Genomic DNA, 144,179 nt, shown 5'->3' with positions numbered 1-144,179 from the left:
CCGCATCATTTGATGCATCACCGAGCGGGTCTCGCCCTTGCTCTCCGACCGGAAAAACCAGTTTATGGTGTTAAACCAAAGAAATAAAGACCTTGTACTTTAGTATTGCCTCATGCCTTTTTTGACGAAACAAAAGCCTTTACAGTCAATGAGTTATATCTGAAGTAACTGTTGCTCTATCTGGAAATTTGACAGATTATTTGCAAACAACAAGGTCCCATAAACAACAAATGAGATGAAAGACCACATAATCTTTTTTTGATGGTGTTATCTAAGGGTAGAAGAGTAGCCAGAATAGCAAGAGAGCCCTTGTTCTTCCTCAAGCACTATGGTAAGATCTTTTACATCCGCCTAGGCAGGCAGACATGGCTGCTGTTTAACATCTCATCTGAAAAACAGTGTTTCTGACAATGCAGCACTCCCTCAGTCATGGAATGCTGTGAAACATTAGATTATGTGCTTGAATCTTACTTATCAGGAAGGTTGATTCCTGTATCGTGTAACCTGGCCTCAGTTATGGTAATGGGACTAAAACTATTTTCAGGGACAAGCAAGAGAAGGAGTTAAAGAAAACTCTCCTAGTATGGAGTAATTTATTTGGGAAAGAAATGAAAGATAAAGAAAGAATGAGGTAAAGACTGCAAGGATAGTCTCAGGCTCAACTGTACTGCTTCCTATGGTGATAAAATCTAATACTCTTACTTTCCAATTGCATATATAACAATAGTGATTACACTTGAAAAGGTGTTTTACTGGATGTAAAAAAGTCCTGAGGTTGTGAAATTATGTTATATAAATGCAATTACCATTTGAACGACTTAATCCCTAAACCTCTATGACTTTAATATGTTCAAAATTTGAGGGGAGAAAATGGGGAAATAGAGCCATAAAGTTTCATCATTGATAAACATAGGTACATCTTCTGATGGCTTTGCCTGTATAGATTTTCAGACCATCGTTCCAGCAATTTCTTTTATAAGGAGTTCCATTATTTTGCATTAATTAAGGAAAAGGTCATGGATTAGGATGGAAGGTCAGAAAGACCATGACCAGTCAATAGAATAACCATTTTTTTAAAGCCACCTGCTAATTTCTCTCCTAATGTTTGAAACTTATTGAAGGGGATCCTACTCTTATTTTCTTCCCAGGCCATGTGGGACCATGAATTTATTTTTGTAACAATCTCAATCCGTATTTACTTCAACAATGAAAGATCCCACTGTTCTCAAACAGCAGCTTTGCATTTCTTTTGTTCATTGCCAACAATACCACTCTGCTATTTCTGTTTTGCAATGGGGGCAATAATTTGTGTGAGGATCATGAATTTAAAGTATTATTGGCATGTTCTTAGCCACAATTATGGAATGATATGGTGATCCTATAATGAAACAGCTTGTGATTGATCAAAGCGAATGCTTTTAATATAAATGTACTAATTTTGTGCCAGATTTAGGTAAAATATGCCCCATGTATAAATGTTTACTCTAGGTATTTAAATAAACCAGAATACTAATGATTTTACATATACTTATTTTCTTCTTTTTTTAATTGCTCTCTGCCACTAGTGCATCATTACAGCTTAACTCTGGTCTATTCCTAGATAATAAATTATCTTTATTTCAAGACCAGAAAAACACAACTTAGACAGACAGAACATGAGTGACAAGCCTATTTATTGAAAGGATTAAGAGTTTAAATTTCAGCTCAAATTAGCAGTTTAATTATCAACTCTAATTTTGTGTCTGTTTGTAAGCACAGTCCAAGATAAAAAAATGTTTGCCAGCTCTCCTCAGTTTAGAAAGCAGGATATCTTCCAATATATTTGGGTTTCTGCAGTTATATGAAAGAATCTGGAACTAGTATTCCAGTCACTTTACTCCAAAGCTATCACTCAATGTAAGAATAGTCGAACTGCATTAGATAACGCACATTGTTTGGATGGCTTCAGTAAGCCAACAGCTGGGTCCTGTTATACAGAGTCAATAGAAGTCCAAACTAATCTATTTCTGGCTGCTCTCTTGACCTGAATAGGCTATAAATGTTGTGGTCTGTTGCTTTGTTCTTTACAATGACTGTTTCAGTAAGCATTACAAAGGCTTAGTTGAGATCTATCAGAAGTTCATGATTCAAGTTTAAGACAAAAAGGTGAATGTTTTCCAGTACCTGTGCAAATCAAGTTTAGAGTTTGCAGCTTCCATTAAACTAAGCTCATAAAAAGGAAACTTTATTAACTCTTTCACTTCAGTACTGAATCCTTGTTCAATGCCAATGTGTTTATAAGAAACGAAGCCAAGCAGAAATACATGTAGTGAGATCTAATACTTCCTTGAGTTAATAAGTTTAGACAATAAATGACTACATTCAAAGTCTGTTCACCAAAGATTGCAGATTTTTTTTTTATTCATTCATGGGATGTGGGCTTCGCTGGCTGGGCCAGCAATTATTGCCCATCCCTAATTGCCCTTGAGAAGGTGGTGGTGAGCTGCCTTCTTGAACCGCTGCAGTCCATGTGGTGTAGGTACACCTACAATGCTGTTAGGAAGAGAGTTCCAGGATTTTGACCCAGTGACAATGAAGGAACGGTGATATATTTCCAAGTCAGGACGGTGAGTGACTTCAAGGGGAACTTCCAGGTGGTGGTGTTCCCATCTATCTGCTGCCCTTGTCCTTCTAGATGGTAGTGGACGTGGGTTTGGAAGGTGCTGTCTTAGGAGCCTTGGTGAATTCCTGCAGTGCATCTTGAAGATGGCACACACTGCTGCTACTGTGCGTCGGTGGTGGAGGGAGTGAATGTTTGTGGATGTGGTGCCAATCAAGCGGACTGCTTTGCCCTAGCTGGTGTCAAGCTTCTTCAGTGTTGGAGGAGCTGCACCTTTCCAGGCAAATGAGGAGTATTCCATCACATTTCTGACTTGTGCCTTGTAAATGATGGACAGGCTTTGGGGAGTCAGGAGGCAAATTACACATCACACGATTCCTAGCGTCTGACCTGCTATTGTAGCCACAGTATTTATATGGCTAGTCCAGTTCAGTTTCTGGTCAATGGTAACCCCCAGGATGTTGATGGCGGGGGATTCAGTGATGGTAATGCCATTGAACATCGAGGGGTGATGGTTGGATTCTCTCTTGTTGGAGATGGTCATTGCCTGACACTTGTGTAGCACGAATGTTACTTGCCACTTGTCAGCCCAAGCCTGGATATTGTCCAGGTCTTGCTGTATTTGGACATGGACTGCTTCAGTATCTGAGGAGTCACGAATGGTGCTGAACATTGTGCAATCATCAGCGAGCATCCCCACTTCTGACCTTATGGTGGAAGGAAGGTCATTGATGAAGCAGCTGAAAATGGCCTAGGACACTACCCTGATGTTCTCCTGCAGTGATGTCCTGGAGCTGAGATGACTGACATCCAACAACCACAACCACCTTCCCTTGTGCTAGGTATGGCTACATCCTGATTCACATTGACTCCAGTTTTGCTAGGGCTCCTTGATGCCACACTCGGTCAAATGCTGCCTTGATGTGAAGGGCAGGCACTCTCACCTCATCTCGGGGGTTCAGATCTTTTGTCCATGTTTGAACCAAGGCTGTAACAAGGTCAGGAGCTGAGTGGCCCTGGCGGAACCCAAACTGGGCATCAGTGAGCAGGTTATTTCTAAGCAAGTGCCACTTGATAGCACTGTTGATGACCCTTTCCATTACTTTACTGATGATCGAGAGTAGACTGATGAGGCAGTAACTGGCCAGGTTGGATTTGTCACCCTTTTTTGTGGGCAATTTTTCACATAGGCGGGTAGATGCCAGCGTGGTAGCTGTACTGGAACTGCTTAACTGGGGGCGCGGCAAGTTCTGGAGCACAAGTCTTCAGTACTATTATTGCAGGAATGTTGTCAGGGCCCATAGCCTTTGCAGTATCCAGTGCCTCAGCTGTTTCTTGATATCACATGGAATGAATCAAACTGGCTGAAGACTGGCATCTATGATGCTGGGGACCTTCGGAGGAGGCCAAGATGGATCATCCACTTGGCACTTCTGGCTGAAAATTGTTGAGAATACTTCAGTCAGACTTATCTTTTGCACTGCTGTGCTGGGTTCCTTCATCATTGAGGATGGAGATATTTGTGGAGCCTCCTCCGCCAGTGAGTTGTTTAATTGTCCACCACCATTCACGACTGGATGTGGCAGGACTGCAGAGCTTAGATCTGATCCGTTGGCTATGAAATCGCTTAGCTCTGTCTATCACTTGCTGCTTATGCTGTTCGGCACGCAAGTAGTCCTGTTTTACAGCTTCACCAGGTTGACACCTCATTTTTAGGTATGCCTGGTGCTGCTCCTGGCATGCCCTCCCGCACTCTTCATTGAACCAGGGCTGATCCCCTGGCTTGATGGTAAAGGTAGAGTGGGGGATATTCCCAGCCTTGAGGTTTACAGGTTGTGTTCGAGTACAATTCTGCTGCTGCTGATGACCCACAGCGCGTCATGGATGCCCAGTCTTGAGTTGCTATATTTGTTTGAAATCTATCCCATTTAGCACTATGGTAGTGCCACACAACATGATGGAGGATATCCTCATTAGTGAAGGTGGGACTTCGTCTCCACAATGACTGTGCGGTGATGAGGTCAAGTATGTTTTTCTTTCTTGTTGGTTCCCTCACCACCTGCTGCAGACCCAGTCTAGCAACTATGTCATTTAGGACTCAGCCAGGTCGGTCAGTCACTCTTAGTGATAGACATGGAAGTCCCCCACCCAGCGAACATTCTGCACCCTTGCCATCCTCAGTGCTTCCTCCAAGTGATGGTCAACATGGAGGAGCACTGATTCATCAGCTGAGGGCGGGCGATACGTGGTAATCAGCAGGAGGTTTCCTTGCCCATGTTTGACCTGATGCCATGAGACTGCAAGGAGTCCAGAGTTGATGTTGAGGACTCCCAGGGCAATTCCTTCCTGACTGTATACCACTGTGCCACCACCTCTGCCAGGCCTGTCCTGCCTGTGGGACAGGACATATCCAGGGATGATGATGGTGGAGTTTGGAACACTAGATTCTCAACTGCAAATGTAAATAAATATCAAATTCAGTTATATTTATCATTAATAATAAAAATGTTGTGATTTTTATTCCATTCAACCCAGAAAAATTGTCTGGACATTATTAAACATGAACCATTCTGTCCAGTTCTGAAGAAGTCATATTGGACTCGAAATATTAACCCTGTTTCTCCCTCCACAGATGTTGCCAGACCTGTTGAGCTTTTCCAACAGTTTCTGTTTAATAATCATTGTGTTGTGATTGTTATGTCCTTGAGAGCAATACCCTGAAAAAAACTGCAGTGGGAAAAAAAATTAGCTGCTTAATGCAAAAGCCAATTGAACAGGACACAGTAGCATTTTATCTGATGGTTCCAAAGAGCAGAGAAACATGCAAAAAATGATTAATTGTCTTAAGATGTAAAATGTTCTTTCCCTTCTTCAATCATGAAGGTTTGCACTGTTTTGCATGAGCTAGTGCTGAGAACCTAAATTGCTTAGTTTTACTGTTCAGCTAGGAATATTATAACTTCAAATGTACCATAAACCGTTTTTGACACACTTTGAATGTCCAGTGGAATACACAGTGATCTATAAATCATATTTTCCGATTTACAGACAAAAGAATTTTACTCAAAATAGCAGCAAGTGTACACGGTGAAATATTGTTCCAGTAGAGCATAAATGCTGTGACACGAAGAGGCAGCTGTATCAATTTCAACCCAAGTTATTCTTGAGGACTAAATGCTTCCACCTTGATGAAGTTAAGAATTACCCAATGCCTTATTAAATGCAATTCAGCACAAATAAGCGATTTTTTTTTTTTTGGTAGCACTTTAACAAAAATATGTAACATCAAAATGGCCTGCAGCACCAAAACCCCAACATCATTGATAAATTACAACTTTACACAATCTGAATTTGGATTTGATATCCTTTTTGAAGTCAGTTACAGTGAACATAAGGGGAGCAATTTCACCCAGCTCTTGTAGGCCATAAGTAGCCTCTGAGAAAGCCAAGATGGGCTCTTGGGTTGCCATGCCAGTTTAGCACAAGATGCCATCTTGGTAAAGGAATTGGAGCACACGCTAGGCACAGCTGCCCAGGGGATCAATGAGGGTCTGATTGCCACTTAAATTGCCTGCCAGTACTCATTAAAGTGGCTGCATAGCATTTACCTCCCTCTAACACTACCTAAAGGTATATTCACTTGCTGCTGGAGGTTTGAAGAGGGCTTTTGAAATGGGAGACTTTCTGGGACAAAAACAGAAAATGCTGGAAAAACTCAGCAGGTCTGACAGCATCTGTGGAGAGAGAAAAAAGCAAAGTTAACGTTTCAAGTCTTTATGACCCTTCAGACCTGCTGCCAGACCTGCTGAGTTTTTCCAGCATTTTCTGTTTTTGTTTCAGATTTCCAGCATCCGCAGTATTTTGCTTTTAACTTTCTGGGACAGTTTGTCACGGCTTCACCAAGACTCTCTCAAGATTTATTCTGGAAATTCTCTGAGGACTTCACCTAAAAAGATTAAGTGCTGTGTTATTCTAACTTATTGGACACCTTATAGGAGTTACCATGGAAAAGGGAGTGCTTGGTCATGGGCACATTGTTAGAGGATCCCCTTAGGCTGCAGGAGGAATGGGAGGAGGAGATGAGGCTAGGCAGAGCAGCAGTTGCTGTAGTAGAGGGGTACAGGAGGATGAGGTGGATTCCTCCCCTCTGTGGGTACAGGGCATCCCTCCTCCTCTGAACCTCCTCTGTCAGGATCTCCAGTGCCTCCCAGCACCTGTGTGCCCCCTCTTCCTCAGTCCCGTACTGAAGTATGCCAGCCACATTTTCAGTGGAAGTGGGTGCATGGAGCCCAGAAATACAGTTCCACCTAAATTGCTTCTCATCAGTGTTTGTGTGTTAAACGTGCGTGTAAAACAAAACTTACTCTTTTTAGGTGAAGTCCTCAGAGAACTTCCGGCATAAATCTCGATAGCGTCTTGGTGTGTTAGTTCTTCCAGGCAAATTCAAATTATGGTAATCAGCAATTAGACCCAAAATTACATACTAAAACTAGACTTTCACACAGGGCTGCCTAATTAGCAAAGCACCCTCTTAGCTTCTGCTTCTGCAAAATAACCCCAGATCATTTGTAATATGGATGGCAAGATTTCACCTGATAATATTTTCTGCACCATACTGGATTTCGCCAGACCTTATATTTTAATTTATAACTCGGCATTGCTACAGTTCTTGGGTTTGCCTTTTCCAGGCTGCAATAGAAACAGCAGCAAGAAAAAAAAAATCACTGTGTATTTTGTAGCACAAGGGGCAAGCTTCAAGTTCTTTTATCAGGTTTATAGGTTCAATAATAATCATAAAAGACTTTCCTTTCAAGCATTCTGCCAGCACTTTACTGAACTATGAAGAAAGATCCTAATACATGTACTTCAAACCTTTAGTGTATCATAGCTAGCAACTATTTGAGGGAAAAAGAAATTTCATCTAACAGTCATGGTCAAGCCATTCAGACTATGGAAGGGTTTATATTTTACTACCTGTTACTCTCCTCGTGAGAAGGACCTCAAGTATAATGGCAGGTTGAATGATGCCTTAGCTCAGTTGTCATGCATCTCCACTGAGTACTGTGTGCCGAGCAGGAGAACATCAAATTTAACACCTGGCTGGGTTCCTTTCAATAAGTAGCAAGTACAGTTCACAGTTTCAAGTCAGTGGTAGCATAGGATTTCATCCAGGAGTCACAGATTATGCAAGAAGGGGGTCAAAGCCACAAGTAGTTTAAATACAGTTTATTTAAGAAGCAACTGTTTAAATGTCATACATAAGCTAAATTGGCAATAAAGTCACATGGCTCTTAATAACAGTTACCAGTTTACCAATCCTAAATCGGACAGACGGATGTTGGAAGCAAAGTGATGCTGATCTCAGTAGATGGAGGTGGCAGTTTCTTCTCCCCTCAGTTTCTTCAGTACCCAGGATGTTCGGCCAGGGCCGGCATGTATCCATCCCAGAAAGCTCTTTGCCGTCCAAGTGTTTTTTCCTTTCCTGGTGCCCATTTATTTGTACCTTATTTCCTGGGGCCTGGTGGATGTTTCAAGGCAATCACTTATACAATTGTCCAATTAGCAAGGAAAAGATACCCAAGGCTTTTCTATCTGCTAACCCATGAAGTCATCCCATAGCTTACTCTTGCTAGGAAATCACATTAACATCACACAGGCAGTTGGTTTAAATATGGGCTTGAGATCCCACCTTATCAGGCTTAGGGCTGTGCTAGAATCATGTCCTTGATCACAGGCCTACAATGTCCTGGTCTGTGCCAGCCTAGCAGGCTTTTATAGAATCTTTCTTAATAAGCAAGAGAGAGAGAACTATTTCTTTAATATTGAATTAATTTATAATGATATTATAAGGTCATTAGGCAGCCATTTCTTACACTAACACTCCAACCTTGAAGGTGGAAGGTTGTACATTCAAGGTCATTCCATTGACCTCTGCCCATAATCCAGGCTGAGACTTCAGTGAAGTACTGAGGGTGTGCTGCACTGTAGGAGGTGCTGTCTTTTGGATGAGATGTCAAGCCGCAGTCCTGTTTGGTGGATGTAAAAAGTTCCATGGTACTATTTTGAAGAAGAGCAGGGGAGCTCTTCTCACCCAACATGGCTAAAATAGATTACCAGCTATTAACTCATGACTGTTTGTGGGACTTTGCTGTATGTGAATTGGCTTCTGCATTTCCTACAACAGTGGCTACACTTCTAAAGTACTTCATTGACTGTAAAGCGCTTTGTAAATTCCAGAGGTCTTGAAAAGTGTTCTACAAATCCAAATTCTTTCTATTCTTTCTTTACAGGTTAATTACAAATGTGAAATAATTTGAGACAAGTAGTTTTTTTATTAGAACAATAATGATACGAAGATCAGCATTGTACAACTATAACTTCAATGCAATTATTTTAATATCTCTTCAGTTCACTGATGAAAGGGTTGAACTTTAGTTTTGTTTGAGGTACCTTCACATTATATTAGCTCCAAATGGTCTTTTTTCAGTACTCACATCTGTCAGCTATTTAATTAGCATTGTTCTAAGCCTTTTCTTGAGCATGCTCATTTACATTTAGTGAAACAGTAGTGCTCTAACAAAGGTAATTAAATGCTTCATAATGATTAGATGGGACTGAATATTTAAGCAATAGTTATACACTAACCTTTCTGTGCAGACTGACTTTTGAAATGGATTTTGCAATACGCTCAACCACATGAGTATTTTCAAATTTTATGGAATGCCTTGATCATTTACAGGTAAAAGCGTGATGCTACAACCCAGGATTAAGTTCAGCACATCAGTCAGTGGTATCTTAATTCAGCCAGCTCATTATCATGTCACTTCCAGGTTCCACATGCATCAAACACATGCATGACACAATTCCAACTCCAAAGGGCCAATCCATAGATGGAATTCGGAGTCAGAAACAAGAGATGACAAAGTGTGACAATGGATTCAGAATGCACAAAGGTTGGGCCCCAATTCAATGATATTCCTCTTGAAATATTGTTGGGGGCTACAAGGAGCTGGAGAGATATTCCTCCCCTGTAATGGGAGGAAAATACATGTTTGCCATGGCAAGGATGTTGTGGCTGGTGGTGGGCCAGGAGGTGAGCAGCAGTACCATGCTCTTAGATTTAGTGCAGAAAGGGCTTTAATGACCTAAGCAGTTGAGAAAAGGTAAGTACAGTTGCACGTTCACCTACATCCTGCTGTGTGCATCACTGCCACCTCTCACTCTGCCATCAAGTTCAGTCCACCCCATCATGCTGCTCTTCATAACACTTCTAAAGTTCGAAAGGGACACTGAGCAACAGAAGGAGATATTAGGGCAGATGACTAAAATCTTGTTTAGAGATAGATCTTAAGAAGTGCCTAAAGAGGAAAGTGAGGTAGGAAGGCAGAGAGGGAATTCTAGAGCATACTGAAGGCAAGGCCATCAATGGTGGCGCAATTATAATTGGGAATGTACAAGAGGCCAGAATTAGTGGAATGCAGATCACTCTCAGGATTGGGAGGATGAAGGAAATTACAAAGATAGGGAGTGGGCAAGGCTACAGAGGGATTTGAAAACAAGGATGACACTTTTAAAATCGAGGTGTTGCTTAACTGGGAGCTAGTGTAGGTCAGTGAACACAGGAGTGATAGGTGAAAGGGATTTAGGAGTTAGAACATGGCCAGCAGAGTTTTGGATGGCTTCAAGTTTACAGAGAATAGAATGTGGGAGGCCAGCCAGCATTGTGTCAGAATACCCAATCTGGAAGTGAAAGAAAAGCACAGGTAAGAGTTTCAGCAGCAGATGAGCTGAGGCAGGGCAGAGTCAGGAGATGATGCAGAGGTGGAAATGGGCAGCCTTAGTGATGGTGCACGAGTAGTTGGGAACTCATTGCAGGGTCAAATATGGTACTAAGATCATAAGCAGACTGGTTCAGCCTCAGACAGTTGCCAGAGAAAGTGATGTAGTTGGCTGCTAGGGAACTGAGTTTGCAGCAGGTTCTGAAGACAGTGGCTTCTGTCTTCCCAATATTAAATTGGAGGAAATCTTTGCTCATCCAGTAATGGAGGTCAGACAAGCTGCCTGACAGTTTAGAGACAGTGGAAAGTTTGAGACAGGTGATGGTAAGGTAGAGCTGGGTGTTGTCAGCTAACACATATAAGCTAACATGTTTTCAGATGACAAAACAAAAACAGAATTACCTGGAAAAACTCAGCAGGTCTGGCAGCATCGGTGGAGAAGAAAAGAGTCAACGTTTCGAGTCCTCACGACCCTTCAACAGAACTGAGTATAGTTAGGAGAGGGGTGAAATATAAGCTGGTTTAAGGTGGGCGGGGGGAGAGAGAAGTTGAGGGGGGCAGGGTGGGGGTGGGGGGCGGTGGTTGTAGGGACAAGCAAGCAGTGATAGGAGCAGATAATCAAAAGATGTCACATACAAAAGGATCAAAGAGGTGTTGAAGGTGGTGATATTATCTAAGAAAATGTGCTAATTAAGAATGGATGGCAGGACACTCAAGGTACAGCTCCATCAAGCCATTGTTTCCAGGACTGTCACTGACCTCATCTCCTCTAGAGATCTTCCTCCCACAGCTTCCAACCTGATAGTCGCCCAACCTCAGACGGCCCGTTTCTACCCCCTACCCAAAATCCACAAACAGAACTGTCCCGGCAGACCGATCGTGTCAGCCTGTTCCTGCCCCATGGAACTCATTTCTCATTATCTTGACTCCCTTCTCTCTCCCCTTGTCCAGTCCCTTCCCACCTACATCCGTGATTCCTCTGACACCTTACGTCACATCAACAATTTCCAGTTCCCTGGCCCCAACCACTTCCTCTTCACCATGGACGTCCAATCCCTCTACACCTCCATCCCCCACCAGGATGGTCTGAGGGCCCTTAGCTTCTTTCTTGAACAGAGGCCCGAACAATCCCCATCCACCACTACTCTCCTCCGTCTGGCTGAACTTGTTCTCACACTGAACAATTTCTCCTTTAACTCCTCTCACTTCCTCCAAATAAAAGGTGTGGCTATAGGTACCCGCATGGGCCCCAGCTATGCCTGTCTCTTTATGGGGTATGTGGAACATTCCTTGTTCCAGTCCTACTCCGGCCCCCTCCCACAACTCTTTCTCTGGTACATCGATGATTACATCGGTGCTGCTTCATGCTCTCGTCGGGACCTGGAAAAATTTATTAATTTTGCTTCCAATCTCCACCCCTCCATTATTTTCACATGGTCCATCTCTGTCACTTCCCTTCCCTTCCTTTACCTCTCTGTCTCAATTTCTGATGATAGACTGTCCACCAATATCCATTACAAGCCTACTGACTCCCACAGCTACCTCGACTACAGCTCCTCACACCCCGCTTCCTGTAAGGACTCCATCCCATTCTCTCAGTTCCTTCACCTCCGTCGCATCTGTTCTGATGATGCTACCTTCAAAAACAGTTCCTCTGACATGTCCTCCTTCTTCCTTAACCGAGGTTTAGCACCCATGGTTGTTGACAGGGCCCTCAACCGTGTCCGGCCCATCTCCCGCGCATCCACCCTCATGCCTTCTCCTCCCTCCCAGAAACATGATAGGGTCCCCCTTGTCCTCACTTATCACCCTACCAGCCTCCACATTCAAAGGATCATCTTCCGCCATTTCCGCCAACTCCAGCATGATGCCACCACCAAACACATCTTCCCTTCACCCCCCCGGCGGCATTCCATAGGGATCGTTCCCTCCAGGACACCCTGGTCCACTCCTCCATCACCCCCTACTCCTCAACCCCCACCTATGGCACCTCCCCATGCCCACACAGAAGATGCAACACCTGCCCCTTCACTTCCTCTCTCCTCACCGTCCAAGGGCCCAAACACTCCTTTCAAGTGAAGCAGCATTTCACTTGCATTTCCCCTAACTTAGTCTACTGCATTCGTTGCTCCCAATGTGGTCTCCTCTACATTGGAGAGACCAAACGCAAACTGGGCGACCGCTTTGCAGAATACCTGCGGTCTGTCCGCAAGAAAGACCCAAACCTCCCTGTCGCTTGCCATTTTAACACTCCACCCTGCTCTTTTGCCCACATGTCTGTCCTTGGCTTGCTGCATTGTTCCAGTGAAGCCCAACGCAAACTGGAGGAACAGCACCTCATCTTCCGTCTAGGCACTTTACAGCCTTCAGGGTTGAATATTGAATTCAACAACTTTAGATCTTAAACTCCCTCCCCCCATCCCCACCCCGTTTCTTCCCCCTCCCTTTTGTTTTTTTCAATAATTTATATAGATTTTTCTTTTCCCACCTATTTCCATTATTTTTAAATCTACAACTAATACCTTGTCAGTCTTTCCACCCCACCCCCACTAGAGCTGTACCTTGAGTGTCCTGCCATCCATTCTTAATTAGCACTTTTCTTAGATAATATCACCACCTTCAACACCTCTTTGATCCTTTTGTCTGGGACATCTTTTGATTATCTGCTCCTATCACTGCTTGCTTGTCCCTACAACCACCCCCCCACCCCCCGCCTCAACTTCTCTCTCCCCCCGCCCACCTTAAACCAGCTTATATTTCACCCCTCTCCTAACTATACTCAGTTCTGTTGAAGGGTCGTGAGGACTCGAAACGTTGACTCTTTTCTTCTCCACCGATGCTGCCAGACCTGCTGAGTTTTTCCAGGTAATTCTGTTTTTGTTTTGGATTTCCAGCATCCGCAGTAGTTTTTTGTTTTTATCTCTATGTTTTCAGATGATTTTGCCATGGGGCAATATGAAAATAACTTAAAACATACTTAGCTTGCTCGTGGGAATTCATATATTTTTCCTCCTCCAGTACAATCATACATGAATCATGCAGGAATCCATGGACCTCACAGATGACGAATCCTCAGAGGAACTAATTCATTCTGAGGATGCACCATCACAGGACTCATACTTACCCATGTACCAGCTCAGACTTGCACTTCGACTGTTAGAGAGAAAATTGAGTTTTCACTTGGTGACTCACACTTCACAAGTGACAAAGAGCAGACAGTGGTGACAGGAGCAGCTGTGGAACATTGAAGAGCCCAGCCCTCTCCAATGCACTGCTCAGCTGTACACAGATGGTGTGCCTAGGGGGTTGTCAATGTAAAGTATAATCAGTGAGCAGCAGAGAATGTGCAATGCAGTGACGGGCCTTCCAAGCACACTCACCACACTTGCAAAGAGAATGGTACTCTTCACCTCAAGCATGATGTTGTAGGGCAATGTGACAATGGGGAGAATTTTCTCTCCATCAGGCAGGCCAGTCGGGAGCAGGCGCCGGGCCGATCGCCGCCCACAATCGGCTGCGCACCGCCATTTTACATGGACGGGCCAATTAAGGCCCGCCTAGCGTGATACACACCCGGAAGCGCAGGCGGGGGGAGGAGGGAGAATCGGGCATGCGCGCGATAGAATGCAGAAATCTCCCTGAGGCACAGAGCTGCCTCAGGGAGATTAAGTTCAGAATGAAAAACTGAAAAATAGAATAAATAAAATTAGTCAGACATGTCCCCTCATATGGCATTGTCACATGAGCTGGGACATATTTACGAATTTTCATGAAACACTTTATTAAATTAATAAACCCTTCATGAAACCTCATCCCGCCCGTGGATGAGGTTCCATGAAAAATGCAAAGGCCGCCTGAACTCTTCACCTGCCCGCCAACCTTAAGGTTGGACAGGCAGCCCTAACAAATACTTTAATTAGGTCATTAATGGCCTTAACAGGCTTTTGACAGTTTGGCGGGCACGCAGCCAACTCCAGTTCATGCCCACCGAACTGAAGATCAGAATGACGTGCAGTGATGTCGGGACGCACGTCCAACTTCACCACGCGTTATTTTGCGCATCGGCATGTGGGGCCTGCCCCCGCATGCCACACAGAAGGTTCTGCCCAATGTCTTCTTGCATGGATAGAATGGCAAACTCTATGGAAAAATCAAAACGTGTCATTCAAATGACTCCATGCACGCATTGAGCACAGTTGTGCGCAACGAATGCCAATATGACTGCTGCCTTGAATAGGATGGCAAATCTCCATCTTAGTCAAGCTTAGCATCATACTGACATGCATCAAAGCGCTCTCCAGCATAATAATAGCAGTGAAGTGCACCTGGCCCATGAGAGGGATGATGGCAAAAGGGGACACGAAAGTGGGGACTCCACTCAAAGTGCTTCTACTTCTCACCCCCACAGCCCCTTCTCCCCACCCCTCTCCCATCACTATGTCCGTTAGTGGTCCCCGTACTGCCTTGTCACCCAGGGACAGGTGGAGCAGTCTTTGACAGGGCCCTTAGAGGTTCTAAAACCCTGAGATCGTCAGCAGACAGCATCTCAGCTGTCAGGAGGAGCAGCCTGGCTCTACCTCTGCTGAAGCTACAGGGGATAGCAGCGCGTAGGAGCAGTAGGAAAAGGAAGAATAAAGCCTTATAATTATACAAGCATATGCACATGGATGACTGGGAAAATGTTATGTTGTGAAGTTTCTCTTTTTTAGTAGGATCTCATAGATGCTATTAGTTGGCACCCTAGACAAACCTCCAGCCTTGAACTCCACCACCCACCACAATTAGCTTTGGAAAATTAATACTGTGCATTATTAGGAATAAAAATTCTGAATTTATAATTATAGGTTTATTTTATATGAAAAAGGAGAATATTATGGTACTGATTGTACATTCTCATTGTTCTATACTTTTCACAGGAAATGTACTACAAGAAATGCACATTATAATGTGTACTATGAGTCAAGATGTAACACTATAATACTATACACCTGCACCTATGCTACTGGGTAACTTACGAGCTCCAGGGCAGTGTAACTGTGAAGTACCCCAAAGATGTACTAGGGAATCACCCCCACTCACCACCCACCCCCGCAGAAATTCCCAGGTAAGGATTTAAGGGTTGCACGACAATTGCCCAGAAGTGCAAAATTTCTTTGAACAATTGCCCTGCACTGGGAACCATCTGAAAAATGTGATTTAAATCACAAATTGCAGATGGTTCCAACTGTCTTACATCAATAGTCACCCAGAAAAAGTTAGAATTAAAACCACTTCTAGCTTCTGGGTAACTATTGTACAGCCCCACACCAAGCCCCCACTGGTCTCCCCCTACCCCCCCCCGAATCCACAGGGTATGCCCCCCACACCCCCGACTGCCCCCAGGGGACTCCTCCAACCCCCAACTACTCCCCACCACCCACCCCACCGACTGCCCAACCCACCCCAACGGCTGCCCGACTACACATCTCCAACTGCCTGACTCACCCCCCCACCCAAATTTTAACCACTTACCCGACAAACCTACCATCTCCCTGGCTTGAAAGTGGCTGGACTTTTAAACTTACCTGATTCACAGCTGCAAGTGTCATAAAAAAAAGAGGGTGTGGCCTCCTTCTGTCCAATTCTGCAGCCCTCGACTGAAAGCCTAAGGAGCGTGCTGCCCTGCACAGTTCTCCCCCGGCCTGAGTTGGTAGGCTGGGCAACCCGACTCCTATTGCCACCCGCAATAAGCTCAGGCCCATTGTGTTTCTGCAACGGTTACTGGATTAAATTACATTCTTTGATATTATTTACCAGTTCGCAGTTTTGGAACAGTCAAGTAGATGTACAAATTTGTAAAACTGTTACTATATTCCTCATTCTGTTTATGTATGAAATTTTGGGAAAGACTGCAATGTAAACACATGGAAATCTTTCTGTGCGTCAGTATGCGTGGTTGTATATCGGTCAATCTGGACCATTCATTCCCCTTGCGGAAGTCTGTCTTGTTTACTTATGTAGTTTCCAGGGATGACAGTGGCCGAAGACAAAAAGACCTGAAAATGATTGGCTGAAGACAAAAAAAGTCTGAAAATCTTTTGTGCTGAGGAATCAAGTACACAATATAGCGCAAAGTAGCAATGTCACTGCAGCGTGAGGAGCTGGAGGATTATGATCTGTGGTGAAATGCAAATACTTCTCGCTACTTCAAATAGGTGAAATTTTAGACTTCACGTGGTTGAAACATTGGTATTGCCTTTGTTTACCTTCTATTACCGTCAAGACGGCAGACCAATACACAAAAATAGTGTGCAGTCAGGAAAAGGCACAGGAAATTTGTTTCTTCCAGCAAAAAAAAACCAGCTAAGTTCAGTATTTCACGACCAGATTTGTACCTCCATTCAGTGACAGATATCTGGCCCCTGGCGTAGAGTAACTGTCAGAATCAACAAAAGTCCCAGCTGCAGACATGGCTAATTCCTGGGGAGGGCATTCTGTTTCCTGTTTCTGTCTTCGGGAGTTGAAAGCTAAACATTAAATATAGAACTGCCTTCAGCAATTCACAGAACATCTAGTGTTAAACAACTATTCAGTTCTGGCTGCCTTAGCTGGTTTCTCTGCTTCTGCAGATTTGTGTTATAACATCTTTTGCAGGATGCTGAGCACACATCAACAATGTAGATATAGATATAAATAATTTAAAAACTGCAATAAAATTTTTAAAATACACAGCAGGTCTTACAGTATCTGTAAGGAGAAAAGGCAAGTTATTATATCAGGTATAAAAGCGGCCTGTTTAAATAGCACTCCTGCAGCCTTGCAAAGGCTGTGAATCATGGCAACAGAAGGGCTGCTGGTGAGCAGGCCAGGCAGGAGGGCAGGTCAGCAGGGCACTGTGCCCCTCACTTTCCTGACGAGTGCCTAGCTGCCCTCCTGGAGGAGGTGGCAGCGCAGCAGGAGGTCTTTGTTCGTAGGGGCAGGAGGAGGAGGCCCCCCACCTGACCAAACGTGCCTGGGAGGAGGTGGCAGACATAGTTAGCTCCCACGCCATGCTGCAACGCACATGGGTCCAGTGTCGCAAGCATTTCAATGACCTCTTGCGCTCCGGAAGGGTGAGTACCATGTTGGCATAGGTAACTTAGCACAGCTGGTGGGCTTTCCCCCCCCTGCCCAACTCTAAGTGCAGTTACAGCACTGAATCATTCACAACATGTGTCCCTCGCTGGGTGGGCCAGCAGATATTGACCATGCCTAGTTCACTCTGAAAAGGTTGTGCTGAGATGGGTTCTGCACCCCCAGCTGACACCCAGAATACTGTTCTAGGGCTACCTCAAGGATCTGCACCGAGGCGCAGTGCTGGAACTACAAAACATGTCAAAGTCAGGGTGCTGACATGCTGGGAGGGGAGCTTCCAGGTGGCGGGGCACCCATCCATCTGCTTCCCTTTGCATTCCAAGTGCTTGTGCATCCTTGCCCTGGCTTCTTAGTGTGGGTGTGCGGCAGCTGCAGGGTCACGATTCACTGGAGCCCTGCAATGTCCCACTCAGGTGGGGATGGCAGGGAGGTGATGGGAATCCAGGTACAGGGTGGACTAATCAATGCTCCTTTTTCCTTTTCAGGAGAAGACTGCACACAACGCCACCGATGGAAGCGGATTGGCGGAGGCCAGACCCAGTTGGCCATAATCACCAGATACGAGTAGGAGGCGATGGAGCTAGAGTCGCACCATTCACCCAGGTCCGCCGCTGGCAGTGAGGCTGGGGTGCCTAGGGAAGGTAAGAGTGCCGTGCACTGAGATCACCGTGTGTGTCCCAGCAGCCATCCCACTGTTGAAAGTTCAGTGATTGAAGCTTCCAACATGGGTTGACCATTGCTTATGGAAGGATGAGCGCATAATGATCCGGGGGCCAGGCATGCACATTGACATTGTCTCCACTTAAACTAATCAAATGTCCTTGTTCTTCCTTTCAGCATCACTGGAGCAGGGCCGGGAGGAGGAGGCAAAGGGGCCACTTCTAACACCTGAGGGCCCAGAACAAATAGAATCACCAGCATCACACCATCTCTGCCAGGCAGGCACCAGCGCAGATACTAGCACCCTGGTGGGAATTAGATCATCGGCTAGTGTCCCGGGGCACAGTGGTGAGGGCATTTCACACTCGCTTGAGGTGCGGGCGGAGACAGAGAGTGCCCATGGCGCTGGCAGTCAGAGGACTGCAGGGGACCAGGCACATACTCAGTCGGTGGCTGATGATGGGCCTCTGGAGTCATCCATGAGGCAGCAGGCGCTGGAAATCCAGCAGGGTATGCGGGAGGATCTGGCGGAGCTACATGAGGCAATGTGTGGCATGGTCTCCATGCTGGAATTCACACGGAGCATCACCGATGCACTGAGCCTCATGGCTGAGCGCTATGCTTCTTCCATGGAGAGAGTGGCGACTCTCATGGAGATGCTCCTCCAGGAGAACAAATAGGGCCTCCTGGGGTTGCATGCGGAATGGCATTGACCTCAGCTGGTCAATGCCAGTGTGGGAGATGGATTGGGCACCAAGTATCCCAGCTCAGTGCCCATCCATCAATGGTGAGCAGGGAGGTCAGAAGCGACCTCATGTCGGTGCTGGCTCCTCTCAGAGCGCTCTGGATGAGGGCAGCAGCTCCTCCACCCCTCTGTCAGTGACCGTGGAATCCGATAAGGCTGTGGCAACTGGGGAGATGCCAACCATGCCACTGGCCACTCCCTCCCAGGCGGGGCCATCAAAGGTTCCACAGGCCAGAGGATGCCCGCTAAGGTCATCGAGGCCAACAGGGCAGCACAGTGAGCAGGATGTCTCAAATACCAGTGCCAGCAAGGGGGGAGCACCTAGACGTAGCACCAGGAAAGGTAAACTTAAGGCACCTTAAGCACACCACGGGCTTCTCACTGGTGGTTTTATGTTGCCCCACTATGAGTTGATGTCAAGCTGGTGTGATGCTGAACAGTTTCTTTTCTGTTTTATTTTGTGAATTAATTAAATGCTTCATATGTAAACATGGCTCAGGGTGATTCCTTACTTCTGCAGTTGGACGGGAACCCATGATGTTATGGGTGACGTGTTTGTCATTGAGCTTTATTAACAAGGCACTTAGTTAATGTTCCTAACCAGGCAGATGTTGCTCTCAGGTATCGAGTATGGAGCCTGCAGCCCTGGCATGTGATGGTGGTTCTTATTTGGTAGGCTAGCTGAAGGTTCATTAGATTAAAGCCTCCCAGGTTTCCCTGCCTCCCTGAAGGATGCCCAGGTCAGCGTCTATCCCCTCAGCATTCTCCTGTGTGTGCTCATCCTCAAACTCACTACTGGAATCATCGTGTGCAACTGGAGCATCTGTGTCTACATCTTCTTCCTCCATTGCTTCCCCACTTTCCAGCACCAGATTGTGGAGAGTGCAGCATGCAACCACTATCAGCGACACACGATCTGGGGGGTACTGGAGTGCGCCCCCAAACAGTCCAGGAATCAGAAGCGCATTTTGAGAAGACCGATGGTTCTCTCCACCACAGCCCTTGTGGTGCCGTGGCTCCTATTGTACCGCTGCTCAGCTTCTGTTTTTGGATGGTGCAGAGCTGTCATGAGCCACCTTCTGAGGGGATAGCCCTTGTCACCCAGCAGCCATCCATCCAGCCACGCTGGAGCACTGAAGAGCCCCGGCACCTGGTGGTGTGTCTGACGATGTGAGCATCATAGAAGCTGCCTGGGTATCTTGCACAGACTTGCAGAATCTGCATTCTGTGATCACACACTATCTGCACATTCAAGGAGTGGAAGCCCTTCCTGTTGACGAAGGCACCGGGCTCACCCACTGGCGCCTTGATGGCCGCATGTGTGCAGTCGATTGCACCCTGGACACAGGGGAAGCCAGCAATGGCCGCAAAGCCTCTGGCTTGCTCTGTTTGGCTGGCCTGGTCCCAGCAGTAGTGGATGAAAATCAATGCACGGCTGAACAGAGCACCTGTCACCTGCTTGATGCAAGTGTGGACAGCTGATTGGGAGACTCCGCAAAGACCACCCACAAGCCGAAGGTGTAGAAGTTGAGGGTAGCTGTGGTCTTCAATGCCACTGGCATGGGGTGTCCACCCGCACAGTTGGCGGAGATCTCAGGGCCTAACATAAGACCATAAGACATAGTAGCAGAAATTAGGCTATTCGGCCCATCGAGTCTGCTCTGCCATTCAATCATGGCTGATAAGTTTCTCAACCCCATTCTCCCGCCTTCTCCCCGTAACGTCTGACTGATGGAGGTCAATGTCTCCCTTAGAGATGGAGCCTCCTTCAGCATTGCACCTCAGACATATTGAGGTAGCTGCTTCACCGCCTGTAAACCCTGGCAGCAGGATAGTGGCATCTTCTGCGGCCCCTTCCACCTCGGACTACCTGTTGGCCCTGTGCCCCTTGTGCCTGCGCCTGTTCTCCCAAAGGTGGCTTCCCCTGAAGGCCGAATGTGGACTCCTGGCCTCCTCCTCCTTCTGGCCCTCCCTTCCTCCTCAGAGGACCCTGGTCCCTCCAGTGGAGAGCACAACTCCCATTCCCAGGCTAAGGGAAGGCTTCCAGAAACCAGAAAGGCCCCAAAAATGATGTTTACTCCAGAGTCCTGACCTGAAGCCTGTTACTCCTGTCCAAGCAGCTGTGAAGTGTTTTGAAGTATTTCTGCTCACACAGGCAAGTAGCAGTAAGTTTAAGCATTAAATGTCTGACAAATAACACTTGCGACCCCACTCACCCCTCTTATTCCACCTGTGGATGAAGTTTATACAAATGTCTCCTACCCGCCTGCCCATTGTGCCCATGTGATGACCTGAAGATCGCACGGGCCCCGAAAAATCGGCATCAGTTGGTGCCTCAAGAGCCTTAAGTGGCCCGTTAATTAATGGCGGGCACGCATCAGAGATCATCGCAGCTCACACGACGTCACCACGCGTCATTTTACACGTCGGCGCGTGGGGCCCACCCCCGCAAGCCAACATCCAAATTCTGGCCCAGGTTTCCACAGAATGGTTTCCTTAAATTCCAGTATTCATAACTTTTTTAGTAAATGAAAAAAAAACTGTACCTTGTTTGAACAATCATCTCTAAACTAAACAGTAAATCCACAGATCAATTGCTCTAAGTCACAAGTGTATCAGTAGCTGTCTGTAGCACAAAACGTGAACAACCATAAAATAACCACATAGGCCACATCAATCACAAGACATTTCATTTTCTGCTGATAATAGATTTTTTTTTAGCATCGATTTACAGGCTTTTAAGTTAAAACCCTGCCATCACCTCTAACAGACTATGCAACATTACAAACTCAATCACAGCAGCTTAAAGACAAATCACATCTTAAGGAATGGTTGCACCTGGTACCTGCAGGGAGAAAAGAGCAGAAGGTGCATAAAAGGCTTCATAGATTCAAGCAGTGCGTACGCTGCAGCATGCAAGTGTGGCTTCTGAGCTTCATTCTTCAATAAAAATATCCAAGGAAATACTGAGGTATTAATCAAATTTATCATGAAGAGGAATCACTGTCCATTCTGTTTTATTTAATTACTAGTCATTCGTATAAGGGAGGCAGCAATTTCATTCAATAGATCCTGGAAACCTCTATCTTTGATTCACCCCAATTTAATCAAATGTAGGATCTTTAAATGAATCAATTTAGATACTTGCTGTTGGAGTAACGTTTGGTAACACGAAGGTGGAAGAGTTGGCTCTACTTTAGGAATGTCCAAGTTTTTTTTTGTTTTTATAGGCCGCTTGGAGTGCATCATGGAAGTCACATATAAAGTTTCAATCCATGTTTGCATTAATTTGCATAAGGAAGCTGCAGCTATTGGCAGATCCAAGTATCCAGATTTAGCATTTCTCCAGCAATGACGAAACAGTGCTTAAAAGTAACTCTTTCCAACTCCCAGACCCATGAAATTTAAATAAGTAGATGCAACTATACCTTATTAGATCCAAAGGTTATTTATTTATTTAGCTGAAAATAGCACTAAAATATTATTTTATATACCTACAGTTTGGTAAAGTGAGGTACCCTATCCCTTTAAGAGAATGCAAGTGTATTGATCATGTGACAGCACCGACAAATCACTATACAGCGCGGCCAACTAGGAGCTGTAAGTCTAGTTCTGGAGGTTTCTGAGTGAGCATGTATGAACTGGTGCTCTGCCCTAATTCTCAATAAACCACCACTGTTTATCCTTACATCAGTCTCTCCCTGTTATTGATTACAAGCAGCGTTTGAGGAGAACAAAGGAAGGTATGCAGTTAGAGTTCGGTTGGCCAACGAGCTCATTTACCCAAGACATAAAATACAGTAAGTAATCACAATTCTTATTTATACATTTTTTTAACTAAGATCACAAAAACAGATTGTCTGATCGTCATCATATTAGTGTTTGTGGGACCTTGATGAGCCCATTTCCTACATTACAGCAGTACTACACTTCAAAAGTACTTAATTGGCTGTAAAGCGTCTTGGGGAATCCTGAGGTTGTGAAAAGCACTATATAAATGCAAGGCTTTTTTTTACATTTTTTAAGTGGTAAAAGTGATTAGTATGGACTACCCATTAAAAATATTAAATATTTGGAATGTCACTGAGTGAGCTGCTAAATCAGTGAGTATGAAATATAAGGTCATATCCTGAGTTTTACTCATTTCCCAGGGAGGTTTTCAACAACTATAAAGCTAATTAGATGGTTACAAATATCAGATTTTCTCATTTTGAAAAAGAGTCTGATTTCAAAAAGCTGTATTATAGGATATAGTTTACTAGGAATTATCCTTCTTACTTTCCAGTGCTCCTCATCCATTACAACATCACAGCAGCGTATTACATCATATGTGCAGTGTCATGGATACCCAATCAATCTTCGAGGTAGTTTCATGGAAGGAAAAAAAACTTATTGGTTTCGTAGTCACTTGAAATAATTTTAATATCTTGATACAAAATGACAGCATTCTTGCAAGTGACAAGGGGTGGGGGAAATTCTAGTAGCTTAAATAGATGAACTCTCAAAATAAGAGTGGCTACATATCTTGGTCCATGCCTAAGAATACAAGCCCCCCCCCCACTACCCCCAGCCCCGCCAATAGTCAGTTGGTACTAAACTTCCCAGTGTGAATAGCAGGGAAAATATCTCAAAATAAAATTGTTACATGTTCACTCTTTGTTCATATATTTCTTTCATGCTTGGTGTCAAAGATAGCTCAGATAAGCAAGCCTCCCTAGAAACTGTAATGTGATTTTAACATGCACAATATCTAGTAATATAGTATTGCCTAAGGGATGTACAGGCGCCCTTGTTAATGTAATAGTCACTAAATTAATACAAGCCCCTTGTGTCCTCCTAGTCCTATGATAGCAGAAGAATAAATATCATCAGGCCACGAGACTTGGGCTCTAAACTACAAATCAGGTTTAATAATATTGATTAGGTTGTAGTAGAAAATTGATACAACAGATTTCACTATTTCCAGAACATTGCATTTGCACCACATTGTATATACAGAACTCACAAAGGACATGGACTTTTCACTAACTCTGAGTAAAACTAAACCTGGGTGTCGTACATTAGGTTTAGTCTAGCCTCCTCTAGCCGAACCTCAACCTCGACGAACACTGCTTATTTTGCAATACACACCTCTCTATCTTTAAGATACAGGAAAGATCTCTGCTGTAGGTCAATCAAACTTATCAAATTAAAGTGATGATTTCCAGAACACTATTTTGCATTTCCCAGCATTTTAAATTGACTGATTTGAGGATAAAACGAGCAGTCTGTGCTAAATGGTTTCGCTATCAAAATACATTTACATGGGAATAATACTTTTGAAGTGACATTTTGCATTCCTGACAGTGATATGTATCATCTCTGTCCTGTAGAAAACATTAAGAACGAGAAACCAGATTGCTGGGTGATTCTCACTCAGCAGGCAGTAATGAAATTTAAAATGAACAACCACATCTCATAAATAGATTATATATATATATATATATATATATACACACATACACACACACAGACTTTTTATGGTTTGCAATGTGACAACATCTATTCATCACACAGATCAGGTAAATTAATATTTCTGGACATGCACACACATTTGCCAGAAAAATTCTTCCAGCAATACTTTCAACTGTTGCCATGGTAACTGGATCGGAGCAAGTTTATACAGATTTCTTTAAAAGGGAACTTTTTTTTTACAGAAGGAGGGAGAGAAAGCAATCAGAAGCAATGAAAGAATGGAAGAACGAATTAGAGAATGAAAGACTAGGAGGAACAAGACATGATTCATTTATTTTAACCTTCACCCATAAGTACCACAGTGGATCAACTAATGTTATAGAATAATCGGAGACAGTTAGATTTCTTTGATTTTCAGTCTGTGCTTGGTTAGCAGCTCAGTGTTAGAGCTATTACCATTTTTCCTTTTGTAGCCTTAATATATTGAATTCAAAACTTAGGTTGGTTGTAACTGTTCTCAACAGTGGGAAATGAGCAGCAGTTGGATAGCCATCTGTTTTACATCTTTAAATAGTCAAACAGAACAACTGTAGCCATGCCTATGGGGAAGGCTTGTACTCATAGCCCTTGTCTTGAGAACATGATTTCCCTCATTTAAAGGATAGGGGCAACTTTATGGAAGTCATTTTGCTTACCTTGCACCTTACTTACCTTAACTTATTTAACTGTTCTCAGCCTTCACTGCAGAATGGGAGCATCTTTGCAACTATTATACTACCCACTAAAGAGGAACAGGAGCAACAACACCAACACCAGCTACATCAGGAGCAGCAACACCAGCTACAGCTAGGGTGACCATACTTCCCTATGTTGAATATAGACACCTAGTAAACTTACTTATATTCAAACGAGTTTCAATGGCAATCAATCAGTGCTATGCTGTACAGCAGCTGTTTTCCCCATGGCTACATCCCATTCCACAGAACAGAGGGGAGGGACACAGAGCTATAGCTCAAACCACTCAAACAGGGTCTACAGAGGATCAGCTTCCTTGATGTGATGGAGCAACAGTGCCAGTGATGATCAAGGGCACCATAGCCCTGAATTTCTTCACCTTCAGCCCCTCCTTTCAGGCATCAGCTGGGGACATCTGCAGGATCTCACAATCTGCAGCCCACAAACCCATTTCCCAGTTCACAGATGCCATATTTGCCAAGGCCGCTCAATATGTGCAATATGTTGGCACCAATGAGGCCAATCAGACATTTGTTTCTGTTGCAGTGGCTGGTTTTCCACAGTTCAGGGGGTCATAGGCTGTACACATGTGGCTATCAAGGAGCCATCAGATAATCCTAGAGCTTTCATCAATTGAAAGAAATTTCACTCCCTCCATGTGCAGGTTGTTTGCGATCATTATAAATGTATCAATTAGTTTAAAAGTTTAAAACTTAAAAAGTTTCTCATTATAAGTTTGCCTTCTCAAGAGCAATTAGGAATGAGCAACAAATGCTGGTCTTGCCAGCGAAGCATACAGCCCTTGAAAGAATAAAAAAATCCACGCATGTGCAAGGTTTCCCGGAAACTGCCATGACTCCGACACACTAGTTAAGTCTACAGTAGGCGTTGGCACCTCCAAGCAGATTGAGTAGGTGGCTCCTTGAAGACAAGGGCTACCTACTGAAGACCTGGCTGATGACACCCGTGTCAGCAGCCCTGCCAAATGATGCTGAAGAGAGGCACAACAGCAGCCACATCACCACAAGATTGATCACTGAGCAAGTTGTTGGATTGCTGAAAATGAGATTCCGATGCCTTGACAGATCTGGGGGCAGGCTCTACAGTTTGCACAAGGAAAGGTATCGAGAATGGTGGCGGTCTTTTGTGCCTTGTCCAACATGGCATTGCAGAGAGGAATGGAGCTGCAGGGGGATGAAGCTGTAAGCTGCTCGGCATCTTCCTGCAAGGAGGAGGACAAGGATGAGAAGGAACTGGGAGAAGAGGAGCATATGGGCTAGGTGGCTACAGCCACACATCTGGCTGTCAGAGAAGCCTGTGATAGCCTCAGAGGCACAGTTCAAATAACATAAAGCACAAAGCCAAATGGCACTGTAACCATGAACATTCTGTTCCACCATCCAGAGCCCCAGCACAAAGCATTTCCACATTGATAAAACCACTGCATTACAAGCACACAGTTTGCACTCTACCCTGGGCGTACCATTTTGATGAAGCCTTTTGTCCATTGAAGAATTGGAAGAGGGCACACATATAAAACCTTTCCTCATTCACTATTTCACAAATGAAATAACACTGACATAGCAAAAACACTCAAGTGAACCCCCTTGTGCAACTAAGAAGTCTTCCTCTTTGGCTTTCTATTGCTCTTAAGTAGTGCTACCATTGTAGCTTTGGCAGAGCTAGAGGCAGGCTGCTCACTCCCCTGCTCTGACACATGAGATGCTCATGGAGGATATTCCTTCTGCTTTGGAGCCTGTCCAAGATTCACCAAAGACTGCCCCACCTACACCTGTGCAGACTTGGACATTAGGGTAAGAGGCAGTGTGTGGGCCTCTCTTTTCTTTATTCTTTCATGGGATGAGGGCATCACTGACGAGACCAGCATTTGTTGCCCTTGCACTGAATGGCTTGCTATGCCATTTCAGAGGGCAATTAAGAGTCAACCATGTTGCTGTGAGTCTGGAGTCACATGTAGGACAGGCTCAGGTAAGGAGGGCAGATTTCCTTCCCTGAAGAGCATTAGTGAACCAATGGGTTTTTATAACAATCAATGATAGCTGAAATGGTCACCATTACTGAGACTAGCTTTATATTCCAGATTTTATTAGTTGAATTTAAATTCAACCAGGTTCCGTGGGAGGGATTTGAACTCACGTTTCAGAGAATTAGCTGAATTACTAGTCCAGTGACATTACCACTGTGCCACAACATCTGAGGTGAGTGGAGAAGGCATAAGGAGTGAAAGTGCCTTGGGAATAGTCCCCACTTCCACGTGCCCACCTATGCTCCTCTGCTAGCAGTGGGCTGGAGAGCAATGGATGCATATCTGTAAGGCGTTAGGTGGTCATGACTAGGCTTTTCTCCATCCAATGCCAGACAGAATGTGCAGACCATTGCTGATGACAGGCATGTACTTGGTGGCCTGTCGCAATTGATGCTCATTGATGGTCATTCTCTCCATGAAGGTGAACATCAGAGCAAATAACTGAGACATTATGACACTCAAATTTGAGATTGACTCCTCCGAGCTCTCTGCAAGGATGAGCATGGCCTAACAGCACTACAGACTTTTCCCAGTGCTGTTCCAGAAATTCCCTCCTTCCTCCTGTGCGCAGCTGAGCAGAACTTGGAGTGTCCTGCTCCCTCTGATGGGGAATCTCCACTGGTCTCCCTGAATCCAACACCTTCTCCTGATCAGATGTGATGTTTGTCTCACCATTGCTACGACCAGGTGAGGAGGAGTGAGCTGGCTCCCCTTTTATTCAACCCCCTCAGTTGGTTACAAAGGTTTGTTTTTTTACATTTCTTTCCCCCATTGATACCTTTTCCAGTCCAAATGTATCTACTTTTAAACAAGGAGCCAATCAAACCAGGTTTTCTTGAGTCAAAGAGTAAGTTTATTAGTTACTAAAACCTGTGAAAAAATAATAAAAGACACAACAGCACACAGACACATATCAGAAGTAGGAAAATTAGAGTCCAAATAAAAGTTAACAGAAGATATGAGTAAGTCCTTTTCTTGTCAGTGAGGTGTAGAGTGTGAAACGTTATGGCCATTGAAACTAGGTGGTTTCCGGTAGAATTCTGGAGTTGCCTTTGTTCAGGTCTGCACACTGTTGAAGATACACTTTTTGCTTCGAGAGAGAGAGAGAGAGAGGGAGAGAGATCTATCTTTCCTACTCTTTTTCAGCAGAGTTCTTAGATGACTGTCATGTTTCTGTCTTCTTGCTTGTCCCCTTTTTCTCCGCTTGGCAGAGCCAGTTTTAAAGTCATTTCTGTATATTACCGGAAAGGAATTCAATTAGCATGTCTTGCTAATTGTTGTAGTAATCCAGTTTTTTTTAATCTTTCATCTCAGAAACCTTTTGACACTTTTTTTAAAGATATAAATCAACAGGAGATGGGGTTATTTCCATAGGGGGTTTTGAATGTCTGATGAGTACCTGATCGAACACCAGCATTTTGCATCCTTAATGCCTTCCTTTCAAGAATCTGTGTTTGAAATGGACTTGGTCACCAACCACCCCCTGCCCCACCCCCACAGGTGTGAAATTCCATGTGACGGGTCTGCAATGCAATTTATATAGACTTTCCAGAGAAGTAGTCAACTTTATAGTGTCAGACATCAGGTGATTGCTGGTATCCATCTTTGGTCAATGAATTTACCTGTATGTTTTTTAAAAAGAACAGGTCTTCTTTAAACAGTTCAATATGTCTGTGGTTAACTGAAGTTGTAGGTCGCTCTCACTCCGTCACAGTTTTTCCGTCATTGTGATGCCAGGTGACATCTAACTGTCTCTATTCCTGTCCACACCAGGGCACGTGTTTCTGCAGTGGTCAGGGATATGCTTGAATGCTCCCTCAGAGTATGCGCCTTTCTTTGAGGATTCCTTCATGCTCCATTGCTCCCTCACCTGAGACCTGTGGGAGTTGAAAGACATTAATTAGAACAGGCATGTGGAAAAGTTTCAACATCTGCATAGTGCAGATCTTGGTATTTCAGTCAGTCATGATAATAATCAAAAAAGAGTGATTGAAACGTGCCAAATAGCAACAACATATCAAAATCTGTTGTGTCTTTGCTCTCTGTCACCTACTATCAGTGTCCGTACCACTCTGCTGAACTCCAATGAGGTGTTCTCCACAGCGATATCAGGGTGGCTGTGCCTGCAGGCATCAGCCTCTTCCTGGAGCTGAGAGTACTCTTCTGCAATGACAGTAGGATGAAATGACAGAAGTTTTTGAAACTGACTGAGAGAGATGGGCATATAAATGAGTGTGTGTGTCAAGTTTAGCTGTTCGTCTATCTGCCTGAAGATTGAGGCATGAGTGAAGCTGTAAGGCGTGTCGGTCAGAGGAGTGCTGCAAGAGGTCTTCAGGAGAATGGAGGGAATTCATAGAGTGCTTGTTGGCTGCACTTCCTCCAGTCAGGACAAGTGAATTTTCCTACAGCCATTCTGGCCCTTGCCAGGGTCCTATTAAATGCAGAGCACTTCATGTCGTTATCAAGCCTGCACTCTTTAATTGGTTGGGAAACCTGGAAGCAGGTGTTAATGCCATGGCTCAGTTAAAGGGCCACAGTAAAGCATGCACCACATTCCAAAGGGTTCCCAAACCACTTTTTTTTTTATTCATTCACAGGATATGGGCTTCGCTGGCTGAGCCAGCATTTACTGCCCATCCCTAATTGCCCTCGAGAAGGTGGTGGTGAGCTGCTTCTTGAGCCGCTACAGTCAAGGTGGCATAGGTACACCCAACAGTGCTGTTAGGAAGGGAGTTCCAGCATTTTGACCCAGCGACAGTGGAGGAACGGTGATATATTTCCAAGTCAGGATGGTGAGTAACTTGCAGGGGAACTTCCAGGTGGTGGTGTTCCCATGGGTTTGGGAGGTGCTGTTTACGGAGGCTTGGTGAATTCCTGCAATGCATCTTGTAGATGGTTTCACACTGCTGCTACTGCGTGTCAGTGGTGGAGGGAGTGAATGTTTGTGGATGTGATGCCAATCAAGCAGGCTGCTTTGTCCTGGATGGTGTCAAGCTTCTTGAGTGTTGTGGGAGCTGCACTCATCCAGGCAAGTGGAGAGTATTCCATCACACTCCTGACTTGTGCCTTGTAGATGGTGGACAGGCTTTGGGGAGTCAGGAGGTGCGTTACTCGTCGCAGGATTCCTAGCCTCTGACCTGCTCTTATAGCCACAGTATTTATATGACTAGTCCCGTTCAGTTTCTGGCCAATGTAACCCCCAGGATGTTGATAGTGGGGAATTCAGCGAAGGCAATGCCATTGAATGTCAAGTGGTGATGGTTAGATTTTCTCTTGTCGGATATGGTTAATGCCTGGCATTTGTGTGGCGCAAATGTCACTTGCCACTTGTCATCCCAAGCCTGGATATTGTCCAGGTCTTGCTGCATTTGGACAGGGACTGCTTCAGTATTATCATCAGTATTATGCTTCAGCATTACCTCATTATTGGTCCCACCATTGTATCTGGGACTGTAATTAAAATTTCATCAAGGTGAAAGGAATATCTGTACAAATTCTGAAATTGATTACAGTGTAAAGAACCTGTAAAAAAGCAGCTTCATTTGCAGAATTGTAGACAAGCAGGTTCAGTAATGTGATCCTGATCTCTCTGTGATGGCTTTCCCCTGTTAACAGCTGAACACAAAGACCTCTTGCAATACTGCTCAAGGTGTATGCAATATGAACAGGGAACAGGAGCAGAATATAATTGAAGATTTAATTAACATAATTAAGGCTAACAGCAGCCTCATCTGGCTTTTTTAAAATTAATTCAACTGATGTGGGTTTCACTGGCATTTATTATCAATCCTAATTGGATACAGGAGAGATTTGTTAGAATGGTTCCAGGGTTGAGGGATTACAGTTACATGGATTGACTGGAGAAGCTGGGATTGCTCTCTTTCAGGCAGAGAAGGCTAAGAGAAGATTTGATAGAGGTGTTTAAAATCATGAAAATATAGAATTAAAAAGCATGAAACTTTCCAATGGCTGAAGGGTCAATAATCAGAGGGCAGAGATTTATGGTGACTGGCAAAGGAGCCAGAGGAGCCATAAGGAAAAACTTTTTTAGGCAGAGTATTTAGGATTTGGAAGGAACTGTCTGGTAGGATGGTGGAAATAGGTTCAATACTTGATTTCAAAAAGGAATTAGATAAATACTTGAAGGAGAAAAATGCAGGTCATTGGCAAATAATACTGGGTGTGACTAACCAATTGTTCTTCAAAATGGATAGTCTAAACTTGATGGGCCAAATGGCCTCCTTTTGTGCTATATAATATTGGCCTGCCAGCAACAACCTTGTCAATGTAATAGAATAATATAAGGTAAAGCAGAAGTTAAAATAGATCCAACAACACAGAAGAAACTTGACACCATCCAGAACAAAGCAACCCACTTGATTATCACCCATCCACCACCTTAAGTATTCACACCCTCTATCACTGATGCAAGTTGGTTACATACCAACATACGTAACATATGAATTAGGAGAAGTAGTAAGCCATTCGGTCCTCAAGGCTGCTCTGCCATTTAATAAGATCATGGCTTACCAGATTGTGGTCTCAACGCCACCATCCTGCCTAACCCCAATAGCCTTTAATTCCCTTGTTAGTCAAGAATCTATCTATACCTGTCTTAAAAATATTCAATGACCTTGCATCTACCACTCTCTAGAGAAAAGAGTTCTAAAGACTTACGACCCTCAGAGAAAAAAATTCTCCTCATCACTGTCTTAAATAGGAGACCCTTTATTTTTAAACTGCATCCCCTAGTTCTGGCCTTTCCCACAAGGGGCAGCATCATTTCACCATCCACTCTGTCAAGTCCCTTCGGGTCTTATATGTTTCAATAAGATCACCTCACATTCTTCTAAACTCCAATGGATACAGGCTTAACCTGCCCAATCTTCCCTCATAAGATAACACTATGCACCTCCCCAACCCAATCCCAGGTATCAATCAAGTGAACCTTTTCTGAACTGCTTCTAATGCAATTGTGTCCTTTCTTAAATAAGGAGACCAAAACTGTATACATTATTACAGATGTGATCTCACCAATGCCCTGTACAACTGTAGCAAAACATCCTTACTTTTATATTCCATTCCCTTTGCAATAAAGTATAACATTCCATTTGTCTCCCTAATCACTTGCTGTGCCTGCCAACTAACTTTCTGTGATTCATGTACCAGGACACCCAGACCCCTTTGCATCTCAGAGTTCTGCAATCTCTCTCCATTTAGATAATATGCTGCATTTTCCCACAGTATATTCTATCTGCCAAATTTTTTCCCACTCACTTAACCTATCTATATCCCTTATGCCTTCTTTACAATTTACTTTCCTACCTATCTTTGTCTCATCAGCAATTTAGCAATACATTTTGTTCCTTCATCCAACTCATTGATATAGATTATAAATAGTTGAGGCCCAGCAATGATCCCTGTGGTACTCCACTCGTTACATCTTGCCAACCAGAAAATGACCCATTTATGCGTACTCTCCATTTCCTGTTAACTAACCAGCCCTCTATCCATGCTGGTATGTTACCCCCTACACTATGAACTGTTAATTTGTGTAGTAACCTTTGATGTAGCACTTTGTCAAATGTCTTCTGGCAATCTAAATGCACCACATGGTGGCATAGTGGTATTGTCACTGGACTAATAATCCAAAGACCCAGGGTAATGCTCTGGGGACTTCGGTGAAATTTAAATTCAATAAAAATCTGGAATTAAAAGTCTAATGACCACAAAACCATTGCCGATTGTTGGAAGAACTCATTTGGTTCTCTGATGTCCTTTGGGGAAGGAAATCTGCTGACGTCACCTGATCTTGCCTACATGTGACTCCAGACCCACAGCAATGTGGTTGACACTTAAGTGCCCTCTGAAGAAAGGCAATTAGGGATGGGCAATAAATGATGGCGTAGCCAATGGTGCTCACATTCCATGAACGAATTAAAAAAAACATCCACATGTTCCCCTTTATCCCCGTTACTAGTTACTTCCTCAAAGAACTCTAATGAATTCGTCAAACACAATTTCTCTTTCACAAAACCCGACTGTGCCTGATTGCATTGAGATTTTCTAAGTGCCCAGTGATAACCTCATCAATAATAGATATAATAGATTGGAGCATATTCCCCATGACAGATGTTAAGCTAACTGGGCTGTGGTTTCCTGGGGCTTTCTGTCTCCCTACTTTCTTGAACAGAGGGTTACCTCACTATTTTCCAATCTGTTGGGACCTTTCCAGAATCTAAGGATATGTTGGAAAATTAAAAACAATGCATCTACTATCTCAGCAGTTATTTCTTTTAAGGCCCTTGGATGAAGTCCATCAGCACCTGGGGACTTGTCAGCTTTTAGTTCTAATGGCCGGGATTTTCGGTGCCCGTCGATGTCGGGCGTGTTCGGTGGCATGAGCGGACAATATGGTGAGAAGGCCAAAAATCAGGTTTGCGATGTCGTGAAACCAGTTTGCGATTGTCCACTCCACCCACCTATAGCGGGCTGCATTCGCCACCATCGCTCATTGGGAACCTCATTGTAATACATCTGCATATCATTGTAAGGCCAGTCCGCCGGACTCATCCCCCTCCGCTGGATCATCCACCCACACCAGTGGGAAAACACGCCAACGTGTTTCACAACAGCATCTATAAGGCGTGCACTTGGTGGGCTTCAATTCACTCGGGACTTCAAGGTTTGTTTGCCTATCTTGCTTCAGTCAGCACTCGCAGTCATCAGCGCCAGGTTTCACAGACAGCACCACATCACTTTTAGGGGAGCTCACAGGTAGGTCTCTACCTACCAGATCAGCCATATGTGGGAGGCTTTTCAATGGCTGCAAGGCAAGGTCTTGCTTACGGAAGGGGGAGACGTGGCCTCAGGCAAGGGAAGAGGCTGCAGGATGACAGCTGTACTGGGGAAGGAGGGTATCCCAGGGTGAGTGTGGGGGACACATGTTGATCTGTGCAATTGGCCTCAAGTTGGTGAGGGCTGAGGAGGCAGTCTCCAGAGATGAGGCCAGATGAACATGTGAGGGTTTGTGTGTGAGAATGGGTAGTGAGGCCCCTTGAGCTGGCAGAGAGTGAGATACCAGTGAATGTGTAATAGGCTTGAGTGAGAGAGTTTAGAATGGTGAGATGGTTGCCATACCCTGGCTGCACAGATGAAATCATTCATCCTCTATCTGCATTGGATGGCCAACCTCTTCTGTGCAACATTGGCACTGATCACCACTGCCATCACCTACCAAGCCAGAGTGGTAATGTAGCTGCCCCTCTTGTGGCCAGAGTAGGGGAAGAGGACATCACAGTGGGCCTCCACAGAGTCCAAAAGGCGCTCGAGGGCTACAGTCTTCTTGCCATTTGAGGCCATGTCTCCTTTGCTGCAGTCCTGTGGTGCTCGGTATGATGAAGCAGTGAGGTGATGGCATGGCGGGCAAATGAGAGCCCGCCCACCATGGAAATGGTGTATTTCCCGAGAATGCATATGTAATACGGTGGGTTTGGGACGATATGGCATGAAAACCCATCATCACAGCCAACTAGCAGTCCAAATGCAGCAGGAGAATGAGAACCCTACCACCTCTAAGTACGCCTCAAAGTTACAAACCGCCCTGACGTGAAAATATTGTGCCATTCCTTCATTTTTACTGGGTTAAAATCCTGGAACTCCTTTCCAAACAGCATTGTGGGAGGACCTTCAGCATATGGACTGCAAGATTTCAGCTCACCACCACCACCTTCTCCAGAGAAATTAAAGATGGGCAATAAGTGTTAGCCTTGCCAGTGACGCCACATTTTATGAGTGAATAAATAAATATAACATGGAAATGGTTGCTGCCCCATATCTGTAAGACTATCCTTATAAATGGAGAATATCCTGCAACACATGAACCACATCAGATCTATTGGAATAATAGCCATGTCCTATTGTATTACTACAAAGGCTTTAATTAAAAGACTTGTTATACTTTTCAGAATTTTATTGTACGCTCTCCTAACTATCTTTTCTGTGATGAAAACAAATTCAATTCTGCAATTCTCATTCGCCTCCTACATCTTACTATTATCTTAGTCTCCATATGGCATTGCCTTCATGATGGGATACCTAAAGAAAAGATTTGCACTTCCTTGGCATTTTATCAAGTCTTCAGAAACATTTCAAAGAAAAGACCTACTTGCCATTCAGCTGATTGCTGTTTATTCCTGTCGCAAATTGTTCCGTTTGTCTACATAGGAACAGACGCTATCAAATTAAAGTTGTCGTTATGCCACTGTACTGCCATGCTAGCGATACTGACTCCCAATACAAAGAAAAAAAATTTTAAACTTGCATTTATATGACACCTTTCACAACCACGGGATGTCCTAAAGTGCTTTACAGCCAATTAAGTACTTATGAAGAGCTGCCAGTTTTGTAATCCATACACACTCAATACCCCTGGCAACAACACCAAAGAAAATGTGCCAGGTTTGCTAAGGCTGACCTTTGTTAAAAAAGGGAACGGTCCTAGCCAGCAACGAAAGCAAATCCAACAATCTTAGTTTGGAGCTGCAGCTGACTGTGCTTGGCTCTGTTGTGAGGCAGCGATACTGTCACTGCAATCCAGTAGAACAAAAACAGCTTCGTCCATGATATATAAAAACATTTCTGAGAAGTATGCTAAGGTTTTCTTGCTTGCAGTCTGCAAAGCGTGAACCCTAATTCCATTGGTCTGGGCAAGTTTCAAATAAGGGTTCCAGGAATGAAAGCACAATTTTCAGGTATCCTGCCAGGTACATTGATGTCCTCTTTCATTTTCAATGGGAGTGGTCTGCTGCCATATGTTAGTGTCAGTACTTTTTACTCCGTTTGTGGTCCCAGTCTGTCTGGTGAAGCTAGTTGTCCAGGAAAGTGAGAAGCACTTGTTCCATCATTTATCTTGCCTCAATGATTAATCCATCACTAAAGTACTGTGACGTGCCCACAAAGGAAACATGCTTCAAGCCACATCAACAGTGATCACTGTTACAACCAAATCAGATTAAAGAGCAACCAAACATTCATACAGCAATGTATCTTCACATTTATCAGGCCAACAGAGATAGACAAAATACCTATGCACACATAAGATGTGCCGGTAGTTGGTCTACTAGTTTCAAGAAATGTTACCAGAAGGTTCCCATAAGTAAATAATTCTTTAACTTATTTGTAAGCACAGGCTTGGCCCTTTTGTCACATGAAGAATTTTCTTGGATAAATTTGGACCAATGTGATAACAGCAGAATTGGCAGGGTGCAGAGCACCATGGGAGTGACCCGAGGAGCTTAGTTAAAGGACATAGCAGAGAGTGTTGTTTTTCAGACTTGGAGGGAAGTTAGTGGTGTTCCCCAGGGGTTAGTATTAGGATAATCAGATTTTCATAGATTATTGACATGGACTTGGACATAAAGAGCATAATTTCGAAGTTTACCGATAACATAAAATTCAGAAATGGAGTAAAGAATGAGGAAGATAGCAACAGGTTTAGGGGACATAGACAGACTGGAGAAATGGGCAGATTTGTGGTGGATGAAATTTAATGCAGGGAAGTTTAAAGTGATACAGTTTGGTGGGAAGAATGAGAAGAAGCAATCTGAACTAAATGTTTTAACATTTTAACAAGTTTTAAGGAGGTGGAGCTACAAAGAGACTTGGGGGCGTATGGGGGTTGCAGGACAAGTTGAGAAGGCTGTTAAAAAATCATATGGGATCCTTGGCTTTATTAATAGATACATAGAGTACAAAAGCAAGGAAGAAATGCTAAACCTTTAGAAAACACCAGTTGGGCCTCAGCTGGGGTATTGAGCAGGGTACTTTAGGAAGAATGTCAAGGCCTTTCAAGAAGGCGCAGAAGAGATTTATTAGGATGGTAACAGCGATGAGGGACTTCAGTTACGTGGAGAGCCTAGAGAAGCTGGGATTGTTCTTCTTAGAGTAGACAAAGTTAAGAAGAAATTTGATAGAGGTGCTCAAAATCTTGAATGGTTCTGATAAAATAAGTGAGGGAGAAGTTGTTTCCAGTGGCGGGACGATGGGTAACCAGAAGACACAGATTTAAAGTGGTTGGCTAAAGAGTCACGAGTGACAGGAAGACATTTTTTAAACAAACCAAGTTGTTGTTATCAGGAAGTGCACTGCCTGAAAGATAGTGGAAATAAATTCAATTGTAACTTTCATAAGGGAGTTGGATGACTACCTGAAGGGGAAAACACTGATAGGGCTGTGGGAAAAGAGCAGGGTAGTGGGGCTAATTGGATTGCTGCTTTGAAGAACTGGCAAAAATATGATTGGCCAAATGGCCTCCTTCTATCCTGCATCATTCTATGATTCAATGAAAGAGCACTTCAGGTGAACACCATTTCATTCTTTTGTCTTTATGACCGCTGCTTTCTTTCATTCATAGTAAGAAATAGGAACAACTTGTATTGAAAACATACCTAAAGGATGAGCTATTCCAGAAGAAAAAACAAATTGCCTAGATCCACTGTGAAGAATTATATTAAATGAACATTCATTTGATGTAAGCACGGGATATGTTTCCCATAGTATTGGAACAATACCAACAAATGCTGGTAACCTGCACCATCTATAAGAGGATAGGTTAATGTTTCTGGGAAGTCACGCAATGTTATACTAGGTTTATTTTACATGTGTGCAGATATACAACACACAGTACTCTGGGCACTTTCTCACAACTGAAATATACCTGTAAAGCACAGCTTTTGATGCAGTATTATGTTAAATCCTTTGCAATTCTGTTTTAGAATAGCAAAAAAAAAAATCATTGCATCTTCCCAAGAATCATTTGTACACACATTCTGCTGGGATGACATTACAACCATCTCCTTCAGCCTTCAATGCCACTTAAACTCTACTTATAACTGTCAAAACCATTGCTTTCATTTTACAAAGACAGCAGGGAATGACAATAATGCTGTTGCTTAATCACTAGATTTTATGCCACGTATACACCATTTGGTTTTTGCCTGTAATTGCTGTTATTGGAACACCTCAAGTAATATATGATTTGATTCATTCCAAATTGCTCACAAATTTAGTCATATTTTTGTATCATGTGCAAAATAAATGATCGTAAACAATGCAACTTTTAAACTTTAAAAAATATATTGCATGTTTTTAATGTACATAGCAGCATGAACATTCAGAATTAAACTGCTGCAACTTCAGGATCTAATGTCCTAATGGTACTCTATTGCTTTCAAGTTCTTGGACAAAACATTGTTCCAATTGGTGAAGAGGGGCTAATAGTAGCAATGAAGCAAAATCCAGTGTGTGGTTGGAGTTTGCAGCCTTGAAATTCCTGGGCTTGGGAATAAGCTGCAGCATTGTAAACTTATCAGGCCGTGGCCATAATTTGGGGAGAAACTAAGCGCCACTGAATTCCCAATCCTTTTCTTAGAAAAATTTCATCAGAAGTCATTAGATATGAAAGAAAATGGCAAGGGTAGACAGCACCAAGGTATTCAGCAAAGCAATAGAAATTTGGCCTCCTCACAGTAGAGAATGGCATACTTTGAGGACAAAATACAGTCTGTTATCTTGTGGGATGTACACATAAATTGCAGTGCTCAGATATAAGGAGTGTTTGGAGCCCTACACAGCGTTCTGGGAAGAGGTGAATAGACAAACATTGCAGGTGCTGCAGTTGTATCAAAAAGTGCCTGGAAAAAAGTGGTGGAAGAGTGAAGGAGAGATTCCTGGAAAGAAGGATCAAAGTTCATAAAAGCACTTATATTTAAGGGTGTAATTTCTAAAATGACAGAACGTGCCTTCAAATTAACATCCATTTTAAATGGAGACTCAAGAAATTCAATGTAATCCCAGTAAAGCCTGGGCAATGACACCAACAAATGGTTTATATACATTTTTGCTTAAATTCTGAAAACTTAAGACTACTGCATAAAGCAACCTATAGGCCTTGGTGTATGAAATGGAGCAGTGTGGGAAATACTTCTCACATCTTCAGATTTGATCATTGCAATATTCTCCTAGGTCAGTCGCTCATTCTTCACCTTCTCTAAACTTCAGCCTTGTCCAAAACACCACTTCCATAGTCTGTGTTACATTAAGCTTACCCATCACTGCTGTCCTCACTAATATAAATTGGCTTCAAGCCCCTAATATCTCAAATTTAAAATGGTCATCCACATGTTTAAATCCCTTCATAGCCTCACCCTCCCAACTCTGGAATCTCCTCCAGTTCAGGAAGCCCTTTTACCTCAAATTTTTTCAGACTCTTGCCTCATGTGATCTCCTGCCCTCTGTTTGTCCGATCATTGGCAGTCATTCCAACTGCTTCCTAGGCCTCGTTCTCCGAAATTCCCTCCTTAAACCTCTCTTCTTTTAAGATCCTCTAAATTTTTCATCAATTCTTCTGTCTTTCTCTGGCTTGGGATCCACATTTTTATTAAATTTCAGTGCTGCAAATTGAGATATTTTTCTACGTTAAGGGTGCTGTATAAATCAAATTGTTGTTGCTCTCAATGTTACTTTAGATTGTTTTTTTCCTTGCATGCATGTGAATGAGTGAGAATATTTCCAGGAAAGTGTATAAATGCTTATTCTTGGACTGTTTTCTGCATATAAAAAAATCAGCAAGAATAGAGCAAAAATGCTCCTGATTTGACAGCACAACTCTGAAGGCAGGAATCTAGTAGTTCACATATACTACAAGTTAAGCATGAATGCATACTAGTTTCAGCTTCTGCCAACAACAGCCTTGTGAACTGCAAATTAGTTGTCAAGGCCCGAACTGACTAGGAAGTGAAATGCAGCAAAACTGTCTCCTACAGGGAGTCTCATTCTGTTTCACCAAAGCTGGGCCCTGACTCAGGAATGAGGCTACATTCACGGTATAACTGCAGCATCCTTGTGAAAGCAGAACCACTTTGCACATACGTCACAATTTTAGTATGACTGTGCCCTACAGCTTCAGATTCTTTCGCTTTTAGTCATTACTTTTGCAGTTCCAAGTTAGTTAGATTTACTTTCACTGTTGACTTCCATGGTGACCGTATTTTGTTAGAAATTCTGGAATTGAATCTACTTATTAAAGTACTGTGCCAGTATCTGGCACTTGCATTGGTGATTATTGTTGGTTCTAAGGTCGTAAGTCGACTTTGGCATGTTATTGTTTGGATTGGCTGGAATATTTCAAATGTACTGGCACGTGAAACAATGTAGGGAAACTTGGCTGAAGTGAGTTACTTCCCAGCATTGCCAAACTAAAAAGTAATTTCCCAGCTTTGACAACATCATGAACACTGCCAATTTTCAATGAGTGGAAATGGAATCGGCTAAAGAAAACGTTTTGAACAGAATCCACAGGGAAAAATCCAAGAATTTTCCTCGCCCTGCAGAGATGCGTTTGGAGGCAGGAGCAGAAGGACAATGAGAGAATCTCATTTCACCTTGCAAGTGGCAGTGTCTGACTGGCACCTGCTAACCACCTGGCAGCGGTTCAATTAAGTCCCCACGTCGGGTCAAATTGGGATCTTCCAGATCGCGGACGGGCCCCACGCTGAGACCAAAGCTTGACTGGAGGCAGCCTTGCAGTGGCAGGTCGGGACTAGTGGGCCCTCCTTTGAACCCCCTTCCCCCCAGAGCTGTGGTGCCAGAGGGTAAAAGTGGCAGCTGCATGCCACGCTGCGGTGGGCTTCCCTCTTCACAATGACAGCCTGGCAGCAATGGTTACATCTATTTATAACTCTTCAGAGGATGCCTCCATTGAGGCACTTTCAAGATCTCCTACTTACATCAGCAGCATCCATCTCTTCCCTGTAGGGCTGCCAGTCGGACCCTTTTCTGTCATGGCGAAAGTCTGGAGGATTAGGAAATGGCAGGCAAAATTGAAGAAAGGAAAATGAGTAGGTTTGGAGATGCATCTGATTAAATTCTCTCGGGTTGTGACAATCCTATGGCGTTAACAGCAATTAACCTTACAGCTAGGGCAGGCACTTCTGTCAACTGCTGTAAGTTATAGTTTTCCAAATTGAAAGTTCTATATAAATGCAAATTATTGTTTGTTCTGTACTCCTTTCTGTTGGACATCTCTTAAAAGAGGCACTCGGGGAGGCAAAGGCGCAAAATCTATTCTGGATGGCAGGGCTTCAATATTCACTTCCAAGGTGGTTCAGTAGTACCACTACTGAGCTGGCATGGCCTGGGAGGATGTAGCTGTGACACTGGATCCATATCAGGTGGTAAATAAACCAATGCATTGGAGTAACTTACTTGACTTTATCCTCATCAACTTAACTATTGTAGACACATCTGTGCACGATAAAATCAGTAGGAGGGGATTTGTGCAAACTGAAGCTGTACGATGATGACATTCTACATTGTATAATGTTGCACAACAACAAACTAAGTGGGGTAGACTAAGTACAAATCCAGCAGCTCAGATTAAGGTATTCTGAAGTGTAGCTGCAGAAGGGTTGTATACCATCATAATCTGTATTCTCATGCCCCAACTCAGCCCTACTCTTCTATTGCAGTCAAGCTGAGAGACCTATCATGGTTCAATGGGAATGTGAAAAGGTGTGCCAGGAACAGCTATGTTCTCCTAAAAATCAATGGATAAGAGCAAAACTCCCTCACCCTGCCACATGTAGTTGGAAATAGGCAACCAGTAGGAAGGAGGCGACTTCTTTAACAAGGTGAAGTCCAGCACTTGATGACAGGAAATGAAACTGAAGCATTTGAATGTTTCTTCAGCCAAATGTATCATGTGGATGACCCTCCTTCTGAGATTCCTACTATTAAAATATTAGTATCCAGCCAATTTAGTTCATTGTGCGTGACATTAAAAAGTAGCTGACTGCATGTGACAGTGAAAGACATGGCCATTGACAACATCCTGGTTGAAATCATGAAGACCCATGTGGCAGAGCTAGCCCCCTCTGCCTAGGTCCCTTTGGACATCCAAAGCCATGCACTATGGCTGAGGGCTGCTTCTCGCCACCTCAAACACTTCCCAGCTGGTTGCTTGGAGGTATGCAAGAGTGGCATGGGGATGATTCTCCCTCCAATTCTTCTGCTCGGTGGGGAGGTAGCTGGTTCTGGCATCTCTATAAACTGTCAAGAAGCTGTATATCTGATGAAGTGCTAAACAGGAAATATCACTTCCAAGTCAGCGGGAAAGAACACTGACATGTTTCACAACAGCACGCAGACGACATACACTTGGCGGCCTTCACTTTGGGGGAACTGAGGTGAGTGAGCAGCAGCATTCTCCACAGCTCACCCATTGTTTACAGGCCTCAGGGGCATCTGGGGGGCGGAGGGGGGGGAGGAGGGGGGGCAACTGATGCCTGGCCCCGGAGGCGACTGCTGTAACGGGATGAGGGGGGTGGGGGGGTGTCCAGGGGCAAGTGCTAGCCAGCCTCGGAGGCGACCATTGTCGGTGGCTGGGGTGTCAAGTGCTACATCCTGCAGACAGGCAATCGAGGTGGGGAGCAGGGTAGGCGAGGGAAGTGGCCACACAGTAGGGACACCTGTATAAACTGACCATGCATCTGCAGCCAGGACAGATCAGGCGCAGCCACAGTGATATGATTGGGGTCAGGCTCCTAGACTGCCCAACCTTGCAAGCAGTGTGGAGGCACCAAAGGGCCACCAAGTGCTCCATACTTTACTCGCATCCCCCCCCCCACACCCCGGCCCCCCTACCCACCCACCCCGCACCCACCCTCCTGGCACAGACTTCGAGTCCACCGCCATTTTACTGGACCGCGGAGCAGTTGGCCTGCACACATTGTACAATCTCCTCGCCAACGCTGGCCATGTAGCAGTCACTGCTGGAGGGGCTCACAGCCCCTTGCAACCTCAGCATCCTGGTTTGGACCAGTGTCCCCCATGTCGCAGGCTGACAGGGCAGCCATCTCTGGCCAACCAAGGGGTGACCAGCACTCTCCGGGAAGGGTTAAGGGGCGGTCACACAGGACCAGGAAAGTTGCTAAGTGCGGCCATGATAACCATGTCTCTCTCTCTGTTTCATGCTGCAGGAGGACTACATCAGGATCATGGATCCTGGTGACCTAGCTGTATGCTTGATGGCCTACAGAGACCATAGAAGACAGAGGAGAAAGCGAATGAGGCTGCTGTCTGCAAAAGCAGGAGCAGCAGCCTCTTGAAGAAGGGGCAGCAGGGGCTCCTGCACAAGCTGCCCAGGAGCGACAGTGAGCCATGGCTGGTCAGCGCCTAGCGACACCCGATGTCTATAGACGCTGCCTGCCATTCCTGCGGATGACTGAGAACCAGTGTCGCCGATGACTGCGCATTTCTAGGAACCTGGTGGCTCACATCTGCCACTTACTGCAGGACTTGGCGTCAACGGCACATGGAGGGCATCCACTGCCAGTGGCTGTGAAAGTGACTGCGGTGCTCAATTTCTATGCCAGTGGCTCCTTTCAGGGCTCCACAGGTGACCTCTGTGGGATTTCACAATCCGCCACCCACAAATGCATCCATGAGCTCACTGATGCCATCTCCTACATGGCACACAACTTTGCGCATTTCGCCCGGGACCGGGACAGCCAGGATGCAAGGGCCATTGAATTCACTCTGATCTTGGGATTCCCACAGGTGCAGGGTATGATTGACTGCACTCATGTGGCGCTCAGGTCTCCATCGCTACACTCAGTGGACTTCATCAACCGCAAGGGCTTCCACTCACTTAACGTAGAGCTGGTATGCGACCACCAGAAACGCATCCTGCAGGTGTGCACACGGTTTCCAGGGAGTGTGCACAACACCTACATCTTGAGTCGCTCACAGATCCCTGCAGTCATCCAGGTCCACAGAGGCTGTAGGGTTGGCTCCTTGGGGACAAGGGCTACCTGCAGAGGCCGTGGCTGATGACGCCTGTGCGGCGGCCTCAGACTGCAGCAGAGCGACGCTATAATGAGGCTCATGCAGCAGCTCGCAACTTGGTGGAGCAGATCCTTAGGATGCTGAAGATGCGGTTCCGGTGCCTGGATCGGTCTGATGGAGCCCTGCAATACAGTCCACAGAGGGTGTTATGCATCGTCATCTGCTGCACCCTTTACAACCTGACGCTGCAACAGGGAGAGGAGTTGGCTGAGGATATGGAGGAGCTGGAGGTCTCCTCGGATGAGGAGGACGCCGACGAGGATGAGGGTGAGGGGGTCCTCGGTGGTGACGATGACAGGGATGAGGCTCGCACACTGGCTAGACGAGGCAGGCATGCTCAGGAGGCCCTCATAGCTGCCAGATTTGTGGAGGATGATGACAACATGCAGTGAGGTGTCTCCATAGATTCTCACATCGCAGTTGTGAACGTTTGACTCTAGTCTGGCTTATGGCAGCGCCAATATTCTCTGTGAGAATGCTCCTGTCATGGAGGTGCAGTGGAGACCCTAATAGTCGCTCGATTGCAAGAGGATGATGACAACATGCAGTGAGGATACTCCATAAATCTTCACATAGCCTCTGAGAATGTCTGACTCCTGTCTGGCCGAGGGCAACTCGCTTGCGCTCCATGATCAGGGCCATCTCAGAGACTCAGCCATGAAACTTCAGAGGCACCTGATGCTGTGTCCACATTCAGCACCTCAGCCCTTCAGGAGCTGGTGCACAGCATCACTGGTCGCAGATGCTGGTGTGATGGGGTCCAGCCCCACCTTAAAGGTGCTGAGAGCATGCAGAGAGAATGAGAAAACTCTGTGGCTCCTGCCTACTACATTCTGGCAGCAATGACCAGCACCACCGAGGTGCAGGCATCAGTAATGTTTCCAGGGAGTGTGAGGCTGGACCATCACTGTGGTCTGAAGGCTGCAGAGCACAGGGAAGAGGCACTGGACTGAGACACCTGCTTTTATCTTGTGCAGAAAGGTTTCACATCTGAGTGACAAGAACACTGCTCATCAGAACAAGGAGCCACAGGCAGGGAGACATTCTTAGGAGTTTATTGACAATAGTGAACAGTATGTGAGACAATTGCATGCTACGTGGAAAATTTGAGGCAGCTAATGGAACTTTGAGAGTTTGGTACATCTCTAAATGACATGCTCAGAGATCGTTTAATGTGTGATGTGAATGAGGACACTATTCAGAAAAGATTATTGTCCGAAGTGAATTTGGATTTCATGAAGGCGCTAGAGATAGCACCGGCCATGGAAAGTGCAATAAGAGATTCAGAAGCCATACAGGGTGCGCAAAATGGTGCTGCCCTGAACATCGGGTGGGAAACCCCAGCCGAAAAGGGTGTGAAAATTCAAGACTACCGAGAGGCGGGAAACAGCCCCCGTTAGCTGAAGGATAAAGAAAAATAACTTAGCAGCAAAATCAAAGAATACTTGTTAAAAAGATGGAAACAAGCAGTCTTTTAGTGATTGGCAATTTAAAAAATCGAATGCTACTATTGCCACAGAAATGGACATATAATGAGACAGTGTAAGGAAAGATTGAAGCAGGCTTGTAAACAAAAGAAGAATCCCAATGAAATTTACAATGTAGAAGAGCCTGAAACAACAAATTCAATTGTTTAATCTGAAAGTTGGAAAGACAGAACCAATATTTGTCACAGTGAAAGTAAATGGCAAACCTGTTAGAATGGAAATGGACACGGGAGCTTCCACTACAGTAATTGGGGAACATAGTTGCAGATATCTGAATAATGGTGAACATCAATTAAGTTTAGGAGAAACAGCTGCCAAACTCAAGACATACACGGGTGAAGACATTCAAGTAAAAGGCATAAGAAGAGTAACTGTCCATTATGGAAGCCAATCAGCAAAGCTACCAGTGTTGGTATTGAGAGGCAGAGGACTAAGCCTTCTGGGGTGAAATTGGCTAAGGGAAATCAACCTTAAGTGGCCACTGAGATTCCAAAAGGAAGCTGGAAACGTTCCTGTTTTGAAAAAGGAGTGTGTAAGAACTCAACAACCTGAAGAAATGCAGGCTGTCTTAAGCCAAAACCTGGAAGAACAGCAGAAGAAACTCGAAGAGACCCTGCTTGATGACAGAATTTGAGATGGGGTGAGCAAACTCCGAAGGGAAAAAGAAAACCTGTTGAAAGACCTTCACACACTACAAGATTCCCTCAGGTCAAAATTTGTACCTCTGGAAATGTATGAAGAGAAACAAGAAAAACTCAGCACTTCTCTGAATAAACTGAAGAATGAGTTGGCAGAGAAGATGCAACAATGCTCAATTTTCCAGGAGGCAGCAAACAAATACAAAAAAGAGATGGAAGAGCAGAAGAATCAACTAAATGAAGCCAAAGAGGCTTTGGAAGCAAAAGTCGCAGAATTTTCCAAGAAGCAGACAGATAATGAAATTTTGGGGGACTCAACCGCTGAGCTCAGGCAAGTTGAGCTTGCATCTGAGAGAAGTTTGGCCAATAGTGAAGTCAAAAAGAAGGCCGAGATTAAAGTTTGCACTAGAAAGAAGAAGGACATAGAAAGAAGATATTGAAATACTAATAGGGCTTTAATTGTGGCAGCATACAAATACACTTTCATACATGGGCCTGGCAATCAAGTCACAAGCGCCGATGCACTTGGTCACTTGCCTTTACAAGAAAATGACGAGCACGTCCCAGTTCCACAGGAACTTGTTTTACTGTTAAATTTCTTCGATTACTCACTGGTATTCACTCGACAGGTCAGAGACTGGACAAGTCGGGACCCACTCCTACTTCAAGTACAAGAACAAGTGCTACATGGTTGGTCACAGGAGCCTGTATCTGACTAAATGAAAAACTGTACTTCAACAGAAAACATGAAATAACCAGCCAGGATAGCATCTTATTGTGGGAAGCACAAGCGATAGCTCTTCCAAAGGGAAGGGAGCCACTTTTAATTGAGCTAAAAGTGCATATCCAGGAATTTCCCGAATGAAGACCATAGCACGCAGCTATCTATGGATGGCAAAATATAGAGAGTTTAATGAAGCACTGTGTGCAATGTCAGCAACTGCAAAAGTTGCCAGTGACAGCTCCATTTCACCCATAGGGGTGGCCAGGTAGATCCTGGGTGCAGTTACACATTGACTACATTGGACCTTTCCTGGGAACAATGTTTCTGCTCATTGTCGGTGCCCATTCAAAATGGTTGGACATATATGAGGTGAAGTCACCAACATTGGCCACTACAATTGAGAAACTGCGTCAAAGTTTTGCCATTCACGGAATACCAGGAGTAGTCGCTTCCGATAATGGCATGGCATTTACGAGTGCTGAGTTTCAACGGTTTATCAGCCTCAACGGTATCACTCATGTAAAAACTGCAGTTCAAACTTTCAAGGCAGACATGAAAAAGCTAACTGGCGATTCCTTGGCAACCAACCTAGCACGCTTTCTTTTTCATTACAAGACATCCCCTCACACAACAACAGGTGTCACACCTGCGGAGTTATTGTTGAAACGTCGTCTCAGGGTGAGATTGAACTTAATAATGCCGAATTTACAGGAGAAGGTGGAAAGGAGTCAGGGAAGCAAGAAAACTAGACACAACTGTCATAGCCTTGAAAGAAAATTTACCATGGGAGAGACGGTATACGTGAAGAACTTTGGAGAAGGTCCAAAGTGGTTACCGGGTGAAATAAGTGTGGTGACTGGATCTCTAGCTTACCATGTGGAGGTGGAAGGCCGGATCATCTGGAAACATGTAGACCATTTATGGAAAAGAGAGACAAATCATCAAGACTTAATTCCACCAGTGATCATGACTGGGTCTGCGTTTCCTGTTGAGAATACTCAATCCAGGACAGATGTATCTGATGTTCCTGTAAGAGTTGAGGATACAGAACTGCAAGTGCCCACCAAAGCACCTGATGTTCAGGAGACTCCGAAAAGGAGGTTCCTGATAAAGCATATGAAGTTGTGGAGCTACAACATCCCACACGTATCAGGAAACCATCTGAAAGACTGAACTTGTAAATTCCTTACCCAGTGTAAATATTATGTTGCCTTGAAAAACATGTACTTGTAAATACATCTATAGCCGAGTTAAATGGGGAGGAATGTATTAATTATGGTTTTATTTATGGTGTAATGTACCTTTAAGAATAATACTTAAGGAAGATCACATGATCTGTAGTAACCAATAGGAGAGTAGCACAGGCTACCTCAGCAGTCAGCGTGTAGAGATAGAATTGGAGTTGAAAGCTACAACGTGTGTAGTTGCTTGAGCACTTTGTAAATAAACTTAACGTTTCCATCCAAGAAATGTCTACAGATTAACTCTATAAATAGTAGCAACTCGACCACCCTCAACACCTTTGTGCTGCAAACCTCTGGATCAACAGTCATCTCTCAACAAATACCACCTTGAAAACAGATCTGCTCTGAGGAAGAGTCATAAGGACTCGAAACGTCAACTCTGTTTTTTTTTCTCCACAAATGCTGTTAAACCTGAAGTTTTCCAGTATTTTCTGTTTTTGTTTCATGACTGTCACAAAGGTCTCTTACAGTATTAGCAATGACTTTCTAAATAACTTACATTTATACATAAAATAAGAAAGATCAATGTTCATTTATTTATATTAGTCAATAGTCTTTCTTTAGGTGCTATCAAATAAGTGCAGTTTCTAAAGGTCACCAAAGGAACCATACGTTTGACTCTTTCTTTGGAAAAGCAATTCACACAGCATGGTTGAAGTTGATTTAACAATTCTACTTTTGAAACCTTGTGTCACCCTTTGACTTTTCTCTCTTGGATTTTATCACATGTCATAAGTCAGTTCTGAAATTGTTTTTTATACAAAACAAATTTTCTGCTGAGCAATACACACAATGCATTAGAAAAGTAGGCTTTTATTTCATTTTTGGTGCGCTAATGGCTGCCTTGAAAAAATAACAGTGAATAATAATCCCTGCATTATAGTCTTTCTTCCTACACAAGAGTTCATAGGGGAGACCACATACCACGGAATTCCTACAATGTAATTAAGACTATGAAGCCTATTGATCAATAGTATGCTGCTTTTAGACAATATATTGTGCTGTGGTTGTGTTTGAAACTATTAATACTCTTTGAAGATTATATTTAAAATTGAGAAAAGGCAGCACAGGTCTTCAGCCATCCAGATACACTTTCAGGAGGAAAGCAAAACTTGCATTTACATAGCAACTTCAACGTAAAAATTTATTGATGGAGGAAAGGAGGAATGGGGGAAGCTAAAGTGGGTAAGTGACTGAAAACTTCGTCAGAAAGGCACGCTCTTAAGAGGAAACCTCAACCCACCTCTCTCGACAACTCCACTGTTGCTAGGTTATCAGGCTGTTTATACGGCATCCAGTATGGCATGAGCAAATGTTTCCTCCAATTAAATATTGGGAAGAATGAAGTTATCGTTTTCCATCCTGGCTCCAAATTCTGTTCCCTAGCTACCGACTACATCCCTCTCCCTGGCACCAATCTGAGACTAAACCAGTCTTTTCACACCTTGGTGCCATTTTTGGCCCTGGGATGAATTTGTGACTAAGACTGTCTATCTCCACTTTCATAATGTTGCCCAATTTCACCCGTGTCTCAGCTCATCTACTGTTGAAACCCTCACTCATGCCTTTGTTACATCTAGACTTGACTATTCCAATGCACTCCTGGCTGGTCTCCCACATTCTACTCTCTGTAAACTTGAGGTCATCCAAACTTTGTTGCCCATGTCTTAACTCACACCAAGTTCTACTGGCCTATCGCCAACTGTGTTCACTGACCTACTTTGGTTCCCGTTCAAGCAAAACCTTGATTTTAAAATTATCATCCTTGTTTTCAACGCTCTCCATGATTTTGATTATCTCTATGTCTGCAATCTCCTCCAGCCCCGAAACCCTGTGATACCTGCACTCATCTAAATCTGGCCTCTTGAGCATGCCCGGTTTTAATCACTCCATCCTTGATAGCTGCATCTTCAGTTGCCTAGATCCCAAGTTCTGGAATTCCTTCCCTACACCTCTCAGTCTCTCAGCTGTGTTTTCCTCCTTTAATACACTCCTTAAAAGATACCTCTTTGACCAAGCCTGTTGGCCATCTTCCCTAATATCTCCTTATGTGCCTCGATGCCATATTTTGTCTTAATGTGGCCTGTGAAGCACCTCAGGAAGTTTCATGGTAAAAATGCTATATAAATTTATTGGTAATGGTGGTTTTTAAAGGCAGAAAGAGATTATATCTTATGCTACTTTATGATCTTTATATATTCTACTTGACATTTTTTACATATACATTCCATTTGTACACTTACAATTGATTGTAATGGAGAATGTATGTATATTAAAAAAACTTTAATTGTGTCTAGCCAACCACCATTTAAATATTAAGATGTGATATTATATTGATCTACAAGGTTACATATTTTTGAGAGATCTGCAGACTGTTCAGAGATAGGTGTGAGACAACATTACTGGGTGATTTTAACAACCGCAAGATAGATCAAGATAAACAGCTTGCATTTATACAGCACTGTTTAGGGCATCAGGACGTTCCAAAACGCCTTACAGCCAATTAAGTAGTTTTAAAATGTTGTCACGGTTGGAATGTAGAAAACGCAGTAGCCAATTTGCACACAAGTCCCACATTAAGGAGACAGTGATCATTGTATCGTGAGGTTTAGGGTGACGGTAGAAAAGGACAATGTGCAATCCAGAGTAAGAACAATTAACTAGGGGAGAGCCGACTTCAATGGGGCAAGAATGGAACTGGGCAGGATAGGCTGGAACCAAAGGTTGGCGGGAAAAACTTCATGAAGAATGGGCTACCTTCAAAGAAGAAATGGTTTGGGCACAGTCAAGGTATATTCTCTCTAAAGGGAAAGGTCGGGCAAACAAATCCAGAGCTCCCTGGATGAAAAAGGAGATAGAAATTAAGATAAAGAAGAAAAAGTGTGCTTATGACAGGTGTCAGGTATAAAATGCAATTGGGAACCAAGCTGAATACAAAAAGGTTCAGAGGAGAGGTGACAAAGCAAATAATAGAAGCATAGAGGGTTTATGAGAAAAGACTGGCAGCCAACCTAAAGGGGAATCCCAAAGTCTTCTTTCGGCACACAATTAGTAAGAGGGTGGTAAGAGGAGGAGTAGGGCTGATTAGGGACCAAAAAGGGGATTTACACATGAAGGCAGGTGGCATGGCTAAGGTGTTAAATAAATAATTTGCATCCGTCTTTACCAATGAAGCAGGTGCTACCGAGTCCACGGTAACAGAGGAGGAAACTCTCAATAGGAGGGTTCAAAATTGATAAGGAGGAAGTTTTGGATAAACTGTCGGTATTTAAAGTTGACAAGGCACAGAGACTGGATAAGATGTATCCCAAGGATTTTGAAGGAAGTTGCAGGGGCACTGGCCATAATCTTTCAGTCTTCACTAGACTCAGGTCAGGTGCCAAAGGACTGGAGAATTGCAAACATTACACCCTTATTCAAAAAAGGTTTAAGGATAAGCCCATCAATTACAGGCCAGTCAATTTAACTTCAGTGGTGGGGAAGCTCCTAGAAATAATTATTCTGGATAGAATGGGTAGTCACATGGAAGGTTGATTAGGAAGAGCCAGTGTGGACTTCTAAAGGGGAAATTATGTTTAACAAACTTGTTGGAGGTTTTTTTGAAGAGGTAACAGAGAAAGATGATGAGGATAACGTTGTTGATATGGCGTACATGGACTTTCAAAAGGCATTCGATATAGTGCCACACAGCAGACTGAGAAAAGTTATAGCTCATGAAATAAGAGGGACAGTAGCAACATGGATATAAAATTGGCTGAGTAATAGGAAACAGAGGGTAATGGTCAATGAATATTTTTCGGACTGGAGGAAGGCTTGTAGTGGAGTTCCCCAGGGGTCTGTATCGGGACCCTTGCTTTTCCTGATATATATTAATGATCCAGATCTTGGTGTGCTGGGGACAATTTCAAAGCTTGCGGATGATACGAAACTTGGAAGCATTGAAAATTGTGAGGACGACAGTATGGAACTTCAAAAGGACATAGACAAGTTGGTTACAGTGCTATATACCAGTATTTAATGTGACAGCAAGATTCAATGAGCCAAATTGTGTCCTCTCATTCTTGGGTTTCCTTATCCTGTGCCCTAAACATGTATTCTATTTGTACGTGCAGCATTATGGACGAATTATTTCATCAAAAGTGGATATGGACCAGTTCAAGGCCTAAAGAGTTCAGACTTTTATCTTGAGTTAACAAAACAGTCTTTGGAAACATACCCAACTGATTATATGCTACATGCTGATCAGGACAACTTGATCAAAGGACAAACATCTAGGCTTCATACCAGTATATAATGTGACAGTGCTACATTTTTTGTCACAAGCTAACCTATATGTAAAACAGGCAGTTTGGACATTTCCCATCATTTCAGTGGCAGCTGGGATACCATCAAGGAGTCAGGGGAGGTGAGAGGGGGGAGGGGTGGAGTAGTCTCCAGCACTGAAATGTGACACATCACTTAATTTATCTATGTTCTCAAATAGCCCGGAATGCATATGTCACAATTAGACCTGTCTCTTCTAATTTGGTCTGGATATGTGCACAAAAGTTTAATGGAGAATCAGAGTGGATTACAGAGTTACACACTGGCTAATGCATAACTCAGTAACGCATATCCGTCATGTAGCCTTTCCTGTGGCCAGTATATTCATAGAACCACTTACTTGAAGAAAAATACTGCTGGTATAGCTATGAGACTTGCTTTGGTACGACTGTATCTGAAATAATCTCCAAGCTGACAACTATTATTGGCTTTGTAATGCTGACATTTTAAAACCCATGTGGACAGATGTGATCTTTTTCTTTTGTGGAATTACAAATAGGCAGACAGGTTTACAACATTTTAATCCTCATCTCAAGATGGTAAGCATAGATTAGAAAATAAACCAGGCAGTTTGTCTTCAATGTTTCTGTTCAGATTACTGTAGGTCTGTGCAGTTCATTGAGCTTAATTTTATTTTATGCAAAATGTTTATACAGGCTCTGAACATTGCTTCTTACACAATATACCCTACTGTATATTTTTCACAATGCAGTGAAAATCAGTTATAGTTTTACAGCTCTATATATTAGGATGAAGTGCTCAGAGGGACTGCTCAGGTTCTCTCGACTGGGGGACTTTGGGGTTGAGGGTTGGGGGGGCTGGGGGTCGGCCATGGTGGTGGAGGAAGGGGAGAGAATGAGGTGCTGCAATAGAGCTTTGTCAGAATTTTGCTCTGTGAGGCCTGTCTCTTCAGCCTGAAGCTGATTTGGTTCTCGGAACTTGGGGAATGAGAAGCCAGCTTTCAGGAAGTTGGCTCCATAGCTGGTGTTTCATCAGCTTCAATCTTAGCAGATGCTTTGAATTTTCTTACAGCAGGTTTGATGTAGGAGTGTTAGATTGTTCTTCACTGGGGAATGCACCTTCTGGGGTCAGGAGGGAGATCCTGGTGAACTCGCCAATTGGTAGCAATTCTTTACTCACCTTGTGTATGTATAAGCTTGGGCGAAGCAGATAGTTAGACATGGCATTGCTCGAGTAAACTCCAACATCTCTATTTAGATGGGCTGATGGATGGGGCAGGAACAGAATGTTACCAGCACCACGTTCTGCTAACAGTCATGTTTAGGTCAAGTAGAATTTTCTAGATTTGTGCTGCTTGAGGTATGTATGCTGCAGGATTGTCCCTTTCTTTCTGCCATAGCTGGGCGGACCAGTCTCAATGCCGCCTTCCAGTTTTCACCTGTTATTAAGTCATTTCTGGTGGCATGGCTTTATGTATTTATTGGACTGAAAACCTCTGGTTGAGTTTTAAAAGGCTGAAACAGCATTCCAATAACTTAAAACGACAGCTTCTAAAATGGCTGGACATTAGCATGACTGTACCTCAAAAATTCCAAACCCATTAAACTGGAGTAGTCTGTGTGGAAAACCCAGTCAGAGACAATCGCCTTGAAAGAGTATGAATGAACCATCTTCTGACCCACTTACAAATCATCAAGACAATCACCAATGGATTCAACTAGGTGGGGAGAAGCATCAGATGTAATCACTTTGGACAATGGACCCTGGCTGAGAAAGGAACTCATCCAGCCATAATATAATCATGTCTAAACCATGGACCTGGAATCAACTTGCTATGACCATGTTGGATAACTGGTCAGGAGGTGAGAAGGGATCATGTGACAGGCCAAGTAACTCTCTTTTGAGTTCAAACAACTGCTTTCCTCCCAGCCACAAAAACAAAAGCAGAAGAGACCCAAAGAATTAAGACCCTATCTCAAAAATATAATAAGTTTCATAATATTATTGAGGTTTATTGTTAAGTAGATTTTATGGGCATGAGTGAAGGTGGTTCTGTGTAATTTAATTAAATTAAAGTCAGATAGGCTGCAAGTTTGAAATTATCAAAAGAAGTTAGGGGTAAAAGGCATTTCAAATGCTAACGAGTAAACATGGATGAATCTTAGCATATGGGGTGTGAAGAAAATTGTCATTTTTAGATAAGTGAAGGAGCTGTTTGGGTTTCAAAGGAATGGTAGGGTGTTTACAACTAACAAGGTGAATGGGTCAAGGTTATGATGCTTATTTTTCCCAAAAGGAAACATGAAAGATCTTTATATTATGGGAAAAGTAAAGTTCCAAAGACATATGGAACTATGAAATTTACAGTTTAAAGAGAAAGAAACATATATAACGAGGCATGAAAGGCTATGTTGGAGGGCCATATAAGAACTAAAAGGAGTGTGTAAAACAACCTCGGGGAAGCCTCCAGCTATATTTGCAAAAGTCTGTTGTGTTCAGTAACTAAAGATGGACAAAAGCCTTTGGAATTCCACTGTTGAGTGGGTGTAAACATGTTGGCTTGCTAATTAAAGTAAAAGTCTATTTTGGACTGTTGTCTTAAAAGGGCTGTGTAGTTGGGAGTCAGGTTAATTAGGAATTTTGGGACTATAATCTTATGTATGTGCTTGAAATCTTTTCTTTTGCTAATAAATGTTTTAATTTAATTATTAAAATCTCTAAAGGGTGTTAGCGGACTTGTTACTTCTGAATTCAGTGTCTAAATCTTCTCGTAATAAATACAAATTGCAAAACCGTTATGATAGTGTGGCCAAGTTTCCCTTGTGGATTTGGTCCGTCTGGCACACATCACCTGCCACATCATAACAACTCTCAGTGGGGCACACTTTCTTTCTCTCTCTCTCTGTGTCTGTCTGTCCATTCTGAAGACCTAGCTACCTGCTGTATGACCATCCATACGCCACAAGCAATGTTTTAAGAACCAACCCAGCAGCTGTTGCCTCAAGGAGGACAGGTATAAATCATCCGTCAACATCTTTAAACCGTCTCGATGCTGAAGCCTAAGGGACCATCGAGCCCAGCCTGAAACAAAGTTATCAGCCTATAAAGATCCGTATGTCACTAACCTTTATTCGATTTTTAAAAACCGCTCCATCTATTCTCCCATTTTTTAAACTTACTTGTGTACCTGTGTGTGAACCCTTGAGTGCACGCATGCACATGAAAATTGGAGCACTTTTATTATTTTATCTAGAACCCATGTTAAGTACAACAAATATTATTCTCTTCTTTTCAAAAAACTTAAGGAAACCTATCAGTCTGTGTCTTCTACAGTCACCGCACATAAACAGTCAAACACTCACTGAATTGTCAAGCATATCCTTTTAAGAGAAATCTGCTGTGGTCAAACAAGGGAGGGGAAAAGAGGGGAGCCAGACGAACTCTCCTCACCTGATCATAACAACCTGAAAGGAGACATCCCAAATCATGCTTCCAGAAGCCATCTGATATTGAGCAGAGGCTACAAGTGTGTCAATTAAGAACAGCATGTTTAAGAGGAGGCAAATGTGGAAGGTTTTTAAGGTAACAAATTAAGATGCCATAGAAAACAAAGATATAAAAAACATAGTTTGGTCTGAATAAGGAGAAATAATATTCCAAAAATCGTCACTGAGCCAAGTTAGGTTCCCACAGTTGTAACTCAAAAATGCAGCAATCAAGGAAATTTGCTCAGAGCAATGTTTCAATGTAAACCAGTCAGATACATGCTTCACTCCACTCTTGTACTGTAACCTTGAAGGAAATACCAGCCTCGACCCTCGATTTGAAGCTTGTAATTCATCCATTATTGACTTTCTTCTGCTGTATTTGCCAGCAGCTAAGTCTTCCTCAACCATCACCCCATATTGTCTTCTAACCTACAATAGTTTCTGGCCCAACTCATTGATTAAAAATTCTCATTGTTCAAATTCTCCATGCCTTGCCCCTCTCTATCTCCATAATCTCCTCCAGCCCAACAACTGAGATCTCTGCACTCCTCCAATTCTGATCTCTTGCACATCCCCTGTTTTTAATCACTTCACTGTGACCATGCCTTCAGTTGCCTAGGCCCAAGCTCCAAATTCTTTCCCTGAAGCTCACTGCCTCTCTACCCCTCTGCTCTTCAAAATCTACCTCTTTGGCAAAATCCTTGTCCTGTGTATTAATATTGTCTTATGTTGCTAAGTCAAACTTCATTTGATAACCCACCTGTGAAGCACCTTAGAACATCTTATTATGTTAAAGGTGCTATATGAATGCAAGTTGTTGTTATTCTCCTGTTTCAACTCACCCATCATACAATCTATACATTATCAACAGTATAACTTTAGGATTAGGGATACACTGTAGGAACTCACCAAACCTCCTTGGGCACCACCTTCCAAACCTACAACCACTACCATCCAGAAGGAAAAGGGCAGCAGACACATGGGAACACCACCACCTGGAGGTTCCCCTCCAAGCCACTCACCATCCCGACTTGGAAATACATCGCTGTTACTTCACTGTCGCTGGGTCAAGATCCTGGAACTCCCTCCCTAACAGCACTGTGGATGTAAGTACACCACATGGACTGCAGCAGTTCAAGAAAGCAGCTCACTACCACCTTCTCAAGGGCAATTAGGGATGGGCAATAAATGTTGGCCTAGCCAGCAACACCCACATCCCATGAATGAATAAAAAAAATTAATGCAGTTAAATCTTGCTACCTGCAGTGTGAAGGTATTTGATCACACTAACAGCAGCAATAATAGATGTTGATGGTATTAAGAGAAATATACACTCTTTAAATCCCAATTGGTACAATAATCACAGCTAAATATCAATACTTGCCACAAATATTTGTGCTTGATTATTGCAAATTAATCATTAATAAATAAACCTGATTTCTGCATCATCTTTTTAAAACTCCTCAAAACTCTCAATGTTTTGCTGTAAAATTGCCATATCATTTTTGGAACACATTTGAAATATTATTTTAGGGTACATGTAAATTTCAGAATTTCCTTGTCATTCCAGTTGAATGCAAATTTTTGTACCTTCTAAATGGCCATTATGATTAAAATCGTAGCTAAATTGCAGCAGCAGACATTGCAAATATAACAATTTGGCTTTACCCCTATACATGATTGGCAATCTTCAGTGATTCTTGGGTTGAATTCCATCTCATGTCATAGTGAAGTCCATTTTTTGTTCCTTCCCAATAAACAGTAGAAGAATTCTGCAGTAGTGGTGTTTGCTATGGATTTAGATTTCACAAGATCATAAGAGGATGATTAGACCATTCAGCCCATCAAGCCTGCTCCACCATTCAATAAGGTCTTAGCTGATCGGATTCAGGCCTTAACTCCACTTTCCTGCCTGCACACCCTCCATAACCCTCAACTCCCTTGCCGATCAAAAATCTGTCTAACTCAGCCTTGAATATATCTTCAATGATCCAGCCTCCACTGCTCTCTATGGAATAGAATTTCACAGAATAGAATAAACCCTCACAGAAGAAATTCCTTCTCATCTCTGTATTAAATGGGAGACTCCTCAATTTAGCTTGTGCCCTCTAGTTCTATATACCTCCACAAGAGGAAACAGTCTCCCAGCATCTACCCTATCAAGCCCCCTCAAGAATCTTATGCTTCTTCAAAACTCCAAAGAGTATAGACCCAACCTGCTCATACAACAAACCTTTTGTCCTGGGAATCAGCCTAGTAAAAATTTCTGAATTGCTTCCAATGCAAATATATTCTTCCTTAAGTAAGGAGACCAAAACTGTACACAGCAGACCAGATGTGGTCTCACTAATGATCCAGCCTCCACTAGTATACTCTTAACTATTGAGCAAAAAGGGAAACAAATCTGTCAGCCCTTAGTCCCATTAGTTTTCCTAGTACTTTTTCTCTAGTGATTGTGATTGTTTTAACTTCCTCTGTCCCTTTTGCATCTGGATTTTATATTATTCTTCTGATATTTTGTAAAGTGTAAAGACAGGTAAAAAAAAAACTTGTTCAAAGTCTCTACCATTTCCTTGTTTCCCATTAATAATTGCCTAGCCTCACTCTCCAAGGGACCAATGCTTGCTTTAGCTACTCCCTATGTTCTTTTTATATACTTGTAGAAGCTTCTACTCTCTGTTTTTATATTTGTTGCTAGCTTTTCTCATACTCCAATTTCTCCCTCTTTGTTATTTTTTTAGTCACCATTTGCTGGTTTCTAAAATTTGCCCAATCTTCTGGGCTACCACTATTCTTTGCAGCATTGTAGAACTTTTCTTTCCATGTGATACCATCCTTAACTTCCTTAGCCATAGACGATGTGTACTTCTTGTAACAGCTTTCTTTCAATAAGGATGTATTCCATTGAGTTATGAAATATGTCCATAAATGTCTGTACCTGCCTCTCTATCATCTTACATTTTAACCTATTTTTCATTCCACTTTAGCCAACTCTGTCTTCATACCCATGTAATTGCATTTATTTAAGACATGAGTTTCAAACCCAAATTGCTCACCCTCAAACCAAATGTGAAATTCTATCATGCTATAATCACTCTTACCTAGAGGGTCCTTAACTATGGGATCATTAATTAATCCTCTCTCATTACACCTTATCACATCTAAAATAGCCTGTACCCTGGTTGGTTCCAGAATGTATTGCTCTAAGAAACATTTTAAAATTCATTCAAGGGATGTGGGCTTCGCTGGGATTTGTTGCCTATCCCTAATTTCCCTTGAGAAGGTAGTGGTGAGCTGCCTTCTTGAACCGCTGCAGTCCATGTGGTGTTCCCCCCGCCCTGCCGGGTGGAGTTCCAGGATTTTGACCCAGTGACAGTGAAGGAATGGTGATATATTTCCAGGTCAGGATGGTGAGTGACTTGGAGGGGAACTTCCAGGTGGTGGTGTTCCCATGTACCTGCTGCCCTTGTCCTTCTAGATGGTAATGGTCATGGGTTTGGAAGATGCTGTCTAAGGAACCTTGGTGAGTTTCTGCAGTGTATTTTGTAGATGGTACACACTGCTGCTGTTACTGTGCGTCGGTGATGGGGGGAGTGAATTTTTGTGGATAGGGAGCCAATCAAGTGGGAAGCTTTGTCCTGGATGGTGTTAAGCTTCTTGAGTGGTGTTGGAGCTGCGCTCATCCCAGCAAGTGGAGAGTATTCCATCACACTCCTGACTTGTGCCTTGTAGATGGTGGCCAGGCTTTGGGGAGTCAGGAAGTGAGTTAATCATCACAGGAGTCCTAGCCTCTGGCCTGCTCTTGGTAGCCACAGTATTTATATGGCTAGTCCAGTTCAGTTTCTGGTAACGGCAACCCCCAGGATGTTGATAGTGGAGGATTCAGTGAGAGTAATACCATTGAATTTCAATGGGCAATGGTTGAATTCTCTCTTGCTGGAGATGGTCATTGCTTGGCACTTGTATGGTGTATGGTGTAAATATGACTTGCCACCTGTCAGCACAAGCTGGGATGTTGTCCAGATCTTTCTGTATTTGGGCACGGACTGCTTCAGTATCTGAAGAGTCGTAAATGGTGAACATTTCCATCCCCACTTCTGACCTTATGATGGAAGGAAGGTCATTGATGAAGCAGCTGAAGATGGTTGGACTGAGGACACTACCCTGAGAAACTCCTGCAGTGATGTCCTGGAGCGGGAGGTGACTGACCTCCAACAACCACCACCATCTTCCTTTGTGCTATGTATGACTCCAAACAGCGGAGAGTTTTCCCCTAATTCCCATTGACTCGAGTTTTCTAGGGCTCCTTGATGCCACACTCGGTCAAATGCGGCCTTAATGTCAAGGACAGTCACTCTCACCTCACCTCTGGAGTTCAGCTATTGTGTCCATGTTTGAACTAAGGCTGCGATAAGGTCAGGAGCTGAGTGCCCCCGATGGAACCCAAACTGAGCGTCAGTGAGCAGGTTATTGCTAAGCATGTGCTGCTTGATAGCACTGTTGATGACCCCTTCCATCACTTTACTGATGATCGAGAGTAGTCTGATGGGGCGGTAATTGGCCAGGTTGGATTTTCTCTCATCCAACACCACGAAGGAAAACCAAACAGGTTTTTTGGTCATTTATCACAAGGCTGTTTGTGGGATCTTACTGTGCACAAATTTTCAATTCCCTCTATAACAACAATGACAACACTGAAAAGTATTTGATTGACTATGAAGTGTTTTGGGAGGCCATGAGGTTGCGAAAGGCACTACTCAAGTGCAAATTTGTTCATTAGTAAAGCTCTGTTTTAGATGAAATCCCTCTTATTTTCTACCTATATCTTTCTGTTAAATCTGGAATGCTGGTGGCACCATCAAAAGAACCAGTTGGGAGTCATTAATGTTCCACTGCACGTTGTTAAATTCAGTAAAAGAGAGCTAAGTCTGACAATAATTGCCTTTGCTAATTCTGAACAATTCACCAGCTTCTCCAAGCCAACCCCTCCATTGATTTCACCTACTCATACACTGAAAGAAAAATGTTCCCACACAATAGAGAAGAAAGCACAAAGATTACTAATCACAATTCTTTGCACAACATTGGCTTTTGAAAGATATTGATGCCAAGCCTCCCTTTTAAATGTACTAGCAATGTTTCACATAGGGAACACACTTGAGGAAAAAAATCAGACACCTTCAGGCGGAATTTTATGGCCCACAGTGGGGGTGGGGCCGGAAATGCAGTGAGCCATGCAAAACTCTATTGATTTTGTTGGAACCAGAAGATCCCATCGGTGGGAGGGGCAGTAAAATTTCACCCCTTGTATGGCCATCAGCACTGGAACAGCTTACCCGTGAAAATTAAACCTTTGAAACATCATAATTGGGTTAAATGCTTTAAAGGGGAGGTATTTTTTGCTGAATTGTACCATCTGCAATGTTATTAAAAAAATTAACTATTTTGCTGTGGGTGGGAGAATTGAGAATCCACCTTTATAACTCTCCCTGCTTCTTGTTCCTCAACAATCTTCCTTCTTAAGTTTCCGGTTTTCCTTAGGCATTCTGCCCCCTCTCTGGCCCTACAGGTATGCATGTTGCACAGAGTGGAGATGCTTCCACAGAAGGCTGTTGGAAATCGAAGAGGATTTCCAAGGAGAACCCTTAGCTCATGCTGACATCCACAAAGTATTGCAGGGCCCTGGAGGTAGTTCCTCATCTAGAGCTAATAGTACTGATCATGCTGAAGTGATGAAAGTGGAAACACAAAATCTGGTCCTGTTAGAGGAGATGGCCTGGTCAAGTAATTCCTTTTTGACACCATGATTCAAATCCACCGGAGATGTGGCTTCTGGGAGCTTGGCAAAGTGATGATTGGGAAAAGGGCCTGTGGATCTATTGGGAACTTCAGGAAGTCACGGTTCTCTCTATAGGCTGAGACGATTGCAGCAACAATGGGCTATCTCTAGCTTTGAGACAGTCTCAGGAATACATGATTAATAGGCAGTGGTTGCCAGGTTGAGGGGGAGATCAAGGTAGGTTTTGCTGAGAGGCTGCCCAGTAATAAAGCCTGGAAGTACAATCTGCTACAAAGTGCAAGAGAGCCGAAATCACTCATCTTCTAATTTCATGTTTCCAAACCAGATGGCTGGTGGAGTGGTTGTGACAAGGAGGGCATCTTTCAATTCACACCCTGATTGCGTTGCACATAGAGGCATTCTCTAACAGGCCAGGACTTTTAACAATCTTACATTGCCAGAAGGCCTAGTTCAATGCTTCCTTACAATGCTTACTCAAGAGGCGGTGTTTCCACGATAAGTGCAACTCCCACTCCAAGGAGGTGCATCCCACGCTGTGGCAGTGTGGCCCTCCGCACAACAAACATGTGCAATATAAGCCAAATAGAACATTTTTTTTTAAAAATGTATTCTTTCATGGGATGTGGGCATCACTGACAAGGCCAGAATTTGTTACCCATCCCTAATTGCCCTTGCAGTTAAGAGTCAGCCACATTGCTGTGGGTCTGGAGTCACATGTAGTCCAGACCAGGTAAGGATGACAGATCTCCTTCTCTAAAAGGGCATTAGTGAACCAGATGGGTTTTTATGACAATGGATGACAGTTTCATGGTCACCGTTACTCAGATTAGCTTTCAATTACAGATTTTATTAATTGAATTTAAATTCCACCAGCTAACTGGGTTACTGGTCCATTGACATTACCACTATGCCTTTATCTCCCCCTGACGTAGTGATATTGTGTGTCCAGCTTGAACAAAAGAAATAGCAGTCAGAAGGCTTCTTGTTGGAGCATTTTGGAGACACCAAAAATTGACCTGAATACCCCTAGAATGAAGAGGAAGCAAGCTGCCATAAATCAGATTTACATTGTTCCCAGGGCAAGTAGCCACATCAAGAAACCTACTGCAACTACCACATAACCAGAATGTACAATGGTTTCATAAAGTATATTGACGTACATATTTTACGAATTCTGTAGTGTATTGAAAATTGCATTGCACATTTTGTTCACTTAAGGCTGTCATACACATCTACCAGCAGAGGGAGCCTAAAAGAGAATAAAGGAATCTATGATTTGACAACATATGCAGCTCTGATTTTGTTTGTCTACTTTCTGCAGACAACATTTTAAGTTGGAGATTTAGAGAACACATGGAGGGTGTGTTAGATACACACGAGTTGCTCCAGCTCGAGATTAGCAATGTACACACACACACACACCGATCTCAGCAAAATAACCATCTAAACCAAAAATAAATAATCTCAGATCATTGTAGAGAGGTTTTTCTTTGAAAAGAATGGGATTCCTGAATCTTGATCACTCACTATTGCTGCACTGCTAATCAAGATGGTGTTCTCGATGCTCAAAACTACCACATTTGGATGTGCATTCAGTGCTATCATTTGTATTCCCATATTGACAAAAGTGGCTGTGACGTTTCCAAGTCGCAATGGCAGGTTTTTCAATCACAGATGACAAAAGAAAAAAGGCCTTACTTCTCCACTATGGAGGTGAGGCATTGGAAGATATTTTTGAGACAACTACGACTCAGCCAAAAATGCACTAGCAACCTATTTCACCTTCAAGAAAAATACAATATAAGAAACAATTGTCTTCTGACACACTGAGCAAGAAGCAAATGAGACAATTGACTAATGTTGCATGAAATTGAGGCAACTAGCAACCAAACGTGGCTTCAGTGATGTTGAATATGTTGAATGGGAAATCAATACACAAAAAATTGAAGGTGGTCCCTCTAGTCAACTATGCCTAAAAGCACTCAAGAAAGACAGAAAGCTGTCAGAGCTGCTGGAGTTAGTAAGATCACTATTGCTTTCAGAGACCATATCCAATGAAGTTGAAACTGCCAACAGTAACTAACACACACCAAATTCAACTCCTGTGAACACTGTTCTTGGCTCATGGCCAGGGACTCATCTTCAATCAACAACAAGTCTCCCAAGCAAAGTTGCAACTTGTCCAAAGAATATTTCCACTGTGGCAGTGCTCATCCACACCGGACAATTTCCTGCTACTGGCGCACTGTGTAAAGCTTGTGGAAAACCCAACTACTTTGCTCGTATTTGTCACGCATCAGCGAGCTCAACTATTAATGCCTATGCCGCTCGAAATGTGCCCTGTGCAAGTACCACAGCTAAAGGGCAAGGGGACATAGTCAGTGTAGATGTGGGTCACTGCAAATATACTTTTGTGCTCTTTTTCAGACACAGCAACCAGCTCCATGCGACAGTGACCACTGGCTGCTCGCACATGGATGCTTTCATCAATACAGGAGCATCTGTCAATGTCATGAGACCCCAAATGTTTACCAAACTGCAGGACAGCCTCGTTCTCTGCAAACCGGGGAATATGAAAATTTTCTCTGACAACAGTGACAAACCACTGAAAGTCCTTGGGACCTTTGAAACACCAGTCTCATTAAAATACACCGGAAAGAATGCTATATTCTGTGTCATACCTGTTGAATCTGACACACTTCTCAGCTTCCACACAGCAACAGATCTGCAAGTAAATGCAGTTACAGACACGATTCCTGCGCATACCAACAACATTCTTGAATTGTATGCGACCATTTTACTGGTATTGCCAAACTGAAAGGTGTTACATGCAAGCTGCATGTAAATCCTAATTCCCCGCCCCCACCCAGTCACGCATCAATGGCAACAAATGCCATTTCATGTCAGAAAGCAGACAAAGGAGAAACTTTATCACTTACTTGATCTTGACATTATTGAGAAAGTTGAGGTAAAGCCTACCTCTTGGGTCTCACCCATACAAGTCATCAAGAAACCCAAGAGTGAGAACCAGCTTAAAATCTGCATTGGTATCCAGTCACCAAACCAAACCATACAATGAGAAAGACAGTTGACACAATAATCATTGACATCTTAGAGAAAGTGAACGGTGTTAAATACTTTTCTAAACATGACCTCAATGGAGGCTACCGTAAAAATGAGCTTACAGGAGAATTGAGGTATCTTACTGTGGTCTCCAGTCACTTTGGACTTTTTCGATAAAAAAGGCTCAACTTTGGAGTCAGCTCAGCAGCTGAGGTATGTTAGAACATGATTCAGTCTGGACTTCAAGGACTCGAAGGCACGTTGAATATCACTGATGATATTCACACTGAAAGTAAACTTGAGACATGGCTACATGCATGCCTTCAACATCTTAGTGATGAGCAAAGACAAGTGCTTGTTCAGTGAAAGTAGAAATTGAATTCTTCACTCATGTGTTCAGCAGTGAAGGAGTATCGCCTGAACCATGGAAATTTGAAGCCATTGGAAACACTGCAGATCCTACAAATGCGCAGGAAGTCCAGAGTCTGCTAGGACTCATATGTCCTGTGGTCACTTCATTCTTGGCCTGGCTACATTATTTTTCCCCCGACACAATCTGGCAAAAGAAACCACCTAGTGGGAGTGGTCTCACAAACAGGCTGCGCACCAGATCAAACAATGGTTGTCAGCAAGTTGCACAGTTGCCTATTTTGACCTTGAGAAAGCCACCCAGCTAGTCATGGATGCAGGCCTGGTTGGCTTAGGTGCAGAAAGGCAAAGCAGGTAGCCCATCAATCATTACAAGGGCAAGCAGATCACTAATGCCAATAGAGCAAAAGTTATATAACAAACAGAAAGAAGCACTCTCAATCACTTGGAGTATCTTAAACTTTGATCTCCACCTGTATGGAAGCAAGTTTGAAGTAATAACAGGTCATAGATCATTCAATAAGTCACATAGCAAACCACCTACTCGAGTAGAGCACTGGATACTCAAACCACAAGAGCACAAATCCCCTGTTGAGTACTAGCCACACAAGCTCAACCCAGCCAAATATCTTTCAGAAAAGTAAAATACTGCAGACGCTGGAAACCTAAAACAAAAAGAGAAAAATCAGCAGGTCTAGCAGCATCTGTAGGACTCAAAACGTTAATTCCGTTTCTCTCTCCACAGATGCTGCTAGACCTGAGTTTTTCCAGTATTTTCTGTTTTTGTTTCAAATATCTTTCATGACGTTTGTTACCAACAGTCAGTCCAACTAGTCATGAAGAAAAGATTGCCAAACAACATCGTAACGACATAAGCCTAAATGTGGTGCTAAAATTAGCTGACATCAATGCAGCAACAAAACAATGCACCAACTATGTATGATAGCTGTGGAATCAAGAAGCTGGAAAGACGTGACCAAGAAAGTGTCTACAAACAAAATCTCTTGCACTCTACAAAGGTCTTCACAATGTTTGAAATGAGCTCACCATTACAACCACATTTCAGCTTGTGTTACTCAACAACTGAATTGTCATTCCACAATTATTGAGAGAATATGCTGCATATACAGCACGTGGAGTCACCAGAGAATTGTCAAAACTGAATTACTCCTTTGGGAAAAGGTATGGTTCCAAGGAATTGACAGCATTGTAGATTACAAAATGAGTGTTTGCCATGTCAAGTAACCACAATGTCAAATCTTCGTAATCCACTCAAGGTATCTGAACTGAACTACCTCCAGGCTAATGGATTGAAGTTAGTATTGATTTTGCAGATTTGCCCACTGGCAAACACCTGCTTGTTGTCACTGACGTCTACAGCAGATTCCCAGTTGTAGAAATCTACCTTAACCAAAGCAGTCATCACAAAGCTTGACCAGGATCTTGCTTTGGAGTCCCTCAAATGGTAACAAGTGACAATGAACCCTTTTTCAACAGCGATGAGTTCAATTAATTGGTGAACTACCTGGATTTCACTCATTGAAAAATCCCAATCCATTGGCCAAGAGCTAATGGAGAAGTCGAGAGATTTATTCATAATTGAAAAAATATATATGTAAAGCGACAGCTGAAAGCAAGTCATAGAAGGAAGAATTGTGTCGCTTTCTTTGCAATTACAGAACGATTCCTGGAAAGCCTCCAGCTGCATTCGTCTTTGCACATCCTATGTGCACACATTCTTCATCAACTACCCTGCGGAGCTAAGGACCAACATGTACAGGAAAGTAATCGAGAACAGAAGGGTCAAATGAAAATAAATGCAGGGCGAAACACTGAACCACTGAAGCCTGGAGATAAAGTGCTTATGAAACATGGTCATGTCCAGAAGCAAACAACACCCTGTGACATCCAGCCATTCATTGTGACCAACACAGAAAGATCAATGATCGCTGCTCAGCGTGCATTGCAAATCATCACACAAAACACATCATTCTTCAAAGCACTGAAAACACCATTCGCAATCATTGAATCAGACGTCGGCATCTCAGATGAAGAACATGAGTTAACTGAGACCACACATGATGTCAGACAATATCCTATTCGTGAGAGATGTCCACCATATTTAAGTGATGTTATGAAGTGAACTATTTTCAGTTGAACAAATAGCTTACCTTATTGTACATAACTGAGTGCATTGTTAAATTAATAGAAAAGTTAGAATATGTAATAGTATTACAGGTGATGTTGAATGTTCTAGTTATGCTCAAGTTTACTGTATTGTTTACACTTTTGAAAATAAATGACTGAAACATGCTCTCTCATTTACAAAGGAGAGGGCTGTAATGTATTTAAAATTGAATTGTGCATTTTGTCCGCTTAATGCTACCATTCGAGGAGAGTAAGGAGTCCATGTTTTAACAGCATGTGCAGTTCTGATTCTGAATGCTCCTTGCTGAATCTTACTGTTCCCATCCAAGAACTTTACAAATTCAGTAAAAATGAGTAATATTACTAGCTGCCGTTATTGTACTATTTTGCACCCGGGAAAAATGCATGTTAAGCTACCTATTGGTTGGAAATTTGTATAGAACTTCTCCCATGTGATATCTCAGCATTCCACATAACGATTTACAGTAATGGGCTGAGGGCAGCAATCATGTTGCCATTGGAATTTGATAGCATCATGTATGAGGTGTTCTCCACAAAATACCCAACCCCAGACAGCCTCTAATTAGCAGTTGAACATGGCAACAAGGAACAACTGAAGAACACCTATCCTTTATTAGGAGAGGAATTGAACATAAAAGTAAGGATGTTGTACTTCAGTTAAACAGGGCATTGGTGAGACCACACCTCGAATACTGTTTGCAGTTTTGGTCTCCTTATTCAAGGAAGGATGTAAATGCACTGGAGGCGGCTCAGAGGTTTACTAGATTGATACCTGGAATGAGCGGGCTGTCTTGCGAGCAAATGTTAGACAGCCTGGGCTTGTTTCTACTGGAGTTTAGAAGATTGAGGAGTCACTTGATTGAAGTATAAAAGATCCTGAACGGCTTTGACAAGATGGATGTGGAATGGATGTTTGCTTTTGTGGGTGAGTCCAGGACTAGGGGGCATTGTTTTAAAATTAGGGATCGCCCTTTCAGGACAGAGATGAGGAGAAATTTTTTCTCTGAGGATTGTGCGACTATGGAAATCCCTGCCTCAGAAGGTGGTGGAGGCGAGGTCATTGAATATTTGAGGCGGAGGTAGATAGATTCTCATTAGGCAAGGGAATCAAAGGTCCTCGGGGATAGATGGGAATGTGGAATTTGAAATAAGTAGGACAGCCATGGTCCTATTGAAGGGCAGAGCAGGCTCGAGGGGGCCGAACAGCACATCTGCTCCTATTTCGTACGTTTGTATGTTCATCTAAGTGTATAAATAACCCACTTTACAACACTGGAACATTATGGTATAGTTCGATTCTCCTTTGTATCTACTTGTTTTTATAAAATTGCATCTTACATAAAGTGGTGACAGTATATTTGTTTATATGATCTTCTTTTATAAAATGTGTCTGTTGTTAGCTGATTTTTCACAGGCACTTCTGAGCCAGGTCAGTTTGTTTTGAGTGCCAGGCATGTCAGGTTAAAAGTAATAAATGCTGACAGCTCAAGAACCAAGCACATTAGGATCGGAGGAGAAGGTAGAAAATACAAGTACTTGATCCTGTCTGGTATTTCCCTTGTGGCTATTCTTTTTTGGTCCACGAGAAGGAATCATTTTATTGGTCCCAAGAGACAACAGGCTCTTTGAGGCCTGATCAGTTATAAAAGAAAAAAAATCATCTTGATGATGTATGGGAGCATTTTAAACAATTTTATTTAACTTCCTGAAATAAAAAATAGAAAATACTAGAAATAAAGAACAGGTTGAAATTTCGGCTGGAATCAAAACTCCTTTTGCTCTACACACCAGTTACTGCATTCTAAAACCAACTTGCTGTCTGCCATGTCACATTCTGCACGCAGCACTGCCTTCAAGCGTAGTTTCCATAGATCAATGAGGTTAGAAAGGAAAGTGTATATTCCGAGTCATACTTCAACTTTTTCGTGGAAGTTTATATCATTCAGCACTACTCACCACATTAGAAGTTGCTAATCAGGTCCCTAGATATAGGCAAATAATACAGGCAGTAAATATCACTGTGCTAAGATCCAGTCACTGAGTTCTTAACTTTAGGGCAATACATGCAAGGCAGAGCCATTAGCTGAAAACACTCCTAATAAGGTGTGAGTGCACACAATCATCTCCCTGGCAAATTTGCTCAGTGATCATGCTTTCTCCTCTGAAATACTTGAGCACTTAAAAGCTGGAGCCACATCATTTCTTGTGCTCACCATATAAAGTGTTATGCTAGTTTATAAACATACTTTCTGACAAACAGTTGGGATGTGGGGTGATAAAGGAAATTAAATCCATTTGTTAAACTGATTAATGGCTTTCTTCTAAGAAGAATTACATAAACCTTTACCCAAGGCAGTGATACAGAATATCATACATGTCGTGCAGAATATGCAAAATAAGACTGAAGCAGAAATATAATTGCAGAATTTAGAGGGCTTCAAGGCCAAATTAATCAACACCAGAGTTCGATCTCAGCCCTGAACAGGATGACTCCATTATCATGTTATGCCGCAATTTGCACTTGCAGCACTGACACAATGATGTTCAAACTTGGACCATTATTAGTACAAGTTTATTGAGAAATGTATTGCATTGATTACTGTGAACACAAATGGGACATTAAATCCATGATTTTTATATGATGCATTCAACCACCAAGCTATTGGAGAAGCATAATAAGTGGCATTCTTCTTTATTTGCTTAAACTTATAAACACATGTAGCACGAGTTGTGTCAAGCCTATTTAAAAATAGCACAGCAATGGAGCATACAAATTCCCATACAGGCTGAAACAAAAATAGCACTGTTGCTGTGTCAACCAGTAATTTTATTCTCCAAGTCTCCCCAATGCATGTATCAAAACAAACAATGCTGAGTAATGAATGAGAAATGTTCTCAGCAGCTTTACAGCACTGACCTTGAACTGTAATGAAGATCATTTGTTTAAAGCTTTCCATGCATCCTGATGGCAAAAGGTCTGTTGTCCATATGATGACAAGAAAATATTTTCAATCATTTAGTGCTGTCACAGTCTGACAACTGTAATGCTATTGTTGTATCCACGTTGCTCACAACTTACTCCTTACCGTACAATAGCAAAATACTGCAGATGCTTGAAATACTCAGCAGGCCAGGCGGCATCTGTGGAGAGAGAAACAGAACTAAATGTTTCACATCTATGACCATGCGTTGGAGGCGGTTCAGAGAAGGTTTACGAGATTGATACCTGGAATGAGTGGGTTGTCTTATGAGAAAAGGTTGGACAGACTGGGCTTGTTTCCACTGGAGTTTAGAAGATTTGATTGAAGTATACCAGATCCTGAACATCCTTGACAAAGTGGACATGGAAAGGATGCTTCCTCTTGTGGGTGAGTCCAGAACTAGGGGGCGCTGTTTTAAAATTGGGTGTCACCCTTTTAGGACAGATGAGGAGAAATGTTTTTCTCAGAGGGTTGTGCAACTTTGGAACACACTGCCTCAGAAGGCAGTGGAGGCAGGGTCATTGAATATTTCTAAGGCGGAGGTAGATTGATTCCCTTGCCTAACAAGAATCTAAGGTTATTGGGAGTAGACAATCACATCAGCCATGATCTTATTGAATGGCAGAGCAGGCTTGAGGGACCGAATGGTCTACTCCTATTTCTATTTCTTTTGTTCATTCATCTGAACTGGGAAAAATTAGAGATGGAACAGATTATAAACAAGTACAGAGTTTTAGGGGAAGGGGGTGTGGGGAGGGGAGGAAAGAACACAAGGTAAGGTCTATGTTAGGATTGGAAACAGGAGAAATTAAATGGTATTCCACTAAGTAATCACCCAACCTGCATTTGGTCTCCCCAATGTAGAGGAGACGCCATTATGAGCAGTGAACACAATACACTAAATTGAAAGAAGGCTTAATCTGGAAAGCGTACTTGGGGCCCTGAACGGAGAGAAGGGAAGATTTTAAAAGATAGGTGTTTGATCTCCTGCACTTGCAGAGAAAGATGTTATAGAAAGGGGAGAAATTCTTGAGGTGTGGTCCAGGGTGTCACAGAGGGAGCAGTTCTTTGGAATGCTGAAAGGGAAAAGGAAGTTGTGTATGGTAGTGGCACCACGCTGTAAGTGGTGGAAATGATTTGTTGGGTCCCTGGGACATGAAAATAAATCCATAACTTTATCACTATTATTTATTTAAAAAATGGATTTCATGCTGAGCCAAAAAGATGGCTGCTACAAGTCACATGGCCAAAGAGTTACAAGAACAAAAAAATTATTTTCTCAGCTGGTGGTATCTCACACCTTATTGTACAGACCCCTTGTAGTCACAAAAACAAGGAGACTTGCACAATAAAACTCGTTAGGCCTGCAGAGCTGCCAACAGACTCATCTCACACTTGGGAATGTCCAGTTCCATTGCAAAAAGTAACCAAAGGGACATCATTTGCATCTGATGACCTCACCTTGCTAGCGGACTCAATGGGTCTGCCTAGATAAAGGCTTCCCAACACCAGACCCTCAATATGGATCTTAACTCTTTCAACTAGCGATTGGGACATTATCAGCCCTGAAATCAAAATCAATTTCAGACACTGGATAAACAGCCCTTTTGGAGGTCATTGTGGTGAAAGAAGGTCACATGACTTGTGACCATTTTGAAATCGCTATACGTCTTTGAAAACTGAGAAATCCTTAGACTGCTGTTTTAACATCAACTAGAAAGGACTCAGGCTGCCCAGCTGAGCAAGCAGTTGGATACCATCTCTCAGCTCATCCAAGCCCATCTCTGCTGGAAGAGTTTCTACCATTATCTGCAGAACCCACCCAGTCTACGAGTACCTATTTCATCTGCCACTTCAACTCCTATCTTCAGCCAGCTGAACTCAAACGCATACATGAAAGAATCCTTCATTGGACTCTGACCCTGGAAATCACCTGAACCAACATTCACGTTGGTGATCCTTGTACTGTTAATATCTATAGTTGTAAAACATACGGGTGCATATGTGTATGTATGTGCGCACGTGGAGTAGAGTGGAAAGTTGCAAACACTCCTCCCTCCAGGTTTTGAATGTGAAAGAAACTAATCTTCTGAGTTAATCATATCAAAAGTTTGCTGCAGGTTAGTAGTAAATTGGATCATACGAACCGAGGGTTTGGGAAAGCATGCCACTGCAACCTTCAAAAATAATCCAAAACATCTTCTGCTTGCGGACAGGTGGTGAGAAGAAACCAGTGCAGTTTGCCTCTCTCTCTCCCATCCACAACAGATAGCAGATGATCCATTGAATGTGGAAGCTGAGAGGTGGGGTGGAAGGTGAGAGGACAAGAGGAATCTCATTGTGGTCTGGGACAAGGGGGAGCTGCGAGAGCAGAAGCACAGGATATACAAGTCCCTGTCCACCACGGTGGAGTACAGAAGGTGGCACCATCAGATGGAACGGATATGGAAAAACAGGGAGAATAGAAGAGTGTCACAGAATCACATAGTGCAGAAGAGGACCTTTGGCCCATCGAGTCTGCACCAACATGTGAGAAACACCTGACCTACCTACCTAATCCCATTTACCAGCACTTGGCCCATAGCCTTGAATGTTATGACGTGTCCTTACAGGAAGTGAAGTGGGAGGAAATGTAATCAAAGCAGATGTGGGAATCAGTGGGCTTTTAGACATTGGACAATAGTCAATTCCTAGAAATGAAGACAGAAAGGTCAAAGGAGGAAAGAATTGGAGATAGACCGCATGAACATGATGCAAAGGTGGAAATAGGAAGCAAAGCTGATGAAATTTTCCAGTTCAGAACAAAAGCAGCAAATGACACTCACAAGGTCATCAATCTAACAGAAAAAAAAGGCAAGAGAGGTGATCAGAGTGTGACTGAAACAAGAATGTTCCACATACACCGCAAAAAGGCAGGAATAGCTTGGAGTCATATGGGTTCCCATAGCAACACCTTTAGTTCAGAGGAAGTGAATAGAGTCAAAGGAGAACTTGTTCAACGTCAGAGCAAGTTCAGCCAGATAGAGGAGGGAGGTGGATGGGACTGGTTAGGCTTACATTCAAGGAAGAGGTGGAGAACCCTCAGTCTGTCCTGGTTGGGGGGGTAGAAGTGTAGAGGGATTGGATGTCCATGGTGAAAGAGAGAAGTTTAGGGCTAGGAAACGGGAAAGTGGAGGAGGGTGTCAATCGAGTGGTGAATATAGGTGGGAAAAGGGGAAGAAAAGTATAATTGGAAAAAATCTGTTTTGTGGGTAAGAACGGGTTGCAATGATTGTCTATCAGGCCAGTCCTCTGTGTGGGTCACAGGAAGGAGTTACAAGCAGCTGTGCAAGATTGAAGGTCTGAAATTGGAGGCTGGAGGAAAGATCTCCAGCAGAGATGAGGTCATTTTTGAAAACAGGTGCAATTAGTTGTTGTTTCACTGACTGTTTGCTTTCTGTGATAGTGCAGCTACTGTGTCAATTGGGACAGTATGGAGGGTCATTTTCAATTTCAAGGAACAAAAATTGGCCCACCACACCTGCATCTCATTTCTGATGCTTGGAGCATCATTACTAGACACTTCCTACCAACCCCTGCGCACATCCCCCCCACCCCAACTACCCGCTTGGAAAATAGCCAGCAAATGGACTAATTTATATTACTTTTTTAAAAATATGTTGAACTTCATAAGGGAAGACTCACAAATACTTGAGTCCTGCCTCAAAAAATTTAACACTTATACACAAAAAGTGATAAATTGGTATAGAAATACTTTTACTGCTGCCAAAGTTCACCCTTTAAATGTGTATTGCCCATCATAACATATCACAAGTGAAATGGAAATGTGTATTTCAGGATGTTTCGTTTATAACCAATACCAAAAATGTGCCAAAACGTCAAGACAAAAAGGAGAAATGGGAAAAGGATTTTTTTTTTTAAAAATGAACACCCACATCAGGAAATTAAATCAAATAATAATTTTCCTTTAAGACAGGGTGCAGTAATACTATACATACTATTCCTGTCCAGGTAACTTCACTGTATGGCCATTGGTCCTTCCTAATCTGTAAAGTAGCATCAATGGGTAAACAATCCAGCCCATGTTTTATAAACCTCTATCTGATAACCTCTAAATCTACACTATTCTTAAGTAAACAGGCCTAGCTCAGTAAATCCAGGGTAACTAATGTTCTTTAAGCTTTGAATCATTCTTGTGACATTTCCCTGAATCTTTTCCAAAGCCATTATAATCATTCACCATAAACTGGATGCTATACTCTAAATGCAATCTCACCAAGGGCCTGTACCACGACAGAATGTGATCCCCTGCCTTATATTTAAATTGATAGAGATTTTTAAAAATTATTTTTTTGGAATGTCAGTATTGCTGGCAAGGCCAGTATTTGTTGCCCATCCCTAATTGCCCTCGAGAAAGCGGTGGTGAACTGTCTTCTTGACCTGCTGCTGTGCACCTGGTGTAGGTACACCCACAGTGCTGTTGGGGAGAAAAGGAGTTTCTGCAACTGAAACTCAAGATCAATAAGTCACCAAGTCGTGTTGACGTGCATCCTGGACTATTGAAGGAAGCCAGAGAGGAGGTAGAAGTGGCTCTCACCACATTTTTTCTAATCTCAAATGGCACAGTGAGACTGGTCAGTCACCAATACAACACATTCAGGAGGGAAATAAGGTGGTCAACAGGACTTTAAACTAGAAAGCAGGGGGTGGGGGGGGGGGGGTGTTGTGGGAAGGGAAGGGTAAAACTCCAAGAAGTATGACTAATGGGAAACAAAGCAGCAGGTTAGCATGTGGGGGGGTGGATTCAACTTCATGGAAAATTATGAAAAAACTGAAAAGAAAGGAGAGCCCAGGAGAGGCTATTAAATTCTCCAGAACACAAAATAGGACAGAGTGTTTGGAAAGGTCTAGGAATCTAACTTCAAGCACATCAGATAAAGGGACAACAATGAGAAAGGGGACGGGAAATACAGGACTGAAGGTGTTGTATCTGAATGCACGCAGTATACAAAATAAGGTAAATGAGCTTGTGGCGCAGATTTAAATTGGCAGGTATGATGTGGTGGGCATCACGGAGACATGGCTGCAAGGGGATCAGGACTGGGAGCTAAATATCCAAGGATATACATCCTGTTGAAAAGATAGGCAGGTTGGCAGAGGGGGTGGGGTTGCTTTGTTAGTAAGAAATGAAATTAAATCGATAGCAAGAAATGACCTAGGGTGAGATGATGTAGAATCTGTGCGGGTAGAGTTGAGGAACCGCAAAGGTAAAAAAACCATAATGGGAGTTATGTACAGGCCTCCGAACAGTAGTCAGGATGTGGGGCACAAGATACACCAGGAGATAGAAAAGGCATGTAAGAAAGGCAAGGTTACAGTGATCATGGGGGATTTCAATATGCAGGTAGACTGGGAAAATCTGGTTGGTAGTGGATCCCAAGAATAGGAATTTATGGAATGTCTACGAGATGGCTTTTTGGAGCAGCTTATGGTGGAGCCCACTAGGGAACAGGCAATTCTAGATTTAGTGATGTGTAATGAGGCAGATTTGATAAGGGAGCTTAAGGTGAAGGAACCCTTAGGAGGAAGTGACCATAATATGATAGAATTTACCCTGCAATTTGAGGGGAAAAAGCTGGAATCAGATGTAACGGTATTACAGTTGAATAAAGGCAACTACAGAGGCATGAGGGAGGAGCTGGCCAGAATTGACTGGGAGATGAGCCTAGCAGGAAAGACAGTGGAACAGCAATGGCAGGAGTTTCTGGGAGTAATTTGGGAGACACAGCAAAAATTCATCCCTAGGAAGAAGAAGCATACTAAAGGGAGGATGAGGCAACCATGGCTGACAAGGGAAGTCAGGGACAGCATAAAAGCTAAAGAGAAAGCCTACAATGCGGCGAAGAGCAGTGGGAAGCCAGGGGATTGGGAAGCCTACAAAGACCAACAGAGGACAACTAAAAAAGAAATAAGGAGGGAGAAGATTAAATATGAGGGTAAACTAGCCAGTAATATAAAAGATGATTGCAAGAGTTTTTTTTAGATATATAAAGGGTAAGAGGCAAAAGTAGACATTGGGCCGCTGGAAAATGACGCTGGAGAAATAGTAGTGGGGAACAAAGAAATGGCGGAGGAACTGAATAGGTACTTTGCATCAGTCTTCACGGTGGAAGACACGAGTAACATTCCCAAAGTTCAAGAGAGTCGGGGGGGCAGAGGCGAGTCTGGTGGCCATTACCAAGGAGAAGGTGCTAGGAAAACTGAAAGATCTGAAGGTGGATAAATCACCTGGACCAGATGGATTACACCCCAGAGTTCTGAAGGAGATAGCTGAAGAGATAGTGGAAGTGTTAGTGGTGATCTTTCAGGAATCACTCGAGTCAGGGAAGGTCCCAGAGGACTGGAAAATCGCTGATGTAACCCCCCTGTTTAAGAAGGGAGTGAGGCAAAAGATGGGAAATTACAGGCCGATTAGCCTGACCTTGGTCGTTAGTAAGATTTGAGAGTCCATTATTAAGGATGAGATTTCAGAATGCTTGGAAGTGCATGGTAAAATAGGGCAAAATCAGCATGGTTTCATCAAGGGGAGGTCATGCCTGACAAATCTGTTAGAATTCTTTGAGGAGGTAACGAGCAGGTTAGACAAAGGAGAGCCAATGGATGTTATCTACTTGGACTTCCAGAAGGCCTTTGACAAGGTGCCGCACAGGAGGCTGCTCAGTAAGATAAGAGCCCATGGTGTTAGAGGCAAGGTACTAGCATGGATAGAAGATTGGCTGTCTAGCAGGAGGCAGGGAGTGGGGATAAGGGGGGTCCTTCTCAGGATGGTGGCCGGTGACTAGTGGAGTTCCGCAAGGGTCAGTGTTGGGGCCACAACTTTTCACTATATACATTAGTGATCTAGATGAAGGAACTGAGGGCATCATGGCTAAGTTTGCAGATGATACAAAGATAGGTGGAGGGACAGGCAGTATTGAGGAGGTGGGGGGAGGCTGCAGAAGGGTTTAGACAGGTTAGGAGAATGGGCAAAGAAGTGGCAGATGGAATACAACTTGGGGAAGTGGGAGGTCATGCACTTTGGTAGGAAGAATAGAGGCATAGACTATTTTCTAAATGGGGAGAGAATTCATAAATCTGGAGTGCAAAGGGACTTGGGAGTCCTAGTCCAGGATTCTCTTAAGGTTAACATGCAGGTTGAGTCGGTAGTTAGGAAGGCAAATGCAACGTTGGCATTTATTTCGAGAGGACTAGAATATAAAAGCAGGGATGTGCTGCTGAGGCTTTATAAGGCTCTGGTCAGACCACATTTAGAATATTGTGAGCAATTTTGGGCACCGTATCTCAGGATGGATGTGCTGGCCCTGGAGAGGGTCCAGGGAGGTTCACGAGAACGATCCCAGGAATGAAAGGCTTAACATATGTGAAACGTTTGAGGACTCTGGGTCCATACTCGATGGAGTTTAGAAGGATGAGGGGGGATCTGCTTGAAACTTACAGAATACTGAAAGGCCTAGATAGAGTGGACATGGGGAAGATGTTTCCATTAGTAGGAGAGACTAGGATCCGAGGGCACAGCCTCAGAGTAAAGGGAAGACCTTTTAAAACAGAGATGAGGAGAAACTTCTTTAGCCAGAGAGAGTGGTGAATCTATGGAATTCATTGCCACAGAAGGCTTTGGAGGCCAGGTCATTAAGTGTATTTAAGATCGAGATAGATAGGTTCTTGATTGGTAAGGGGATCAAAGGTTACAAGGAGAAGGCGGGAGAATGGGGTTGAGAAAATTATCAGCCATGATTGAATGGCGAAGCAGACTCGATGGGCCGAATGGCCTAATTTCTGCTCCTATGTCTTATGGTCTTATGGAAACAAGATAAGGTAGACAATTATAGACCAGTTAGTATAAATTCAGTTGTTTAGAAACTCTTCAAATCTATAAAAATCAATAATTCAAGGTAAAAATTAGTCAGGATTTAAAAATGCTTGGGTTAATCAAGCGCAGCCAGCTCTAACTTGTAAAAGGCAAGTCCTGTTTGACTAACAGCTTTTTTGAATGTGACCAATTGAATAGATAAAGGGGATGGCAGTGAACGTGGTTTATCGGGATTTTCAGAAGCATTTGAAAAGCTATCTCACAAGAAGCGTCTTAAAGAAAACTCAGCAAATGCTATAAAAGAGAATGTCAGCATAGTTAGAAAGCTGCTTGATGGCAATGGACATAAAAAAGTGTTATATCTGGTGCATACTGGAGATTAGTGTCAGACCCACTCTTTAGGTGAAATTTTCCCAAATTTGCACTAAGTGCGGCAGAGGGTGGGCAAAATGGCATCCTACCCGCCGATGGCGATGGTTGGTTTACAGACTGTATCATCCCAAACCTGTCTCATTATTTATGCACTCCAGGGAAACACGCCGGGGTATGGCGGGCGGGGTTTCATTTGCCCTCCCATCACGCCGGCCACCTGGTTTAAAAAGGCAGCCGCCAGCATGCCATTCATCGCTACCAGTTTGCCACTGCTGCCCAGCAAAGGAAAAAAGACTGCAGCTCCCCCCGCCCCGGTTTAACGACTGGTTCCTCAAACAACTGCTGGATGCCGAGGAGGCCCGCCAAGCCTGTACCCCTGCTCTGGCCGCAGGATGGGCAGCAATGTGACCAATCCGGCTTGGGAGGTGGTGGCAGCAGTGGTCAGTGCCAACGCCATTCAGAAGAGGACAGCCAACCAGTGCCTCAAGAGGATGAATAATCTCAGTTCTGCCAGGGTAAGCCACTCTTTCATCACTCTCAACTCACACACAAATCTAGCACATATCCACAGGGCCCTCACTCACCGCCAATTCAAGGGGCATCACCATTCATTCTCTCACACACACCTTCACTGTCCTCATCCCATCCATGGGATCACTCACCACCCACACAGTCTAAGCACATTTATCATCTGGCCTGGCAGGCGTCCTGCTTACGCTTTCTCCATCTCTATCCATGCAGGACAAGCGGGCACACAACAAGAGAGAGAGATCGCGGACCAGTGGCGGAATGCCCGAAATCAAGGTCCTCGCAGACTTTGAAAACTGAGCCATCCAGCTGGCCGGCGAGGATCTGGACCGGTCCTGTGCTGACGGTGAGGTCAGCAGTGCTCTACCAAGTGAAGATCCAGCAGTGCAACATCCACCAGACAACCAAGCTGTGAGTGATGTGTCCTGTTTCACAGGCCACTGCCATGCACTAATTATCTCCCCCTGCTTTCGCAGGCACATTTGCCAAACAGCCGACAGAGTCCATTACTCAGGACCTCCAATCAAGCGCCAAAGAAACCTCTAAAGGGGAGTCTGAAACACCCTCCGCAAAGTTCCATCACAGCGCTCACCCATACCCTTCACCAGTGCAGAGAGACACACCTCGGTGGGACCGAGCTTTAGAATAGCCTCGGGATCACAATCTGGTGAGCACATCACATTATCTGATCCGTAGCAGGCGGCGGCAGGACTTCCCAGGTCCTCGGCATTCAGAGAGCTTCTGGAGGCTAGAAATTTGCTGAGCCCGAGTCAGATGAGGAGCCTCTGGACTTGGTCATGTCACAGTCGCTGGAGCTGCAAAGGCAAGCTCTGGAACAACAGGAAGGGATGTCCGCTGCACTCCTCAGATTGCAAAGTACGGAGGAGTCCGTCCACCTTCAGGTTGAGGTGATAGCGCCGGCACGCCAATGCACCAGGTCAACACTGGTAGAATGGCAGCTATGGAGACCTTGGTCCAGGATGTCGCTCTTGCATTGCTGCATGGGCTTAACTCCATCGCTGACGCCAAACTTGGCCTGCAACAATGTGTACACGAGAAGGGTGTGGGGCAGCTCGGACTCATTCCAGCTACCCTTTCACCTCAAGGAGTCAGCCAGGGGCCCTCAGGCACCCAGAGGGAGGAGGATCAGCAGGTGCACACTCCGGGTCCATCCACCCAGGAGACTCCAGAAGTAAGCGGCCCATCCGAATCCCCTCTTCCTGTGACCTTCGCAACTCCAGCTTCACAGGCCAAGGAGGGTGCCACTGCCACACAACAGGACCTCAAAAGCAGTCCGGAGCCCTCCAAGTCTTGAGCCTCCAGAGGATGCCCGCCAAAGTCATCACAGACAGGGCAGTCAGCAGACTGCCTCCACCTCTGTGGATATCTGGGGAGCACCAAGACATGGCGACAGGGTTAGGAAAGTTGAGAATTAGTTGCACAGCCTGGGCATGGGTGTTAGTCATTTGTACATACTGTTCACTATTGTCAATAAACTCACAAGAATGTCTCCCTGCCTATAGGTCCTTTTTCTGATGAGTTTGTGTCACTCAGATGTGTAATCTTTCTACACAAAATAAAAGCAGGTGTCTCAGTCTCAGAGTGTAGTGGGCAGGCACCACAGAGTTCTCTCATTCTCTCAATATGGTCTCAGCACCTTTAAGGAGGGGCTGGCCCCCATCTCTACAGCATCTGTGAACACTGATGCTGTGCTCCAGCTCCTGAAGAGCTCAGGTGCTGAAGGCGGCAAAGCATCAGATGTTTCTAAAGTCTCTTGGCTGCTTCTCTATGATATGACCCTGGTCACGGAGCTTAGCACCTTTCCTGGTCCTGTGTGATGGCCCCTTAACGCTTCCCGGAGAGTGCTGGTCACCCCTCGGATGGCCAGAAATGAGAGTGCTGTATGGCTGTCCTGTCAGCCTGCAACATGGGGGAGACTACTCCTAACCGGGTTGCTGACATTGCAAGGGGCTCCCCTCCAGCAGTGACTGCTACATGGCCAGCGTTGGCGAGGAGATTGTACAACATGTGCAGCCCAACTGCTCCACGGTCCAGTAAAGTGGTCGCAGACACGTAGTCTGTGCCGGGTGGTTGTGGGGAGATGTAGGGGGGCAGTAAGGTCTGGAGCGCTTGGTAGCACTTTGGTGTCTCCACGTTGCTTGCATGGGTGGCCAGTCTAGGAGCCTGACCCCAATCATATCACTGTGGCTGTGCCTGATCTGTCTCAGTTGCAGAGGCATGGTCAGTTTATACAGTTATCCCTACTGCGTGGCCACTTCCCTCGCCTACCCTGCCCCCGACCTCGATTTCTTGTGCGCGGGATCCAACACCAGGGCAGCAGTTGCTGCCCACATCCCCCTGACAACAGGGATAGATAATTTCTGTGGAAAATCATGATTGCAAATAAAATTAGAACTTCATTATGCAATTCACCACAATTACAAGAAGTGAAAAATAAAATGTTGGAGTTACAACAGATTGCCTGTAGTCTCTCTGAAATCTCTGCAAAACAAGTTGCTCTTTTTTAACTTCTTTATGGAAGATACCGTGGTCATTTATCTAATTATAATGCAGGCTAAGAAAAAGACTACGTTTCAACTTATTTCTTTTTAAAAGAAAAGGGCTAATGTACAGTCCCAATTTAAATGAACTGCAGTTAAAGCTGAGCGATGCAAACACAAGTGTGAAAACACATTGTGAATAAAACTTGAGACTAAAATGCATTTCATCATCATGATATATTTTGCCAAGACCACACAGGGTTTTTGTGGGTTTATTTTTATAAACAGAGCCTAGTCTGTATTAGACATTTTACAAAACAAAACTGTTAATTACTGAGCTTTAACTCAAGAACTTTATTTTGTTCAATATCAAGCTGAACTTAAATTTCATCTGCACATAATTAAATACAAAGAAGCATCACTAAACCTCTGAAAATCTGGTTTGTAGCATTTAAATTGTCCCAGCCATTTACAAAAATAGCTCTGTATATTTGGTCTTAATAATTATTTCAAAATTAATTTCCTTTCGCTTCCATTGTGCTTTCCATAAAAGCAGTAAAAGTGGATACCTTACACCCCCTTTTCCTTATATAATCTCTTTTCAAGGAATTCATGTTGCAAGAAGTTTTGTCAAAAATTAATGTTTGAATTTTACTTCACTAACAAACATATGCAATATTTAAATAAAAGGCCCAGAATTACTGCACCATCCCGCGGATCATTTTGATCACTATTTGAAATGTTTCATATAGCCTAAATTCCCAGAATAAAATATCATTTATAGTTTCTCCATCCCCATTTTAAAATATCAACCAATACACCACCACAGTCACATGCTGTTCATTGCAAAAAAAAAGGAACTGACTCAAGATCAAGTGAATAGAACTTAGTTTTAAAGAAACTGAGAAATCTCAACCCATTTTCAATCATACTAGTACTTGATGACAGTTTAATTGTGCTAATACACGTTTCTTCAGATTGCACATGTAATTGTGGTTACTGAGTACGCTTGCCTTCCATTTTATGGCCATGATAATAACACCTCAATTTGTATTTTTGGTTTTGGTATTTACTGATTGTTTTCAAGTTAATAACGAAGAACATTGTTGCATTTTCACTATAGATATGGAAGCAGACAACTAACTACTTACTCAGATTTGAGGATAAAGGGCAATAAAATTATTACAGTATATTAAATCAACAAAAATTTTCACAACTGCTAACACATCGCAAGTGTTTTGCATTTTGCAGTGAAATAGAAATTACATGTTGACAAATCATATGCTAATTAAGAAAAGCACTTTAGTGAAAACAGTCAAAATGATTCAGAAAGAAAAATACCTGCATTTACGTAGTGCCCTTCACAACCTCAGGGTGTCCTAAAATGCTTTACAGTCAATGAATTACTTTTGAAGTGTAGTCACTGTTGTAATATATCCTTGAACTTCGTGGGCTTCAGATCTAAATTTCGGTATGAAGTACCGCACTTTAGAAGTATTAAACCTACACTGGATTGGTTTCTTTATACTTTAAGTAGTTCCTAATCAAAATCTGCCCCTGAGCAACAAGAGATAGAGGATGCTGTTTTTAGCACCACTTTTGGCTGAAGTTCAACTCTGCACCCATGAGCATCCAGAGACTCTGAACCATAGGAACAACCATCAAAGCATGCAAATGCCAAGCCTGCCTAACAAGCGGAATTTAGCCTGATATGCCTCTGGCGAGATGTATAAATTAAGATACAGGCAGAATCTTGTCAAGCTATGTTTGGGCACAAAATGCTACAGATAGCAGTGGCTCACTAGTTATTAAAACAGTCCACCAGGCAACAATGCTCTACCACTTAAAAAGGCAGTAAAGAAAAATTGCCCACCTAGCCAAGTCAAAGTGGTTTAAGTAAGGGATTAAAGGAAGGTCACATTCAGGATGGAATCAATATCCTCTTGCATTGTAGCACAATCTCACAAAGCAATTGCAATTGGTTTACTAAATGCCACATATGCATGTATAGTTCAGCACTTCCAACTTTAGTTATTGCTTTTTAAAAGCAATAACTCAACCATGATGGATATTCTCAAGGAAAGCATTGCAGAGTTCACATTTTTCAAACCTGCAATACAATTAATTACCTAAATATTACAGCTCTATAAACAAAGTGGTTCCCATAAGTTGCTGTTGAAGGATAGAACCCATGGATTGCTTGGAAGGTAAAATCTAAACTAATATTTCAATAGTTTCTCTAACCAGATATTGTAATAGTTAAAGTCATATGACATCAATTAAAGAACTACATTCTATAGGATGAAGAATATAAATGTTTACAGCTGCATTGATTTTTTATATATAAACAAGGATAACCAGAATCTTCTGATTAATTGTAAATAAGAACTCCAGAAACTTATACAAATGTAAAAAGGCTGGTTAACTACATGATCTTTCCCCTTCCCCTAAACCCCCTTCAGCCACAGATGTGACCCTGATTAATTTAAATCTGCTGAATGAATAATATTGACCTCCATTACTGCAAAGGGAGTTACCTTCGTGAATAAAATACTTCTTAAATCTGGGATTTTGCAGGAATTCCTAAACAGCTCAGCAAGAGAAATCATAGGAATATTTATATGTTTTTAAAAAGAAATCAGTTAGCCTACAGAAGATTTGAGCCATTAAATTTCTCCTGATGTCGGTAGCGATGATTCTAGAATTTCAGACTTTTATTGACAAGACTTCACACACTTGCACAAGCTATCGCACAGTTCAAAGGGGAACACATCACATGTTTTACTTCCCCCCGATCCCCCACAATAAGGACTCATCATTTTTACAGACTTCAACACCAATATTTTGTTTAATATGCAGCATCAGTAGGAGCTCCCAAGTAGAGTGTCAACAGATGCCCAGACAGCTGTGCAGCAGAGCAAGATTTAAAATCATCCTGATTAAAGTATTTAAGTAATTGGAATATCTTAATATCAAGTCTCAGAGCGCCAATAACCCAGTAAAATTCCTGTGTATGATGTCAATGCGATTACAAGACAAGTCCATCAGTGAGAAACAAAACCAAAAATTGCTGGAGAAACTCATCAGGTCTGACAGCATCTGTGGAGAGAAAGACAGTTACCGTTTCGAGTCTGTATGGCTCTTCTTCAGAACTAAAGAGATGTGAAAATATGGTGAAATATATACTGTTTAAGGGGGGGTGGAACAGGTGAAGCTGGATAGAAGGCCAGCGATAGGTGGAAGCAAAGAAGAGATTGCAAAAGATGTCATAAACAAAAGGTCGAAGGGGTGTTGATGATGGTGATACTGACTAAAGGAGGTGCTAATGGTGACATTAAGAGTAGAAAGCAGGATGAGCAAGTGACAGATGACCCTAGTGGGGCTGGGGTGGGGGGAGGGGATGGTGTGGGAGAAAAGATTGAAATAGGCTAAAAGGTGGGGATAAAACAATGAATGGAAATAAATTTTTAAAATAATAATAGAAATAGGTGGGAAAAAATATGTATATATAAAAATTTAATAATATTTGAAAAAAAAAGGGGATCAAAAAGGGTTGGGGATGGAGGAGAGAGTTCATGATCTGAAGTTGTTGAACTCAATATTAAGTCCGGAAGGCTGTAAGGTGCCTAGTCGGAAGATAAGGTGCTGTTCCTCCAGTTTGCGTTGAGCTTCACTGGAACATTGCAGCAGGCCAAGGACGGACATGTGGGCATGAGAACAGGGTGGAGTGTTGAGATGGCAAGCGACAGGGAGGTCTGGGTAATGCTTGCGGACAGACCGAAGGTGTTCCACAAAGCGGTCACCCAGTTTGCGTTTGGTCTCTCCGGTGTAAAGGAGACCACATTGGGAGCAGCGAATGCCAGTAGACTAAATTGAGGGGAGTGCAAGTGTAGCACTGCTTCACTTGAAAGAAGTGTTTGGGCCCTTAGATAGTGAGGAGGGAAGGGGGTGGGGTGGGGAGTAAAGGGGCAGGTGTTGCACCTTCTGTGATCGCATTGGGATGTGCCTTGGGAGGGGGTTGAGGTGTTGGGGGTGACAGAAGAGTGGACCAGGGTGTCCCGGAGGGAACGGTCACCCTCCCCCAGTATTCTCCCTCCACCTGGACCGCTCCCTCTGGCCTCTTACCTGATATTGATCTTTTCATTGAGAACTGTTGGCGTGACATCGGCCATCTCAATTTCTCTGGTCCTCTCACCCACTCTAACCTGTCTCCTTCTGAACTCGCCGCATTCCGTTCTCTCAGATCCAAACCTAACTTTGTCAACAAACCTGCTGACAAGGGTGGTGCTGCTGTTGTCTGGCGTACCGACCTCTACCTCGCAGAGGCTGAGTGCCAACTCGCAGACACTTCCTGCTACCTCCCCTGGACCATGACCGCACCACGGAACATCAAGCTATTGTTTCCAGGACTGTCAATGACCTCATCTCCTCTGAAGATCTTCCCTCCACAGTTTCCAACCTTATAGCCTCCTAGCATTTTGCTTTTATCCATCAGTGAGAATTCAGTTATTTGAGCACGAGATCTGGAATTATTGAAAATGAAGTTGTAGCCATTTTGAAGGCTCTCAATTTGTGTGTTTTTGGATATTTGAAAAGGGTTACCTTCCAAGCAAGTGTTCATCAAACTTTGTATCGGTGCAGGGCTACTAATGAAACCAAGACATGATGCACAACCAATTCAATTATACATTAATACAATTCATATCATGGTTTGCATACTTATAAACAGACAGGATATAAAAGGGCATGGTAAAATGGTTTTGTAAATATGCCATCCCATTCTGCAGCTCAATTCAGAATCTGAATTGTTTATCTTAAAATATATAAATTATAAAAAGAGTTTAAGGCAGCAATGTCAAAATTTGTCAAGCATTGCAACACACTGACACTGTACACATCTAAGCCCTAGGATGCAAACTTTTCACACTATTGTATTTTCTATTATTGAGGTTACTAGAAAAGTGATGTTTGGCAATGACCCCATGTATTGGTCCCAAGTTGGTGAGCTTCCTTCACCTATAAAACAGGACACCATTTCTACACCACATCATATAAATCAAATTTCACCCAGCTAATAAGTTTGCCATAGTTAGTCATTCCCATATTATTAGATTTTTTTAGCGTCCTAAAATCTATTGATCTGAATGTTAACAACTGAGCAATTGAAAGTTCTCTAGGGTAGAGAATACCAAAGAGTCAATCTTTTGAGTGAATAAATTTCTCCTCCTCAGTCTAAGGGTAAAGGGTCGGCCAGTTTAGACAAAGGCTCTAGACTCTACAGCCAGAGGAAACAGTTTCCCAGCATTGCCCGGTCAAGCCCTGCAAGAATTTTAAACGTTTCAGCAAGATCGCCTCCTGTTCTTGCAAACCTGAGAGAATATAGGCCCATTCTACTCAACTCAATTCCATCAAATGCTCCAGTCAACTTTCAAGCTTCAGGTTTATCCCCACTCAAAACTTGCTTTAACTTCTCAGGGTAGACCCAGACTCAGTAATCACTGCATGCTATCCAATGAAATAGCCTGCGAGAACATTCACCACCAAAATAGCTGTAAATTCTTGCAACAGGTGAGCTTAATAAAAATATGCTGACATGATAAATTATAATACCATTTCCAGTTACATATTACTCAAAAGGTCTGGAAGCAAGTCAGGTCAGGCGTGATATTAATATAAAGTAAATGGCACCTCTGAAGATTAGGTGGTTATTTAGACCACTGGCTATGCTTAAAATAATCCTATAGTTAAAGGATCAATCTAAAAATCAGCATGCATGTTTTCGCACAGCATTTCATTTTTCCCTTAGGCAAAGAAAAGATTACAAAGCAATTTCTAAATACATTATACGTTTTGGCAAAAAGATTTTGAAATGAAACAGTAATGTATAAAATTTTCATCCAAAATAAAACGGCAACAGGCAATGTTTCTTATAAACTCTGACATAAAATTTATTTTGAAATGAATTTTGGGCCACAATAATTTTAACCAAATATTCACTAAAAAAAAGTCATACTTCTGTCATCAGCTGTACAATACATACAGTATCATAAAACTGGCCACTGGGATCCACTAAAAACACATCAAGTGGCGACAGCATTTCACAAGAATCTTACATACATATATACAAAGTCAGCATTTATTCAAAATTTTATTTATATACAGTATACAACTGCAGCATATTATAAACACACATCTAGTTTGGTGCTCATTTTAAAACTAAGCTCTGCCATTGCTCAGTTAGAGCAATCATAGCTGGGCAGAGTAATTAGAACACTAAATGCCCCTTGTAATAGAAATTCACACATTTTAGCAGAACTGTGCTATCAACAAAATTTGCTACAAGTGTCAGGTTGGGTGATGCTGCATTGACAGGTATTAACCTAACTATAAAGTCACTAGACTTCAGTGCTGCAGTCATATATTCAACTTCGTGGAATAAGAAATTGAGGAGTTGTATTATACAGATTTCACTTGAAACACACCACAATGTTTACAAAATCATTTAAAAGTTTTCCATTTCATCCAAAACTAGAAATTAACAATGGTGGCTTCAGGATTAAACAAGTTCATCATGGCGCTATACCATAGATCAAGAGAACATATCACTTCCAGATGTCTTAGACACCAATTTTCTGGCTACACACATAGCTAGATATGTGAAAAGGAATGCACTTTGGTACACACCAAATACCTGGGTTTTTCTTTCCATTTCTAAAAAACCTTTTGAGGTAAAAGTAAAAAACATTGTTTTCGCCCTCATGCATTGGATTAACCATATTTCCTGGAAAGCTGTTTGACATTTTTGAAGACAAAATTGAAATAACTAGCTAAGCCACCGCTAACTTTCAAGAATGCACTAAAGTGTCTTTCCACTGTAAAATTAAATCAAAAACCCGTCCTTGATAAATACTTATATGCATATTTAGGGAGTGCACAAAGTATTCTATGTTACTTAAATGGTATTTGTTTGGGGAGGGGCAAGGTAAAGAACCTTGTGCACAATATTGGGGCAGCTTAAGGGAATTAGCATTTGGCACCTACAATGACGGGTATCTGAATGTGAATAATCTAAATACAGGAGGTTAAAATAATTAACATGCAGAACTAGCTGTGTAATTGATCTTAACAATTTGTGTACACTGGCTGCAGTACATAACAATGTTTAACAGAAGGATATACATCTTGGGGGTTTAAAAGACTTTAATCTATAAATTTAAAAAAGACATTTTAGGGATCTGCTGAAATGGATCATTATCCAAACTGTTAGAAAGGGAGATAGTTATCACTATAATTAGACAGGACTTCTGGAATATAAAAGCCAGAGAAGCAAGGAGGGGGTAGTAAACACAGAGCAGATATATATCTTCCTTTATAGCATTTAGGATTATTATGCAATTCAGTAGATTTAAATTTTCCCTTTTGATACAATAGATCCTTTTGGCTTTATTCATCTAGTTATTGTAGGCCAATAAAGTAAACTTTCAATTTGGGAATGTAGACTGGAACAAATTCTGTTTGGAACATTAGTATAAATTTATCAGTTTGGTTCACGTTACATTAAACTGGTTTACACACAAAACGTGAAAAAACTTCCCGCATATAATGTAGAGAGGGGCAAATTGACTATCCATTTTTGCAAAGTGCTCTGATGGCTACAACATTTATTAATATTCAAGAAATCATTTAAAAATTACTTTGTGCACCCTCTCCCCCTCCCCACCCCCCCTCCCACCCCACCCCGCTCCTCCACCCATGAAGTGTCATTTTTTTTCCTTCATTTTTCACCAATTTCCTCCTGTTCCCCTGACAGCATTGACTTGTTATCGCAGCATAGTTCCACAAGCACCAATTTCTCTATGGAATCTTGCCCAAGTAGTCAAGCTTCATTGTTAAACTTGATCCTGGAGTGTCAGCATACTACTCAACCACAGGCTCAATCCCAAGCGAGCTCATGTGTCATCCGGTGGTCACTAGATAACAAATTAGCAGGCAGAACCCTAACTGATTTGCCCCTCCCTTCTCAATAATTCAGGGCAGAGGTCAATTGCAGTATTCCTACCAATGCTCACAATTGCTCGCTTTTACTTCTTCAGGTTTTAAATTTAAAACAAACTAAAGTATACTTCATTTAAAATTAAATAAACTGCTGCAAAAGGGTAGCTTGAAAAAAAAAGATCATAAATCCCTCTATAAACTTGTAGTCATACTTCTATTTTGGTTACAGCTTTTCTTAAGCAGCTAACGAAGTGAAACAATAGTTTAGATCTTCCATTAGTGTTATAATGTTGTACATTTTAGGGCTGAATTTTCAGTAAAATTCAAAGTGTCATTCATTCATTCTCTTTCCAGACGATCTCAGCAATGAAGCCAATACAACCATGTAAACTGCTATATCACTAGTGTGCCCAGTATCAAGGATTAATCAATTGCATGTAAACCCTACAACATGGCACTGATAACAAAAGGCACACTGTTAACACTAAGGGCACAATTTGCCTGCTGTAAGAAAACAAAGTTTCATATGCCTATAAAAATCTTACATGGTACTCTTGATTCTTTTTGTTGTAGTGATGTACTCTAATGGTCCCGAACAGCAACAACGTGAAGTCATTAAACTTCTGTTCTTATTATAACCTGAGACCACATGACACTGAGTTATTAAGTCAGAACACGTACCATAGGTATGTTCAAACAAGCTACCTACGAGACTGAATTGATGTCTAAAATTAGCTACTTGCAATTTAGCCATCTGAGCCATTGCTATACAGTACTGATCAAACCACACTACACAGAAACAAAGCTTACCACTCCCTTAAACAAAAATGAGCTGTAATAACTAGCAAGGGTTAGTTACAAAACGTGCAATCGAAGTAAAGCTTTGATTGGAGATGTTTCTCAACAACTGAACATACATAAAATGCTCAGAATAGCTTTCAGGCCAATTCAAGTACAAAAATATCTTTCTGCTAACATTTTATAAATCTGATACATAGCAATAATCTCTGTAGTGGTAGTTCAGTGACATTGTACAGTTACATAACATTCAATAAAAATTTATTACAAATAATAAAAGTACTATAAAAGGATTTTCTGCTATTTGAAATATTGCACTAAGAAGACAATGCAACATATATTTTAAATACACAAAATCAGATTTCATTCTGTAACAGTAGAATAGGTTTATTGGCTTAAACCTAATCTGAGTGCTGCAAAGATTTAATTTTCCAATCTTAATTTTAATTTTTCTTCCTAAAAACATATAAAATCTTCACATAAATAGTAACATCGCCAAAAACATTTGAAGATCTAGAGTATTTAATTGTGTGGAACGGGCAGGACCTAAATTCCAAATATGCATTTTTTTTTATTTGAAGATACTTGGCAAAAATTGCAAGTTGTCTTATACCAGCCTAACTGGGGACCATGCTTTGAATTTTAGTTTTTCCAAGTTTAAATTTAGCTGAGATCAAGGAGAAATTTCCCATCTATTTACCACCAGTCTAAACTGAAGAACAGATACAATGGCAGCACAAGGAAGGATATTCACGATAGAAATAATGAGGCATTGAAAACTAGATTCCATGGCACTCCAGATAGAGGGTTTTGTCATCAATTTGCAAGAGTAAACGCAAGCTGTAGATTTCATTGTTACTGACTAGTAAAAGCCACTATCCACAAAAACAAAAATTCTAAAACACCCAATAGTGGCTAATCATCCATTTGTCATTGTTTTGTCATATTAAATGAATAGTGACATCTCTGACAACTGTAAATGTTATATGGCCTACACTATTCGAGTGCCAACAGAATGGATTATTCATTCATATGCCAAGATAATGAATAGCTAATACGTTTCACACTCAGTATACCAAAAACCAACTTCCAGTAATGCAGGGTCCCCAGCAATCACCAAAACAAAACTGTTCTTTGCTCTTGGGAACAGAATGGTACTTAAAACTCCAAGGTTGAATAATTACGAAGTTCAAAAAAATACAAAATTAACTGAATAAGGCTCAGTGATGCGACAATAAATTCTCCTCGCATTCCTGGCATAGATTCATTCAAACTCAGCTAACCAACTTGGGCAACACTGTTCGTTGTTGAATATTCCCATTGGCATCAGTCATTTGTGCCAAATTAGTTCTTAATTTTGATGACGAGCCTGAAGTTGGAGGCAATTTAGAAATTGAAGTAATAGCACCACTGCTTTCTGTTGCTTTCTTTGATGAGCCTCTCTCTCCAGTTGGAGGCTTTGGTAAGCGCCGGCGTAGCCAGGGGTGTCGCAATGCCTGGCTCGGCGTCATACGCAACGTAGGATCCCATTCTAAGCACTGTTTCAGGAAGTCAAGAAAGAGGGGATCGTCACATCCTTTCAATGCTGCGACCCAGTCCTTGCTCCCTGGCGGGCCACGTAGCTTTCCTCTTCGTGACCGTCCTCCATTGAGAACTACTGATCCATCTGGCAAAGTAGTAACAGTACAATAACGGGGATAACCTTTGGAGCTCACAAAATTTTTGGCTCGTTTTGACTGATCTAAAAACTTTTGTGGCGCAACACCCAACAACTCAATCATACAGGCAAGCTGGTCTGCCTCATCTTCGCCAGGCAACAGAGGGTAACCTGTCAATAGTTCAGCCAGAATGCAACCCAAACTCCACATGTCTATAGGCATCCCATAGCGAGCTCCAAGGATCACTTCAGGTGCACGGTAAAATCGTGACTGTATGTATGTGTACACACGTTGGTGTTCGTAGCAACTAGAGCCAAAATCTATCACTTTAATCCCACTTCGCCCCTGCTGTTTCAGCAGAATATTCTCAGGTTTAAGGTCACAATGAATAATTCTATTCTTGTGTAAAGAATCCAAGCACAGCAAAATTGAGTGAGCAAACTTGCGAACCAGTGGCAGGCTGAACCCTTGAAACTTATTCTTCTTGATCAGTTCATAAAGATTCATGCTCAGTAACTCAAATGTCATGCAAATATGGTTGCGGAATGTGAAGTTTTCCAGCATGTGAATGACATTCATGGTATTATCTTTGTCTTGCTTTTTCAGGTGCTCCAGGATCCGTATCTCTTCTGCAGCCTGCCGGTGGAAGCGTTTCTCATTCCTCACCATTTTTAATGCTATATGCTGGTGTTGTTTGTGATCATAGGCTTTCACAACCTGCCCAAAGCTCCCTTTGCCAATAACTTTCAAAACTTCATATCTGTAAGTGATGTGATCATGAGGTACATGGATATAGGAGCCCTGGTCATCATCATAACCAGCATTATTTGAGCCACCAATTATACCTTGCCGTTTCTTTGCATTTGGGCCAACAAAGTAGATTTCAGGATAGTTGAATATCTCATGGTGTTCAAATGCGGAAAGTTTGTGCATATACTGCTTCATGGCCTGCTCGGGTGTCATGACCGTGGATTTCGGTTTTGAAGAACAATCTGTTGACTTCACTGATGCAGAGCTTCCCTGCCGCCTGTGCGAACTCTCCAATTGCTTGTCATGAACCACTGGTAATGAGGTTTTACCAATTGCAGTAAGTCCATTTGGTTGGGTGGTCAAAATCGCCCTTTTGTTGCTGGTGTCTTCAAAAAGCTGTTGAACCTGGATCTGTCCATGGGTACCAATATGTAGATGGTCATTCATTGTGTGCTTGCTACCTCCAACCTAAAAGAAGCACAAGAGATTTGGTTGGGGAGAAAGGAAAATATATTTAATTGCCAACATGTATGCAAAAAAAAAATAGAAACCATAAAAAGAAAACTCAAACCGTGTTTTTTTTGTTTTATACACACTTGCCTAATTGGATGGATTTTCAGTGTGTTAGTCTTTTCATTTCAACTTTTGAGGTACACTCCTCCTCCTTCCTCCCTCCCCTCTTCAGGCCATTTTCCAGTCATATGCAAGATAAACCAACCTGCTCTGTAATCAATCATTGTAAACTATACAAGAAAGCCCATTCTATATCTATTTCATTTCTCCCTTACGCCCATTGGAGATTACCTCAAAAGGAGTAGTCCAAAACATAATGACAAACTCATGTTCTCTTATTTAAAGCACACCAAAATGCTAGACCAGCAAGTTGACCAGAATATGAATATAACCTGGGGTTTATTGGAAATAATAACACACTTGAGTCATGCAAACTTTAAATAGTCAAGTTAACTGATCCTTGATTAGATAAACTCATAATTAAATAGACAAATGCTTCAAGCCAAAACTAGAAACTCAAGTGTTATTTCATTTATAGCATAAACATTTGTAAAAGGAACAATTTTAGTAAGTAATATATTACAAATTTGGCACATTTTTCTCTTTTCATATTATCTCAAACAAAGCTAATCAATGGCTCCTAGCCACAAACATCTCTACAGCTTTCACAATGTCACTCTACAGGTGCTGAAGTGGAGCCCAATCACCACTATCCTAACTGAATTCCACTCCCAACATCTCTTTTGATTCAATAACTTTGATTAAGTAGTCAATGTAGAAGCTGAGAGGTGCCCAATTACAAAATATTAGACAACAAATTCTTGTGTTTATATAGTGCTTTTAACCCTGTCAAACAACCTAAGGTGCTTCACTGGAGCATGAAGCAAAATTCGACACCAAACTACAAATGGAGCTATTAGGACAGGCAAGTAAAAGCTTGGTCAAACAGGTAAACTTTAAGGAGCATCTTAAAGAAAGGAAGAGACAGGTTTAAAAAGAGGTGAAAGCAATGGGGGATGCAATTAAAATAGGGCAATTGCAAGAGGCCAGAATTGCAGGAGAGTTCTGTGGTTTGTAGGCTGGAGAAGATTAGAGATAGACGGGTGAGGTCATGGCAGGATTTAAAAACATAGCAAAGAACTTCAAATCATGCCAGACCAGGGACCAATATATGCTGTGAGCACAAGGAGATAGGCAGACAGAACTTGGTGCTAGTTAGGATATGGACAGCAGAATTTTGAATGAATTCAAAGCTTATGAGGGGTGAAAATGCAAGGCCATCCAGGAAATCATTCAAAGCATCAGGTCTAGAGGTAACAAAAGCACATATGGGCATTTTACCAACAGACAAGCTCAAGAAGGGACAGAGATGGGGGATGGTAGTGAGTTGGAGGTAGGTTATTTTGGCGATGATATGGATATATGGTTGTGAACTCATCTTAAGGTCAAACTGAACATCAAGGTTATGAACAGTCTGGTTCAGCCTTAGACAGTTACCAGCGAGGTAGGTGGAATCAGTGGCTAAAAAACAGAGTTTGTACTGGGGACAAAGTCAGAGACAATGGCTTTCACCTTCACCTTCACAATCTTTAGTTGGAATAAATTTCTGCACATCCAGGACTGGATGTCAGACAAGCAGTGGAACTAAATCAGAAACACTGGGGGTATTGAGAGAGGTGGTGGTGAGATACAGGTGGACAACATCACCATACGTGTGGAACCCGACGTTATGTTTCAAATGTTGTCACAAACAGCAGCATAGAGAAGGGTGTTAAAGATAGGCGCTGGGAGACATGAGGTAATGGGAGCAGGAACAGAAGCAATAACGGGCAATTCTCTGGCCATAACTCAATAGATAAGGGGGGAACCAAGTGTGGCAGTGCCACTTAGCTGCTGATGGAAGAGTGGTGTTCAAGGGGGATGCTGTGGTCAACTGCACCAAAGGCTGCAGATAGTTTGTAATGACAGAGGAGGAATAATTTACTATGGTCACGGTCACATTGAATAGGTCGTGATTTTGATAAGGACTATTTTAGTGTTGCGGTCAGAACGGGTATGCAATTGGAGGGGTTCAAAAATGAAGTTGTGGGAAAGATGTGCACAGATTCAGGAGGCGACATCACACTCAAGGTCTCTGGAGAGAAAAAGGAGGCTGGAGGTAGTTTGTAAGGAAAGAGGGATCATGGATGAGTTTTTTTTTGAGGAGAAAGCTGGAAGTGGCAGATTTGAAGAGGTAGAAAACAGCACTGGAGGAGATGGAACCATTATCAATTAACAGGAGGTGGGTCTCATTGGCAAGATGACTTCAAGAGAGGGATATGGGCAGAAAGATGTGAGTTCAGGGCTAAGGTGTGAACTTAACAGGAAGATTGGCTTGGTGGGCTAGGGGAAGGCAGGGACAAATGCTGCTGGAAAGATGGCCTCAATCTTAGCAACAAAGAGGGGCATGAATATTTTGTTATTGGGCGTGAAAGCAGAGGAGGCAGGGAGTGCTGTTTAAGGAAATGATTTTTAGCGGAGAAGAAAAGCCAGGTTACCTTTGCATTCCAGGATGATCCTGGAAGTGAACAATCTTGGCAAAGTAGAGCAGGTTGCGCTTTATGTGGTCCAGTCAAATCTGTCAATGAATACAAAACCAATTCTCCACATAAATGCCTAACTCCTTTGAACTTCAGGCAGCAGACATAAGGGTCATATAGAGGGGAGAGCCAGGGCAAAGAGTTATGGTTTTAGTGGGTCAAAGCTATCAAAGGTGGAGTTGAGGGTGTGATTGAGCTGATTGGCAGTTGCAGAAATGTTATTGTGAACAACGAGCCAAATGCTAGACAGTCAGAAATTTGAACCTGTAAATCATTTGGGAGTATCTTTTTTCCAGGACAGAAATAGAAGGTGAAGGGGATGTATGTAGAGAGGAGCACAGGTTCAAGGTAGTGATCAGAGATGGCCTTAGTTATGATCAACACAATGGGAGTAGAGAAATCACATGACATGGCATGACCAAGGGGGTAGGCATGAATATGGGCAGTAAGATGGATGGAGAAATTAAGGGAGGATAGGAGGGTAGAGAACACAGGAGAGGGCATGATGGGTTTTAGAGCTAAAAAGAATAGAGTACTTTCTAAATGGTGAAATGCTAGGAACAGCAGAGAGTCCAAGGGACTTGGTGTCCAGGTTTACAAATCATTAAGATGTCATGAGCAGATATAGAAAATAATTAAAAACATTAATGGAATGCCGGCCTTAATATCCAGAGGACTACAATACAAAGGGGTAGAAGATATGCTTCAGCTATATAAAGCACTAGTCAGACCACACCTGCAGTACTGTGACTAGTTCTGGGCACCAAACCTTAGAAAAGATATATTGGCCTTGGAGGTAATGCAGGGTAGATTAATCAAAATGATATCTGGACTCCAGAGGTTAGTTACCTAGTGAGATTACACAAACTTTGAATTGTATTCCCTGGAACCCAGAAGGTCAGGATGATTTGACTGAAGCATCAAAATATTTAGGGGAATAGATAGGGTAGATGGAAACAAAATTATATCCACTTGGAAAGTTTGGAATTCTCATGACAAATGGCAATTGGTGCTGGATCAATAATTACTTTTTACTGAGATTGAATGTTTTACTTCAACCAATGGTATCAAGGGATATGGGGCAAGGGCGGGTATGATGAGTTTGGTCACAGATCAGTCGTACAGACTCAAGGTGCTTAAATGGCCTACTTCCATTCCTATTCTTACATTTCCACGAAACAGAGGTTGAAATCACCGAGGGTGAAAAGTTGCTTGGTGCAGAGGCTGAAGGGATAAAGCGGTAAGGGCATCTCTTACAGAAAACTGTGCAGTGGAAAATTAGGATTTTAAATGGAAAGGGAAGAGGAGTGGGTCAACGCAAGATGCTTAAAGAAGGAAACGTTACCAGACGCATGGGGAGACAGACCAAGTTGTGATTTGGTGACAATGGGCCACACTCCCACCACGACAGTCTGGATGGAGCATATGTTGGAAGGTACAGCTGGGGGATGGCTTCATTTAGTGGAGAGGCATCATGACCCATTAGCCAAGTTCCCATCAAGGCCATGATGTTGATGTAATTATCCACAATAACTTCACACGAAGGCAGAGGGGGGAAATGAATGCCCAACTATCCCCTTTGTGGAGCAGCATGTCAATATTGTTTTCACATTTTATTGAATTTACACTAATTATGGTATAAATTTAACCTGAACAGCCTAACACACCATAAATGAATAACATTTTAATGAAGCTGAAGAACCATGTTTAGTTGTTGTTACATTAACATTTTAAAAAAAGCCTTGCAAAAGGTTCTATATTAGTTACTTGTACTAGCCTGATCCTTCAGATAAGCTTATGTGCAGCCAGTTTACTCACTTTCAAATTCAAAAGCGGACATACGCTCTGCACTGTTGAATGAATGCACATGGTAAATGTGACCATCAGATAAGAAATAACCTTATTCGCCCTGACCAACCATAACACATTGGGTTACACCACCAGCCTAAAATGTCATCTAAAGGAAATCTGGTATTTAGACCCAATGTATGAATTCTAAGCTAAAGGATGCTTTTTAGGACTACAGTGATCCACATTTCAGTGATATCAACTGAATAAAATTCTGCAGCAATTGTGCTTGCCTTGAAAAGATTTTCCAAAATACTTTCCCTTGGAATAGCAAAAGCCAACACCAAATGACAATGCAACTTAATTTTACAAAATAATGTTTTTGTGGATATAAATCTGCACAATAATCCAGGGAGAGGAATGTTAATATTTTCCACAATGATGTTACATAATATGCAGCCACACATTGGTTTTATTCAATAAGGATAGAGAGTTACATTAATGCAACTGGAAGCAAAGACTGCCTCATATTAATGTGACTCAAATGTACACTAATTGGCAGAAAACACGAGCAATCTACTTAGGAGGGTCAGCATTCTAGAGTGCCTACAAGAAAACTGTTTACTCCAAAATAACAGTACGAATAACAAAAAAAGGTTTTGTGATGATATGGGGGGTTGGGGGAGGGGGGGAAAGAGGGTGGTCAGGAGCAATGCAAGCCCTTTGAAAAAGAACAGCAACAATATTAAGGAAAATAGGAAATTAGCTGACGAGGGTAGCATTTGTTGCCCATCCCTAATTGCCCTCGACAAAGTCCTAGGAAAATAACATTGTATCAGAGGTGGGGACTCACCAAACTTAACTCTCCCTCGCCCCCTTCTCTCTCTCTCACACACACACACACTCCCAGGTTTTAAAGGAAGCACGTGATACAATCTTTCAAAGTTCTCTCAATTCAAGAGCCATTCAAGAAACTGTTAACTAAGTTAAAACCCATTGAATCAAAGGCAGATTATTGAACTGGTTAGGAAATTGGCCGAGTATCAGGAAACAGAGTAGGGATAATCATTGGATACTCGAATTGACAGCATATGATTAGTGGTGTCCTGCAAGAATCTGTTCTCGGGCTTCTACTATTCACTGCATTCATTAACTTAGACGATGCAATGCAAAGTTATATATCCAAGTTTGCCAATGACACAAAAATAGATGTCACTGTAAGTAGTGTAGATGGAGGCATAACATTAGAGAGATCATCAATGGGTTAAACAAATAAGCAAACTTGTGGCAAATGGATTTCAATGTAGGAAAATGTGAGCTCATCCACTTTGGACCTAAAAAGAATGGTGTAAAGCTAGAAACCGTGGCAGTTCAAAGAGACTTAGAGCTTCAGGTACATAAGATCATTAAATTGTCATGAACTGCTGCAAAAAATAATCAGAAAGTCTACTGGAATGCTGGCCTTTATATAAGAACATAAGAAATAGAACAGGAGTAGACCTCGAGCGCGCTCTGCCATTCAATAAGATCAAATAGGTGACCTTCTTGTGTTTCAATTTCTACATTCCCATCTAACCCCAATAACCTTTGATTCCCTTGCCTAACAAGAATCTATCTACTTCTGCCTTAAAAATATTCAATGACCCTGCCTCCACCACCTTCTGAGGCAGAAGGTCCCAAAATCACACAACCCTCAGAAAAAATTTCTCCTCATCTCGGTCCTAAAAGGGCGACCCTTAATTTTAAAACAGTGCCCCCTAGTTTTGGACTCACCCACCAGAGGAAACATCCTTTCCATGTCCACCTTGTCAAGGCCGTTCAGGATCTTGTATACTTCAATCAAATCACCCCTCACTTTTCTAAACTAGAGTGGAAACAAACCCAGTCTGTCCAACCTTTCCTCATAAAACAATCCACTCATTCCAGGTATCAATCTAGTAAACCTCCTTTGAACTGCGTCCATTGCATTTGCATCCTTCCTTGAATAAGGAGACCAAAACTGCACACAGTATTCGAGGTGTGGTCTCACCAATGCCCTGCATAATTGAAGCATAACATCCTTACTTTTAGGTTCAATCCTTCTCATAATAAATGATGGTATTCCATTAGCCTTCTTAATTACTTGCTGCACCTGCATACTAACTTTTTGTGACTCATGTACTAGAACACCTAGATCCCTCTGCACCTCAGAATTGTGCAACCATTCTCCATTTAAGTAATACTCTGCTTTTTTGTTCTTCCTGCCAAAAAAAGTGAACAACTTCACATTTTCCCACATTAAACTCCATTTGCCAGATCTTTGTGCACTCACTCAACCTATCTATATCCATCTGCAACTTATGTCCTCTTCACAACATACTTTTCTACCTATCTTTGTGTCGTCTGCAAATTTAGCTACCATGACTTCACTCCCCTATTTAAGTCATTGATGTAGACAGCTAGAATACAAGAGTTTAAAAGTAATGCTACAGTTGTACAAAGATCACACCTGGAGTACTGTGAGCAGTTCTGGGCATCACACCTTAGGCAATACACATTTGGCTTTGGAGGAAGTGCAGCACAGGTTTGCCAGAATAATTTAACCCTTGAAGTCCAGGAATTGTGGGGAGCAATTACACAAACTAGGGTTGTACTTCTGAGTTTAGAAGGTTAAAGGGTGATTTGACTGAAGTTTTCAAGACCCAAGGGAAACAGATAGTTTCAGCAGAAAGAATCTATTTCCACTAGTTCAGGAGACTAGGACTAGGTTTGAGCCAGGCTTTTCAGGAGTGAAATTAGGAAACACACAAAGGGTGGCAGAAGTTTGGAACTCTCTTCCACAATCACCTATTATCAGATCAATTGTTAATTTTAAATTCTGAGATTGATAGACTCATGGCTGGCCAAAGTGGCTAAATGGAATTAAGTCGCAGTTTAACTTTGATCTCATTGAATGGCAGAACTGGCTCAAGGGGCTAAATGGCCTACTCCTGTTCCAAGAATGTATATGCAAGCCTATCACAATCACCAGAGTCAGAGTGCAAATTTCAATTATTGCAACTGTGCCTAAAATTAAGTACTGTATGTGCCTTTCCACAGATAGAGCAGCCCCAGAAAACAGGAATATATAGCCCAACTCTTTTATCTGTGGCAATATAATCTATTTTGACACATTCTTAGCTTGAAGTGTGTGACGGATAATTTAGGATAATGCTGACTTTTCATTTTCATTGCTGCCATTAAATTATTTCCTTAGCAAAGTAAACCATTACAAAACTTGTGCTAAACCTAGACACTAAAATCTCAGCATTTGATTCTTGACATTTAAAAAAATATATAAAATCGACATTCCCTAAACTGTTATTTGAAACAGCTACTAGGTTCATTTGTGAAAGTCAATTTACTGCCTACAGGCAGAAAAGATGCACGAAAGATTTTATTTTACTTCTAAAATCATTTTAGGACAGCAGCTAAAAAAACTGATTCTGCATTATAACCACCTAACATTTAGTTAGTTTTACACAAGCAGCCAAGGTAAGGTAAACATGAGACACATAATTCTTTTCAGAGATATATTAGGATAGTCACAGTGAACAAGTTTGATGTTACATTTGCACAGGCATTATGAACATTCATGTTTGATGTAGGTTGAAAACCTAATGCAACAAAGATAGGATTTCACACGTCATATGGCTTTTTATTCTCATGCATGAAACCATCCAAGCAACATGTCAATTACAGAAGTTTGTTTATTCTGAGGTGCATCATTCTTAGTTAAAATATTAGAAACTAGAGTACCCCAAAGCAGCAATTTAAAAAACTGATTGTGGCATGCTTACCCATTTTAGTTATACTAAGCATCCCATGCTTGCACAGTCCATTATAGGGCATATCTAACAATTTTGATTGCTCTTCCACATACAGAAATGAGATCAATTTTCTCCAACCCATACTTACCACATTTTTGCTCATACTGTCGACAGCAACATTTTATACATTTGACTGCTAATTAGTTTCTTGCTCTGGATGACATTCTCCATCCTCAGTAGCAGAGAAATGGTACTCAACTTATAGGAGACTGACCTTCCCTCCCTCTTGGCAGTCTCAACTGCTCTTGCTGCTTAAAACAATGTTAACTTGCTGTGGGTTCTCATTATCTGTGCTGGCCAAGGGCCAGGAGCTGGGCTGGGAGGAGGAAAATGGAGATGGTGGGATTGAGGGGTCAAATTGCAAAGACAGAAGAAAGTCCAAATGTGTCCTTATCACAAACTTTTAATATCTTCATTAGGTAATCTAATAACTTCACAATTTGAAAGGAAGATCAACATGGGATTTTTCTGAAATATGTACTTTTAAAACAATATTAAAATTGTGGAATAATATTTTTAAGTATGTGCTTCGATAACTTCTATCTCACCTCTCACACGCCCCACCTTGTGGATCAAGTACTATTTCACATGTGAAACGTAAATCCTGGGGGTAATGAATTAATTAATAGGCCCGTACAATATTGTACAAAAAGGATTTTAGTCGTAACATTTCCCTCGGCACCAGGGCATCTATCTCATTCAGTTCATTTGAATATTATAACCCAGTGTCAATGCTGTTTCTTTGTTTTCATTCGCTCCATTTCAAAGGCTGTGTTTTAACACATTAACGAGCACCGAATTTATCAGATTATAGAGGACACTACATTTCTTGTTCTAGGGCTGTACTTGTTCAGTTTAGGCTTACAATGCAACACAATCAATGCACAACTTGCGTCTGCATCCTCCACAAGCTCCCCAATCTCCAAAAAAAAACAGTTATGTCGATTGCACAGAATTACTTAGCGGGTTTGGAAGCATGAACAAACATCCAATTTCTACAACAGAAAACGTCCGTATGCTCACGAGAGAAATACTCATGTTTCCTCGCTCCAGTCATTCGTAAAAGCATGATAGGTTGATGCTGAAACAGGCGAAAATGCTTTTCAATGAAACAAAGCTGTACTTAAAAGTCCCAAACCGACTGCTCCCCACCCCCATCCGGCACGTCTGTGATCTGTCAGATCACAGGCTGAAGCCGAGGCCTCAATGAGTTGAGGATAACAACACAACACACACAAAAAACTGATGATTCAAAAAGATAACCCAGACTGATCTGATTAAAAACATAACCCTGAGCGATCGGACACTTAACCTATCCTTTTACAGCCTTTTTACATATTATAATGTTTTTGATCATGTAGAAAAAAGTAATTGGTTTATTGTCTCTCCCAAGCTAAAACTTCGTCTAAACTGCTTAATACGATTGCTGGTAATCTGATAATCTTTGTTAAATATATGGCTTTCAATGTTAGGGCTTTTTTTTTAAAAAAAAAAGACTTTTCTGTAAAATCTAGTAACCATCAAAACTGAGGGGCGAGGAATGCACGAACTTGCAGTTAGAAAATTGGAGATCCATCATGTGGAAACCCCAACTGGAAGCATAATCTTGGCTGTCTATCTACGTGCACATTTGTCAAGCAGATACCACCATCGACCCAACCACCCCCAACCCCCAACACAAAAAAATCTACCTCTTAGAACCAAAGTCATGGGGGGGGGAAAAAAATAGAAGTTCAATAGATTTACATAATGTTTTCATTCAATTAAAAATAGTACGCCTGAATGTAAGAAAATGTTACATTCAATCTTAATTGTTGCAGAGCCTTTCATATTAATTGTTGCAACTGCTGTTGAGTCTGTACTTTGACATGTTACACGCTGCGGTTTCCATGGTAGGTTGTTTTTCTTTTCGTTGTGCGGGTTTAAGCTAATCCAGAAGCGGTTGCTCTGGCAATTTTCACAATATAACACAATAACTTAGTGGCTTTCTCTCTCTCTCTCTCTCTCTCTCTTACCGTGTGGCTCTTCAGTGGCGGTAATCCTCGGGGCGATGGCGGGTCTCCCAGCCGGGATCCTGCTCCACCTCTCCGGCTCTCGGAGCAGTCGGTCCCCGTCCTGTAATCCGGCTGTAACACCGAGCTGTCAGCGGCCCTACCTGTCACACACACACAGACACAGACACAGACAGACAAAAAGAACACACGTTTAAAATAATAGAAGGAAAGAGCGCTCGATGTTAAAGTAAACAGAAAATACCCAGCGTTCATATGTCAACAGCACAAAAGCCCTGACCCCGCACACTCCAGGGAACAAGCGACACCACAACCACCTTTCACTACATATACACACAAAAAATAAAACGCCATTTGTTCATCTAAAGCAAACATAACACACAAACCTCACCTCAGCAAACCTTCACAGGCACCACTTAGGAAGTCAAAAGGCTTCATTTTCTCCCAACCACCCACCCTCGCCTCAGGGACACTATCCCCCCCCCTCCCCCTATTATAAATTAATGACTTCTAAAAGCTACCAAAGTGAGTTGATCATTGTCCAGACCCCCATCCTCACTCCTCGAGGGCAAGCACACTTTCGACTAGTCGGAAGTTCCGCCCTCCTCTCTTCCCCAAACCCCCCCCATGTCAAAGCACTGAAGGGTGTAAAAAAGAAAGCTCCATTCACTCCTTTCATCAACACTACAAGATGCCAGATACAGTGCACCAAGCTGAGTGGAAACACACAGTGTGGGGTCTGTTGAATCCAGCGGGGTGGGTGTTGGCCCTTTCCCTGTGGTGCTCCTTACCCGTTGGATAGGCAGCGGTAGCGCAGGGTTTCCTCGTTAACATGGCCGCTCAGACACACTGAGAGGAGAAGGGGGAAAAAAAACACTCCAGCTGCTCCTTCTCTCAACTCCAAGCTGCAGGAGGAGAGTCACCTACATCCGGAGAATCTGCAAACTGCTTCAAACTCAACCACTGCCGCCCCGCCAACATAATGCACAACTTCATCTATAAAAACTACTCTCAGCACAAAAAGGAACTCCCCACACGCCGCTGTCTGGGAGCGGCTTTTGTGTTGGCCACTGGAATGGTGCAGTAGATGGTGACTGTGTGTGTGTTAACGTTGATTGATTGTGGTTAAAACACTGGCCGTCCGGTTGCTAAGTGAAACTCCGTGCATACACATGAGAGAAAGGGAGATACTCGCACAGAATCGCTCAAAGCAGCCGACACCCTAAAACCAAGACAGCCGGAGCAACACACCGACGTCATTCTTAATGCCTCGGGGACGAGGACACAGCAAAGGCAACGGCTAAACGGTTCTGAAGGAGAGGAATGGGAAATATTCTTGGTGAATTAGTCTGTAGCAGAGATAGAGAGAGAGAGAGAAAACAACTTCTGGTGTTAAAAAGCAATGAGAAACGCTAAACATAATGGACAGAATGGATTAGTACTGTAGTGACAAGAGCTTTCACTGAAGCCACACAGACATAGGAGGCAAAACAGAAAAATTTTAGGCTCACCTATATGACCCTGAGTTCATTAGTATGAAACTGATAATAGTGTTCTCACCTAATATGGGGATCCAAGTGCTCGGCCAATGAAAGGCATCACCTCATATATTTATTTGCTTCTATGCATAAAAAAAGGCTGGACCTGTTATTTTAAAATGCTGGAAAATAGAAATATCTTGTCGTCCAAAGATTAATTAGCCGTGTAATTTTTCAACTGTGCTCTTTAAGATGTAAATCTAGTTTGCCAGACATTTCATTAACAGGCACAAATTCATTACCCAAATAAATATTAAGTTAATATTGTTCTTGTGGTGAGCCCCATTTAAAATTGTTGATATTTATCGCAGTACTTTCAGATTATTTTAAATTTATAAATTCATTAAAAAGTACTGCAGTGAAAGGACATCTGTAACACATCATTAAGTGGAGCAATGTTCTTCCTTTGTTTTTTGATATATTCTAAAACGTAGCATAAATATGTAGAAATATGTATACTTGGCAGCATCTAGGTTATCAAATTTATTTTCACTAAAGTTAATTATAACAATTACACTTTTCAGAATTATCTGTTACACTCACATAAATTGGTATATCACCTCTGATCAATCAGGAGAGACATTTGCCAATGTAAAATGACAGTGTCAAATTATTGAGACAAGCTTAAAATTTATTCTGCCCATTACAGCAGCATGTGGCAGGGTAATTTTAACTTTTATTTTGCCAGGCAATAGAAGTTAAAATTACTCCAGAAAGTGCTCTGTTACCATGCAATCTGAAGCACAGGAGAGAGATAGAGAGGTCAAGCAGCAATAGTAGACTGCTGGACCAGGGTATAATTAATCCAAGAAGAAAGTTCCAAATAAATCTGGAGATGGGTGAGGTATCTGAGTGTGGAGAGCAGAAGAAAATGTTAAGAAATGAATTAATAGTTGCAATCTGGAATTTGCCCCCTGAAAAGCTGGGTCAATTTAAACTTTTAAGACTGAGAATGAGAGATTTTTATTAAGGGTACCAAGGGATATGGGACAACAGTGCATAAAATAGAATTAAGGCACAGATCAGCCATGGTATAACTGAACACAGGAATAGGCTCAAGAGACTAAATTATCCATTACTGTTCCTATACTGTAATTCTCTAAAATGAGTAAAGGATTGGATCGTGCTCCAAGGGGTTTATTAAACATTTTGCAAGACAATACGGAAAGAATAATGGTCAATGATTTGTTTAATGGGTTTGGGAATGATGGGAGAAAAATCAGTATTTCATAGCTGAAGTGGTACAAGATGAAGGAAGGTATGCTGGAGAAATCAGCAGATAACAGAGACTGAACTGTTCACACCCATATGTACACCAACTTTATCTGAAGGCTCTGTCGCATCAACCTACATTGACCTAGGAAGAGCATGGGCTAAGTTACAATGTTGTGCCATCTGTAGTAAAGGACCAAAAGTGTAACATAACGTTGCCCATGACAGTCAAAGAAATCTTAACTCAACTTTTCTGCCTCCACTTTTTTTAGACTAGCATAGGAATCATCTGTAATAGCAACCAACATGGGGGCCATGCATATGACTGATGCATTGGTCACCGGGACCGACACTTTCATCGCCTTTCCAACTTTGTCAGGCCAGTGATTAAGCTTTTTCTTATTTTTGTTTTCTTTTCTGCTGCTGGTGATATGTTTGAAGAGTCTTTGTACTTTGTACTTATTGTTGGAATGCTGCTGTGTTCTATTCCTGTTGTCAAATTAGCACAATGGGTTTATGTCTTTCTCATTACAAACACTCACCTCTTCCCTTGCTTTCCTCCCACCACACACTAACAGCATTCTCTTCTTGTATTCCAGCACTTGCAGAACCATCAACTCCTCGCAACATCCTTACTCACTTCACATTTCACAAAGCTGGTCTTACATTCATCAACTCCCCATCTATTTAGCTTCATTTCTATGTCTCAATGTGCACACTGTATGCACAAGTACATCCCACTTACCTTTTACACAGCAAGTCACTAACTGTCATCCATCCTATCTGCAGCATACAACAGAGCATAATCCCAGGGAGAGGGCCAAGATTGAGGGAGGAGAATCCAACATAGCTGCCCAGGAGATCAGTGGCTCAGAAAAAGCCAAGAACATTGGAAAAGGAGATGCTGTTGGTTTACTTTAGCAGAATGTCTGCATGTTACTAGTAACCTCTTTTTTCACAACAATAATTATTCAGCAAGCTTCACCTCTTCAAGTTGCATTCTGAAGAAACAAAAACAAAAATACCTGGAAAAACTCAGCAGGTCTGGCAGCATCTGTGGAGAGGAACACAGTTAATGTTTCGAGTCCGCATGACTCTTCAACAGAACTGGAGTCATGTGGACTTGAAACATTAACTGTGCTCCTCTCCACAGATGCTGCCAGACCTGCTGAGTTTTTCCAGGTATTTTTGTTTTTGTTTTGGATTTCCAGCATCCGCAGTTTTTTGCTTTTAGCATTCTGAAGAGTGTCCCTTGATAATGTCCCAAGCTCTCTGTCCGTTTTCTCTAGATCCTTCTCAGTAGAAGGCACCTCAGACGATGATGATCCTCCAGATGATGCACAGTCACATGTTCCATCCTTCCCACCACCAGCACAGATATTGGCATGTGAATTAGATGATGAGCCAGAGGGTCCACATAACATGAAACATCAGTGTAATATAGCAGCAGCAGGTACTGGTGGCAGGGACAGCAAGGAGAGAGTTTGCTGGTGGAGAGAGAGAGTTCCTGTCCTCGCTCTCCTGAGCAGTTCAGTGAAGAGGACTTCAGGGTTCCAGCCATGAAAAGAAAATTGCTTATTACGCACTCAGAGAGCATCTCTCAGTCAAGGATGACGAATCCGGCTAAGTTTTGCTGTCAGGTTGGATATTGGACTGGTCCCCGATTTAGCGTTGCAATAGATTCATGGTCCTAATTAAATCATAGATCTTAATTTACATGTGTTTGAGAGACCCACACCTGCTTCTCTCAGGGATCTTGAATAACTTAAACTCCCTCCGTTTCTGATAGCACATTGGGAATGCAGCAGTAAATACTCCACGCAAATTTAATCGTATGACCGCTACATTCCCATTGAGACAGTGGATTGAATTGTATGTACTCCTTCACTTATCTGAGAGGCAATATCTGTGGAGATTTTGAAGAGGCCATTACACAGTCACGCCAGATGTTACAAGAGACTTGTTGTCAAACTCTACTACTACCATGCCATCAAATTCACAGCCACAGTGAATTTTGTATTCTGTTTGTTTGAAACTGTCACTGGCGACATGAAACTATACCCCGTTCGGCTGTTCAGAAATTTTTGAAGTAAATCACAGCTGCAATATTTTTCTCAGACATTACACTTCATCTCCCTTCCCACAATCAACAGCAGCATGAGATGACTCTGCAATCTTAAAGCAGCAGGATTCCTGAAGGAACAGGTGATTATAGTCTACGGTCACATGACTCTAAGTACTCCATTGCACAATGTAATTATTTCTAAGAATTGGAAAAGGTTCCACATTCTCAGTGTTCAGCTTCCTGAAGCCATCATTGCAAGTAAATGCAATTCCCAATTTACTGTCATAATCCCTTCATTTTAAGACAGTTCATGGTCCCACCAATATATGACCCTGAAAATTAAATGCTTGGGAATTATTATTACCATCTACTGCCATACCTCATGGCACCTCTGCGATATCCTAGGAGACCAGTTGAACACCTATAAATCAGGTACACACCACAGAGTGTTCATAAAGCACATTATTGGTATATTACAACAGTGCTTCACAGTAGATTGATTTGGGAGTATTCCGTGATATTACCTAGTGAGTTGCTGTCTGCCATGTACAGTACTGCACAACATTTCTCTGCAGAGAGACATCATCATAGAAGTCATGAGGGGAAAAGAAATGATAATATAATGGTCCTTCAGAATCACCCCATCACAGTGTGTCATGGAAGCTTGCATATTAAGGTGATCAAAAAACTTCCCTTGTTCTTCTCGATGGTAGAGATCGTGGATTTAGAAAGTGTTCACCAAATTTGTGTATACCCTACTCCTTAATTTTTAGATTTGACATCTTGATGAAATTCTTACTCAACAATGTATAAATCACTCCGTAAACCTGTGAAACATGGAAAGATGTACAAAGGTCTACCTAATACAATATATTTTACAGCAAGTAACTCCATTAATAAAAGGTCTTTTATCTCCTGCTTTCTTCCCTAACTCAGTGTAGACTTGTGATTGAACCCGAGACATATGCAGTTCAGTCTATCACGTGATGCTTTAAGCCATTGAGCTAAGGGCACTTCTTAAACCATTCAAATCTATTTAATTGCCTACATTTAGAAAGCTTCCCAAATTAAGTTTTAAAATATGCATTTTAATTTTTATTCCCCTCACCAATTTTCTCCCCCTTCTTTCTCTGATGAAACTATGGCCAGAATTTTATGTTTATCGGTCAGGCAAGCCGACTTGGCGGCGGCGGGCAGGCAGACGATTGCCGCTGGCGAAACGGGCCGCGCCGCCATTTTCCACTGTGGTTGGGGTGTGGTGTGCGCGTGCAGCCCCAATAAACCCTCTTCTCTGTTTTGCAGGCAAAAAGTAACCACAATGCCCGGGAGCGCCTGAGGACTGGAGGTGGGCACGCCCTCCTCCAGCGCCTCACACCCTTCGAGGAGCAGGCCATGGAGCTAGGCAGGAGGCCAGGGCAGCTGGGGGGTGCGAGGCTGGGTTCCAGTGGGCAGGTATTTGAGGTCCACTGTCCCATCCACTCTGTCTGCCCACCATCCAAACCACTGATGGTTGCTGCAATCATTAATGCTGAAACAATGCTCATTCACAGACTGAGACATTCTGACATTTGGGTCATACAGGAGGGACCCTCGTCTCTTTGAGGAATAGCATCTCCACCACCTTCCAAAATCACCTTATCCCATTTGTGACCACTATCACCATGGTCTAACGTGCCATTGCATCGCTGCTGCACAGCCAAAGATTTATTCCATTCTGGGGGGCTTGGGACTTCCTGCACCCTTTCAGCCAGTGCGCCCCACATTACTTTGTCCAAAAGGTCCTCAGCACCTCAGCTGTGAGCCTCATGGCACTCAACTTAGATGAATGCCACCACGTTACTCATTCCTGCGCCAAGGAGAAATGTTGCCTTCGGGCCACCCGGTCTATGCTCCTCCTTACGGAATGAAAGGCAATAATGTGACCTCTCAATCTCCTGAGTTCAGCGGAAAATGTCACAACTGTTTGAGATGTTTCCTCAGCCCCTCAACTATCCAGGCAACAATGCATCCACATCAGGTACCCCTGCACTCTCCCCACTCCTATGGTTCATAACAAGCCATGTGGCATTCATGAGGCCATCTGACCAGCCTGTCTGTACGTGTGTTTAATGGTTGGGGCCCATCTTGACTCATTTCCACCTCACCAATGTTCTTCTCCTTAGGGTCTTTAAGGGTGAGCGACTTATGAGGCTGGGGGGGGGGAAAGGATGAAAGGTTGAACTGAATGTACGCTAACTGATGCACTGTCCTTTTTGTTAATTTCAGCATCACCACCAGAGCGACCCACACCTCGACCCCGCGGCCCCCCCTCCACACCTGAGGGCCAACATGTGCAACTTGCGGCACATCATTTCAGCCAGCCAGGCACCAGCGCAGACACACACACCTCGGTGGGGACTTTACCATCGGCTAGTATCCCGGGTCACAGTGGAGAGGGCACTTCACAGTCGCTGGAGGAGATGGTAGGGGCAGAGAGTGCCGATGGCGCCAGCAGCCGGAGGGCTGCAGGGGACGAGGCACATGCTGAGTCCGGCACTGATGACGTGCCTCTGGAGTTGTCCCCAATGCAGCAGCTGCAGGATAGGCAACAGGAAGTGCATTTGCATCTGGCAGGGTTGCATGAGGAAATGCTTCAGTTGCTCTCTGCGACGGAGGAGTCCAGGCAGAGTGCACATGAAGATTCCGCCCTCAGGACCGAGCTTCAGGCTTCCTTCAATGAGAGATTGGCGACTCTCATAGAGAGGGGCTTTAACCGAATGGATCAAAATATGATTGGGTTACGCTCTGACCTGCAAGCCCTCACAGCAGTACTGGCCACAGGTGGTCCTTCCCATTGTGGAGGATGTTGTGGACACCAAGCGCCGGCACTCGGTGCCCATGCATCTGCGGTGAACAGGGAGGTCGAAATGGACCTCATGTCGGCGCAGCAGCTGCCTGTCGTCGCTGTGAGCTCCTCTCAGGGCACTCCCGATGAGGGCAGCAGCTCCTCCGCCCCTCTGCCAGTCAACATTTCTTCCGTTGAGGCTGCGACAACTGGAGAGGTGCCAGTTCAGGAGCTGGCACTCCCTCCCAGGCGGGGCCATCACAGGCTCCATGGGCCAGAGGACGCCCGCCAAGGTCATCGAGGCCAGTAGGACAGCAGAGTCAGCAGGCTGTCTCTCAAGCCACTCCAAGCGATGGGGCAGCACCTAGACATAGCACCTGGAAATGTAAGCATAAGTCAGCTTAGGCACTTCCCGGGTATGTCACTGGTGACCCATTTTTCTGTCATTGTGAAATAATCATGTGTGCTTCAATTTTGGACACAATAAAGTCCAACTTTGTTACCATGGCTGAGGGTCTTTTCCTTGTGGTGCTTTTTTCTTTTTCACATAATTATCATGAGTGCTTGCGTGGACATTGACGTTTCTGTACTAAGGCCTTATTTGCAGCTGAACAGGTGGAAGATGTAGCACCTAAGTGCCACGTGTGGAAGTTTCAGGCAATGCTGCTCGTGCTGATCCATGTGTGTGGAGCTAGCTGAAGGTTCTTTGGATTAAATTATCCCGGGTGTCCCTGCCTCCTTGGTGTAAATGCGGGTCGTCGTTCTGCCCCTCATCATCGCCCTGTGCCTCCTCATCCTCTGAGGCACTGCTGGATTCACCATGTGCAGCCTCATCCAGGGCATCAAGGTCGTCATCGTCAATTCCATCCCCCCGTTCCAGTGCAAGATTGTGCAGAGCGCAGCATACTACCACGATCAGAGAGACGCGATCTGGGGGGTACTGGAGTGCGCCCCCTGAGCGGTCCAGGCAACGGAAGCGCATCTTGAGAAGACCGATGGTTCTCTCCACCACAGCCCTTGTGGTGCCCTGGCTCCTATTGTACCGCTGCTCAGTTTCTGTTGTTGGATGGCGGAGAGGCGTCATGACCAACTTCGCAGGGGATAGCCCTTGTCACCCAGCAGCCAACCATCCAGCCGAGCCGGAACACTGAAGAGCCCCAGCACCTGGGAGTGTCTGAGGATGTAGGCGTTGTGGGAACTGCCTGGGTACCTTGCACAGACTTGTAGAATCTGCATCCTGTGATCACACACTATCTGCACGTTCATGGAGTTGAATCCCTTCCTGTTGACGAAGGCACCGGGCTTACCTGCTGGCGCCTTGATGGCCACATGTGTACAGTCTATTGCACCCTGGACACAGGGGAAGCCAGCAATGGCTGCGAAGCCTCTGGTTCGCTGTGCCTGACTTGCCTGGTCACAACGGAAGTGGATGAAGGTGGATACCTGCCTGAACAGAGCGTCTGTAACCTGCTTGACACAAGTGTGGACAGCTGATTGGGAGACACTGCAAAGATCACCCACCGATTCTTGGAAGGAGCCAGAGGCATAGAAGTGGAGGGCAGCTGTGAGCTTCAGAGCTGCTGGCATGGGGTGTCCGCCCACACAGTTAGGGAAATCTCAGTGCCAATCATCTGCCAGATATAGTTGCCTGTCTCCCTTGTGAGTCGGAGCTTCCTTCGGCACTGCACCTCAGTCATTTTGAGGTAGCTGCTTCACCACCTGTATACCCTGGCAGCAGGATAGTGGCGTCATCTGAGGCCCCTTGCACCTTGGACAACCTCTTGGCCCTGCGCCCCTTATGCCTGCGCGTGAACACCCAAAGGTGGCTCCCCTGGAGGCTGATTGTCCAGTCCTGGCCTCCTCCTTATTCTATCCCTCCCTTCCTCCTCAGGGGAGCTGCCTCCACTGGAGAGGTCAGAACCCATAGCCCCAGGCTAAATGGAGGCCTCCGGAAAGCTGCAAGGCCGAAAAAGAATGCTGTCTGCAGACTGGTTTCAAATTACACAAAAACCTCTTGGACATCGATGAGAACTACTAACAATCACACAGGCAAGTTTTAAACACTTTCATCAATTATAACTTCATAACTAAGTCCACATATCCCAACATTGCATGAGTTTTCTTAAATAATCTCCTACCCGCCTTCCCGTTGGGCCCGTGCACCGACCTGAAGTTCGCACGGGGGCCCCTCAAAATCCTGGACAATTGGCAAGTTAAGGGCCTTAATGAGCCCTTCAACGAATGGTGGGCGAACTGAGCACGCCCACCCACCGAAATATCGCGATGCCGCGCGCTGACGTCGGCACGCTCGCGCGACATTTTACGCGCAGAGGTGCGGGCTCCGCCACCCGCACGTCAGCCGGAAAATTCTGCCCTATTTGCTCCTCGGCCACAAAGCCAGTAATTCCCTTTAGTAGAGTAAGGTTGCAGCATAAGGTTACATGAAAAGGAAGGTGAATTTGCAGGCCACCCCCAATCATCCTACTCTTATATTTTATTCCATTCATGCTCAATGCCACACAGGCACATGTCGAACCCAGAAACATCACACACACGAGTAAATTTCCATCTTCAGCACTTTCAGTGGTGAGATTTGAGCACTGGAAGCATGTATTAGGAATCAAGGTACCCCTACAACATCACCTCCTCACCCCATTCTGGTTGCCCCCCCCACACCCAGGATTCCCAGGTCAACTTTCCTTGACCCCCAACCCCCTACCCCTTGATTCCTGGGCATGTGTTCCTTGGCCCCCTAATCCTTAGCCCTGTGTTACCTGGCTCCTATACCTGAGGACCTCTGTGACACTAGTCATGGGCCTGATCTTTCACCAGTGGGTTGTGATGCTGACATATAGATGCTTTGCAATTCTTGAAACTCTTGTGAAAAAGTTGACATTAGATAAACACCTTTTCACATGCCTTTTTTTTTATATCTGTTCTTATTCTGCTAAAGTGCTACGAATGATCCAATTGAATCTTGGAGCTTTAATAAGACTGTGGCCTTATATGTAAACACTTGCTAGGACAGGAAACATAGCTGCCTGAAAAGTTACAGGTAGAAAAACACTGAGTACAAAACACACGCCCCATTTTTAATCCTCCTGCACTCATCCTGCGCTGGTGCCAGATCACAAGCTCCAACCCATGATACACTATGGTAATAGTCCAAAGATCTATATCAATGGCATTTGTTTCTAGTTTATATGCATTATAATACTTTTGTCAGCGAGATGCAATATGATTGGTTCCAAACACTGCTGAGTGTTAATTCCTGTCTGAGATCAGGGCATGAAGTTTGCAGCCCAGTTTGAGATTTGAGGCAATTCTGTTAAATATAGTAAACGGCATAGCACATTGAGCAGCTGGTTGAGCAAACAGCCTGCTCCACTGCAGGTAAGATCAAAGTTTAACGTTTAGAATTGAATGCCACTTTGAACACAGCACAATCAGTAACTTGTAATCAGCACTAATAACAAATGCAACTAACAATGCAGCTAATTGTGAATAGATTGCTGTGATTTTCTATTCAACTTTCATAACAAGCACATTACAATCAGGAATTCTATAGCCGTATATAAAACTAAATAGTGAATTTTACAAGTATTAGTATAAATATGGGACAATATATGACAGATAGTGAATTAATATCAATCATAGTGGAGTGGTGGAGAGGCTGTGGTGAGGAAGCGCAGCCTTTCATTCTCAGGTCATGCCCAAATATCCAGATTTATTTGCAGAAGATGTTGCATGACATCAATAAAACATCCTATGATGAGATACTGTACAGTACTCTGCCCCCTGTGCCCCACCCATTGCCATCCACCTCCCACTTCTTGATTGAGGCAGATTCTTAGGGTTCCTCCTAAATGAAAGCCAATCAGTGACTCTCACTAAACAAAAATAAAAATACTTGGAAAAACTCAGCAGGTCTGACAGCTTCTGTGGAGAGGAACACAGTTAATGTTTCGAGTCCGTATGACTCTTCAACAGAACTAAGGAAAAATAGAAAAGAGGTGAAAAATAAGCTGGTTTAAGGGGGGGGTGGGACAAGTAGAGCTGGATAGAGGGTCAGTGATAGGTGGAGATAAGCAAAAGATGTCATAGACAAAAGGGCAAAGAGGTGTTGAAGGTGATGATATTATCTAAGGAATGTGCTAATAGGTGGCATTAAGGGTAGAAAGCAGGACGAGCAAGGTACAGATAGCCCTAGTGGGGGTGGGGTGGGGAGAAGGGATCGAAATAGGCTAAAAGGTAGAGATGAAATAATGGATGGAAATACATTTAAAAATAATGGAAATAGGTGGGAAAAGAAAAATCTATATAAATTATTGGAAAAAAGGATCGGAAAGGGGGTGGGGATGGAGGAGAGAGTTCATGATCTAAAATTGTTGAACTCATATTCAGTCTGGAAGGCTGTAAAGTGCCTAGTCAGAAGATGAGGTGCTGTTCCTCCAGTTTGCGTTGAGCTTCACTGGAACATTGCAGCAGGCCAAGGACGGACATGTGGGCATGAGAGCGGGGTGGAGTGTTGAAATGGCAAGCGACAGGGAGGTCTGGGTCATGCTTGCGGACAGACTGAAGGTGTTCCACAAAACGGTCACCCAGTCTGCATTTGGTCTCTCCATTTTAGAGGAAACCGCATTGGGAGCAGCGAATGCAGTAGACTAAATTGAGGGAAGTGCAGGTGAAATGCTGCTTCACTTGAAAGGAGTGTTTGGGCCCTTGGATGGTGAGAAGAGGGAAACTAAAGGGGCAGGTGTTGTACCTTCTGCGGTTGCATGGGAAGGTGCCGGGGGAGGGGGTTGAGGTGTAGGAGGAGTGGGCCAGGGTGTCCTGGAGGGAATGATCCCTGCGGAATGCTGCCAGGGAGGGTGAAGAAAAAATGTGTTTGGTGGTGGCATCATGCTGGAGTTGGCAGAAATGGCAGAGGATGATCCTTTGAATGCAGAGGCTGGTGGGGTGATAAGTGGGGACAAGGGGATCCTCTCATGTTCTGGGAGGGAGAGGAAGGTGTGAGGGCAGATGCGCGGGAGATGGGCCGGACACGGTTGAGGGCCCTGCCAACTGCTGCAATTTTCCAGTGAAGCTCAATGCAAACTGGAGGAACAGCACCTCATCTTCCGACTAGGCACGTTACAGCCTTCCGGGCTGAATATTGAGTTCAACAATTTTAGATCATGAACTCTCTCCTCCATCCCCACCCCCTTTCCGATCCCCCTTTTTTCCAATAATTTATATAGATTTTTCTTTTCCCACCTATTTCCATTATTTTTAAATGTATTTCCATCCATTGTTTTATCTCTACCTTTTAGCCTATTAAGATATTTCGATCCCTCCCCCCCCACCCCACCCCCACTAGGGCTATCTGTACCTTGCTTGTCCTGCTTTCTACCCTTAATTAGCACATTCCTTAGATAATATCACCACCTTCAACACCTCTTTGTCCTTTTGTATATGACATCTTTTGTTTATTTCCACCTATCATTGACCCTCTATCCAGCTCTACCTGTCTCACCCCTCCCCACCCCCACTTAAACCAGCTTATATTTCACCTCTTTTCTATTTTTCCTTAGTTCTGTTGAAGAGTCATACGGACTCGTAACTGTGTTCCTCTCCGCAGATGCTGTCAGACCTGCTGAGTTTTTCCAGGTATTTTTATTTTTGTTTTGGATTTCCAGCATCTGCAGTTTTTTTGCTTTTATCTTAGTGACTCACTAAGTTAGCACCAAAGGGCTCCTCCTCAATCTGGTAAAAGTGGAAATCAGTCACTGTGGAAGATGGACCCATTCAAAAAATATGTACTCCCTGAGGCTGCACCACAAAACTTGGTCACTGTTCCTGGCCTACAGCCAACAACTGGCAGATACATGACAGTTCCTACATAAGCTTTGAGCCTAGCAACATATAGACTCCACCTCACCCAAACAGGGCAATCAAAAATCTGTGGGGTGGGAGGGCGGGGTGGTTGTAAATGGCAGAATGTACCCCCCACCCACCACCTCCCCCCACCCCTCCCCTCACCCCCTCCACTCCCTCCCCCTCTCCACCCCCTTCCCCTCACCCCCATCCCCCCCACCTCCTCATCCCCTCCACCCCCATCCCCCCACCACCCCCTCACCCCCTCCACCCCCCTCCCTCCACCACCCCCTCTACCCCCCTCCCCCACCACCCCACCCCCCACCCATCCTACAGCTCTTACTGCCCTCACTGAAGTTTACAGGACTAAAAGAAGGCCTGTCAGTTTGAATTGTCTGGTGGGCCTGAGACAACTATGGGTGCTTCTGGGACTGGGGAGGCTACCACCAAAGTCCAATCTTATGGCAGTTTAATGGTCATTGATAAATAAAGATCAGGTGTCTTTTGAAAGAGAACAACATTTTTAAAATGTTTTATTAAATTACCTTTGAAGTCTCCAGGTCATGATACCAGCCTACACATTCCAACTTATGTTTGTACGCCTGCGTTTACTGGGTATACCAACCACTGAACCTGCCTTCATCTGCTCCTAGATCAGAGATTTACAGATACCCCTAGTGTAGGGAGTTTTCTCCCACATCCTGTTATACTATTGACCTATGAAGAGACAGGCAGCAGCTGTGCCCCCTTTCAAGGCCCAAGGAAATCCTGACACTAGGCAATATAAAAGCCATTAGGAAAACATATTTAAAAGAAATACCCTTTAAGAGCTCTCCTCGATGTATAAAGCTTCTCTTTACTGCTCCGCGGATGAGCAGGTTGAGAACACAGCGGGATCGCATTGTAAATGTGCATTTCCAATTACAAATATTAAGAACTGAATTAGATATTAGAGTTAAGCTCATGAACAAAATGTTCAAGAGCAATCTACACACGCACTAAACCAGAAACTAAATCCTAAGTGGAGGGATTTGAATGGGGCCATCCTAGTGTGATTTCCCGAAATGTGTGGAAGCCCTATGGGTGTCACACATCCTGAGTGCCAACTCATGGGATCACACTGCGACATGCTTCACAGTATAAATAAGTGCCTCTTATGTTACTTTATCACGTACTAAAATACATGTAATGTGCATTTATATTGGAATATGGAAATTTGATCAGTCACTAATTCTTTAGCTATTTTATTTGGCACACTTGCCATGAAATCAATGCAGATTATTTGCTTAAACCTGTGCAACTGATGTTAAACATCTTTAATATCATCCTGCAGTCATATTACACAAATTACTACAAAAGCTGTCAAATTACCACAAAGATTCTCAATGCAATGTCAAAAATGGTAGAATTGGAAAGCAAATTAGTTCCACTTTTTTCACTTCATTTCTGTCATTAAGGAGAGTAACCTTTAACATTTACTCTGAAAATTACAGCAATTTTTTTTTATAATTGTAACCTCAGATCCCTTACAACACTGAGCTTCCCGGAACTCACATAGACCTGAAAAATTGAGTTAAAAATACATAACGGCAGAAACAAAATCACTGACCCTTATTATCTAAAAATTTCAAGGCAATAATCTAATTTGGAAATTTGAATAAACTTAAATAGCTATTTGAACTTTGCTCTGAAATTTAAAACCCTTGCATTGATTGCAGGTTTGTAATCACTCTCTGTGATCCACTACTCTATTTATTAAGTTGTGGTGCTTGACCCAATAAATTTAATCCTGGCTATCGGATGGGCAGCTAATGAGATCACCAGACAGGATCCAAGTACTTTATTTACTCCAAGATCTTGCATTCCAGGGTAAAATATATCTCAGAATGAGTTATACTTACAGTTAACTTAAGGTAACCTTTTTGCTCCTTTTTTTTTTTACAGATGGACATAGCTTCCGAGTGTGTTCTTACGTTATAACTTTCTTTTCATTTTTCCTCATTTCGGGTTGCTGATTTTCAGTTTCTCTCCCCTCTTCTCCAGAGAGCCTGAAAACCAGTAACTCTCCTGACAGACGCTCAGCAGGATGGCTACAGGTTTTGGGCGACATCAGATTTGTCAGGAAAACCTTGGTCCACCCCAACCAAGGCGAATGACACCACAGCTGGTGGAGCTAGGTAGGGATTGTCAAGAAGATATAATCATTTTCATAATGTTTTTGGAACTTATTGTAAAGGAGAGTAATAGTGCGGCCTGTGTCTATGTCTGTGTGTGTGTGTGTGTGTGACTAATTGAATTAAAGGCAGCTGGTCTGAAGGCTTTGATGTTTCAGAAGATAAGATAGGTTTGAAATGTTAAGTAGGTAAACATGGGTGTGAAGGGAACATTTGCATCTTTAAATAAACCAGGCTAGATTGATTTCAAAGGAGGGGTGAAATGTGTCACCTAGACAGGAACAGTGGACAGAATTTTGCTCTTGTAGGGCGGGCTTGGCGGGGGTGAGCGATCGTGAAGGCGACCGCCACCCGCGATCGGGGCCGCACCGCAGTGTCACACTGGTGGACCAATTAAGGCCTGCCCTGCCTGAAACGCAAGCAGCAGCGCTCAGTGCTGGCGGGGGAGGGGGGTGGTGAGCGCAAACTTCACGCGAGTGCGCGCTTGAAAATCTCACTGAGGCACAGAGCTACCTTGGGGAGACGAACAGTTTTCCAAAAAAAAAATAAAGATTTTAAAAATGTTATAAAACATGTCCTCTCATGTGACTCTGTGAGCAGGGACATGTTATAAATGAAATGTAAAATATCTTATTTTATTTTTATTTACTGTTGGAAAAAGTGCAAAGGCCGCTTGGCCTTTTCGCCTGCCCACCAACTGTAAGGTTAGACGGGCAGTGAAAAATTTCAGTTAATAATCTTTTTAATGGCCTTAGTAGGTCTTTTAATTGTCAGCGGGCGCACTGCCGTGTCCTGTGCGTACCCGCCGACCGAAATATCGCGCGACTGCACATTGGCGGCGGGATATTTGCCCGATGTCAACGCGCATCATTTTACGCTCGAGCGGGTCGGACACTCATCTGTCCGCTGAGATAAAAATTCTACCCAGTGTGTTTATTTTTCCCAAAGATTACTGGTAAAATTGGTTTTATGGGATATTTTTATTATTAGAGAGGTAAATTCCAAAGACGTAGTGAAATAATGGGAATCTGCATCCAAAGGGAAAATATGGTTGAAGGAGAGAAGGCTGTGTGCAAGGAAATGAATTCTAAGATCTAACAATTGTGAAAAGCCTTCAGCATCTAAGCTTCAAGTTGCTGTACACAAAGAACTGAAGTAAAGACTCACTTTGAATTGGATTGTTCAGGGTATCCTGTTTCTTTGGCTGGGTCTTTTAAAATCTATGGCCTGAATTTTCCCCGCATTGGGTGGGAGCCAATTAAGGCCTGCCCTGCATAAGATGCGAGCAGTAGCACTCAGCGCTACCTGTGCAGGCAGGGGGAGGAGGGAGAGTCAGGGCCAGCGCTCTTTCACGCATGCGCGCGAAAGAGCCCTTCAATCTCCCTGAGGCAGCACTGTGCCTCAGGGAGATTGAAGGGCTTTTGAAATAAATAAATAAATGGATTGAAAATTTAATTAAACATGTCCCCTCATGTGACTGTGTCACATGAGATGGGGCATGTTTTTATATTTCTGAAATTTTTTAAATTTAATTCATAAAAGCTTTAGGAAACCTCCTCCTGCTTGTGGATGAGGTTTCCTAAAAAACGTGAAGGCCGTTTGGCTTTTTTGCCTGCCTGCCGACCTTAAGGTTGGATGGGCAGTGTCAACAATTACCTTAATTAATTCGTTAATGGGCTTAATAGGCCTATCAGTTATCGGCGGGCGCGCAGCCAACTCTGGCGCGCGCCTGCCGAACAAAACATTGTGAGACAGCGCGAAGATGTCAGGACACACGCCTGATGTCATCGCATGTCATTTTATGTGCCAGCGTGTTGGGCCCGCCCCCACACGCTGACTGAAAAATCCAGGCCTATGTGTCTTACTGTTGCCTTAACGAAAGTGTAACTGGGAGTTAGATTAACTAGGGGATTTAGAAGTTAACACAGTAGTAATTTGTAGATCCATGTGCATATTTAAAATCATTTCTTCTATTAATAAATGTTTCATTTAGTTTTGTACGAAACCTATAAAACTTGGTGGTCTTATTACTACTCAATTCAAGGCACACATCTCAATTTATACAAATTGCAAAACAGTTGTGGCAGTCATTTCAAGTTTCTCTTTGGGTTTTGAACAGCTCAGCATTTACCATCGGCTGTGCCATAACAGGGATTCCGTCTGCTGGGAGTATGTGTGCCTCCACCAACTAGTCAGAGGCTTGCTTTGATCAGCCGTGAGTGGTGCACTTGGTGAGATCTAGACCCCTGAAGATTTGATGGGCGAATTTAAAAAATATTTTTAAAGTATATCACTTGCAAAAACTACTGAAGACACACAAAAAATTATTTTTACAGGGGGGAAAGAAATCTGGACCATGGCCCTGCATCCCACCCCCCCCCCGCCCTCCCCCCCTCCCCCCCTCCCCCTCCCCCCCAATCCCCAGCACCTAACAACCAAGGCCACATAATATAGTTTCTTCAGCAAGCTGAAGTAGTGCCTCTAGAGGTGAAGGCATCCAACATAATAATATGAAAGGAATCTCTCAGGAAATATTGAGTCAGTAAAGATCCTCAACTGGCATACTCCACCATTTGAGCCCAGATATGTATCATCATGGATTTTTGGCCCTACTAACTGTTGTTTGTGTACAATTTCAGTCAATGCTGGCAGTCCACTGATAGCTCAGTCCCAGCTGGCCATGTTTTGCTTGTAAGACTAGACGGTAATCTGGAATTTTTGATTCTGACCACAAGTTAGGCAGTGCATAATCACGCAACCCATAATGCGCTGACCCTATGCCAGTTTCTGGGACTGGCCCTTTCACAGAACCATGCTGACTCCTGACAAAATTATGATTTTCTAAGCATCCTGCTACAACCTCATTAATAATGGATTCTAGCAATTTCCCTATGGCAGAGGTTTAGCTAACTGGCGGATAGTTTACTACTTTCTGTCTCCCTCCTTTCTTGAATAAAGGTATCAGATTTGCCATTTTCCAATCTGCAAGGCTGCTTCCAGAATCTAAGCAATTTTGCAAGATTGTAACTATCCCTGTATCTACTTCTTTTAAGACTCTAGGATGCAGGCCATTTGGTCCTGGGGACTTGTCAGTCTTTAGGTCTAATAGTTTTGCCAGCACCTTTTCCCTGGTGATGATGAGTGTTTTAAGTTCCTCCCTCCCTTTCATCTTTTCATTTTCAAGTAACTTTGGGAAGTTTTCTAATTCTTCTACAGTGAAGACAGACACAAAATACCTGTTCAACTTATCTGCCATTTTCTTGTTTTCCATGATCAATTCCCCAGACTCACTCTTTAGAGGATGAACACTAGCTTTAGTAACTCTTTTCCTGCTTGAGTACTTGTAGAAACTCTTACTATCTTTTATATTATTAGCTAGCTTTCTCTCACATTCTACTTTCTCCTTCTTTATTTTTTTTACTCATTCTTTGCTGGATGAACAGCTAACCCGATCAGATCATTTTGCACTATACATCCCACAAACTCATGAACAGTCCTAAGGCTGTCACTTTCAGCCCTAAAAAGTGCCCAGTCTTCCTCAGATTACCCTTGAAGGGTAAGGTATCTCAAAAGTTTGAGCACCAGGTGAAGCTAGCCGTTTCACACTGCTACTATGCAGTAGCAACATGAATGTTATTCACCACTAACAGGGTGCTGCCGTCAAACCAAAAAGATGTTCCGCCTATCACCCAAATGAATAATGTGGTACATGAATTTCAATGCCAGTGTGATGCTAGTCCGTACACCCCAAAGACTGGCGAATTGTATCAAGCAGCATGGCCCATCCACTGTTCACAATGGGTAAGGTACAGACCATACCCAACCAGCTCTTGTTTGCACAACTTAAAACACAGTGTCCAACATTAGACATGATTCCACTATTGGACAACATTTGCTAATTAATCCTCAGTGCACTAAGAATTACGCTGACAACCACTTTAAGATTGTCAAGCGGGATCGCAGTATGGTACATTTGCACCTGTTCTTTGCGGATTGAAAGAACACGTGCACACATTAAACCTGTTTCAGCTAAACAGAATACGTGACAGCCATTCGCTGGCTCATTCCTCAGGGTCAAGCTTCCTGGTTTAAATTTCAAACAATGCTTGGCAGTTAACTGTCAATCACCATCTCTGGGGCATTCTCCATGGCAACATCTCTATCAATCCGAGTCCACTTGCCAACCAATCAGCATTCTCTTCTCACACAGTATAAATTGATGTTTTCCCCTTAAATTGGTATTCTTGTGAAGTGTCCTGATAAATGCAAGACGAAAACCTTCGACATGTCTCTTTTTTCAGCAATATTCAAGTTCTGTACTACCAAATGTTTATTTTAACTAATTAATTAGTGTTTTTTTGAGGAAGTGACAAGCAAAGTGGATAAAGGGAAACCTGAAAATGTGGTGCACTTGGATTTCCAAAAGGCACTTAATATGTCATATCAAAGGTTACTACACAAGATGTAAGTGGTAACTTATTACCATGGTTAAAGAATTGGTTAGCTAACAGGAAGCAGAGAGTAGGGATAAATGGATCTTTTTTGGGTTGGCAAGTGGAGTGCCACCGGGATCAGTGTTGGGACCTCAACTATTTACAATCTATGTCAATGACTTGAAGGGATCAAATGTATGGTAGCTAAATTTGATGATGACACCATGATAGATAGGATGTAAGTTGTCAAGTTGAGGTATAGAGCCTGCAAAAGAATGTAGATAGGTTGAGTGAGTGGCCAACAATTTGGCAGATGGAGTTTGATGTGCAAAAATGTGAACTTGTCCATTTTGGCAGGAATATAAAAGCAGTGTACAATTTAAATGGAGAGAGATTGCAGAACTCAGTGGTACAGAGAGATCCGGGTTTCTTGGTACATGAATCATACAAAATTAGGATGCAGGTACAGCAAGCGGTTAGGAAGGCAAATGGAACATTAATGTTTATTGCAAGGAGAGCGGAATATAAAAGTTGGGAATTTTTACTGCAGCTGTACAAGGCCTTGGTGAGACAACATCTGGAGCACCGAGTACAGTTTTGGTCTCCTTATTTGAAAAAAAGATCTAAATGCATTAGAAGCAGCTCAGAGAAGGTTCACTCGACTCATTCCTGGAATGAAAGGCTTACTTATGAAGAAAGGTTGAACCCATACCTACTGTGGCTTGGGCCTATACCCATTGGAGTTTTGAAGAATGAGAGGTAATCTTTTTGTAACATATAAGATCCTGAGGGGACCTGATAGGGTGGATGCCAGGAGAATGTTTCCTCTTGTGCAGGAGACTAGAACTAGGGGACACAGTTTAAGAATAAGAGATCTCCCTTTTAAAACAGAAATGAGGAGAATTATTTTCTCTTAGAGGGTCGTTAGTCTGTGGAATTCTCTCCCCCAGAAAGCAGTGGAGCTGGGCCATTGAATTTATTCAAGGCTGAGTTAGACAGATTTTTGATAGACAAGGGAGTTTGTTATGGGGGCAGACTGGAAAGTGGAGTTGAAACCACAACAAGATCAGCCATGATCTTATTGAATGGTGGAGCAGGCTCAAAGGGCCAAGTGGCCTACTCCTAAGTCCTGTGTTCTGGCCAAGTCCTGCCCCACCAAGCTATTCTCGATCATTAGTAAAGTAATGGAAGGTGTCATCGACAGTGCTATAAAGTTGCACTTACACACCAATAACCTGCTCAATGACACGTATTTTGGGGATGGCCAAGGCCACTTGACTCCTGTCCTCATTGGTCCAAACATGGACAAAAGAGTTGAACTCAAGAGGTGAGGTGAGAGTGACTGCCCTCGTCATCAAGGTAGCATTTGACTGAACGTGGCATCGAGGAGCCCTAGCAAAATTGAAGCCAATGGGAATCGGGGGGGAAAACTCTCCACTGATTGGAGCCTTACTTAGCACAAAGAAAGATGGTTGTGGCTAAACATTTGAGCTCAGAACATTGCAGCAGGAGCTCCTCAGAGCAGAATCCTAGGCCCAGCCTCTTCAACAGTTTTATCAATGACCTTCCGTCCATCATAAGACCAGAAGAGGGGATGTTTACTGGTGATTGCACAGTGTTCAGTACTATTCACAACTTCTCAGATACTGAAGAAGTCCAAGCCCATATGTAACATTCAGCCTTGGGCTGATAAGTGGCAAGTAACATTGGTGTCACACAAGTGCCAGGCAATGACCTTCTCGCACAAGAGAGAATCTAATCATCTCCCCTTGACATTCACCATCACTGAATCCTCCACTGTCCTGGATGTTACCATTGACCAGAAACTGAACTGGACCAGCCATATAAATACTGTGGCTGGTCAGAGGCTGTGAATTCTGTGATGAGTAACTCACCGCCTGATTCCCCAAAGCCTGTCCACCATCTACAAGGCCACAAATCAGGAATGTGATGGAATACTCTCCACTTGCCAGGATGAATGTGGCTCGACACAATCAGGGCAAAGCAGACTGCTTGATCAGCATCCCATTCTCAAACTTAAACACTCACTCCCTCCACCACCGATGCACAGTGGCAGCAGTCTGTACCATCCACAAGACGCACAGCAGCAACTCACCCTTAGACAGCACCCTCTGAACTCACGACCACTACCACCTAGAAGGACAAGAGCAGCAGAAACATGGGAACACCAGCACCTGGAAGTTCCCCTCCAAGTCACTCACCATCCTGACTTGGAACTATATTTCTGTTCCTTCACTACCGCTGGATCAAAATCTTGGAACTTTCTTCCTAACAGTGCAGGTGTACCTACAACAGATGGACTGCAGCGGTTCAAGCGGCCCACCACCACCTTTTCAAGGGCAACCAAGGACAATATGACAAATGCTGGTCTTGCCAGCTCTGCTCACATCGCATGAAAGAATAAAAAGAGACTCCTCACAATGGAATGCCTGTGATACTGGGTATTGTTGCATTTTATCTTAACAGTTACAACTTCTCATATCTTGCTCTCCTGTTAAAGGAGAAAATAATGTATTTCAGTCATAAATAATCAACGTTAAGTGGCAATCCATCAATGCTCAGACCTCTTACCCTGCATGAGAAAGAGGCACTCAAAATTCTCAGAAGGGAAGCCATAAATGGTATTATAGATGGTGAATGTTGAGGCCATTCACCACTTCAAGGCTTGATGCCAATCTGCAAGAGGGTAGTGCATGGATGAGATATATACAACGCAGGGGTTTCTGACCAGAAAAAAAACTTATTTTGTGGAGGACCAGATAATATTTTCTTTGGAATTTTAGGATTCTAGATTTCACAGTCCCCAATTTTAAAAAGCTTGCATTCTGAGCATTTAGCACTAAGGTAAATATTGGGGACAATGCCAATCATTATCTTGTAAATGACAACTGGGATGGATGAGCCCACTAACCTCATGTACAGAAATATGCAGAATGATTTAGTAACATTGCAATCTACCATGGGACATGTGAAAGTTTCAGAGAGATCTGCAATTTCACTTTCCATTCCAGAGACCCCAAGTGCAGCTGGTGATTCCCGCATGGATGCTCCTTACAGGCCCAGGTGAAACAAATTGTCTCTTGCGGCCATATTAGGCCTGGGAAGTTTTGTTAAAACCCTCAGGCAGGGCTTCCACTGATCTCATTGCTGCTGTCGTCCCAATAGTGGTCATGGTGAGGGAGTGCTCAGCTGAAGGTGTGCAGAGGCCAGTTGCAGTTGTTAGCCAATTTAGCTTGCATATGGATGGACCCTGATAACTTTCCCTTTAATCTAATGCAGCACTACACCTATTATCCACTGAAATGTCAGAGACACTGACCCAGATTTTCACTCCCCAGTCGGGTGCACAGGAATGGGAGAATTCCTGGCTCTGCAAACCCACCCACAGGTCGGATTTTCATTCCAGGGTCGGGGGGAGGGTGCCAGCTGGATTGAAAGTTGGGTCCGCCACCCCCGGAATGAGTTGGAGGCTGCCAGGTGCAGACGCATGCTGGGCGGAAAGTCTGCCTCTGTGTTCCGGCACGTTGTTCAAGTTATTTTAAAAAAAAACCATTAGAGCAGCCCTCCGACCCTCACACCCACACACACTCCATGTCCCATTCATGCCACCCAATGCCACCCGGCTCCCACCCACCCCCACATGGCCCATCATATCCTATACCAACCCATGCCCCTCTACCAACCCCATAGCCCCTCATGCCCCTATGCCAGCCTCTGCCCCTCTACCCAACAACCATGACCCCTCATGCCCCCTATGCCTCTACACCCCCATGCCCTTTTATTACCCCATACCAACTTAGTGGCAACTCATACCAACCCATGCCCCCACCACCTCCTTTTCCCTTTACCTCCTCCAAGCCAACTCACCTAGTATTCTTTGACAGTTCTTTGATAGCTTGACAGTTATTTGACATCTTTGACAGTTCCTTGACAGCTTTGACAGTTCCTTGACAGCTTTGACAGTTCCTTGACAGCTTTGACAGTTCCTTGACAGTGTAAGGAAAAGGGTTAACTCTGCTGATAGCTCCTTATGCACATGCACAGTAGCTAAGTCAGAGTGATGTCACTCACTGAACGAAGGTGAGTGAGAAAGATCTTAGAGAGTAGCTCCAACTATATATTGGTCTTAACTGGCCTTTGTAAAATGTTAGCATGTAAATAAATGTATTTTCAACAAAAGACCATTGCATCCAGCAAAATTTCTTCTAGAGTAAGAAGCTAATGAATCCCAAGATAAAACCACAATAACAGAGACAGCTTGACAGTTCTTTGACGGTTCCATGACAGCTTTGACAGTTCCTTGACAGCTCTTTGACAGCTTGACAGTTTCTTGACAGCTTGAAAGTACTTTGACAGCCTTGACAGTTACAATGGGTTTATGGCTTTTTATGCACAATCATGTTTACTTTTAACAATCCCAAAGGATGCCTTCCCTCTCCCAAAGGTGTCTTGGGACCATATCCAAAGGGGCACTTTACTTCTCCAAAGGAATACCCTGGCTATCCAAACAAATCTACCAAGTTTAGATCTTATCTGGTCTAATCTGCACAGTCCATATTTCACACTCCTGGCTGACCAAAATCCTACTTCAGTGGAGGCAGCTGTTGATTTAAATGGCGAGCTGCCATCATAAAACACGCATAAACCCCGGCCTGACTCTCATCCAGACCCATGAAAATAAGAAATGCCGTATTCAGGGGCAAGACTTAGAATTTCTGGCCATTTCCAGGATTTTCACTACCACACAGAGATCCATCATCATATTGAAAATCTGGGCCCCTCTTTTCATTCGCAGTTTATAAATTCAGAATTTCTTTTAAAAGCCTGTGGCAGAAACAAATGATAATCAAAAATCTCCGCTATACGTCGACAAAACATCATTCCATCAAACATTTATTATTTACTAATGTCCAAGACTAGAATCACACCAAATTAAATTCTAACTGCTTTCTCTTGTGCAATGGAGCAAGAGGAAAAATTTGTAATGTCTGATCTGTCAAAGCACATTTAGCTCACCCATTACATAAATATGCCCTAAATAATTCTCATCTTGGAAATGTGGCTTATTAGCATAGACAAATTATTTGCAAGAGAAAATTGAAAATTACATGTGGTCCTCAAATTATTCTTTTAAAACAAGGTCAATTACAAAGAGCTGCATTTGCTCTACAGGTGTCATTAAACAGCTTTGATTATCATAATCAACACTCCACAATGTTGAGTGTTTCCATGAGCAGGAAGTATATAATCGGGCTGTGAGGCCACAGGCCAAACAACTCAATTGCACATACCAGTACCCTAAAGTATTTGGAGTGGTTGTTAAGGTAATCATAAACATTTTATTCACCACAATGGCATTCCAATTGTATTGAATTTAGGATATTTGGATGTTCAGAGGGACATTTAAACATTAGAATATAGCTACCCTCAGTCCTTGCAGATAGCATCTATAATATATTGAAAATTTTGAGCAGTTGAGGTCTCCAAAGGAACTGCACCAATAAGTGTAATCAATGTAGCGAAGATGTCATGACGAAGGGGTGCAGCTGGTTCACTGCTCTCCTCCTCGCACCCTGCCCCCCCAACCCAACTCCCGACCCCTACCTGTCACTCCCAGCAAATTGGCCAGAGTAATACAGAAACCTGGGAGAAATGGTTCCACTCAAATTCCTCCTCTTCCCCCAAAAGTCCAGTTTGAGCCAACTCCACAGGCCAGAATTTCTGGGGTCTTATTTTTAACGCACCTCATTAGAGATCTTGTTCACTATTTGCAAATGTACAGAACTGGAACAAACTCAAGATGCCAGTGTACTGAAAAGAAAGAAAACAACTGCAGAAACACCATTCGGAAGATCGATTGAAACCAAATTGTTCCATAGCAGAGATTAGAAGTGTATGGCAATAGCTGTTCACAAAACTGGGGCTCGGGAATAACAGAATTTGGAAGACATCACCTGGAAACAACATATGAATATGCTTTCTCATATATTTGGGTTGTAGTGTCTATCATCATTTCACTAGAGAGTCAAATAGCTGTTGCTAATTTTCCATACCTCCAACTGCTGGAATCACTGTTTGATGTGACATGGTTGGTGTCTGTGCTGTGATCAAGAGGATGGCAACAATGTACTCACTCATTTTATGGTGAATTCTGCTGTTCATTTTACTGCTCATAAGAAGTTTCTCTCCACGGTGTCTACATAGAGAGAAATCCACACTTATCTGCAACAAGAACTTGACTTTAGCATGGAAAAGCTTGCCAATTAAGGTGCTTCACAGAGACATAGTCAAAAAGTTAAGCACCTAGCTAAAGAAGATGGGGTGATTAAAAATTTGGTAAAAGAAGTGGTTTTGATGGAGAGTCTTAACGGAAGAGAGGAAAGGGTGGAGGGGTTAAGCGAAGGAATTCCAGAATGTATAAACTAGGCGGCAAAAGTAACAGCCATCGATGATGGAGCAAGGAGATTTAGGAATACACAAGGGACCAGAGGAATAGAGGATTTGGAGGTTGTATGGCTGAAAAAGATGAGCACCTTTCACAATCTCAAGAAGTCCAAAAGGTTTCTTAGTCAAGTAGCCACTGGCGTAATGTAGGCACAGTGAAATTCCATTAAAAAAAATCTGTTTTAGTAATGTTAGATGAGAAATTAAGTTTTGGCTAAGGCACCTTGAGAAACTGCCCTACTCATCTTCAAATCCTATTGTGGGAATTTTTACATCCACCTGAAGTTACACTTCATTAAATGGCTGAAAGGTTATCGACTGCTCACAAGAAACTCTTCTAAAAATATTTTCTCATCAATATCATTGACTTAGTGGGAATATGTTGTGAAATAGAAGTCTGCAATAGTTGTCAATGTTGCATCATCAGATAAGTTGTATACACTACTGGTAGAATTGTTTGAAACAGGGCCGCGACGTGAACGCTTCTACCTTGGCCCCATTGCGAGCACCCTATCTACTTAGGAGTCACCCTTGACAGATGCCTCACCTTCAAGAACCACATCGAAAAGACAAAGGCAAAAGTGAGCGCACGAAACAACATCCTGAATAAGCTCACTAACACAAAATGGGGAGCAAGCTCGAAAACATTGCGGACCGGTGCACTTGCTCTTTGCTATTCCACTGCCGAATACGCCTGCCCTGCATGGGAAAGATCTACTCATGCTAAGAAGATGGATGCCGTTCTGAATGCAAGCTGCCAACTTATCACAGGTTGTTTAAAACCAACAAACACCAACAGCCTATATATCCTGGCGGGTATCACTCCCCCTGATATAAGAAGAATGGTAGCCAGCAAGAAAGAGCGACTCCGTCAAACATCAGATGAGAGGCACCCTCTACATGGTCATACACCTACACCCAGCCGCCTAAAGTCAAGGAAGAGCTTCATGAACAGTGTTGTTCCATTACAATCAATCCCATCTGAAGCCCGCATCGCCTTGTGGAAAGACCGGCTCGCCAGTCTCGAACAACCCCCAGCGATGGAAATTCTACCGGATGAAAGCCTTCCCCCAGGAGCTAATTGCAACTGGGCATCCTGGAAGTGCTTTAACAGACTTAGGACTGGTGTAGGTCGTTCAAAGGTGTCACTAAGCAAATGGTGATATACAACCTGCCCGACAACTTGTGAATGTGGAACTGAGCCACAGACTATGCAACATCTCCTGCAATGCCTATCGCTAGAGGGACCCTGCACTGTTGCAGATCTTGCCGAATTCAACAACAAGGCGCAAAACTGTGTCCAGTTCTGGCTGGGCCATGTATAGACTGTCCGTGGACACGATAAGAAGAATCAGATAAGTCTACATTAGCTTTACCGATGGCATCACAAGTTGGGTAAAGAATGTGCCTGCCACGTCTCAGTTAATAGTTAACTAACTAATAACAATGTAAAATTATCTTTAGTTCCCATATTCCATTTATAATAAAAACAGAAAATGATGGAAATACTCAGCAAGTCTGGCAGCATCTGTGGAGAGAGAAACAGAATTAACATTTCAGGTTGGTGTCCCTTCATCATACTGTATTTATTGGTTTGTGTAATGTTTCGCCTTTAGCTGAATACACAGCATGATTCATATTGATACTTTACTTCACAACAAAATGTGACATAATATTTCATTCACTTTGTAATTAACTTTGCTACATGAGATTGTTTTCCAGTGTTGAAAGGAGATCGAAGGGATCCCGTGAGTTCAGGATAAATCTGTTTGCAGGTTTTCATTATGATCGTTCTTATTGTATTTAGTTTCTTCTATGTAACATGATAAAACAACCCATTTAAAGTGTACACCATTACCAAGATAAAATGTCACCACATTAATTATTGAAAGGATAGGTTGGTTGCTTGTCTTTGTTTAAAATATATATGTCAAATGCTACATGTAGGGAAAGGTTTCAAGGAATTCTATTGGGGGTTAAACTTTTGAATCAAAGGTTCTAATACATGAGGAAACAGGTAAGTAATGGTTAAAACTGCATGTGAATTCTGTATACAATTAATAAGAGTTTCAGATAATGACAGTCTGTGAAAGAACTCCACAGACATTAAAAGCAATGTGTGAATCTTTGCTGATCATATTCCATGCAGAATTTTTTGCATTGAACAGAAATCTGAGGTATATCTGCAGCCGTTTTACTGACCCTGGTATAAACATAGAGCTCTAGTGTAACTACTATGATATTGGAGAGAACTGCAGACTATTTTGTTAACAGTGTAGTTACAATGTAATAACATTCTGAGAGTCTAGCCACATCCTTGATGGATTGGAGGTACATTCTGGCATTAGGTAAGCTGGGCTTAGTAGAACTGCTGGTCGATACACTTCAATGTGCTGTTCAATCCAAACAATTAAATACAGGACCCCAACTCTGTATCATTTGCCATCATGAATAGATTGACTTACACAATCTGAATTTTACGAACTCACATTGGGAAGAGCATGCATTTATATACTGCCCTTTTTGATTTCAGGACATTCCAAACTGCTTCACAGCCAATTAAGGACTTTTGAGGTGTGGTCCCTGTTGTAATGTAGAGAAATATGGCAGCTAATTTGTGTACAGCAAGGTCCCACAAATAGCAATGAAAAAATGCCCACATTATCTGGAAGGCAACATTCTTTTAACTGCTTGGGATTTTTAAAGAAATTGCAGTATTACTTATCAGCATCAGATGCCCTACAAAGGATATATTTGTCCAGTGAGTAAATATTGTAGCATTATTTGGCAACCTATATAGGAGACTTATCTCTTGGTCCTTGGATCAGTTCAAAGGCATGTAGGCGAGGGATTGGACAAGGGTTGCCTACCCAATGCCAGATACTACTGCAAATACATCAAGAATGTGGCTAGACTCTCAGAAAATTATTACATTGTAACTACACTGTTAGTAAATAGCCTGTCAGCCCTCTCCAATATCATAGTTGCTAGTGCTAAGCTAGAGCTCCATGATTACGCTGGGGACAGTTAAATTGCTGTAGATACACCTCAAATTTCTGTCCAATCCAAAAAAAATAGGTGTAGGATTCCAACGCTGCAAAATCACAATTTTTAAAAAATAAAATTAATGTTATTAGGATGTGGGAAGTCACAATAACACAATAAACACTCCTTTTATGCAGTTTCATTAAAGTGCTTTGCTACAAAGGCAATGGATCTTTCCCTCAATGAGATCCTTGCATGCTGCAAAAAGGTAATTGGTGATTTGAGACTAAAAAAAAGCAGAGGGTCAAAAATCTAAGAAGAAGTTACATGTAAAACATATAAAAAGGACAGCAAAGACTGGCAAGTCCACCAAAACTGTCCCATTTCAAATGCTCACCATTAAATCCATCCCATTTCCTGCAGTCACGCAATCATTTAGGAGAGGCAAAAACAGGAAAAAAAAATCTTTGACCAACCTAGGGGAAAAAAAACCTCTGGGAAATTCCTATGTGATTCCCTTTAGGGAAACATGCAAGCTCCAGAGGCCGCAATGCCTGGAATGATTTGTTCCTGCTCAACCCACCTCCTCATGGAAGATTGGATTAGTACACAGACCTTGCAAAGCTACAGAAAGTATTTCAATAATATCAAATGCAATGCAATGTGTCCTGACATACAGTCAGGCATACAGCAAACTGCTCCGTCTTTAGCACATACTGCAAAAATTGCAATCCGGGTTGAAAGAAGGTCGCAAACAGAGTAAAATCTGAGGCTGATCCTGGGAGCTGAAACATCTATACCTAATGTAATGTATGTTGCATCTCATCTAAGAGCATTTAATGCTGAAACTGGGTTAAAAAAAAGTGGCAAGTTGTTTATTCCTAACCAACGACGTCCCATGTTTTAAATGGAAATATGCATTTCAATCAGATTTATCAAAAGAGAAAATAATGTGTTAGCATCATCCAAGACAGAGCAAATAACACTAAACAAATATCAGTTAATTTAAATAATAAGTATCATAAGATGGTAATAACACACAAAGAACTATAAATTACTTTAAGCTTTAGTGCTAAATGGGTGGTGCTGAATTGCCTAATCGTTGTCTAACCCACGTTAGTGTCAATGTAATCCAACATTATCTAACTTAAAATAATGGAGTAAAATGAGCTGAGCAGCATTTAATTTCTGCATGGTTCAGTTCTTCCCGGTGTCCTGGCCAAAATTGATCCCTCAATAAACATCACCAAAAAAACAGATTACCTGGGCATTATCATGTTGCTGTTAATGGGACCTTGCTGTGTGCAAAATGGTTGTTGCGTTTCCTACATTGCAACAGTTCAATTTTTTTAATAGCTATAAAGTCTTAGGGACAACCGAATGTTGTGGAAGGGGCTTTATAAATGCAAGCCTTCTTTATCTTTTTCTTTTTGTAGTCTTTATTTCTTATTTCTGCTCCATTCTCGTCTGAAAAACAAACTAGGAGGTCCTGTTTGTTTTATACATGTTTACAGTTTATTTTCCCCTCAAAGCCACTCACACACATGTGAGCAGCCATTCAATAACAGCTGCATTCAATAACGCCAAAAGGTTTACAGTAAAGATACAAAAGCTAGGTCAGAGTCACTTGATCATTGCAAACGAGGGCCATTTATATCACGACAGAGGGCATTGCCCAGATCTCTCTATTTTACAGTGAAGGTGCAGGAAAATTGAAGGTAGCAAAAATAAGGAACAGAAAGGGAACAGAAGTGTTTTAATAATATGCTGAGAGTATGGGAGCCTCTCTGGGCCTCTTCCAGCCATTCCCCCAGATGTGAGGTTTCCCCTGAAGATTCTCTGCTTTCTGCAGCTAAATCAAACTTCCACCTTAGGAGGTGCACACTGTCTTTAAGTGGTGTCAGTCTTGCCTGATTTCCCAACCCAAACAGGCATGCAGCCAATGAACAGCATGGGTAGCACTGGCTGCCTGCCCAAGTCATGGCAATAAGCTGGCGACACCAGTTTAACATGGTTCCTGTGACCACCTGAACAAGCGCGTGCAACACATGCCCTGACCCCTGCATGTCAGATTTCAGGCTCCATCCAATTTCGAGGCTCTGATATCAACAAACACATACTTCCAGCAGTGTAACTAAATAGTAAGCAAGAATAGGAGCCAAGCCTTGTATTCACTGAGAAGATCAAGGCCAGAAGAGCTGCAGCCAATTGTAACACCCTTACAACCATCCTATTAGCAAACTCAGCACAGACTGAGGATCAAACCTAGGATCTGGCAGACATTGAATAAATTAGCTAAGCCATTGCTGGAGTCGTAACCGCATATTCAATTACCTGACTTCGAAACTCACACTGCTTACTGAATCTCCAGACTGATTGAAGAAGCTTGACTTGCTCATCAGCTGTTTGTAATGGTAAGAAAATTGAGGCACAGTGTAAAGACAGCATAAATCGCATGTGCCTGTCTATATGGGGTGGAGCACACTTGCACCAAGTTCTAAAGACCCATAGTCATCCCCCTTCCTACCCCTGGCTCTCTGCCATATCAATGCATGGTTTGTTTTAGCAAATTTGGTATAAATTAGGGTATTAATGTCCATCATGGATCTAGAAAAGAAAGGTTGGAGGATCTGATCCTTAAGGGAGAACTCTGCTAGGCCAACCTTGTGCCGGACTCTCCCCTCACCTCCTGAAGTTGGTGGCATGCTTCATGAGTGCTGACAGACTCTAGCCATTCTTCAGGCTTGCACCTGAACTGTGAATGTTGGCTTATTATTCGGCCATGAGACAAGCTCAATCCTGTCCTCATCTGATGTCCAGGCTCACTGGTTTAAATGATTTTGCCACTCCATCGTGGGAAATTGAAGACATTTGTAGCACCTCCAGTATCATCCTAGTTGAGGTCAGCTATAAGGCTGAACCCAGGGGCAGAATTTTACATCTCGCGGGAGGGCGCATGCCTGACCCGATCAGGCATAAAATAGCGCACGGTGATGTCAGGCGAGCGTCGCATGATATTTCGGTCGGCGGGTGCACAAGAGAGTTGGCAGCACGCCCGCCGACAATTAAGAGACCTATTAAGGCCATTTAAGTATTAATTAACCGCGATTTTTCGCTGCCTGTCCAACCTTGCGGTTTGCGGGCGAATCGGCCAGGCAGCCTTTGCCTTTCTGAGGAAACCTCATCCACGGGCAGGACGAGGTTTTCAATATTAATTTTTTTTAATGTTTTGACGTCATTTTTAATATATTTCTGTTCATGTGAGTGAGTTCCACCTGGGGACACTTTTTTTGGATTTTCAAAATCTTTATTTTTGATTTTAAAATTCTTCAGTTCCCCCGCGCACGCGCAGACTTTTGCACTCGCCTTTTCTCCCCCCCCCCCCCCGCCCCCCGCCCCACCCCAGGAGCGCTGAGCTTCTCAGTGCGCCTTTCATGCTGGCTGGCCAGCCAGTGTGGAATCGTGGTCAGGGACTGATCGTGGGCGGTGGGCCATCCCCAGCCGCTCCCGGGTCCGCCCGACGACCCTAAAGTCCTGCCCCAGGTTGCTCTGAATTTACCTGTTGAGTTATTATGGAGGCCCTGTGTATATTCTCTTCATTGTAGTCAGACTTCAATGAGAAAAAAGCACACAGGAAGGATTTTATGCTTTACTATTGCTCATAAAATATACATGGAAATATTATTGCAAATTGCAGTGGTCCTGATTTTAACTCCGGGTGTTTTGGGTGGATGAGTGCAAAATTCAACCATTGGTGCATAAGTGAGGACTGGGCTATTTTAACCGATACATCTCATTTAAATCCCACAGTTGATTTTTCATTCATTCCAGGTGAGAAATCATTGGGAAGTGTCAGAAAATTGCAAAGCCCAGAGGCAGGTGGTGAGATTGGGCTCTAGAGGGTGCTTGCATGGCTCTTGTGTTCAAAAAGGGTGGGGAGTCTGCAGTTGGGGAGACCTAAACATTCCTAACAGCACTCCTGCTGCCCCTGGCCCCTTAAGCAGCCTTATCCACTGAGGACAAAGTTAAAATTGCATTCAGGTCTCAAAGTCATCACCATGCATGTGTAAAAAAAACCCTGTCGATTTTGGGCAGGTTAAAATTGTGAAAAGCAGTATTCTGGCAAAACCCTGGTGATTTAGACTGCCCACTCTTTCTGTCAGGTGGATAGGGTTAAAATTGCCCAGAATGATCTGATAAATTTATAACTTTTGTTGAACTCACTGCACCCAATGTGTCTCACATTGGAAAATACCCCCTGTGGAAATAGAAAGCGTTTAGTTTATTTTGGCAGGTGCAACTTGTCAGTTTTTTGGCTTTCAAAACTGAACAAGATGATGAAAGGATTCTAATTTATTGCATCTGTCACACCCAGTCTGTATGGGAAAAGTGTCAGATGCCATATTAGTCATTCAGAGTGCCTGCCTGAAACAGACAATAGGCTGTTTACATATGTACATTGAGGTCCCATTGTTACAATTTCCATAGAGACTTTTAAAGAGAAATCCAAACGTCCAGTGACTAGCTGAAAGAATGACTCGTCAAGATTTCACATTCTTAAAAACTTTTACTGTATCAAATTACTAAATAAAACTATTCACTAAACACTATTTTCTTCTCTAGGCAACTTGCACTTTAAACTGTAGAAATAAGTGGTTCCTTGTTACTTATCACATATCTCATTCTCCATGGTATCACAGTTCTTATAGCAAACAGTTCACAATTGCTCCCATCTTTCCATGAGTTGCTTCCCTATTTTACTTTCCCAGCTGGATAACTTCTAATCCAAGAACTGCCTTACACTGCGTGGGTTGTGCTGTAGATGCCTTCCTCTAGCTCCAAATTATGTGAATCTTCCTTTAATTCCTCATGAACTCAGTCTTCAATCTGAGCACAAGCTCCCACCCACCTTCTGTGTGGTGAACAATAGACTCAGTATTTTCTCTGCTTAAAGTGCAGGCCTGGCTCTTTCTGTCTTTTGCTCCCTCCTTCTCAGTTGGCTACAGACCACATAAGACAAAACTGCCACTGCTCCCACTGTCTGTGATATGCCTGGATTTAAAGGGAAGCCCGTCACCTGATCTCAAAATGGCTTTCTCCACCCTCTTCCCCAGGGCAAAGGGAAACAAATTAGCTTTGCATCTAAGTAGAAATGTTAATTAGTTATCCTTGATCCCAACTTCCTTTCACCTTAGAAGTAAAGGCACAGTTTACAACACCACTGTTTACAACTTAATAGCTATAACACCTTTCTGAGACTTAGAGACTGAGATTTTACAGCGCTCCCTACTGGCATTTTTGAAGGCGGAGGGCACATAAAATAAAGCAGGTGGCCAGTCCACCTTCCCGCCCATCCCTGTTTTCTGTTCTATGCACCTATTTCAACAAAGAATGGTGTCAGGCAGCCCGCTTGCCATTAGACCTGTTGAGGCTCTTGAGTGGCCAATTAATGCTCACTTAAGGACTTCACTCTGCCTCTGCTGCAATAACACGTGTGGCTGGGGATGGTTGGAGAAATTTACACTACGCAGGCTAAAGATGGGAAGGCAGGAGGGAGGCACCTCCTTTGGGGGGGTTCCCTGTGCCCGTTGGGGGCACTCGCCAAGAATATACCCCCTTTGTGCCTCCCCCCAGCCTCTAAAACTCAACCCCCACCCTACCCACCTTGCTCGGGTCATGAAAACAACCCTGACCAAAATGCCCAGACCTACCTGAAGTCCGGCAGCCATTTTCGCTTCTTCTCAGGACTCCTCATAGTCCTAGCAGTGGCCACTACTGTGTTCCGGCGCAGAGTTGCTGGCTAATCAATTGACTGGCAGCCCTTGAGGGCAGGGCCTCCTGTCCCTGAGTGCAGGAAGTCCCACTCTTAAGGGCACCCCAGCGTAGTATCGCTGCAGGCAGCCAGGTTTAAAGTTGGCATATTGCCGACCGACTTTTCTATTGGGGGGTGGTGAGCAATACGTCCCCCTGTAAAATTCACCCTTTAGAGCCTATTCATGGTTTACCCAGTACCTGCTGACATGCTTTCCAAGCCTAAATACCTTCCTCTCAATAAAAACAACCTAATTCATTCTTTGATCACTAACAATAAAACCACCCAGGCTTACTGCCAGGCAGACTCCAGTACAGGTCACATGACCCTTTTCATCTAACCCACATTTAAAGCTACTTTCCCAAAATATAGTAAAATATCCTAAATCCTAAAACATAATAATCTTAAACACTCACAATTGTAACACTGGGCTGGATTTTCAACATCGAGGTAGGTAGCTCAAGTCAGGAAATTTCCAGGTTTGGCCCAGCTGTTAGGGAAAAGCTTCCCCGAAAGGTGTAATTTTTACTCCAGGGGCTGGTGGTGGGGGGGGGGATTGGGTCCAGCCCTTCACCCCCAGATGCAGAGTTAGCCACAGATGCTCTTGTTTTAAAGACCCACCTCAGTTCTCTGGGACCTTGTCCCAGTTGTTTTGTTAAATATTAGCCCTCACCTCTCACCTCCCCTACTCACTCCCCTTGCCCCATCCACACCAACTCATGCAAACCTGTACCCACAACCTCCCAATGCCTCCTCATACACTTCCTGCCTAGCCACGCCACCAATCGACCCCTAATGGTCCATCAAACCCTCCAAGCCAACTCGTAGCACTTGCAAGCCTATTTACCCAGTATACATTCTGTATAGAACCAATGAACCCAAAAGTAACAATGGCAAATATGGAAATGCTTAAAAAAAGCCATTCATAACTTTATTCAAAAGAATTTCTGCTGCAACAACCCCATAAAAGTGTCAATCAACCAGACCTTTGAAGTATCAATAACAGAAACTACAAGCACTTGACACCTTTTTATCTTGTGTAAATAAACATTGAGCCAGTAACAAAATACATCACTGAGATAAAACATGTAAAGCTATCAATCAAGCAATGTTTTCCCTTCTGTGCACCTGTTTCAACAAAGAAAGTCTTTATGGAATTCTGGGTGGTGGGAGACATGAGTTGGCATGGGGAGTATGAAGGGCCATTGGGGTGAGTGTGTGTGGGGGGGGGGGGGCATGGGTTGGCAAGGGTAAGGCCCTTTGAAGTTATCTTTCAAAAGGTTCCTGCATCCAGACTATGGTTCATAACACCTCTGAGGAGCCATGAACCTCAGATCGTTGAGAGACTGGCCCAAGTCCAAGAAAATTGAGGGGGATGCCTACACTCACAATAGAGCTAGCCAGGTCATGTGGGCTCACAGAGTGCAACCTTCTCCCGTACCAGTGAAATTTAGGCACGCCAGGAATGGGGGCGAGAATCCCAGAACCAGGTCCTGTCCATCATTTTTAAAGGTCCGCAGAGTCTCCACAACTCCGCGAAAATCTGCCTAATGCCTATGCCTCAATGCAAAAGTCAGGTACAAAAGGCTGGAACGTGAACCATGCATGCTCCAACTATGTTTTGAGTGGCCTAAACAGCAGTGTTCAAAGGAACTGCTAGAGACAGCCCGAAGAAAGATAAAGGAAATTTTAATGTTTAATTTTCTCAGTCCAGGAGATTCAGGGGCGCACAATAAAACTCTAGCCTGTTGTCAGTGAGTTTGAGGCATGCTCTCAGGATTACTCCCTTGCCATGGCTTGGCCTGTCAACTAGTTTCGCTCACCAGCTGATGCCTATCTTGCCACCCACTTTTCACCAGTAAACAAGGCTTGACTTCAAACGTGACTCAGTCCTCAGGCCAGTAGAGATTGGTGTAAGAATCTACAAACTTCATTCCTCTTCCAGGAACAAGTTAATTTTTTCCCTTCACCTATCAGCATCACAAAACGCATTGGTAAATCATGTATCAGAACTTGGCAGGTAAAATTAATGAATCATCTTATTTACAGTTCACATTTTGGGCTGTATGAGGCAATTATAGTCTTATGACTAATAATGTTAAATTTACCTCAACATTTTTACAACAGAAGAGAATACTTACACCCAGTCTGAGATATTTACTCACAACCACGGTAATGGAAAGAAAGAATATTCATTCACAAGCTGGGAGTTGCAAAGGAAATTAATGACTGAGGTGTCAGCCTTGGCTCATGTCTGAGTCAGAAGGTGGTGCGTTCAAACCCAGTTCCAGAGACCTGTGCACATAATCAAGGCTGACACTGGTACAATAGCAAGGGAGATCTGTAGTCAGTTGTGCTATTTCTGGAATGAGATGTTCAGCTGAGTCTCTCTCTAGCCTTTCAGGGGCTGCAAAAGTAACATTCACACCACACAAGTGCCAGGCAATGAGCATCTCCAACAAGAGAGAATCTAACCATTTCCCCTTGATGGTCAATGGCATTAGCGTCACTGAATCCCCCACTTTCAACATCTTGGGGGTTACCATTGACAAGAAACTGAACTGGACTAGCCACATAAATACTGTGGCTACAACAGCAGGTCAGAGGCTGGGAATTCTGCAGAGAGCAACTCACCTCCTGACTCCCCCAAGCCTGTCAACGTCAAAAAGACACAAGTCAGGAGTGTGATGGAATACTTCCCAATTGCCTGGATGAGTGCAGCTGCAACAAAAATCAAGAAACTTGACACCATCCAGGACAAAGCAGCTGACTTGATCAGCATCCCATCCACCTTCAACATTTATTCCCTCCACCACTGAAACATAGTGGCAGCTGTGTCTACCATCCACAAGATGCACTGCAGCAACTCACCAAGACTCCTTTGACAGCACCTTCCAAACCTCTACCACTTAGAAGGACAAGGGCAGCAGATGCATGGAAACACCACCACCTGCAAGTTCCCCTCCAAGCCACTCACCATCCTGACTTAGAGCTATATCACCGTTCCTTTACTGTTGCTGGTCAAAATCGAGGAACTCCCTCCCTAACAGTAGCTACACCAGACAGACTGCAGCAGTTCAAGAAGGCGGCTCACCACCACCTTCTCAAGGGCAATTAGGGATGGGCAACAAATGCTGGCCTTGCCAGCGACACCCACATCCCAGGAAAGAATTTTTAAAAATATCCATGGCACTATTCAAGAAAGAGCAAGAGTTCACCATGAGAAACAAAATAACTGGTCTTTTATCTGCTTTTGGAACATTGTTGAGCTCAAATGGCATTCCACATGTGCCTACATTAAAAGCAATTACACCTCAAAAGTACTTTTTTTTTGATGGTGAAATACTTTGGGATCTGAAAAGCACTATATAAATTAAAGTACTGAATTATTTTGTTTTTGTTTCTTGCTGACTACAAGGATTTCTTCAAAGCCTGTTCCTACATTTGTGGTCTATCAGAATTTAGCTTGGTACTGGACAAGAAGAAAAGAATCACAATTGATTAGACACAAGGAATTTTACACTGATGCAAATAGTGTTTACAATCACCAGGGCAGGCAGCATCTCTAGGCTGGAGGAAGGTCACAGATTTGAAACATTCACTGTCTTTCTCTCCACAGAAGCTGCCAGATCTTATTTCAGATTTCAAGCAGTTTACAATCATTATTGATTCTCTCTATTTAATCAAAGCAGTTATACTATTTCAGTCTTTTTTTTGCAAAGATACATAATAGTATAGAAAAAGTAGCAGGAACAATTTTTTAAAATACAAAGGTGCATTAATCTGAAAAAATGTCACTTGCGATTGTGCAGAATTAAGTTCTGATTCAAATGTTTTTTGTTTCTTCTCAGTAAGACTGGTAAACTTTGACATGATGCCATTTTGAATCAATACATTGATGCCTCAGGAAAGAAGGTCAGTCAGGAGTAATGACAATAAGAATTATTTCCTAAGTTAAATATGATGACAGTGTTCTGGAATCTGCCTTATGAACATATGAATTAGGAGCAGGTGTAGGCCACACGGCCCCTCGAGTCTGCTCCGCCATTCAATAGGATCGTGGCTGATCCAAATGTAACCTCAACCCCACATTCCTGCCCACCCCCGATAACCTTTCACCCCCTTGTTAATCAATTATCTAACTAGCTCTGCCTTAAAAATATTCAAAGACTCTGCTTCTACCATCTTTTGAGGAAGAGAGTTCCAAAGACTCACAACCCTCTGAGAGAAAAAAATTCTCCTCATCTCTTGTCTTAAATGAGCGACTCCTTATTTTTAAACAGTGACCCCTAGTTCTAGATTCCTCTCAAGAGGAAACATCGTCTCCACATCCACTCTGTCAAAACCTCTCAGGATCTTAAAGGTTTCAATTAAGTCGTCTCTTATTCTTCTAAATTCCAGTCGATATAAGCCTAACCTGTTCAGCCTTTCCTCATAAGACAACCCGCCCATTCCTGGTATTAGTCTAATAAACCTTCTCTGGACTGCTTCTAATGCATTTACATCTTCCTTTAAATAAGGAGACCAGCACTGTACAGAATACTCCAGATGTGGTCTTACCCAATGCCCTGTACAACTGAAGCATACCATCCCTACTTTTGTAATCAATTCCCCTCACAATAAATGATAACATGCTATTAGCTTTCTGAATTACCTGCTGTACCTGCATACTAACCTCTTGAGATTCATGCACTAGGACACCCAGATCCCTCTGAATATCAGAGCTTTGCAATCTCTTATTTAGATAATAAGCTCCTTTTTTATCCATCCTGCCAAAATGAATGGTTTCACATTTGCCCACATTATATTCCATTTGCCAGATCTTTGCCCACACACAACTTATCTATGTCACCTTGTAGCCTCCTTACATCCTCTTCACAATTTACTTTCCTACCTGTCTTTGTATCATCAGCAAATTTATCAACCATTCCTTTGGTCCCTTCATCCAAGACATTTATATAAATTGTAGAAAGTTGAGGCCCCAGCACTGATCCCTGTGGCACACCACTTGTCACATCCTACCAATCAGAAAAAGACCCATTTATGCATACTCTCTGCGTTCTGCCAGCCAGCCAATCTTCCATCAATGCCAATATGTTACCCCCTACACCTTGAGCTTTCAGTTTCCGCAATAACCTTTGATGTGGCACTTTATCAAATACCTTCTGGAAATCTAAGTACAGTACATCCACCGGTTCCCATTTATCCACAGCACATGTGGTTCCTTCAAAGAGTTGACTCTGCCTGATTGCCTTGAATTTTTCTAAGTGTCCAGCTATAACATCTTTAATAATAGCTTCTAACATTTTCCCTAAGACCG

At 43.0% G+C, this 144,179-nt stretch overlaps 1 protein-coding gene across 7 annotated transcripts; it reads right to left on the bottom strand.

The window, feature by feature from the left end:
• Window positions 1-24,663: 24,663 nt before the first annotated feature.
• On the bottom strand, window positions 24,664-126,698 carry dyrk2 (dual-specificity tyrosine-(Y)-phosphorylation regulated kinase 2). Of its 7 annotated transcripts, XR_013580200.1 has the most exons (4): window positions 103,887-104,025; window positions 103,499-103,638; window positions 82,896-83,015; window positions 24,664-29,008 (listed from the first exon to the last, which is right to left on the bottom strand). XR_013580200.1 is itself a non-coding variant. In XM_078567980.1 (3 exons), exon 3 carries the CDS (start codon window positions 93,200-93,202, stop codon window positions 91,622-91,624), a length of 1,581 nt encoding a protein of 526 aa, XP_078424106.1. In that variant the 5' UTR covers window positions 93,203-93,223; window positions 103,499-103,638; window positions 126,530-126,698; the 3' UTR covers window positions 89,289-91,621. The 7 variants fall into 7 exon arrangements, 5 of the variants coding, with proteins under 5 accessions (XP_078424106.1, XP_078424102.1, XP_078424104.1 ...); XM_078567980.1 differs by lacking the exons at window positions 24,664-29,008; window positions 82,896-83,015; window positions 103,887-104,025 and adding exons at window positions 89,289-93,223; window positions 126,530-126,698; XM_078567976.1 differs by lacking the exons at window positions 24,664-29,008; window positions 82,896-83,015; window positions 103,887-104,025 and adding exons at window positions 89,289-93,223; window positions 104,287-104,749.
• Between the last annotated feature and the right edge of the window lie 17,481 nt (window positions 126,699-144,179).

This window comes from Cetorhinus maximus, chromosome 22 (genome assembly GCF_964194155.1).
Source record: "Cetorhinus maximus chromosome 22, sCetMax3.hap1.1, whole genome shotgun sequence".
Taxonomy (NCBI): Eukaryota; Metazoa; Chordata; class Chondrichthyes; order Lamniformes; family Cetorhinidae; genus Cetorhinus; species Cetorhinus maximus.
Note: the sequence above shows the minus strand (reverse complement) of the source record. Positions and strands in the feature narration are given on the sequence as shown.

Excerpts from the sequence above, each read along its gene's own strand:
- dyrk2 (XM_078567976.1), bottom strand. The coding sequence starts at position 104,329 with ATGTTAACGAGGAAACCCTGCGCTACCGCTGCCTATCCAACGG. Across the intron at positions 103,639-104,286 it reads TACCGCTGCCTATCCAACGG|GTAGGGCCGCTGACAGCTCG; the intron begins GTAAGGAGCACC and ends TGTGTGTGACAG. Across the intron at positions 93,224-103,498 it reads CGCCACTGAAGAGCCACACG|GTTGGAGGTAGCAAGCACAC; the intron begins GTAAGAGAGAGA and ends TGCTTCTTTTAG.